The sequence below is a fragment of the Hemitrygon akajei genome, chromosome 6 (assembly GCF_048418815.1).
Source record: "Hemitrygon akajei chromosome 6, sHemAka1.3, whole genome shotgun sequence".
NCBI lineage: Eukaryota > Metazoa > Chordata > Chondrichthyes > Myliobatiformes > Dasyatidae > Hemitrygon > Hemitrygon akajei.
Window position 1 is genome coordinate 21,283,421 of NC_133129.1, and position 121,896 is coordinate 21,405,316.

Sequence of the window (121,896 nt, forward strand, 5' to 3'; positions counted from 1 at the left end):
GGGTGCGGACACTCCCAGCCCTGAGACAACACGCAAGGTCATTTGATTCCAAACAACTGGTTTATTGATCATTATGGAATGACTCTCTGATACTTCCCACTCCCTCCCCTCTCCCTTTCCCTTTTCTCAACCATGATTCCCATCTCCCTGCCCCCTTCCCACTCTGAGTCCACAATAGAGACCCCTATCAGAATCAGATTTATTGTCACTTACGTATGTCATGAAATCTGTTTTTTTTTGCAGCAGTACAGTCCAATACATAAAATTATTGCAGTTCTGTGTAATGTTTTCAGCAACCTGGTGATATATGTGTGCCTAAGACTTTAACCCAGTACTGTATAAAAATATAAATTACAGTAAGAGATGTATAACTAACAATAAATGTATTTCTTATTGTACAAACACGAGGAAATCTGCAGATGCTGGAAATTCAAACAACACACAAAATGCCGATGGAACACAGTAGGCCAGGCAGACTGACTTCGTCCTGACGAAGGGTCTCGGTCCGAAACATCGACAGTGCTTCTCCTTATAGATGCTGCCTGGCCTGCTGTGTTCCACCAGCATTTTGTGTGTGTTGTTATTTCTTATTGTATTTCATAGATTTTTATTGTCTTGTATTGCATTGTACAACATATTTCACAACATAGGCCAGTGATATTGAACCTGATTCTGATTCTGTCAGTAACTCTGAATCGGATACAGTTACGTTCAGTATCATTCTGTAAGGTGGCTAAGGGATCAAACGGGACTGGGTTGAGGAAGGTTCACTCCGTGGTGGGACATCAAAATGTTCACGAGAGTCCTCATTGAAAATCTTGCTCATTTGGAGACAGAGAGAGGGATTGAGGGACATTTAAGGGTGGTGGGTAAAATAAAACAGGAAAGGGAAGGAGACAGAAGAGATGACAGACTGTGGAATCTGGAGCAACGGTCTGCAGGAGGAACTCCGCTGAAGAACTGAAACAGAAAGCACTGAATTCAGTAACACGGCTCACATCTGTCGGGAGAGAAGTAGTTAACGTTTCAGTCGATGAATTTTGCTTGCTTTAGGAAAGGATCAAAGTTCAAATTAAATTTATTATTAAAATACATATATGCCACCATATACAACCCCGAGGTTTATTTTCTTGCAGGCATTCACAGTAGGTACAAAGAAACACAACAGAATTAATGAAAAACTACACAGAAACAAAGGCAAAGGAGCGATGTGTGAAAGTGAATGTGAAGGAATGATACCAAAGTATTGGCCATTTTGTAATAGAAAGGAATATTATCAAGCCAGGTGACAAGTAAGATTTAGAGTGAGAGAGAGAAAGAAAGAGAGAGAGATAGAGATAGAGAGAGAGAGAGGGGAAATTGAGAAAGAAGAGGAGAAAGGGAGAAATAAAGAGAGAGAGAGTATAGAAAAGTCTGGCAGATAGAGAAGATAAGTGTTGGAAAATGTAGGTTACCTGTAGATCTGGCACTAGGACATTAGGGGCATGAAGTTCCGGACACTGGGGCGGAATTCTCCATTTCCCCCTGTAAAAACCCTTGGGGCACGAGAAGGGTTAATGAATTGCTGTGTGGACTCAATTGGGAATTAATTCTTTTGCTATTAGCCTGGATGCTTTGCGGTTGCCCGAGCAGAGTGCTGAGCTGCAGCAGGAGAACGCTGTGACTCGCCTGGACCGTGTGCTCCGACAAACCCACCTACAACAACACGGGCAAGGTGGCGAGACACTAAAATGGTCAGGAGGAGGTGCAGGGGCCGCAGGAGACAGAGCCTGGGCACGAACTGGAATCTTCTGAGGCCAGGGTGCACAAGGATTGACATCAGCTGAAGATCAGTGGGTGCATGAAAGGGGTGGTGGTAGAGGTAGATCCATCGGGGGCGTTTAAGAGACTCTGAGATTGGCACATGGGTGATAGAAACACGGAGGGTTATGTGGGAGGGAAGGATCAGATTGATCTTAGTGTGAATTAAAAAGTTGGCACAACGTTGTTCTATGTTCTATATACTGTGTAAGATTATGCTGTTGTTTCGCAAAAAACATTAACAGTAAACAACACATACACTCCCCAAACACACCGACTGGCTGTGATACAGAATCTGAATGCTCACAGATTTTGTTCCCAGCATTGGGAAACCTGGAACTAGATGCACAGGTTCAAGAAATTCAAAGTTAGTTTATTATCAAAGTAAATCGTGTAAATGTCACCAGATACACCGATCGTCATTTTCTTGTGGGCATCGACAGTGAGTACAACGAAACACAATGGAGTCAATGAAAAACTTCACCCAACAAGACAGACAAACAACCGGTGTGCAAAATACAACAAACTGTGCAAATACAAAAAAAAGAAAGAAAATAATAATAATAAATAAGCAATAAATATCGAGAACATGAGATGCAGAGTTCATGAAAATGAGTTTATATGGAACAGTTCAATGACAGGACAAGTGAAGTTGAGTGAAGTTCAAGAGACAGATGGGTGAGATGTAATACCTGTTTCTGAACCGGGTGGTGTGGGTCCTGAGGCTCCTGTACCTCTTTCCTGATGGAAGTAGTGAGAAGAGAGCATGACCTGGTTGATGGGGTCCTTGACGATGGAAACAACAGCTCTCATTGCAGAAATGAAATAGTTTTAATTGGGCTGGGTGGATGTGGTAAGAAAGTGGAATGTCAGTGGTAGGGTGGAGATCAAGAGACTGCATAATGCAAGTGATATCTGATAGAGAGTGGTGGAGGACTGTTAAAAAAATTCAAGTTTAATTATCATTCAACTATACATCAGAATGAAACAACGTTACTCTGGGACCAAGGTGCAAAACATACACAGCATCTTCAAAACAGCGGGAAAAAAAACATAGTCATGCAAAACAAAATATACATACGTAGCCCAAGCCCCGAGCACAGGTTCTGCAAATTGATAGTTCAGTTCTCGGCAGTGCACAGCCACTGGAATCCAGCCTGTCATTCCACCGATTGAACACTGGGGGCAGCACTGACAGGTGAGGCCAGCCCCCGACCGAGCTCGGACACCATGCTACACCACCTCCAGCGTCTCCTCTCCTGGACTGCAGCAGTCAGCAAACTTGTGGTTTGAGGCCTAGTCCTGACTATAACAAGGCCACACAGCTGCTTTGCCATCTGTTGTCCCACCAAACAAGGGAAATAGGCCTGAGGCATCTCAAATATCAATGTCCAAAAGGTTCCTGCGATCGCAAGAGAAATCCTAGACAAACACCCACAGATCTGCTGCATGCCACCGTTGTGCCGACCTGATGCCACCAATGACTTCCTGTTGCAGGCAGCAACACAATCTGTACCATATCCAGTTCCTCCGACACTGCTTCTAGCCGGAGGAGTTGGGTGTTTCAGTCAGAGGTGTTGGGGTGATTCAGTCAGAGGTTTTGGGGCATTTCAGTCAGAGATGTTGGGGTGTTTCAGTCGAGGTGTTGTGGTATTTCAGTCTGAGATGTGGGGGTGTTTCAGTCAGCGATGTTGGGGGTTTCAGGCTGAGGTGTTGGAGTGTTTCAGTCAAGGTGTTGGGATGTTTCAGTCAGATGTGTTGGGGTGTTTCAGTCAGAGATGTTGGGGTGTTTCAGTCGAGGTGTTGTGGTATTTCAGTCTGAGATGTGGGGGTGTTTCAGTCAGCGATGTTGGGGGTTTCAGGCTGAGGTGTTGGAGTGTTTCAGTCAAGGTGTTGGGATGTTTCAGTCAGATGTGTTGGGGTGTTTCAGTCAGAGATGTTGGGATGTTTCAGTCAGATGTGTTGGGGTGTTTCAGTCAGAGATGTTGGGGTGTTTCAGTCGAGGTGTTGGGGTGTTTCATTCAGAGGTTTTGGGGTGTTTCAATCAGAGATGTTGGGTGCTTCAGTCAGAGATGTTGGGGTGTTTCAGTCAGAGGTTTTGTGGTGTTTCAGTCAGAGGTTTTGGGGTGTTTCAGTCAGAGATGTTGGGGTGTTTCAGTCGAGGTGTTGGGGTGTTTCATTCAGAGGTTTTGGGGTGTTTCAATCAGAGATGTTGGGTGCTTCAGTCAGAGATGTTGGGGTGTTTCAGTCAGATAATTTGGGGTGTTTCACTCAGAGGTTTTGGGGGTTTTCAGTAGAGGTGTTGGGGTGTTTCAGTCAGATTATTTGGAGTGTTTCAGTCGAGGTGTTCATGGTTTTTCAGTCAGAGGATTTGGGGTGTTTCAGTCAGAAGATTTGGGGTGTTTCAGTCAGAGGATTTGGGGTGTTTCAGTCAGAGGTGTTGGGTTGTTTCAGTCAGAGGATTTGGGGTGTTTCAGTCAGAGATGTTGGGGTGTTTCAGTCAGAGATGTTGGGGTGTTTCAGTCAGATAATTTGGGGTGTTTCACTCAGAGGTTTTGGGGGTTTTCAGTAGAGGTGTTGGGGTGTTTCAGTCAGATGTGTTTGGTTGTTTCAGTCAGAGGATTTGGGGTGTTTCAGTCATGGTGTTTGGGGTGTTTCAGTCAGCTTATTTGGAGTGTTTCAGTCGAGGTGTTCATGGTTTTTCAGTCAGAGGATTTGGGGTGTTTCAGTCAGAGGATTTGGGGTGTTTCAGTCAGAGGTTTTGGGGTGTTTCAGTCAGAGGATTTGGGGTGTTTCAGTCAGAGGATTTGGGGTGTTTCAGTCAGAGGTGTTGGGTTGTTTCAGTCAGAGGATTTGGGGTGTTTCAGTCAGTGGTGTTGAGGTGTTTCAGTCAGAGGATTTGGGGTGTTTCAGTCAGAGGTGTTGGGGTGTTTCAGTCAGTGGTGTTGGGGTGTTTCAGTTGAGGTGTTGGGGTGTTTCAGTTAGTGGTGTTGAGGTGTTTCAGTCAGAGGATTTGGGGTGTTTCAGTCAGTGGTGTTGAGGTGTTTCAGTCAGAGGATTTGGGGTGTTTCAGTCAGTGGTGTTGAGGTGTTTCAGTCAGAGGATTTGGGGTGTTTCAGTCAGTGGTGTTGAGGTGTTTCAGTTGAGGTGTTGGGGTGTTTCAGTCAGTGGTGTTGAGGTGTTTCAGTTGAGGTGTTGGGGTGTTTCAGTCAGTGGTGTTGAGGTGTTTCAGTCAGAGGATTTGGGGTGTTTCAGTCAGTGGTGTTGGGGTGTTTCAGTCAGTGGTGTTGAGGTGTTTCAGTCAGAGGATTTGGGGTGTTTCAGTCAGTGGTGTTGAGGTGTTTCAGTCAGAGGATTTGGGGTGTTTCAGTCAGTGGTGTTGAGGTGTTTCAGTTGAGGTGTTGGGGTGTTTCAGTTGAGGTGTTGAGGTGTTTCAGTCAGAGGATTTGGGGTGTTTCAGTCAGTGGTGTTGAGGTGTTTCAGTTGAGGTGTTGGGGTGTTTCAGTTGAGGTGTTGAGGTGTTTCAGTCAGAGGATTTGGGGTGTTTCAGTCAGAGGATTTGGGGTGTTTCAGTCAGAGGTTTTGGGGTGTTTCAGTTAGAGGATTTGGGGTGTTTCAGTCAGAGGATTTGGGGTGTTTCAGTCAGTGGTGTTGAGGTGTTTCAGTCAGAGGATTTGGGGTGTTTCAGTCAGTGGTGTTAAGGTGTTTCAGTTGAGGTGTTGGGGTGTTTCAGTTGAGGATTTGGGGTGTTTCAGTCAGAGGATTTGGGGTGTTTCAGTCAGTGGTGTTGAGGTGTTTCAGTCAGAGGATTTGGGGTGTTTCAGTCAGAGGATTTGGGGTGTTTCAGTCAGTGGTGTTGAGGTGTTTCAGTTGAGGTGTTGGGGTGTTTCAGTCAGAGGATTTGGGGTGTTTCAGTCAGAGGTGTTGGGGTGTTTCAGTCAGAGGTGTTGGGGTGTTTCAGTCAGTGGTGTTGAGGTGTTTCAGTCAGAGGATTTGGGGTGTTTCAGTCAGTGGTGTTGAGGTGTTTCAGTCAGAGGATTTGGGGTGTTTCAGTCAGTGGTGTTGAGGTGTTTCAGTCAGAGGATTTGGGGTGTTTCAGTCAGTGGTGTTGAGGTGTTTCAGTCAGAGGATTTGGGGTGTTTCAGTCAGTGGTGTTGAGGTGTTTCAGTTGAGGTGTTGGGGTGTTTCAGTCAGAGGATTTGGGGTGTTTCAGTCAGAGGTGTTGGGGTGTTTCAGTCAGTGGTGTTGGGGTGTTTCAGTTGAGGTGTTGGGGTGTTTCAGTCAGTGGTGTTGAGGTGTTTCAGTCAGAGGATTTGGGGTGTTTCAGTCAGTGGTGTTGAGGTGTTTCAGTCAGAGGATTTGGGGTGTTTCAGTCAGTGGTGTTGAGGTGTTTCAGTCAGAGGATTTGGGGTGTTTCAGTCAGTGGTGTTGAGGTGTTTCAGTCAGAGGATTTGGGGTGTTTCAGTCAGTGGTGTTGAGGTGTTTCAGTCAGAGGATTTGGGGTGTTTCAGTCAGAGGATTTGGGGTGTTTCAGTCAGTGGTGTTGAGGTGTTTCAGTCAGAGGATTTGGGGTGTTTCAGTCAGTGGTGTTGAGGTGTTTCAGTCAGAGGATTTGGGGTGTTTCAGTCAGTGGTGTTGAGGTGTTTCAGTCAGAGGATTTGGGGTGTTTCAGTCAGAGGTGTTGGGGTGTTTCAGTCAGAGGATTTGGGGTGTTTCAGTCAGTGGTGTTGAGGTGTTTCAGTTGAGGTGTTGGGGTGTTTCAGTTGAGGTGTTGGGGTGTTTCAGTCAGTGGTGTTGAGGTGTTTCAGTTGAGGTGTTGAGGTGTTTCAGTTGAGGATTTGGGGTGTTTCAGTCAGAGGTGTTGGGGTGTTTCAGTCAGTGGTGTTGGGGTGTTTCAGTTGAGTTGTTGGGGTGTTTCAGTCAGTGGTGTTGGGGTGTTTCAGTTGAGGTGTTGGGGTGTTTCAGTCGAGGTGTTGAGGTGTTTCAATCAGAGGTGTTGGGGTGTTTCAGTCAGTGGTGTTGGGGTGTTTCAGTTGAGGTGTTGGGGTGTTTCAGTCAGTGGTGTTGAGGTGTTTCAGTCAGAGGATTTGGGGTGTTTCAGTCAGTGGTGTTCGGGGTGTTTCAGTCAGTGGTGTTGAGGTGTTTCAGTCAGAGGATTTGGGGTGTTTCAGTCAGTGGTGTTGAGGTGTTTCAGTCAGAGGATTTGGGGTGTTTCAGTCAGTGGTGTTGAGGTGTTTCAGTCAGAGGATTTGGGGTGTTTCAGTCAGTGGTGTTGAGGTGTTTCAGTCAGAGGATTTGGGGTGTTTCAGTCAGTGGTGTTGGGGTGTTTCAGTCAGAGGTGTTGGTCAGAGACTTTAGAATGTTATTTTTCTGGTTGTAGAAGGCAGCATTCTGACCAGCAGTGACAGAAGGACGGACAGGAGAGAATGCTGACTGTGTAAATAATGCTCTTTTCCTGAGGTTGAGCAGGAAGTCTGTGCCATGAGGGCATTGTGGAAGAAGTGGACAACAATGAAGTGGGAAGTGAAAGTTTATGGTTGTTGTTAAGCATTCTCTAAACTAAATGGCATCCAGATAACTCCCTGCTTTCAGCTGGTCCTGTCCACACCACTGACTGTAACTCACCCTGTCCACCCTAATGACTGTAATTCACTCTGTCCACCCTAATGACTGTAACTCACCCTGTCCACCCCACTGACTGTATCTCACGCTGTCCACCCTAATGACTGTAATTCACTCTGTCCACCCTAATGACTGTAACTCACACTGTCCACCCCACTGACTGTAACTCACCCTGTCCACCCTAAAGATAGTAACTCACCCTGTCCACCCCACTGACTGTAACTCCCCCTGTCCACCCTAAATATAGTAACTCACCCTGTCCACCCCACTGACTGTAACTCCCCCTGTCCGCCCTAATGACTGTAACTTACCCTGTCCACACCACTGACTGTAACGCACCCTGTCCACCCTAAAGATAGTAACTCACCCTGTCCACCCTAATGACTGTAACTTACCCTGTCCACACCACTGACTGTAACGCACCCTGTCCACCCTAAAGATAGTAACTCACCCTGTCCACCCTAATGACTGTAACTTACCCTGTCCACACCACTGACTGTAACTCCCCCTGTCCACCCTAATGACTGTAACCTACCCTGTCCACACCACTGACTGTAACTCCCCCTGTCCACCCTAATGACTGTAACTTACCCTGTCCACACCACTGACTGTAACTCCCCCTGTCAACCCTAAAGATAGTAACTCACCCTGTCCACCCTGAAGATAGTAACTCACCCTGTCCACCCCACTGACTGTAACTCCCCCTGTCCACCCTAAAGATAGTAACTCACCCTGTCCACCCCACTGACTGTAACTCCCCCTGTCCACCCTAAAGATAGTAACTCACCCTGTCCACCCCACTGACTGTAACTCCCCCGTCCGCCCTAATGACTGTAACTTACCCTGTCCACACCACTGACTGTAACGCACCCTGTCCACCCTAAAGATAGTAACTCACCCTGTCCACCCTAATGACTGTAACTTACCCTGTCCACACCACTGACTGTAACTCCCCCTGTCCACCCTAATGACTGTAACTTACCCTGTCCACACCACTGACTGTAACTCCCCCTGTCCACCCTAAAGATAGTAACTCACCCTGTCCACCCCACTGACTGTAACTTACCCTGTCCACCCCATTGACTGTAACTCCGCCTGTCCACCCTAAAGATAGTAACTCACCCTGTCCACCCCACTGACTGTAACTCCCCCTGTCCGCCCTAATGACTGTAACTTATCCTGTCCACACCACTGACTGTAACTCACCTTGTCCACTCCACTGACTGTAACTCACCTTGTCCACTCCACTGACTGTAACTCACCCTGTCCACCCTAATGACCATAATTCACCTTGTCCACCCTAATGACTGTAACTCACCCTGTCCACCCCACTGACTGTAACTCACCCTGTCTACCCTAATGACAGACCTAAACCTAATCCTAAACCTAAACCTAAGCCTAATCAGGTTTAGGAACAGTTATTACCCTACAACTATCAGGCTCTTGATCGATTGTGGCTAACCTCCCTCACCTCAACTCCGAAATGATTCCATGACGTACAGACTCACTTCACAGCTCGTGGTTTCAGTATTACTTTTTACTTGCACAATTTGTCGTCTTTCGCACATTGGTTGTTTGTCAGTCTTTATGTATCGTTTTTCATAAACACTATTGCATTTATTTCAAGAATCAGAATCTGGTTTATTATAACGCATGTATCGTGAAGTTTGCTAACTTAGCAGCTGCAGTTCAATGCAATACGTAATATAGAAGAGGAAAAAATAATAAATCAATTACAGTATAGGTATATTGAATAGATTAAAAATCAGACTCTTGATCATGCTCCATCATAAGTGACAGTTGTTAGAGTGGGGATGGGGAGCCTTGCAAGGCTCAATCTCCTCAAAGCGTAGCTGCTGATGTGTGTTGTGGGTCCAGGTTAGATCGACCATTATGTGCACACCAAGAAACTTTGTGCTCTTCACTCAGAGTCGTTGATGTGCAGTGGAGAGTGGTCGACCTACGCCTCCCTAAAGTCCACAGTCCTCTCTTTTGTAAATGTTGAGACTCTGCACACAAATTCTGATCAATTCTCCAAGTTCACTCTGGTCCAGTCTGTGGTTGGAGAAAGCCCCGTAGCATTCAACCGTTGCCAGCACCTTGTGCTACCAAACCCTGCCCAACAGAACAGGAATGAGGAGGAATTTCTTTAGCGAGTCTGAGGAATTCATTGCCACAGACAGCTGCTAAATACACGGGTTTCTGGCTAGTGTGGCTCACTGGGCCAGACGGGCTTGTTCTGCACTGTATCCCTGACTACATGAAAGTAAAAAGATGACCATGGGGGTGATCTGTAAATAGGTTTTACCCCATCAGGGAGGCCTGGTCTTTGCAGTTTGACCAGAACAGCCAAGGAGATGGGGGTGTGCAAACTGAAATGATGGTTTCTAGTATATTTCCACTACCTTTTTGATTTCTAACCGATGTGAAAAGATTGCCTCCCACTCTAGCAGCCAGTTACATGACTGAACTTGCTCCTGCCCATGACATGTTGATGACAGGAAAAAGCCTCTGACTATCCACACGATGAATGCCTCTCATCATCTTATACACCTCTATCAGGTCACCTCTCATCCTCCAGCGCTCCAAGGAGAAAAGGCCGAGTTCATTCAATCTATTCTCATAAGACATGCTCCCCAATCCAGGCAACATCCTTGTAAATCTCTGCACTCTGTCTATAGTACCCGTATCCTTCCTGTAGCAAGGTGACCAGAACTGACCACAGTACTCCAAGAGGGGTCTGACCAAGGTCTTGCTTGTAGAATACATAGAAATTTGCAGAAGCTTTTGGCATACAAAATCTCCGCAGATTCCTAATGAAGTAATGGACCCAAAAAGCAGCTGTTGTTACGGTAGTGGGCAGAGCTGACCAGAGTTAAAAGTTGAAGCAGAATTGGACAGCTGTCTCGAAATATCAAGGAAAGGATATGCTGGTGTCAGAGAGGGTCCTGAGGAGGTGTAAAAGAATGATCCTGGGAATGGAAGAGTTAATGTATGAGGATGGCTCTGGGCCTGCACCCTCGGGAGTGTAGAAGCATAAAGAGTATCTCTTCGAAACCTGTATATTGAGTGGCCTCGGTGGAGTGGATGTGGAGAGGCTGTTTCCAATAGTGGGAAAGTTCAGGACCAGGGGGTAGAGCCTCAGAGTATAAGGACATTCCTTTAGGACAGATAAGGTGAAATTCCTTTGGCCAAAAGGTGGTGAATCCGAGGCTGCAGGAGTTGGATAAGTGGGTGACGGCCAGGGAAATGAAGGGAACAGCTCAGATAGTAGAGGGCTCCACTGTGGTTAACTTGCTTTGGATGCGGTTGAGGGGGGTGACCCGACAGAGGACGACCACGGCAACCGGGTCTCTGGCACTGAGCCTGGTTCCGTGGTGCAGAAGGGAGAGAAGAAGATGAGGAATGCGGTAGTCATAGGGGACTCCATAGTGAGGGGAACAGACAGGAGGTTCTGTCAGCCTGATAGGGATACCCGCATGGTGTGTTGCCTCCCAGGTGCCAGGGTACAGGATGTCTCAGATCGGGTGCAGAGTATTCTGAAGGGAGAGGGTGAACAGCCAGAAGTCTTGGTACACGTTTGTACAAATGTCATAGATAGGAAAAGGGAGGAGGTCCTGAAGAGAGAATTCAGGGAGTTGGGTAGGAAGCTGAAAAGCAGAACCTCAGGATAGTAATCTCAGGATTGCTGCCTGTGCGATATGCTAACAAGTGCAAGAGTAGCATGATCAGGCATATTAATGTGTGGCTGAGAGACTGGTGTAGGGAGCAGGGATTCAGATTCCTGGATCATTGGGGCCTCTTCTGGGGGAGGTACGACCTGTACAAAAAGGACGGGTTACACCTGAACCCAAAGGGGGTCTGATATCCTAGCGGGCATGTTTAATTGAGCTGTTAGGGAGGGTTTAAACTAATTTGGCAGGGGGATGGGAACCAAAGTGAAAGGGTTGGGGAAGGGGAAAAGAAATAAATCAAAGATAGCGTGCAACAGAGATTATAGAAAGAACAGGCAGGAGATGAGGCTTAATCAAGGCCAGTGGCATGAGTTACAGGGTAATAGAGGCATGGTGCAGTTAAAACAGAAAGCACCAAATACTGGTCTGAGTGTTGTATTTGAATGCACGCAGCATAAGAAATAAAATGGACAATTTTGAAATTCAGCTGCAGATTGGCAAGTATGACATTGTGGCCATCTCTGAAACTTGGCTAAAGGATGGCTGCCATTGGGAGCTGAATGTTCCAGGATATACGGTGTATCGGAAAGATAGGTTAGTAGGCAGAGAGGGTGGTGTGGCCCTGTGTATAAGAAATAATACTAAATAATTAGAAAGAGATGACATAGGATCGTAAGGTGTAGAGTCTCTATCGGTTGAGTTAAGGGTAAAAGGACCCTAAATGGCAGTTGTATACAGGCCTCCAAACAGCAGCCAGGATTTGGATTACAAATTACTGATGCACCATCAATAACTCTCCGAGACGTGAGACGAGATATTGGCTTTTATTGACTGGAAGAAAGAACAAGCAGTGAGTGACCACCATACTACATCCTGGAGACTGAGGGCAGGGCTCAGGCCTCAATCGCCTTTATACCAGGGTCAGAGGGAGGAGCCACAGGAGCAGTCAGCAGAGGGGCGTGTCCAGACAGGTATATGTAGTTCACCACATTCACCCCCCCTTTGTTTTAAAAGAGAGTCTCCATGGGGCGAAGTTTCTTACAAGTATATTTACAGGTTAAGTCTATCAGGTGGTCGAATCTGTCGCTGCGATCTACGCAGCACCGGCTGTGATTGCACAGGTGCCGGTGGTGATTGCACCAGAGATGGTGGTTGTGCTGGTTCCGGCCTGACTGGAGGTGTCAGCCCACTAGGCGTCAGTGATCCCTCATGCGTGTGGAATGAGAATCCATTCCCAGAGCTGTAAGAGCTGAGGAGTAACAGTGTGGGTGATGGTTCCAATTTCATCCTAAGGGGAGACCTACGCCTCGCTATCCTGTGCAATTTCTAATCGGAGCCTTCAGTTCCCCCTCGTCTGATGGTATTCTTTTGCTCTCCAGGCCGAGCCTCTGGTGGTGGACCTGAAGGATCTCTTCCAACTGGTGTACAACCTGAAAAAGAAGGAGGAAGCTGAAAATCAGGCCAAGGTCAGGGAAATATTTTGGGCATGGTAACATGGTGTTGAGTGATGGGCAGGAAGCACTGGGAATGGAGTTGGTTGTCCACACCTACAAAGGTCCCAATTAAGCCAGTTCCATTTGCCCAGGTTTGGCCCATATCCCTCTAAACCAGGGGTTCCCAAACTGGGGTCCGTGGACCCCTTGCTTGATGGTGTTGGTCCGTGGCATAAAGGTTGGGAACCCCTGCTCTAGACCATCCACCAGCTGAAGTACCTTTTAAATGTCACGGTACCTGCTTCAGACATTTCCTGCCACAGCTTATTTCATATACTGACCACCCTCTGGGCACAAACGAGGCCCCTTAAGGTGCAAGGGCAGAGAGTTACTGTCCTCTTGATTTCTCCAAACCTGGGGAGAAACTGTACCTTCACTCATGTGGTTTTATGCAGCATGTTTTAGTGAATTTGAGCTCATTCCGCATGATCAATTAATTGGCCTGGTATGTCTTTGGACAGTTCAATTCCCTCCACAGACAGTGGTGGGATCTTAATGTACTTGGTCTCAGTACATGCTGTGCTAACTGATCTCTCTTTCCCCCCTAGGATGACAGCAAGCCCATTAAGGTAAGGTGTTTAATGTTTCTGCAGTAGAATTGGTTAGATTGTGGTTGGAGAGAGTTGGGAGCATTCCCTCCCAGTGCAGTGTCAGTGGGATTACAGCCCAGTCGATGGCCTGCTCCAACACCACACTCCATATGAATCCAGATCAGATCTATTATCATCGTAAATATTACAATGAAAATGAAGATTTGGAGGTTGCAGTCATTGAAAGCATTGTATGAAAGCAGTCCATTATCTACACCAGGTGTCGGCATTGATTTTGTTCATTTACAGTCAATTAAAAGAACACGGCAGAGTACACTGAATGAATTCCTCTGTCGATAACTATTAACAGCTAATACAGTTTTATTGTATCGTATTGGTAGAGTTCCAATTTGTTCTGGGCAACACGAGTGAATCTGCAGATGCTGGAAATAAATAAAAACACAAAATGCTGGCAGAACTCAGCAGGCCAGACAGCATCTATGGGAGGAGGTAGTGACAACGTTTCGGGCCGAAACCCTTCATCTGCCAGCATTTTGTGTTTTTATCCAATTTGTTCTGTATTTCTTTTAAATACATACCATTTTAACTGTGAAACTTCAGCTAATTAGGGCAACCACTCAGCTGGACTGAAGCGTACAGGTCCTGATGTGTTCTAATTCCTGGAATCTACTATTCAATTCCATGTGCTTTCCACCCTGATATGTTGTCACAAAGCATCATTAGAACATGGCAAAGATACTGCTGTGCCTCTGTCTCACACTGGTTTCTCCCCTCTCCCACAGAATGGAAGTCCACTATTGAACTTTGACGATGAGGTATCCTGTGTTAAGAATGTGAGTGAGTTTTTTGGATTGGGCTGAAATTTAAAGTTGATTGGGTGACAGTGTGGATCTTGTGCACTCTTGAATTCTCAATGGTCTTGCGGCGGTTCAGACCCTCTGGTACAACTCCTGTGTATTTGATGTCCGTTCTGACTCTGGTAGAGCAAGTGGGAAGTGAGTTGATATCAGATATGGGCGCTGAATATTCAGCGAGGACCAGGCTGTTCAGCCCATCGCTTCGAATCAAAACTAGCCCCATCTGCCTGCACTATATCCCTCCATTTCCTGTCGTTTGTGTCTAAATGCCTTTACAGACAGACAGACATACTTTATTGTTCCCGAGGGAAATTGGATTTCGTTACAGTCGCACCAGCCAAGAATAGTGTAGAAATATAGCAACATAAAACCATAAATAATTAAATAATAATAAGTAAATTATTCCAAGTGGAAATAAGTCCAGGACCAGCCTATTGGCTCAGGGTGTCTGACACTCTGAGGGAGGAGTTGTAAAGTTTGATGGCCACAGGCAGGAATGACTTCCTATGACGCTCAGTGTTACATCTCGGTGGAATGAGTCTCTGGCTGAATGTACTCCTGTGCCTAACCAGTACATTATGGAGTGGATGGGAAACATTGTCCAAGATGGCATGCAACTTGGACAGCATCCTCTTTTCAGACACCACCATCAGAGAGTCCAGTTCCACCCCCACAACATCACTGGCCTTATGAATGAGTTTGTTGATTCTGTTGGTGTCTGCTGCCCCAGCACACAACAGCAAACATAATAGCACTGTTTAAAGATAAACATTTTAAAAGATTAGCTTTCTGTCACAAGTACATCAAATCACACAGTGAAATGCATTATTTGCGTCAATGACCAAGACAGTCGGGATGTGCTGGGGGCAGTCTGCAAGTGTCCATGCTTCTAGTGCCAACATAGCATGCCCACAACTTACTAACCCTGACCCACACATCTCTGGAATGGCGGAGGAAACCGGAGTACTCCGAGGAAACTCGCATAGACGCAGGGAGAATGGACGTACTCCTTACAGACAGCAGCAGGAATTAACCTCGGTCTTCCAGTTGGCACTGTTAAGTGTTACCGAGTTATTTAGCTACACTGCCATGCCTTTGAAACAAATCTGCGTCCACCACTTCTCCTAGTAGCCTGTTCCAGCACCTCCCATAGTTTAACCCCCACCCCCACCGCCATAAACCTTAAAACTGCTCTGTACTATTTGCTATTTCCACCAGTGTAGGGAAAAGTGTCTACTTGATCTATGCCTCGATAATTTACTTGGGTTGTTCCTCACTGTCTGATGCTGAAGATCCCGGATTGTTGGGTAGTAATTTGTGAATTCTGCATGTAATGTCAGGGTTGCCTGTACAAGAGGATTGGGAGCATGGGGTCAGTGTGGGGCAGTAATGCAGAGACCTGCTATATCAAAAGATAAAGGGGACCAGGACAAAGGTCCTACCAGGACGTTGGCCACTAAGACCATCGATATAGAAGGAGAATTAGGCCATTGGGCCAACCGAGTCTGTTCTGCCATTCCATCATGGCTGATTTATTATCCCTCTCAACCCATTCACCTACCTTCTCTCCATAACCTTTGATACCCCGACTAATCAAGAACCTATCAACCTCCACTTTAAATGCACCCAATGACTTGGCCTCCATGGCTGTCTGTTGCAATGAATTCCACAGATTCACCACCCTCTGATTAAATAAATTCCTCCTCATCTCTGTTGTAAATGGATCCCTCTCGATTCTGAGGCTGTGCCCTCTGGTCCTAGACTCACGCACTAATAGAAAACATCCTCTCCACATCCACGCTGTTTAGGCCTTTCAACGTTCAATAGATTTTTGAGATTCCCCCTGCCCCCTCATTCTTCTAAAATCCTCAGTGGGTGATCTCTGCTACCTTGTGCTCTGTACCTTTCTGTAAACATAATGCCTTCAACATGAACCCATCTCCAGGATAAACTGATTTTTTTTGGGTGTTAATTCCACAAGAGTTGGGAAATGAGGTGATGGCCATAAACTCCTCGACCTTGTTTCATTCACAATTGAAGCTGAGACTAGTTCTGACCACCTTTTTGTTGCTTTAACAGGGCATCGATCAGCTGCAGCTATTTGGAGACATGTCGACTCCCCCTGATATCCACTCGCCCTCGGTAAGCAAAGCCTCAACGACCTTGGGTTGTGCTGAGACCAGCACTGAGAGTCTGGCACCTTCTGACCAGTTCAGGTGGAGCTGGGATCCCCAGGTCAGCCAGTTCTCTCTGACACAGAAGGTGTGGTATGAAACTCTGGCATTTCATTTTGGGGATTTGCTTTCAAGGACGCTACAGCTTGTATTCTCTATTATTATTATTTTCCTTTTAGTATTGGCACAGTCTGTCTCTGGCACGTACAAACAAGCTGGATCAACTCAGCAGGTCGGGCAGCATCCATTGAAACATTGACTGCTCCTTTCAGCGGATGCTGCCCGACCTGCTGAGTTCATCCAGCGTGTTTGTACATGTTGATTTGACCACAGCATCTGCAGTGTACTTTGTGTTTACTGTCTCTTGCACGTTGTTTGTTTGTCTGTCCTTGTCTTTGGTTATCTATTTATTTAGAGATACAATGTGGAACAGACCCTTCTGGCCCTTGGAAATTACCAAATTAACCCCGGACTAATCACAGGATAATTCTGCAATAACCATATAACAATTACACCACGGAAACAGGCCATCTCAGCCCTGCTAGTCCGTGTTGAACGCTTATTCTCACCTAGTCCCACTGACCTGCACTCAGCCCATAACCCTCCATTCCTTTCCTGTCCATATACCTATCCAATTTTTTTTAAATGACAGAATCAAACCTGCCTCTACCACTTCTACTGGAAGCTCGTTCCACACAGCTACCACTCTCTGAATAAAGAAGTTCCCCATCGTGTTACCCCTAAACTTTTGCCCCTTAACTCTCAACTCATGTCCTCTTGTTTGAATCTCCCCTACTCTCAATGGAAAAAGCCCATCCACATCAACTTTATCTATCCCCCTCATAATTTTAAATACCTCTATCAAGTCGCCCCTCAACGTTCTACGCTCCAAAGAATAAAGACCTAACTTGTTCAACCTTCCTCTGTAACTTAGGTGCTGAAACCCAGGTAACATTCTAGTAAATCTCCTCTGTACTCTCTCTAATTTGTTGACATCTTTCCTATAATTCGGTGACCAGAACTGTACACAATACTCCAAATTTGGCCTCACCAATGCCTTGTACAATTTTAACGTTACATTCCAACTCCTATACTTAATGCTCTGATTTATAAAGGCCAGCATTCCAAAAGCTTTCTTCACCACCCTATCCACATGAGATTCCACCTTCAGGGAACTATGCACCATTATTCCTAGATCACTCTGTTCTACTGCATTCCTCAATGCCCTACCATTTACCATGTATGTCCCATTTTGATTATTCCTACCAAAATGTAACACCTCATACTTATCAGCATTAAATTTCATCTGCCATCTTTCAGCCCACTCTTCTAACTGGCCTAAATCTCTCTGCAAGCTTTGAAAACCTACTTCATTATCCACAACACCACCTACCTTAGTATCATGTACATACTTACTAATCCAATTTACCACTCCATCATCCAGATCATTAATGTATATGACAAATAACATTGGACCCAGCACAGATCCCTGAGGCACACCACTAGTCACCGGCCTCCAACCAGATAAACAGTTATCCACCACTACTCTCTGGAATCTCCCATCCAGCCACTGTTGAATCCATTTTACTACTTCAATATTAATACCTAACGATTGAACCTTCCTAACTAACCTTCTGTGTGGAACCTTGTCAAAGGCCTTACTGAAGTCCATATAGACAACATCCACTGCTTTACCCTCGTCAACTTTCCTAGTAACCTCTTCAAAAAATTCAATAAGATTTGTCAAACATGACCTTCCACGCACAAATCCATGTTGACTGCTCCTAATCAGACCCTGTCTATCTAGATAATTATATATACCATCTCTAAAAATACTTTCATTTAATTTACCCACCTCTGACGTCAAACTTATAGGCTGATAATTGCTAGGTTTACTCTTAGAACCCTTTTTAAACAATGGAACCACATGAGAAATACGCTAATCCTCCGGCACCATCCCCGTTTCTAATGACATTTCAAAATATTTCTGTCAGAGACCCTGCTATTTCTACACTAACTTCCTTCAAGGTCCTACAGAATACCCTATCAGGACCAGGAGACTTATCCACTTTTATATTCTTTAAAAGCTCCAGTACTTCCTCTTCTTTAATCATCATAGTTTCCATAACTATCCTACTTGTTTCCTTTACCTTATACAATTTAATATCCTTCTCCTTCGTGAATACCGATGAAAATAAATTTTTGGCATGGACTAGGAGGGCCGGAATGGCCTGTTTCCATGCTGTGATTGTTATATATGGTTCAAAATCTCCCCCATCTCTTTTGGCTCCACACATAGCTGTCCACTCTGATTTTCTAAGGGACCAATTTTATCCCTCACTATCCTTTTGCTATTAATATAACTGTGGAAACTCTTTAGATTTATTTTCACCTTACTTGTCAAGGCAACCTCATATCTTCTTTTAGCTTTTCTAATTTCTTTCTTAAGATTCTTTTTACATTCTTTATATTCCTTGAGCACCTCATTTACTCCATGCTGCCTATATTTATTGTAGATCTCTCTCTTTTTCTGAACCATGTTTCCAATATCCCTTGAAAACCATGGCTCTCTCAAACTTTTAACCTTTCCTTTCAACCTAACAGGAACATAAAGATTCTGTACCCTCAAAATTTCACCTTTAAATGACCTCCATTTCTCTATTACATCCTTCCCGTAAAACAAATTGTCCCAATCCACTCCTTCTAAATCCTTTTGCATCTCCTCAAAGTTAGCCTTTCTCCAATAAAAAATCTCAACCCTGGGTTCAGTCCTATCCTTCTCCATAATTATATTGAAACTAATGGTATTGTGATCACTGGACCCAAAATGCTCCCCAACACATACCTCTGTCACCTGACCTACCTCATTCCCTAACAGGAGATCCAACACTGCCCCTTCTCTAGTTGGTACCTCTATGTATTGCTGCAAAAAACTATCCTGCACACATTTTACAAACTCCAAACCATCCAGCCCTTTTACAGAATGGGCTTCCTAGTCTATGTGTGGAAAATTAAAATCTCCCACAATCACAACCCTGTGCTTACTACAAATATCTGCTATCTCCTTACAAATTTGCTCCTCCAATTCTCGCTCCCCATTAGGTGGTCTATAATACACCCCTATGAGTGTTACTACACCTTTCCCATTCCTCAATTCCACCCAAATGGCCTCCATAGACAAATCCGCTAATCTATCCTGCCAAAGTGCCGCTGTAATATTTTCTCTGACAAGCAATGCAACACCTCCTCCTCTTGCCCCTCTGATTCTATCACACCTGAAGCAATGAAATCCAGGAATATTTAGTTGCCAATCACACCCCTCCTGCAACCATGTTTCACTAATAGCTACAACATCATATTTGCAGGTATCAATCCATGCTCTAAGCTCATCCACCTTTCTTACAATGCTCCTCGCATTAAAATAAATACATTTAAGAAACTCTCCACCTCTTCCTCTCTGTTTATCCCTAACAATGAGATCAACTTTATTATCTTTTTCTTCCCTCTTCCCTTCATCTTCGGTCTGAGCGCTCCCCTTCTCTATCACCTGCCTATCCTCCCTCACACACAGTCTACTAGCTTTCTCCATTTGTGAACTAAACTCCTCTCCCCTAGTCTCTTCAAATTGATTCCCACCCCCAACCATTCTAGTTTAAAGTCTCCCCTGTAGCCTTAGCAAATCTCCCCACCAGGATATTGGTCCCCCTAGGATTCAAGTGCAACCCATTCTTTTTGTACAGGTCACACCTGCCCCAAAAGAGGTCCCAATGATCCAGAAACTTGAATTCCTGCCCCCTGCTCCAATCCCTCAGCCACACATTTATCCTCCACCTCATTTCATTCCTACTCTCACTGTCGCGTGGCACAGGCAGTAATCCTGGGATTACTACCTTTGAGGTCCTTCTTCTCAACTGCCTTCCTAACTCCCTATATTCTCCTTTCAGGACCTCTTCCCTTTTCCTACCTATGACATTGGTACCTATATGTACCATGACCTCTGGCTCCTCACCCTCCCACTTCAGGATATCTTGGATGCGATCAGAAACATCCCGGACCCTGGCACCAGGGAGGCAAACTACCATCCGGGTCTCCTGATCGCGTCCACAGAATCGCCTATCTGACCCCCTAACTATCGAGTCCCCTATTACTACTGCCTTCCTCTTCCTTTCCCTACCCTTCTGAGCTACAGGGCCGGACTCTGTGCCAGAGGCACGGTCACTGTTGCTTCCCCCAGGTAAGCTGTTCCCCCCCCCCCCAACAGAACTCAAACAGGAGCACTTATTGTCAAGGGGTACAGCCACTGGGGTACTCTCTAGTACCTGACTCTTCCCCTTCCTCCTCATAACCGTGACCCACCTGTCTGCCTCCCGTGGCCCCGGTGTGACCACCTGCCTGTAACTCCTCTCTACCAACTCCTCACTCTCCCTGACCAGACAAAGGTCATCGAGCTGCAGCTCCAGTTTCCTAACACGGTCCCTTAGGAGCTGCAGCTCGGCGCACCTGGTGCAGATGTGGACGTCCGGGAGGCTAGGAGACTCCAGGACCTCCCATGTCCGACACCGAGAACAACAAGCTGCCCTCACACTCATACTTCCCCCTTTCTTCAAATAACAGGAAAACTGGAACCTAAACCTACCTTGCATCGCCCGTTTCCGTCTAAGCCCGTTGAGCCAAAGCCCTTAAGCCTTCACTCTGCTCCCGGTTCACTCCGCTGCCCGCTGTATAAGGCTGTGTCCTTTTTAAATCTTCCCCGTTTCACTGCCTGACGTCACACGCCTGCTCAGTCCCGCCTCTCTTAACCCCATTGAGAAGAAGAAAAATTCAAAATGGCTCCCGCCGCTCTCCCATTCTGATCCTCCGACTTCCTTCTCCAAATGAAACCTTTGGTGCCCTGACCAATCAGGAAATTGTCAATTAGGTATAAAGAGTCCTTGGAAGTGAATCTGTAGATTGTGGGAATCATTTCAGAGTTGTGGTGAGTGAAATTGTCCACGCTTGTTCAGGAGCCTGATGGTTGTAGGGTAATTACTGTTACTGATCTTAGTGGTGTTGGACCTCCTGCCCGATGGTAGTAACAAGAAGAGAGCACGTCCTGCAGGTGGGCATTGCAGACTCAACTGGCATTTAATTGCCCTTCCCTCGTTACCCTTGAGTAACAGTGAGCGGTCACCTTGAACTGCTGCCGTGTTTGACATGTGGGTACACAGACCTAATTTAAGGAGCTGATCCTCCCCTAAGACCATAGCACATGTTTAGGAGTGAAAATAGGCCATTTGGCCCATCTTCTCTGCCATTCCATCTTGGCTGATTTATTATCCCTCTCAGCCCATTCTCCTGCCTTCGCCCCATGACCTTTGACACCCTGACTAATCAAGAGCCTATCAAACACCGCTTTAAATATACCCAGTGACATGGCCTTCACAGCTGTCTATGGCAAAGAATTCCACAGATTCACTATCCTTTGGCTAACCTCATTTCAGTTCTAAAGGGACTTTAATATAGGTTGGTATCCCAGGAGACTGGAACCGGGCTTCCAATGCAGTCAGAATCTGCATCTAGGACACCGTTGTCTAAATCCTAGAACATTAGATGTTTCACAAAGAAGAGAAAGTCTGCAGATGCTGACAATCTAAGCAACACACAAACTGCTGGAGGAACTCAGCAGGCCAGGCAGCTTCTACGGAAAAGAGTATTGCTGATGTTTCGGGCTGAGACCCTTCATCAGGGTCAATAGATGTATTCAGCGGAGTGCACACAGAATATCCAGAGAATGTTGTTAGGCGTACGTTGGGTTACCTCAGTCCAGAATAGTGTTTTCAAATCCGTTACTTAGAAACATAGAAAACCTGCAGCACAGTACAGGCCCTTCGCCCCACAAAGCTGGGCTGAGCATGTCCTTACCTTGGAAATTATGTAGGGTTACCCATAGCCCTCTATTTTTCTAAGCTCCATGTACCTGTCCAGGAGTCTCTTAAAAGACCCTGTCGTATCCATCTCTACCACTGTCGCCGGCAGCCCGTTCTACGCACTCACCACTCTCTGAGTAAAAACAACTTAACCCGACATCTCCTCTGTACCTACTCCCAAGCACCTTAAACCTGTGCCCTCTCGTGTAAGCCATTTCAGCCCTGGGAAAAAGCCTCTGACTATCCACACGGTCAATGCCTGTTTTTCTTTTAGGGGAATGTCAGTTCATTCAGTCTGTCCAGGGAATGTCGCTGGGTCTGTGTGTATTTGGGTTATTTAAGTCCATAAAATAATCTGATTCTTGAGGGGGAGTGATTGGGATCATGTGTATTGGCCTATGGCCAGAAGTGTATTTTTACAGATCATTACAGTATGGAATTTATTGACCATGTGGTTGTTGGAAGCAATTTTCATTCCAAAGGAATTAGAGTGTTAGAATTCAACAACCTAATTCTGTTTTAGCCATGTCTTCCATTGAAATCTTTGTTAGATTAATAGCGGCTGGTTAAGTAACATTGTACACAGGAGATTTTGCAGATGCTGGAAATCCAGAACAACGCACACAAAATGCTTGCCTTGGTTACACACTCTCCTTTAACCACTCCAGACTGTAGATAACATTCACAGGAGGGTGGGGGGGGGGTGGGGGAGGACTGCACTGACTGTTGCTAACTTCAGAAGAAATCTTGCCCTTCGGATGCAACCTTTTTTTAGCTTTTGTTGATCCTGTGATTGAAATTTCCTTCTCTCTGTCAATGATCAGGAAAACAATGACAGCTCTTCGGGTTGCTTGTTGGACTTGTCCTCTCCTGAAATGGACCCCCTGAACACCTGTATGAAAGACAATCCCTTCCGAGATGAGACCACTGCTTCCTCGCTCAACTTCTTCCCCACGCCTGACCCCAACCCCTTTGGAAATGATCCTTTCTCTCAACATAACCAATCAGTACCTCAGGCTGTTGATTCTGCAAATTTCTCCAATCAGAAAGACGGAGCACTTGCTTTCCTAGATGCTGCCAGCAGTTTGAACTTTGACCACCTGTCTAGTCCAGCTGTCACTGGCTCTAAGGTTGACTCATCACCATGGCCACTGAATGGATTGCCAGGCCAAGAACCAAGTGATTCAGTTAGCAAGCCAGCACCCAATCCTTTTGCTAAAATCTCTGGCCCTGCACCAGCCACACACAATGGTTTAAAACCAGACACTCAAAGTGCTTCGACCAAGCAGATGGATTCCCTCCTGGGACAAGGTCTCAACTCCATCACCCTGTCCCCTCCACCGCAGAGCGCCAAAGGAGGACGAGGCAGGCGAGCTATCCAGGTGAAAAATCCTCTATCCACCTTTAATTAACTAACCACCTAGTAACTAACCAGTGGCCAATCCCAACATAACTCTGTGCATCTCCCAGTAACCTGGAGTTGCGTTAGTTTTCTTGAATGTGTGTTTTTTGCTTCCACTCGGTCACTTTCCGAACTAACACTGAGTCGACTAAACTTAGTAAGAGTGACATGCTGGAGATCGTGAATCTCAATTAACATTCTTGGGATGATTTGGTATCTTTCTTGCTAGTCCCACTAGATTGTGTGAGCACTTGGTCTAACCTTGTTGGCAAATGCATGCTCTCAGCCCCTCTAGCACTGTCTTCTCTCTTCAGCGAGTCCAGAGCCCGCGTCTTCCCTCTGTAGGAGGGGCTCGCAGTCCTTCATGCTAATTCCAGGCCAGTAATGTGTAAATTCAAGTTTAACCTGACAGGCCATAAAAGTCAGGAGCAGAATTATGAAACTCAGCCCATTGAGTCTGCTCCATCGTTCAATCATAGCTGATTTATTGTCCCTCTCAACCCCATTCTCCTGCCTTCTCCCTGTAATCGTTGGCACCCTTATTAATCAAGAACTTGTCAAACTCTGCTTTAAATATACCCAGTGACTTGGCCTCTACAGCAATTTATGGCAATAAATACCACAAATTCATCACCCCCTAGCTGAAGAAATTGCTCTTCATCTCTGTTCTAAAGGGATGTCCTTCTATTCTAAGGCTATTCCCTCTGACCCTAGACTCTCTGCACTCCCCCATTACTGGAACCATCCTCTCTACATCCATTCTATTTAGGCCTTTCACTATTCAATAGGTTTCAATGAGATCCCCCCTCATTCTTCTGAACTCCAGGGAGCCTAAAGCCATCAAATACTACAGACATTGACCCTTTTATTCCCAGGAATTTTCTCCTGAACCTCCAGACCCTCTCCAGAGGGATCTGGGTGGCTTTGTGCTGTGGCCAATTTCTACACTGGGTTGTGGAATAATTGAATTACAGGAGGCCATTTCTGACCCCACAGACCACTCCAGTTCCCAGTTCCTTCACTTTTCCTGTATCTCTGCTCAGGACGTTTCCTTCAGCCTCTGAAAGGCTTGCTTGCCATCTCTTGCAGACCACTAGTGACAGCGTTGTGTCCAGTACCACTGCAGTTCAGCCCCCAGCACCATCCGGTCTTGGTGCTTTGGACCTGTTCAGCATCACGGCCTCGACATCTTCTCTGGCCGGTCCAGGTAAGACCTTGAGCAACACATACATGCACAAAGTGCTGGAGAAACTCCGTAAGTCAGACAGCATCTTGTCAATTGAGTTTTATTGAGCCAAGTCTTTATAAGACATGGGTCAGACCACATGGAGCTGTGTAACCAGGGATGACTTGTGCCTAACAGCAAGACTTTCGTGTTTTGCTTCCGCTGCCCCTGCTCCCAAGAGCCCCTGTTAGAGATCTGTATGACCCTTGACCTTGAGAACTTGCATAGGCTGAGCCAGTGAGCTGGGAGCTTTTGTATGGCAGAATGTTTCAACCAGGCTGTGCATGGTGACAGGAGAGACTACAGGTGTATATTAACTACGGGAGAATGAGGGGAGATTTGATAGAGGTGAAAAGTTCTGAGGCACATCCATATCACTAGGGTGCCTAAGACTTTTGCACAGTACTGTATCTACTAAATGTTTTCCAATATTAACAAATAGCGCCCTCCCTTTTGATGATGCAAGCTCCAGCAATGGTCTCGGGGCTTCCGCCTACCCCACCTCCACAGCCCATTCCTCAGGCCGGACCGCAGGACTCGACCAAGCAGCCCACCAGTGCCTTCACTGCCTTGGACCCCCTGGGAGACAAGGAGAAGAAGAACATCAAGGAGATGTTCAAGGACTTCCAGATCGCCAAGCCGCCCACCATCCCGGCGCGGAGAGGGGAGCAGCCGGCCGTTACCGGGGCCTCCGGGGCCTTCGGTCAATATTTCGGCACCAAAGTGGGTGTGGCGCAGGAAATAGCCGATCACGATGACTTTGACATCAGTCAGATCTCTCCAGCTGAACCCAATGGTAATGGGCTTTGTCACCTGAGGCAGCATTTGTGTAGGTTGTACAGATAGCTGAGAGTTGGTGGGGTCTAGGAAGGGCTGGCATCAGTGCTGAATTATGGGTGAAGGTGGCAAGGCTGGGGCGCCAGCAGGGGGGCAAGAAATGGGTCATCCTTCCTGATGGGTATGCAATAGAGATTCGATTGTTTAATGTCATTTCCAGTACACAGCTGTAAAGGAGAGCCATATAACTGGTCCTTGGGATCTGATGCAGCACAAAAAATCTATGCTAAAGAACACAATAGTTAAAACAAACACAACAAATATAAATACTTAAGATAGCTTATATCTATAGATCGAATGTATGTCCATAAAGTGATGCTGGGTACAGGAGTGTCTGTACATAAGGGGACTGACTGGAAGTGATAGAGTAGTGGTGGTTGGGGGTGTGGGGGTGGAGGTGTTGATCAGACTTACTACTTGGGAAAATGAGAGTTTGAGTCTGGAGGTCCTGGTGTGGATGCAACATGGGCTCCTCCCTGATGGGAGTGGGACAGACTGTCCATGAGCAGGATGGAACATAAGGGACTGCAGATCCTAGCGTCCAGAGCAACAATCTGCTGGAGGAGCTCAGCGGGTCAAGTAGATTCTGTGGAGGGAAATGGATGGATGATTGATGTTTTGGGTCAACCCTTCAAGTAGACTGCAGGAGGGAAGATCCCCAGAGTAAAAGGTGAAGGGGCAGTGTAGTGCAAGAGCTGGTCAGGAAAGGGTGGATCCAGTCAGCAGATGTAGAGGGAGTATGGAGACTTGTACTGGCATTGGAGAGGGTCCAGAAGGTGTTCACAAGAATGATCCTGTGGATGAAATGGTTAATGAGGAGTGTTTGACTTTGGGCCTGTAGTCGCTGGAGTTTAGAAGAATGAGGGGGATCTCATTGAAACCTATTGAATATTGAGAGGAGTGGATTAAGAGATAAGCTTTCCAATCATGGGTAATCTAGGACCAGATGGCATAGCCTCGGAAGAGAGAGACATCCATTAAGGAGAGATTTCTTTAGCCAGAGGGTGGTAAATCTGCGGAATTCATTGCCAAAGACGGTTGGGGAGGGCAAGTCATTGGGTATATTTAAAGTGGAGGTTGATAAAGTTCTCGATTAGACAGGGTGTCAAAGGTTACAGAGAGCAGGCAGGAGAAAGGCGTTGAGAGGGAAAAATAAATCCACCATGATGAAATGGAGGAGCAGACTCGATGGGCCAAATGGCCTCATTCTGCTGCGATATCTTATGGACCTGGTGCTGAGGGTGGGACAGTTTGCTGGGAGTAGAGGGTCTGGTGTAAGAAAGAACAAGTATGACCTGTAGTTCACTTTACCAATGTCTGTGCTTGCTGTCTCGTTTTCTTGTAGAATTACCAGAAGCCACTGTGAGACTGAGTGCTCTGGCGCCAAATCCCTTTGATTCAATGGGAGATCCATTTGCTGCCCCTCCCACAGTGAGTACAAGCTATTAACTGATTCTGCCTTCTCCCTCCTTCCAGTTCTGATGATGGGTCTCAGCCCAAACCACCCTCTCCATTGATGCTGCCCGACCTGCCAAGTTCCTCCAGCATTTAGTGTGTTGCCCTGTGCAAGTGCTGTGTGCACAATTTGGTGGTTCGATAGGTTTAACGGTGGTGTAGGCCACTCAAACACCAGGAGAGGTGCTTCTTCATCCTGCGAGATCTTTACCTGAGGTGAATGTTAGCATTAATCTGGAGCCTCAGGTCTAGTCAGCAGAGACCCCTCCCTTCCCTGGACACCAAATACGAGCCTGGTGCCCAGAAGTCCGAGACTGTTGGTCACTTGTTGATAAATACTGACCCCAGCAACCCAATCTTGCTGGTGTCCAGCTGCCACCTACCAAACCTTGGATCTGACACTTGCAACTGACCAGTCTCCTTCCACAGACCTGGTATTAACTGCTCTTGAACTCTTTGACCAGCCCTGGACCACAGATTATAATTGCTTGAAGACCTTTTTATTTCAACGGGCGGTGTTTCTCTTCCATCACTGTTGATGGTGTCCTCACCCGCATCTCCATTTCCCATGTATCTGCCCTCATTCCATCCTCCCATCATAACAGAGTTCTGCTTGTTCTGAGCTACCACCCCCATGAGTCTCTGTAGCCAGCATGTCATCCTCTGTAACTTTTGACATCTCCACTGGGATCTTAACCACTAAACAACTTTTTCCCTTCCCAACCCCCCGTCCACTTTCTGTAGAAATGACTCTACAACCTGATTCTCTAGTCCATTCATCCCTCCTCACTGATCTCCCTCCTGGCACTTACCCCTGCAAGTGGCCAAAGTACTACTCCTGCCCATTCAGCTCCTCCCTCACCTCCATTCAGGACCCCAAACAGACCTTGAAAGTGAGTTGAGTAAGCACTTCACCTGACATCTATTGTATCTACCACTCCCAGTGCAGCCTCCTCCACATCAATGACTGGCCTTGGCCTTGTGCTTGTGTGAGGGTTCTGAAAGCTAGATCTTCCTACTACCATCAGCCAGAAGGTACAGAAGGTCAGGTTCAGGAACAGGTATACCCCTACAACCATCAGGCTCCTGAACCACCATGGATAATTTCACTCACCTCAACACTGAACTGATTGCATAACCTACAGACTCACTTCCAACTCTTCATAATTCCTCCTGTTCTCAGCATCTTTTGTATTTGCACAGTTTGTCTTTTGCATGGTGGTTGTCAGTCAGTCTGTCTCTGTAGATTCTATCACATGTGTTTTTCCTGTGAGTGCACAAAAATGAATCTCAAGGTAGTATATGGTACCATGTATCTACTTTGGTAATAAATTTGACGATATACGAGGGGTGATTGTTAAGTTCGTGGCCTAAGATAGAAGGAGTCAATTTTAGAAAACCTAGCACATTTATTTTTCAGCATAGTTCCCTCCTACATTTCCACACTTAGTCCAGCGGTCATGGAGCATACAGATCTTGGACCTCCAGAAAGTAGGGGGTGATTGATAAGTTTGTGGCCTAAGGTAGAAGGAGATGAGTTATACAGCTCTTGTTACATGCACATTCAGTTCATCAGTGATTATGCAGAAAGTTTGAAGTTAATAACTCATCAGGGGTGATTGATAAGTTCGTGGCTTAAGGTAGCAGTAGATGAATTAAAATGTAGGAGGGAACTATGTTGAAAAATAAATGTGCTTGGTTTTCTAAAATTGATTCCTTCTAGCTTAGGCCACGAATTTATCAATCGTGCCTTGTACATGAGTACATGGAGGCATAGGTGCAATGGAAAAACTGACAACAACTTCAAGAAAAATAAACTAATTGTCAGTTTTGAATAAGGAAACCAGACCACTTTGATAATAACTTTTCATTTGTACTTTAACCCAGGTGTAAAAGTGTCTTTGCTTTCTAGTCTGATTCTGCACCTGCTACCACTCCACAGTCATCCTCTGACCCATTTGGAGATCACTTCAGAAACCCATTTCTTTAACACCCGGTAAGTATGTAACTGTGCCTGTGCATCTATGAGCAGGGACCTCCTGCATGTCCTGTATTTGAGCAGGGTGACCAAGCTCTCCAGTTATTACTAAGTCCAGTGCCAACTTCAGACTCCATCTCGGGTCAGAGTCATTTCTGTACGGTGAAATGTTATTTGCATTAACCAACACAGTGGCAAAATGCTATTGCAGCATTTAATTCCAACCACTGTCTGGAAGGAGTTTGTATGTTCTCCCTGTGACCATGTGGGTTTCCTCCCACAGTCCAAAGACCTACAGGTTGGTCACATGGGTGTAAATGAGTGGGGTAGTCTCGTTGGGCCAGAAGGGCCTGTTATTGTGCTGTATCTCTACATAAAAATAAAAACAACCGAAGTGGCCCACAAGTGTCACCACACGTCCCAGCACCAGCAAAGCTCAGCAGAACAACAGCAAAAGAAGCCCCTTTCCTCTCTCCCTCCCAGCCAATGGACCTTCTCCCTCATGTGCACATGCACACACGAACCCCGGGATAGGCTGTCTCCAGATCTCCAACCTTCAGTGGAGTCTTAGACTTTGGGCCTCTGACTCCCGGATATGCCAACCCAAGGACTTCAGACGTCAGACACCGAACTAACATCAACACTAACTTGTCTGTCCTGTGTCCACGAGCTGCTTTGAATTCCCATCAAAACCTAATGTGTTAATTTGTATAAGCAGATTCCTAAAAGATGCCACTTTATGAAGCTCTGGTCTATTTTCTGAAGATCTTGTCAGAACATAGTCAGGGGTGACGGCAGAGCAGCAATGGCTGGAATTTCTCAAAGCAATTCAGAAGGCTCAGGATGTATACAACCCAAAGACGAAGTATTCTAAAGGAAAGGTGACACAACCGGGGCTAACGAGAAGTCAAAGCCAACATAAAAGCAAAGATTAGTGGGAAGTTAGAGTACTGGGAAGCTTTTAAAAACCAACAGAAGGCAACTTAAAAAAAAAGTCTTAGAGATGGTTAAGATAGATAGATAGATAGATACTTTATTCATCCCCATGGGGAAATTCAACTTTTTTTCCAATGTCCCATACACTTGTTGTAGCAAAACTAATTACATACAATACTTAACTCAGTAAAAAATATGATATGCATCTAAATCACTATCTCAAAAAGCATTAATAATAGCTTTTAAAATGTTCTTAAGTCCTGGCGGTTGAATTGTAAAGCCTAATGGCATTGGGGAGTATTGACCTCTTCATCCTGTCTGAGGAGCATTGCATCGATAGTAACCTGTCGCTGAAACTGCTTCTCTGTCTCTGGATGGTGCTATGTAGAGGATGTTCAGAGTTTTCCATAATTGACCGTAGCCTACTCAGCGCCCTTCGCTCAGCTACCGATGTTAAACTCTCCAGTACTTTGCCCACGACAGAGCCAATAAGACCATAAGACATAGGTGCAGAGTTAATCCATTCAGCCCATCGAGTCTGCTCTGCCATTCCATCATGTCTGATCCTGGATCCACTCAACCCCATACAACTGCCTTCTCGCCAAATTCTTTGATGCCCTGACCAATCAGGAGACAATCAATTTCCACCTTAAATATACCCACGGACTTGGCCTCCACCGCAGTCTGTGGCAGAGCATTCCACAGATTTACTACTCGCTGGATTAAAAAAAGTTCCTCCTTACCTCTGTTCTAAAGAGTTGCCCTTCAATTTTGAGGCTGGGCCCTTTAGTTCTGGACACACCCACTACAGGAAACATCCTCTCCACATCCACCCTATCTAGTCCTTTCAACATTCAGTAGGTTTCAATGAGATCTCCCAGCATTCTTCTAAATTCCAGTGAGTACAGGCCCAAAGCTGCCAAATGCTTCTCGTATGTTAACCTCTTCATTCCCAGAATCATCCTTGTGAACCTCCTCTGGACTCTCTCCAATGACAACACATCCTTTCTGAGATATGGGGCCCAGAACTGTTGACAATACTCCAAGCGCAGCCTGACTGGTGTCTTTATAAAGCCTCAGAATGATCTCCTTGTTTTATATATTCTATTCCCCTTGAAATAAATGGCAACATTGCATTTTCCTTCTTTACCGCAGACTCAATCTGTAAATTAACTTTCTGCGAGTCTTGCCAGAGGCTCCTAAGTCCCTCTGCACCTCTGATGTTTGAACCTTTTCCCCATTTAGATAATAGTCCCCACTATTGTTCCTTTTACCAAAATGCATTATCATACATTTCCCAACACTGTATTCCATCTACCACTTTTTTGCCCATTCTTGAAGAGATATAAAGACCTCTTAAAAGCCAACATGAAGAAATGTAACATTGACAGCAACAATTGGGAAACCAATGCCAGGGACAGGAAACTCTGGCAAACCATCATCCAAGAAGGAACAGCAACTTTCGAAGCCAACAGATGTGCAGAATTAGAAGAAAAGAGAAGAAAATGGAAAGAGAGGCAGCAACAGCCAAAGCCCAATCTGCCATCTGGAACTACCTGTCCTGAATGTGGAAGAACTTTCAAAGCCAAGATTGGACTCATAAGCCACTTGAGAGCCCATAAATAGATCAACAGAATGAAGACCGTCATCCTCGACCTCGAGGGATAGCCACGACGACGATCCATTAAGTTCATCTGCCATTTCTTTGTCCCCATTACAACCTCAACTGCATCATTTTCCAGTGTCCTATCAACTCACACCTCCCTTTCACTTTATATAACTGAAAAACAGTTTAGTATCCTGCTTTATATTATTGGCTAGTCTGTCCTCGTATTTAATCTTTTCCCTTCTTATAACTTTTTTAGTTGCCTTTTGTTGGATTTTAAAAGCTTACCAATCATCAAACTTTCCATGCATTTTTGCTACCTTATACACCCTTTCCTTGGCTTTTAGTCAGTTCTTAACTTCCCTTGTCAGCTATGGCTACCTACCCCTGCCATTTGAGAACTTCTTCAGCAGGTCATATCTATCCTGCATCTTGTGAACTATTCCCAGAAACTTCAGCCATCTCTGCTCTACCGTCATCCCCACCAGAATCCTCCTCCAATCCACCTGGGCAAGCTCCTCTCTCATGCCTCTGTAATTCCCTTTAATCTATTGCAATACTGATACAAGTGACTTATGCTTCTTCCTCTCAAATTGCAATCATTTTAAAGAGGATACCAAAAGTTTCTTCAGGTACATAAAGTGTAAAAGAGGCCAGGGTGGACATCGGACTGCTGGAAAATGATGCTGGAGGGGTAGTAATGGTGAACAATGAAATGGCAGATGAACTGAATAAGTATTTTGTGTCAGTCTTCCCTGTGGAAGACACTAGCAGTATGATGTAAGTTCCAGGTGTCAGGGGTATGAATTGTGTGAAGTTACCATAACTGGAGAGAAGATTCTTGGGAAACTGAAAGGTCTGAAGGTAGATAAGTCACCTGGACCAGATGGTGTACACCCCAGTGTTCTGAAAGAGGTGGCTGAAGAGATTGTGGAGGCATTAGCAATTATCACTAGATTCTGGAATGGTCCAGAAGACTGGAAAATTGCAAATATAACTCCACTTTTCAAGAAAGGAGAGAGGCAGAAGGAAGGAAACTATAGGCCAGTTAGCCTGACCTCAGTGGTTGGGAAGATGTTGGAGTCAATTATTAAGGATGAGGTCTCAGGGTGTTTGGAGGCACATGATGAAATAGGCCATAGTCAACATGGTTTCCTTAAGAGAAAATCTTGCCTGACAAATCATTTGGAATTCTTTGAAGAAATAACAATCAGGATGGACAAGGGAGTCAGTTGATATTCTGTAATTGGATTTTCAGAAGGCCTTTAAGGTACCACATGAGTCTGCTTAACAAGCTATGAGCCCTTGGGATTACAAGAAAGATTCTAGCATGGATAAAGCAGTGGCTGGTTTGCAGGAGGCAAAGAGTGGGAATGAAGGGAGGCTGCTGGTGACTAGTGGTCTTTCACATACAGTAAGTCTGTGTTGGGACAAATTCTGTTTACACTATATGTCCATGATCTGGATGATAGAATTGATAGCTGTGTTGCAAAGTTTGCAGGTGATATGAAGACAGGATGAGGGACAGGTACTTTTGAGGAAGTAGAGAGGCTGCAGAAGGACTTGAACAGATTGGGAGAACGGTCAGAGAAATGGCAGATGGAATACAGTGACAGGAAGTGTACGGTCATACTCTTTGGTAGAAGAAATGAAAGGGTTGATTATTTTCTAAATGGAGTGAAAATACAAATAAACTGAGATGCAAAGGGACTTGGGAGTCCTTGTGCAGGATTCCCTAAAGGTTGACGTGCAGGTTGAGTCTGTGGTGAGGAAGGTGAATTATATGTTGGCATTTATTTCCAGAGGACTGGAATTTAGAAGCAAGGATGTAACGTTGAGACTTAATAAAGCACTGGTGAGACCTCACTCTGAGAGCTGTGAGCAGGTTTGGGTTCCTTACCTTAGAAAGGATGTGCTGAAACTGGAGGGCATTCACAGGAGGTTCAAGAAAATGATTCCAGGATTGAATAGCTTGTCATACGAAGAGTGGTTGATGACCCTGGGCTGGTATTCACTGGAATTTAGAAGAATGAGGGGTGACCTCATTGAAACCGATTAAATGGTGAAAGGCTTTGATGGAGTGGATGTGGAGAGGATGTTGCCTGTGGTGGGAGAGTCTAAGACCAGAGGACACAGCCTCAGAATAGAGGGGTGTCCTTGTAGGATGGAGATGAAGAACCATTTCTTTTGTCAGAGAGTGGTGAATCTGCGGAATTCTTTGCCAGAACTGCGTAGAGGCCAAGTCTTTACATATGTTTGAGGCAGAGGTTGATAGATTGCTGGTTACAGGGCAAAGGCAGGAGATTGGGGCTGACAGGAAAATTGGATCAGCCATGATGAAAATGTGGAGCAGACTTGATGGCCAATATCTGCTCCGATATTTTATGGTCTTATTTAATCACGTTGCTCTGAGTCCAACAGTCGGATAGAGTTGTACTGGGGTATTTAATCACGTTGCTCTGAGTCCAACAGTCGGATAGAGTTGTACTGGGGTATTTAATCACGTTGCTCTGAGTCCAACAGTCGGATAGAGTTGTACTGGGGTATTTAATCACGTTGCTCTGAGTCCAACAGTCGGATAGAGTTGTACTGGGGTATTTAATCACGTTGCTCTGAGTCCAACAGTCGGATAGAGTTGTACTGGGGTATTTAATCACGTTGCTCTGAGTCCAACAGTCGGATAGAGTTGTACTGGGGTATTTAATCACGTTGCTCTGAGTCCAACAGTCGGATAGAGTTGTACTGGGGTATTTAATCACGTTGCTCTGAGTCCAACAGTCGGATAGAGTTGTACTGGGGTATTTAATCACGTTGCTCTGAGTCCAACAGTCGGATAGAGTTGTACTGGGGTATTTAATCACGTTGCTCTGAGTCCAACAGTCGGATAGAGTTGTACTGGGGTATTTAATCACGTTGCTCTGAGTCCAACAGTCGGATAGAGTTGTACTGGGGTATTTAATCACGTTGCTCTGAGTCCAACAGTCGGATAGAGTTGTACTGGGGTATTTAATCACGTTGCTCTGAGTCCAACAGTCGGATAGAGTTGTACTGGGGTATTTAATCACGTTGCTCTGAGTCCAACAGTCGGATAGAGTTGTACTGGGGTATTTAATCACGTTGCTCTGAGTCCAACAGTTGGATAGAGTTGTACTGGGGTATTTAATCACGTTGCTCTGAGTCCAACAGTCGGATAGAGTTGTACTGGGGTATTTAATCACGTTGCTCTGAGTCCAACAGTCGGATAGAGTTGTACTGGGGTATTTAATCACGTTGCTCTGAGTCCAACAGTCGGATAGAGTTGTACTGGGGTGACCATTCCCATTAATCAGCTAGGGACATTTTGTGATATCTACATTTTTAACAAGCTCTCTTTTTCTTCTCAGCCTCCCCATATTTGACCTGGACTCTCAACTGGTTTTTGCACACAATGGAAGGGTTGACGAATGGAACTGGTTTCTTGTGGCATACACACCTGTGGACTTCAAGCCTTGTAGACCATCGGTTGGCCAAAACTGGTTTGCAACAGCTGGACAGATCTACAGTCAAATTAACTCCAATTGATGGAGCCGATTTTCAAACCAGAATGTTTTGTCTCTGGGTAATGGAAGCCAGCCCAAGCTGCCTCCGGGTTTTGGTCTGCTGGAGAGTTTAAGCTCCTGTTTTCCACTTGGTCCATCAGTGGTCCTGTTGTACTGAGCACCTTTGACTTGTCTGTGGAGCTGCCTGGTTTGTTTCATGTGCCTTGCATTGATCTCGATCTCCTGCGCTTTTTTGTGGTGTTTGCTGTCCCTGCAATGGAGGATGTGTAGGTCCATTGTAAAGTGGGAGGAGAGAACCCAGTATGGGAAGTGCATCTCCATGGTAACCCCTCTGGAGGTTGATCTCCACACTACGTGCCTAGCCCTTGTCCCTTTCTTTATGTCATGTGTCTGGCCTGGATTATAGATGTGGTGAGGTATTTAGAAATGCAACAGGCAAAGAGTTGGGAATCGGGGAGCCTAGCCCAAAATGAGGGAATGCTAATTTTGCACATTTTTAATGTATTTTAAATTTCCTCTTCAATTTGTAGCTTTAGCACTAAGGTTAACAAAAGCCTGATTTCAACCAAATGAAACTCCCCTTGGACCTCCTAGGTCCAACTGTTAGCATTCCCACTGGAATAACCCTATAGCCCTTACATGACATGAATGCTATTTGAGTGAGACCAATATTGCTGCTGCTACACCATCTCTACATCCTCACAAGTGGTTCACATGCATACACCATACTAACAGATCAGTGGACACTGCTCCTGAATCAGTATGACACTCTTAAACCTTCCCAAACAACGCCAGGATCAACCCAGTGCAAGGCTTTGGATCCTGTCATGGTGAGTCTTGGACATTTAAAGCCAGTGTACGTGTCACTGCAATTTATCTGCTCACCTGATTGTAAGGTAACATAACTAGAAGTTCCACTGTAAGGGTAGCCTCTGAACAGTGTAAAGGTGTAGATTTGATGCCAAGCCCAGGGTAATCTTTGTTTGTATGAGCACCTGCCAGCACTCCACCTGCCAGTTCCTCGACAGCCCTAGTCCGTGTCCTTCCAACATCTTAAATTCTTCAATAAACTGGATCTATCAGTAGTTAGTTTAAGCTTTAACTATTACAGCTGTAACCAATCTAATGTGATCTTTTATTAAATGTATTAATGCAGCATTTAAGCTATGTGTTTGTCTTATTCAGTCACCGCTCACTGACACCCTGGAAACGCGTCAGAAGAGCGAAGCCTAGACTCCGCACACAAAATGCTGGAAGAACTGCTGTGCTGGCTGGGCTGTATTCACTAGGCTTTTCCGTTTAAGGGCTTTTAGGACATTAAACTCAAAGCCAGACATAATGAATGGCAGGACAAAATGCTGGTGGAATTTAGCCGCTCAGGCCATATCAAAGGAGAGGAATAAGCATCGACGTTTTGAGCCGAGACCTACATCAGGACTATAGGAAGCACGTGATTCGGGCAATGTTTCCGGGTAGTGACCAACCATAACCACTGTAGTTCTCATGTGGGGTACTCACCTGAAACCATGACTGTGCATTCAAATTCAAAGTACATTTATTATCAAAGAATTCATCTCCATGGATACCGCCTGACTGGAGTTGCTCCAGCATTTAGTGTGTGTTCCTCTGGTTTGGTGGGTTATGGGCTAGCAGGACTAGGTTTGAAGAGACATTTAGGTCAGCATAGACTGGATGGGCCAAAGGGCCTGTTTCAATGCTGTTTATCTTTTAATTTGAGTTGGTCTGTTTTCTATCTAGTCCTGGGGGGTCACTAACCTAGAGTACTTCCCTCTTTTCCCTACCCCCCCACTGAGTCATCACTTAAGCTTCACAGGACACAGTGTGGGGTGGAGGGTCTGCAGATAACTCGAGTGAATGTTACACAGTGTACTGTAGTTGAAACATCAGTAAATGTCAGTCCAGGAATGAGTTGGTATGTCATGAGTTATGAAGGTCCTGGACAGTGAAGTCCCAATTGGCAAACTGTCCTTTACTTAACATTTATCCTTCACCAAATCAATCTAACCCTTCCCTCTCCTACAAAGCCCTCCATGTTTCTATCATCCACGTGCCTGTGTGCTTCTTAAATGTGTCTATCTGTACTCCAGCAGGGACTCCATGTCCTTGCTTCTGGCATTCTCCCCCCCCCCCACCCCCACCCTCCATACTTTCCTCCAATCACCTTAAAAAATGATATCCCATTGTATTAGCCATTCCCATCCTGTGGAAAAAGTCTCTGGCTATCTACCCAATCCAAGCCTCTTATCTTGAGTTACTCCTTATCCTCCTTCATTCCAAAGAGAAAACCCCAATTCGCTCAACCAATCCTCATAAGACATGCTCTCTAATCCAGGCAGCATCCTCGCCAATCTGTGCACCCTCTCTAAAGTTTCCACATCCTTTCTATAATGAGGTGATCAGAACTGAACATGATACTCCAAGTGTGCTTAGTGGATAAACACAAGAGATCCTGCAAGTGCTGGAAATCCGGAGCAACACACACTATACAGAATACCGGAGGAGCTCGGCAGGTCAGGCAGCACTTACGGAAAGGAATAAACAGTCAACGTTTCAAACTGACGCCTTTCAGGGGTGCAAGGAATGCTGGGTTCAGACAATATTCCCAAGTAATGGCCAAACATTGAGCTTTGAGTAACAGGATTTCTGAAATGGGCTCCTGATGGGTTCAGCCACCACCCGGGACATGCCCTCTTCTCATTGCTACCATCGGGATGCCATGTGCTGCTGTCATGTGACAACAAATTTTACAACGTCTGCCAGTGGTATTAAACCTGATTGTGGTGCTGATTCTGTTCCCGGATGTGGTGACAGGTCGATGACTGGACCTAAACGTTAATGGTGCTTTCCCTCTCCAGGTTGCCTAACTTGCCGACTCATTGAGTAACAGAGCACAGAAACATGCCCTTCAGCCATCTAGTCCATGCTGAACCATTATTCTGTCTAGTTTCCCCAGACTGTAGCCCTCCATATCCCTTCCATCTGCTCCAAACGTCTCTTAAATGTTGAAAATGAACCCTCAGCCATCACTTCTGGTGGCAGCTTGTCCCACCCTCGCACCACCCTCTGAGTGAAGAAATTTCCCCCTCATGTTCCCCGTAAACTTTTCAAACTTCACCCTGAACCCATGACCTCTAGTTCTAGTCTCACCCTCATAATTTTGTATCCCTTTATTAAATCTTGCCTCAATCTCCTATGCTCCAGGGAATTTTTCTTTTTAGTGATACAGAAAGGAACCGATCCTTCCAGCCCAACGAACGGTACCGCCCAGCAACCTGCTTATTTAACTCTCGCCTAATCACAGGACAAGGTACAATGGCTAATTAACCTACTAGCCAGAATGCGGGAGCAAACCGGAGCACCTGGAGGAAATTCACACACTTCCCGGGATGGACATATAAAGCTTTCTTCTAGATGTTGTCGGAATTGAATTCCCAATGCCCTGAGCTGTAATAAAGTTGCACTAACCACCTCCTACCATTGGCACCCTCAATATCTTTCTAAAGAACCTTTAGAATTCAGATTTCATTTCAGATTTCTAAATCTACGACTTTTGTACGAGCATGACAAGTAGCAGGAGTGAGAGTTGGGGTTATGGAGAGGTCATGTTGGTGACTCTGACTAACAAGATACTGGTTCCCAACTGCTCTCATTTTGAAATGTCTCGATGGGCAGTCACCAAACTGAGCAAATGTCAGAAACCGTGCAGATACTAACATCTCATTGATTTCATCACATTGATCACTTTGTTTGATCAATTACGGTCATCCAAAACATCACCAGGGCTTGTTTTCCCTGCAGGAGGGGAGGCTGAGGAGAAACTGTGTCGAGCTCTACAGAGTTAGGAAGGGTGTTGATAGTAGTAAATGTTTCCCCATGGTGAAAATGGAGGCAGAGGCTTGAGGAAGGAGTAAGAGGGCATTGGAGAAGGAACTAGGAGCCCACTACCTGGGATAGAAGAAAGGCTGATTGTCAGGAGGCTAGAATGGCAGCCTTTTCTAGTTGGCTGCTGGTGACTAGTGGTGTTCTGCAGGCGTCAGAGCTGGGACCACTTCTTCTTACATTATACGTCAATGATTTGGATGATGGAATTGATGGTTTTGTGGCCAGGTTTGCTGATGATTCAATGATAGGTGGAGGGGCAGGTAGTGTTAAGGAAGCAGGGAATCTGCAGAAGGACTTGGACAGATTGGGAGAATGGGGAAAGTGGCAGATGGGATACAGCATTGGGAAGTGAATGGTCATGCACTTTAGTAGAATGAATTAAGGCATGGACTTCAAAGGTTCATTTATTATCATAGCATGTATCCATACACAACTCTGAAATTTGTCTTCTCCAGATAGCCATGAAACAAGGAAAGAACATGAAAGTTATTCAGAGAGAAACATCAAACTCACCCCCCCTGCACAAAGAACAGCATCCCAATCATCAATCACCAAGACTCCTCCCCCTGCAAAACAGCTAGAACATCAACCCCCAAATATAACAGCTCCCCTGCCCAAATAACGAACAGAACATCAACCCCCAAACACCCTCCTCTTGAACAACAACATAGAAAAATGCACAGAATGTATGTCTGAAAAAGTTCACAGTCCATAAACGCAGAACCACACACCCCTACACTCAACCAAAGAGAGGCCTTCCCGCCTGTCACAGCGAGCCACACAGCGATAGGCCGCTCACAGACTCCTTCTCAGCAGTGATCAAAAGGAAGACAGTCTCTTGCTAGCCTTCCACATTCACCTCAATGTCTCAGTCTTCCTCAGCGGTTTAACTGGTGAAATGGAGTCAAACATCAGCTCACGCCCCATCTAGAAGTTTCTTCACATTGAAACCATCAGAACACACACTTGCTTCCCAGAATCTTCTCAGAGACAGCAAAGTACTGGTTCACTCAAACCTGGGAGTCCTCGAGCAGGATTCCCTCAGGGTTAACCTGCAGGTTGAGTCTGTGATGAGGATGGCAAATTCAATGTGGAAAGCGGCCAGTGTGTGAGTGGGCCAGTGAAGGAGTGGAGCTTTGAGGCTTTGACTTGAGAGATTCTGGCAGTTTTGGCAGTTGGACTGTGCAATCAAGTCAATCAAGGTTTGAATAGCTCAGACTCAGCAGAAAGCAGCTGATTGGGCAATTGAGGTCAGGTGACCAAGCAGTTTGAAAAGCTCAAACAAATAAATAGAGGGGTAGCTCAAGTAGAGTGGCCTGTGGAAAGCAGCCAGTGAGTGAGTGGGCCAGTGAAGGTGTGGAGCGTTAAGGCTTTGACTCGAGAGGCTTCGACGAGAAGAGGCGGAGGACGAGTTTGTTCCCAGTTAAGTCTTTACAATGCCTCCTGAGACGGTGATGTGCCTCTCCTGTGAGATGTGGCAGTCTTGGGGGAGCTCCCCTCTCCTGCAGAGTCACATCTGCCAGAAGTGCATGCGGCTGGGCGATCTGGAAGACCGTGTGAGGAATCTGGAGCAACAGCTGGATGACCTTCGACATAAGGGAAATTGAGGCAGTCATAGATGAGAGCTACAGGGAGGTAGTCACACCTAGGCTGCCGGAAGCAGGTCGTTGGGTGACAGTCTGAGGGGGGAAAGTGAAGGAGAGTAGGCAGGTAGTGCAGAGCACCCCTGTAGCCATTCCCCTGAATAATAAGTTTACCGTCCTGGATACTGTTGGCAAGGATGACCGTGGTGGCAGGGCCTCTGGCACTGAGTCTGACCCTGTGGTGCAGAAGGTTGGGACGGAGAAGAGGAGAACTGTCGTCATTGGAGACTCTATAGTCAGGGAGCAGACAGGAGATTTTGTGAATGTGAGAAGGACACTCGCATGGTTTGTTGCCTCCCGGGTGCCAGGGTCTGGGATGTCTCTGACCGGGTGCATGACATCCTGATACAAGAGGGTCTATTGAGGAATATAGGGTAGCAAGAAAGGAGCTAAAGAAGGGGCTGAGAAGAGCAAGAAGGGGGCATGAGAAGGCCTTGGTGAGTAGGGTAAAGGAAAACCCCAAGGCATTCTTCAATTATGTGAAGAACAGAAGGATGACAGGAGTAAAGGTAGGACCAATTAGAGATAAAAGTGGGAAGATGTGCCTGGAGGCTGTGGAAGTGAGCGAGGTCCTCAATGAATACTTCTCTTCGGTATTCACCAATGAGAGGGAACTTGATGATGGTGAGGACAATATGAGTGAGGTCGATGTTCTGGAGCATGTTGATATTAAGGGAGAGGAGGTGTTGGAGTTGTTAAAATACATTAGGACGGGTAAGTCCCGGGGGCCTGACGGAATATTCCCCAGGCTGCTCCACGAGGCGAGGGAAGAGGTTGCTGAGCCTTTGGCTAGGATCTTTATGTCCTCGTTGTCCACGGGAATGGTACCAGAGGATTGGAGGGAGGCAAATGTTGTCCCCTTGTTCAAAAAAGGTAGTAGGGATAGTCCGAGTAATTATAGACATAGAAACATAGAAAATAAGTGCAGGAGTAGGCCATTCAGCCCTTCGAGCCTGCACTGCCATTCAGTATGATCATGGCTGATCATCCAACTCAGAACCCTGTACCTGCCTTCTCTCCATACCCCCGATCCCTTTAGCCACAAGGGCCATATCTAACTTCCTCTTAAATATAACCAATGAACCGGCCTCAACTGTTTCCTGTGGCAGAGAATTCCACAGATTCACCACTCTCTGTGTGAAGAAGTTTTTCCTCATCTCGGTCCTAAAAGGCTTCCCCTTTATCCTTAAACTGTGACCCCTCGTTCTGGACTTCCCCAACATCGGGAACAATCTTCCTGCATCTAGCCTGTCCAATCCCTTTAGAATTTTATACGTTTCAATAAGATCCCCCCTCAATCTTCTAAATTCCAGTGAGTATAAGCCTAGTCGATCCAGTCTTTCTTCATATGAAAGTCTTGCCATCCCAGGAATCAATCTGGTGAACCTTCTTTGTATTCCCTCTATGGCAAGAATGTCTTTCCTCAGATTAGGGGACCACAACTGCACACAATACTCCAGGTGTGGTCTCACCAAGGCCTTGTACAACTGCAATAGAACCTCCCTGCTCCTGTACGAAAATCCTCTTGCTATGAATGCCAACATACCATTTGCCTTTTTCACCGCCTGCTGTACCTGCATGCCCACTTTCAATGACTGGTGTACAATGACACCCAGGTCTCGTTGCATCTCCCCTTTTCCTAATTGGCCACCATTCAGATAATAATCTGTCTTCCTGTTCTTGCCACCAAAGTGGATAACCTCACATTTATCCACATTAAATTGCATCTGCCATGAATTTGCCCACTCACCTAACCTATCCAAGTCACCCTGCATCCTCTTCGCATCCTCCTCACAGCTAACACCGCCGCCCAGCTTCGTGTCATCCGCAGACTTGGAGATGCTGTATTTAATTCCCTCGTCTAAATCATTAATATATATTGTAAACAACTGGGGTCCCAGCACTGAGCCTTGCAGTACCCCACTAGTCACTGCCTGCCGATCTGAAAAGGTCCCGTTTATTCCCACTCTTTGCTTCCTGTCTGCCAACCAATTCTCTATCCACATCAATACCATACCCCCAATACCGTGTGCTTTAAGTTTGCACACTAATCTCCTGTGTGGGACCTTGTCAAAAGCCTTTTGAAAATCTAAATATACCACATCCACTGGCTCTCCCCTATCCACTCTACTAGTTACATCTTCAAAAAATTCTATAAGATTCGTCAGACATGATTTTCTTTTCACAAATCCATGCTGACTTTCTCTGATGATTTCACTGCTTTCTAAATGTGCTGTTATCACATCTTTGATAACCGACTCTAGCATTTTCCCCACCACCGATGTCAGACTAACCGGTCTATAATTCCCCGGTTTTTCTCTCCCTCCTTTTTTAAAAAGTGGGGTTACATTAGCCACCCTCCAATCCTCAGGAACTAATCCAGAATCTAAGGAGTTTTGAAAAATTATCACTAATGCATCCACTATTTCTTGGGCTACTTCCTTAAGCACTCTGGGATGCAGACCATCTGGCCCTGGGGATTTATCTGCCTTTAAACCCTTCAATTTACCTAACACCACTTCCCTACTAACATGTATTTCACTCAGTTCCTCCATCTCACTAGACCTCGGTCCCCTACTATTTCCGGAAGATTATTTATGACCAGTGAGCCTTATCTCTGTGGTGGGAAAGCTGTTGGAAAAGATTCTTAGAGATAGGATCTATGGGCATTTAGAGAATCATGGTCTGATCAGGTACAGTCAGCATGGCTTTGTGAAGGGCAGATCGTGTCTAACAAGCCTGATAGAGTTCTTTGAGGAGGTGACCAGGCATATAGATGAGGGTAGTGCAGTGGATGTGATCTACATGGATTTTAGTAAGGCATTTGACAAGGTTCCACACTGTAGGCTTATTCAGAAAGTCAGAAGGCATGGGATCCAGGGATGTTTGGCCAGGTGGATTCAGAATCGGCTTGCCTGCAGAAGGCAGAGGGTCGTGGTGGAGGGAGTACATTCAGATTGGAGGGTTGTGACTAGTGGTGTCCCACAAGGATCTGTTCTGAGACCTCTACTTTTTGTGATTTTTATTAATGACTTGGATGTGGGGGTAGAAGGGTGGGTTGGCAAGTTTGCAGACGACACAAAGGTTGGTGGTGTTGTAGATAGTGTAGAGGATTGTCGAAGATTGCAGAGAGACATCGATAGGATGCAGAAGTGGGCTGAGAAGTGGCAGATGGAGTTCAACCCGGATAAGTGTGAGGCGGTATACTTTGGAAGGACAAACTCTAAGGCAGAGTACAAAGTAAATGGCAGGATACTTGGTAGTGTGGAGGAGCAGAGGGATCTGGGGTTACATGTCCACAGATCTCTGAAAGTTGCCTCACAGGTAGATAGGGTAGTTAAGAAAGCTTATGGGGTGTTAGCTTTCATAAGTCGAGGGATAGAGTTTAAGAGACGCAATGTAATGATGCAGCTCTTTAAAACTCTGGTTAAGCCACACTTGGAGTACTGTGTCCAGTTCTGGTTGCCTCACTATAGGAAGGATGTGGAAGCATTGGAAAGGGTACAGAGGAGATTTACCAGGATGCTGCCTGGTTTAGAGAGTATGCATTATGATCAGAGATTAAGGGAGCTAGGACTTTACTCTTTGGAGAGAAGGAGGATGAGAGGAGACATGATAGAGGTGTACAAGATATTAAGAGGAATAGACAGAGTGGACAGCCAGCGCCTCTTGCCCAGGGCACCACTGCTCAGTACAAGAGGACATGGCTTTAAGGTAAGGGGAGGGAGTTCAAGGGGGATACTAGAGGAAGGTTTTTCACTCAGAGAGTGGTTGGTGTGTGGAATGCACTGCCTGAGTCAGTGGTGGAGGCAGATACACTAGTGAAGTTTAAGAGATGACTAGACAGGTATATGGAGGAATTTAAGGTGGGGGGTTTATATGGTAGGCAGGGTTTGAGGGTTGGCACAAGATTGTGGGCTGAAGGGCCTGTAACGTGCTGTTCTATGTTCAATGTTAGCATTCATTTCAGGAGGACTGGAATATAAGAGCAAAGGTGTAATGCTGAGGTTTTATAAGGCACTGGGCACACTGCACTCAGAGTATTGTGAGCGGTTTTGGGTCCCTTATCTCAGACAAGATGCGCTGGCATTGGAGAGGCTCCAGAGGAGATTCAGAAGCATGATTCTGGAAATTAAAGGCCTGACGTATGAGGAGCATTTCATGGCTCTGGGCCCATACTCACTGGAATTCAGAAGAATGAGGGACGTTCTCGTAGAAACCTTTGGAACATTATAAGGCCGAGATTGAGTTGCTGTGAAGAGGATGTTTCCTATAGTGGGGGAGTTTAGTACTGGAGGGCTCAGCCTCAGAATGGAGGTTCCATTTAGAAGGTTCAAAGCTTCATTTTATTATCAAAGTATGTGCAAGAAATACTTCTGCCATGTGCAGAAGTTTGCTGATGACACGGCCATAGTGGGGTGTGTCAGGAATGGACAGGAGGAGGAGTATAGGAAACTGATACAGGACTTTGTGATATGGTGCAACTCAAACTACCTGCGTCTCAATATCACCAAGACCAAGGAGATGGTGGTGGACTTTAGGAGATCTAGGCCTCATATGGAGCCAGTGATCATTAATGGAGAATGTGTGGAGCAGGTTAAGACCTACAAGTATCTGGGAGTACAGTTAGACGAGAAGCTAGACTGGACTGCCAACACAGATGCCTTGTGCAGGAAGGCACAGAGTCGACTGTACTTCCTAAGAAGGTTGGCGTCATTCAATGTCTGTAGTGAGATGCTGAAGATGTTCTATAGGTCAGTTGTGGAGAGCGCCCTCTTCTTTGTGGTGGCGTGTTGGGGAGGAAGCATTAAGAAGAGGGACGCCTCACGTCTTAATAAGCTGGTAAGGAAGGCGGGCTCTGTCGTGGGCAAAGTACTGGAGAGTTTAACATCGGTAGCTGAGCGAAGGGTGCTGAGTAGGCTACGGTCAATTATGGATAACTCTGAACATCCTCTACATAGCACCATCCAGAGACAGAGAAGCAGTTTCAGCGACAGGTTACTATCGATGCAATGCTCCTCAGACAGGATGAAGAGGTCAATACTCCCCAATGCCATTAGGCTTTACAATTCTACCGCCAGGACTTAAGAACTTTTTAAAAGCTATTATTAATGCTTTTTGAGATAGTGATTTAGATGCATATCATATTTTTTACTGAGTTAAGTATTGTATGTAATTAGTTTTGCTACAACAAGTGTATGGGACATTGGAAAAAAGTTGAATTTCCCCATGGGGATGAATAAAGTATCTATCTATCTATCTAACTCTGAGATTTGTCTTGTCCGGAAAGCCATGGAATACAGAAAAACCACAGAAGCTGTTGAAAGAAAAGATATCAAACCCTCCCCCCCACAAACAAGAAAAAGAAACAGGCATCTCACACCCCAAATCCCACAACCCCTCCCTCAAACAAAAACTAACTAATCGCCCACCCAGATGCAGCGGCTAAAGCATCAGACCCCTCCCACGCTATGAGAACAGTGACAGTAACGTTGAACCCCCATCCTCTCTTGCACACAAATATCTAACAGGTCGCTCAGACTGAAACATCGGACCCCACATTTCCACCCACATCGCCCACCCGCCGATCGGCAACAAGCCAGAGAACTGAAGGAGACTGATGTAAACTCCAGCCACACTGACACGTCTCGGAATTTCTCTGTCTGCATCGAGGAGAGCGACAGCTCGAACTCAGTCCTTCTGTGCGGAGCGACACCAACTGTGTTCTTCGTTCGCCAACCCGTGTCCTACTCATGGAGAGCAACTGCTGACCCAACACTGTCTCCTGACCTCTGGCCAGAGACGAGGAGGAATTTCCTTAACTCCAGGGTGGTGGATCGGTGGAATTCATTGCCACAGACGGCTGTGGATGGCAGGTCATTGGGTGTATTTAAAATGGAGTTTGATAGATTCTTGATTAGTCAGGGTGTCAAAAGTTACAGGAAAAGTCAGGACAATGGGGTTGAGAGGGATAGTAAATCAGCCATGATGGAATGGCAGAGAAGACTTGATAGGCAGAATGGCCTACATCTGCTCCTGTGTCTAATGGGCTGAGGGTTGGAGTCAGTGGCTTGGGAAATTGGGTGAGAGGTTTCTAGCCGATTGGAGAAGGAATCAGGAGTCCAGTGCCCAGAGATTCTCACAACATCCAGACCCGTAAACAAGACAGAGACTCACAGACCAATTATCATCACACAGTAGTAAAACAGACCCTTCAGCCCAACTTTTCAATTCTGTCCAAGATTTCCATTCATGTTAGTCCCATTGCCTCTGTGTCCCACTCCCATCAGGGAGGAGGCTATGTAGCATCCACACCAGGACCACCAGACTCAAACAGTTACCTACTTTCCCCAAGCAGTGAGGCTGATCAACACCTCCACCCACTAACCCGCCCCTCCACACCCCCAACCACCATCATTTCCTGTCAGAGTCACCTTATGTACAGACACTCCTGTGCCTAGTGTCACTTTATGGACATACAGTCACTCTATGGATATAAGCAATCTTGTGTATTCATATTTATTGTGTTTTTTTATTATTGTGTTCTTTATCTTAGTGTGTTTGTTTGTGTTGCATTGAACCTGGAGTAACAACTATTTCATTTTCCTTTACATTTGTGTACCGGAAATGATATTCAACGATCTTGAATCTTCAAACTTGCTCTAAACCTTTGTCTTTCTCTTCGTTTTGTTTTATTGATTCTATCTTCCTGTAAATGCCTGCAAGAAAATGACTCTCATGGTGATATTAGGCAGACGTCAAAATGGTGGCGTGTGTGTACATACTTTGGTGATGAATTTATTTTGAAGTGAAACCTTTCCGAGAGGCAGCAGTCTGGAGAAGTGGATAGCGCGTTCACTTCACAGCGGCAACAATCTCCGATTCCGATTCAATTCCCACCACTGTCTGCAAGGAGTTTGTACATTTTCCCTGTGATCCGGTCTCCACACACATTCCACAGCCGTGTAGACCGGTGTTTGATTGGCCATTGTTGTGTGTTGATGATTGATTGGATCAGAGAGAACGAAGTGGGTGCTTGATGGTTGGCACAGATTGGATGGGCTGAATGGTCTGTTTCTGGCTGCTCCTTTCCACACCTCTCTAATGGCAAGTAATGTTTCTCCCTTGTAACGCCAGCCTCCTACACGTCGAACCACCGCTGTGCCGGAGGCTCCACCCCGCACTAACCGCTGGTATTGGAAGGCCAGCCAGGCTCAGTGTCCTGGGAAAATCCTACATCACAACAGGTCCTTCGGACAACACGTCCGTGCCAGGCGGCAAGTAGGTTTGAGGTTGAAGAGGAAAGGATTTAAAAGGGACCTGAGGGGCACCTGTTTTATCCAGAGGTTCTGCCTGCTCAGTGTCTCTCCGTCAATCCCCGGAGTCCTGACATTCTTGTAAACCTTTTCTGCACTCTTCACAACTTAAAGATTTGGAAAGGCATCTTTCCTACAGCAGGGTGACCAGAACTGGAGGCAGTGTTCCAAAAGATCTTGTACAATTGTAACATGATCTTCCAGCTTCCACTCGGCCCCTGACGGAAGGTCAGAATGCCAGAAGCCTCCTTCAGCACCCCGTCTACCTGTGGTGCCACTTTCAGGCAGCCATGTACTTGGATTCTGAGGCCCCTCGGTCCTACAACACACCCGGGCTCCGACCATTCACTGTGTAAGTCCTGCCCTGTTTTGACTAGACTAGATCGGCATAGGTTAATAAGGCCAAACGTGATCTGGGAGGCCTGTCAATGATTGATGGACAGCTTTTATTTGCCCAGTTCACAGTGCTGGGTCTCAGTGTCACGTAGGTTGCACTGGTTGTGGGAGATGGCGAGAAAGTGGAACTGGGCCACCCTGGTTGTCCACCTCCTGCTGTTGCTTTCAGTAGAGGGTCGGTCACACGTGCAGACTGAGACACGGTAAGCTGGTGGGTCTACTGCTCGCTCGGAGTACCATTGTCTCCAACAGTGTCTGTTTCTCCACTCCATAGAGTGGAGAGGGGTGAGATTACACTGGGGGGTGCAGGGGAGGGTATGATTACAGTAGGGAGGGGTGAGAATACACTGCGGGTGCAGGGGAGGGTATGATTACAGTGGGGAGGGGTGAGATTGGGTATGATTACAGTGGGGGGTGCAGGGGAGGGTATGATTACAGTGGGGAGGGGTGAGATTACACTGGGGGTGCAGGGGAGGGTATGATTACAGTGGGGAGGGGTGAGATTACACTGGGGGTGCAGGGGAGGGTATGATTACAGTGGGGAGGGGTGAGATTACACTGGGGGTGCAGGGGAGGGTATGATTACAGTGGGGAGGGGTGAGATTACACTGGGGGGTGCAGGGGAGGGTATGATTACAGTGGGGGGTGCAGGGGAGGGTATGATTACAGTGGGGGGGTGCAGGGGAGGGTATGATTACAGTGGGGAGCGGTGATATTACAGTGGGGGGTGCAGGGGAGGGTATGATTACAGTGGGGAGGGGTGCAGGGGAGGGTATGATTACAGTGGGAAGGGGTGAGATTACACTGGGGGTGCAGGGGAGGGTATGATTACAGTGGGAAGGGGTGAGATTACACTGGGGGTGCAGGGGAGGGTATGATTACAGTGGGAAGGGGTGAGATTACACTGGGGGTGCAGGGGAGGGTATGATTACAGTGGGGAGGGGTGAGATTACACTGGGGATGCAGGGGAGGGTATGATTACAGTGGGGGGTGCATGGGAGGGTATGATTACAGTGGGGAGGGGTGAGATTACACTGGGGATGCAGGGGAGGGTATGATTACAGTGGGGAGGGGTGAGATTACACTGGGGGTGCAGGGGAGGGTATGATTACAGTGGGGAGGGGTGAGATTACACTGGGGGTGCAGAGGAGGGTATGATTACAGTGGGGGGGGTGCAGGGGAGGGTATGATTACAGTGGGGGGGTGCAGGGGAGGGTATGATTACAGTGGGGAGGGGTGAGATTACACTGGGGGGTGCAGGGGAGGGTATGATTACAGTGGGGGGGTGCAGGGGAGGGTATGATTACAGTGGGGGTGCAGGGGAGGGTATGATTACAGTGGGGAGGGGTGAGATTACACTGGGGGGTGCAGGGGAGGGTATGATTACAGTGGGGGGGGGGTGCAGGGGAGGGTATGATTACAGTGGGGGTGCAGGGGAGGGTATGATTACAGTGGGGAGGGGTGAGATTACACTGGGGGGTGCAGGGGAGGGTATGATTACAGTGGGGAGGGGTGAGATTACACTGGGGGTGCAGGGGAGGGTGTGATTACTGTGGGGGGGTGAGATTACACTGGGGGTGCAGGGGAGGGTATGATTACAGTGGGGGGGGTGCAGGGGAGGGTATGATTACAGTGGGGAGGGGTGATATTACAGTGGGGGTGCAGGGGAGGGTATGATTACAGTGGGGAGGGGTGCAGGGGAGGGTATGATTACAGTGGAGAGGGGTGAGATTACACTGGGGGTGCAGGGGAGGGTATGATTACAGTGGGGAGGGGTGCAGGGGAGGGTATGATTACAGTGGGGGGGGTGCAGGGGAGGGTATGATTACAGTGGAGAGGGGTGAGATTACACTGGGGGTGCAGGGGAGGGTATGATTACAGTGGGGAGCGGTGAGATTACACTGGGGGTGCAGGGGAGGGTATGATTACAGTGGGGAGCGGTGAGATTACACTGGGGGTGCAGGGGAGGGTGTGATTACACTGGGAACATGAGGGTGAGTCTTGTAAAGAAGGTTCCGTTGCTCAGCATTCAATAGGAGGTAGTAAATCGGATTTGTGGGAGAAGCCAGAGAGTGGTAGAAGGTGGTTGCCTCTCTGACTGGTGGCCTGTGACTACTGGAGTGTCACAGGGATCGGTGTTGGGTCTGTTGTTGTTTGTCATCAATGATCTGGATGATAAAGTGATGACACCAAGACTGGGGGTGTAGTGAACAGTGAGAAGGACTATCAGAATTTGCAGTGGGATCTGGACCAGATGGAAAAACGGGCTGAAAACTGGCAGGTGGAACTTAATGCAGACACGGGTGAGGTATTGCACCTCGGTAGGACCAACTGGGGTAGGTGTTACACAGCGAACGGTACAGCACCGAGGAGTGTGGTGGAACAGAGGGATCTGGAGCCACAGGTACGTAGGTCATACAGAAAGCTTTTGGCACGTTGGACTTCACAGGTCAAAGTACTGAGTTCAGGAGCTGGGACTGCGTGAGGCCTAATTTGGAGTATTGTGCGCAGTTTCGGTCACCGCTGCATAGGAAAGATATCAATAAGGTTGAAAGAGTGCAGAGAAAATTTACAAGGATTTTCCGGGGTCTGGAGGACCGGAGTTATAAGGAAAGATTCAGACTTTCTTCTTGGAATGTAGATGATTGAGGGGAGACTTGATAGAGGTATAGAACATTATGAGGGGTAAGGGCTAGCAGGCTTTTCCCATTGAGATTGGTTGGGTTTACAACCAGAGGTCATGGGTTAAGGGTGAAAGGAGAAAGGTTTAAGGGGAACATGAGGGGAAACATCTTCACTCCGAGGGTGGCGAGAGTGAGGAACGAGCGGCCAGTGCAAGTGGTGGATGTGAGCTAGATTTCAATGGTTGGCGTGATGGTTAGCACAACGCTTTACAGCACTGGTGTCACTGCTGTCGGTAAGGAGTTTGTACGTTCTCCCCGTAATCATCTGGGTTCCCTCCTGGTGCTCTGGTTTCCTCCTACATTGCAAAGATGAGGTGAGTTGTGGGCAGGTGCTGCTGGCACTGGAAGCCTGGCGACCCCTGTGGGCTGCCCCCAGCTCTTCTTTGCCCCTGTGTTGGTCATTTTAATGCGACAAACGAAGCTAATCAGGGGTCAGCATGGACAAAGTGGACCGAAGGGCATCTTCCCGTGCAGCTTGACCATAGCATATCCATGCCTGACATTCAGGCATCTCTGCAAACAGATAACGAGGAGTGATTGAGGTGATGTGGGAACGAGCTTCCCTGGTGAATCCTGGATGTAGGATCCCTTGTGTCCAGCAGAGGGGGCAGTCGTATCACGTTCCACCCGAACTCTTCGCAGCTGATAATGCCACACCTCCCACTGTCACCCAACAACCTAACTGAACACCTCCCACTGTCACCCAACAACCCAACTGAACACCTCCCACTGTCACCCAACAACCTAACCGAACACCTCCCACTGTCACCCAACAACCCAACCGAACACCTCCCACTGTCACCCAACAACCCAACTGAACACCTCCCACTGTCACCCAACAACCCAACCGAACACCTCCCACTGTCACCCAACAACCCAACTGAACACCTCCCACTGTCACCCAACAACCTAACCGAACACCTCCCACTGTCACCCAACAACCCAACCGAACACCTCCCACTGTCACCCAACAACCTAACCGAACACCTCCCACTGTCACCCAACAACCCAACTGAACACCTCCCACTGTCACCCAACAACCCAACTGAACACCTCCCACTGCCACCCAACAACCTAATCAAACACCTCCCACTGTCACCCAACAACCGAAATGAACACCTCCCACTGTCACCCAACAACCTAACTGAACACCTCCCACTGTCACCCAACAACCTAACCGAACACCTCCCACTGTCACCCAACAACCCAACCGAACACCTCCCACTGTCACCCAACAACCTAACCGAACACCTCCCACTGTCACCCAACAACCCAACTGAACACCTCCCACTGTCACCCAACAACCTAACCGAACACCTCCCACTGTCACCCAACAACCCAACTGAACACCTCCCACTGTCACCCAACAACCTAACCGAACACCTCCCACTGTCACCCAACAACCCAACTGAACACCTCCCACTGTCACCCAACAACCTAACTGAACACCTCCCACTGTCACCCAACAACCTAATCGAACACCTCCCACTCACCCAACAACCCAACCGAACACCTCCCACTGTCACCCAACAACCTAACTGAACACCTCCCATTGTCACCCAATAACCTAACTGAACAGCTCCCACTGTCACCCAACAACCTAACTGAACACCTCCCACTGTCACCCAACAACCCAACTGAACACCTCCCACTGTCACCCAACAACCTAACTGAACACCTCCCACTGCCACCCAACAACCCAACTGAACACCTCCCACTGTCACCCAACAACCTAACCGAACACCGCCCACTGTCACCCAACAACCTAACCGAACACCTCCCACTGTCACCCAACAACCTAACCGAACATCTCCCACTGTCACCCAACAACCTAACCGAACACCTCCCACTGTCACCCAACAACCCAACCGAACACCTCCCACTGTCACCCAACAACCTAACCGAACACCTCCCACTGTCACCCAACAACCTAACCGAACACCTCCCACTGTCAGCCAACAACCGAACCGAACACCTCCCACTGTCACCCAACAACCCAACCGAACACCTCCCACTGTCACCCAACAACCCAACTGAACACCTCCCACTGTCACCCAACAACCTAACTGAACACCTCCTACTGTCACCCAACAACCCAACCGAACACCTCCCACTGTCACCCAACAACCCAACTGAACACCTCCCACTGTCACCCAACAACCTAACCGAACACCTCCCACTGTCACCCAACAACCTAACTGAACACCTCCTACTGTCACCCAACAACCCAACCGAACACCTCCCACTGTCACCCAACAACCCAACTGAACACCTCCCACTGTCACCCAACAACCTAACCGAACACCTCCCTCTGTCACCCAACAACCTAACTGAACACCTCCTACTGTCACCCAACAACCCAACCGAACACCTCCCACTGTCACCCAACAACCCAACTGAACACCTCCCACTGTCACCCAACAACCCAACCGAACACCTCCCACTGTCACCCAACAACCCAACTGAACACCTCCCACTGTCACCCAACAACCTAACCGAACACCTCCCACTGTCACCCAACAACCTAACCGAACACCTCCCACTGTCACCCAACAACCCAACCGACCACCTCCCACTGTCACCCATATACACAGAAAGGTGCCAATAAACAGCAGGTGACATCATGAATGATCTCACACCCACCCACCTCGTTCATGGACTGTTTGTCCCACTCCCATCAGCACCACACCAGGGCCACTACACTCAAAAACAGTTACTTTCCCCAAGCAGCAAGTCTGATCAACACCTCACCCACTAACCCACCCCTCCACACCCCCAACCACCACTACATTATCATTCCCAGTTCATCACCTTATGTACCCTCTCCCGTGCCTTGTGTCACTTTATGGACACACAATTAACCTACGTGTATAAGCTGTCAGATGTATTTATATTTATTGTGTTTTTTGTGCTCCACCAGATCCGGAGAAACAATTGTTTTGTTCCTCTTTACACAAGACATTAAACATTCTTCACCTCGAATCTTGTACACAGGAGACCCCCATGTTACAGTCATTCAGGTCATAGACATCCACCCTTCCATCATTCACAAATTACTCCCCCAGGATTTCAGATGTGGAATAAAATTAGCTTTGTGAAATGATCTGTCTGGATGGCATGCAAAGGTTTTTCGGTATCTGAGTATGTGCAGTAATAATAAACCGGTTATCAGTGCCAGGAGTGGCAGCTCTGACGAACCCACGCTTCATTTCTCTGTAACTCTAACACTATTCCGTGGGCCTGAAGAGCCCTGATGAAGGATGCCAGCCCGCTATGTCAGCTGTTTACTTCTCTCCTTAGATGCTACCCGACTTGCTGAGTTTCTCCAGCATTTTGTGTGCGTTGCTCGGGATTTCCAGCATCTCTTGTGCTTACAGTACTGTGCAAAAGTCTTAGGCACATATATATATATAGCTAGGGAGCCTAAGACGTTTGCACAGTACTGTGGTGATTTTATCTACTGCACTGTACTGCTACGTGAAAAAAAAACAAATTTCACAATGCGTGAGTGATGATAAGACTGATTCTGATATGGGTCTCTGTTGTGGACTGAAACAGGAAGGGGGCAGGGAGAGGGGAGTCAGGCTGGTAAAGGGGATGGGAGCGGGAAGCATCAGACAGACATTCTGTAATGAGCAATAAACCAATTGTTTGGAAGGAAATGACCATGCCTAGTCTGTTAGGGCTGAGGGTGTCTGCACCCACAGCATTCCCCCACCCCTGGCATTCCTACTCTACCAACCCTCCCACACCCCTCCCGTGCCACTCCACCTTCGCCATTCCCAACGTCCTTTGCTCCCGCTAGATTTCCAAGCTCACTCTCTGCTCCACTTTGACAAAAACAGTACTGTGCTGGCGGTTTAGTCAGCCCAGCAGTGTCCATTCCAGGCATATGGACTAGTTCACATTGGGCTCCTTCAGTTCTGTGTTTTCGTTCTTGATGCCGATTGGTGGGTGGGCGATGAGGGAGGGGTTGGGGATTTGGGGTCTGATGTTTCTCCGTGTGAGTGACCTGGTAGAGAGGGGTTGGGGTTTGCTGTTTCTTTGCATGGGAGGAGCTCGGACGTTAGGGCTGTGATGTTTAGCTGCCGTGTACGGCTGGGCAATCTGGTAGCTTTTTCTGTGAGGGAGGGTTTGTGGAATTTTGGGATTGTGAGTTTTGTTTCTTTTCCCTGTTCATGCAGGTGGGGGGGGGGTGGAGGGTGCATGGTTTGATGTCTTCCCTTTCAACAACTTCCGTGGTTTTTCTGTAGTTTCTGGCTATCTGGAGAAGACAAATCTCAGAGCTGTATCCTGCATGCACTTTGATAATAAAATGAACCTTCGATGTATATGTGCTTAATACTTTGCACAGTACTGTACGTTTTATTCTGCAAAGTGTTTTCCTTTCCACAGCCTTGATGTACTTCTGTGTGCAATGATCTTTCTGGGAGGTACGATAAGATAAAGCTTTTCGCTGTATTGAGGTACACGTGGACACAGCTCAGCACATCAGAGAAACCAGCCTCCCCCCACGGGCTCCATCTACACTTCCCGCTGATCGGTAAAGCAGCCAACATACCCACCCCAGACATTGTCTCTCACCCCCACCTCAGACATTGTCTCTCGCCCCCACCTTAGACATTGTCTCTCACCCCTACCCCAGACATTGTCTCTCACCCCCACCTCAGACATCGTCTCTCGCCCCCACCCCTCACTGGGTAGAGGCTACAAAGCCCTGATGAAGGGTTTCAGCTTGAAACGTTGACTGTTTATTCCTCTCTTTGAATACGATAGGGTCTTTTAAGAGACCCCTGGAGAGGTACACGGAGCTGAGTAAAATAGACGGTTATGCGTAACTCGAGGTAATTTCTAAGGCAAGGACGTGTTTGGCACAGCTTTGTGGGCCGAAGGGCCTGTATTGTGCTGTAGGTTTTCTATGTTTTCGCTCCATAGATGCTGCCTGACCTGCTGAGTTCCTCCAGTGTTGCTCTGAATTTCCAGCATCTGCAGAATCTCTTGCGTATAAAATATAAATGTCTGAAATTACACACCACCAGGTTCAAGGACAGCTTCTACCCTGCTGTTACCAGACGATTGAATGGGCCACTCATACCTCTCAAAATGAACACTTCACCTCACAATCTAGCCCGCTGTGCCTCTCACACGTTACTGTCATCCTGCACTGCACTCTCCCTGTCACACTTTATTGGTTTCCTTTTGTATGATCTCAATGTACTGATGTCATTGTCATAGAGAAGTACAGCACAGAAACAGGCCCTTTGGCCCATCTAATGCACGCTGAGCCGTTTAAACTGCCTACTCCCATTGACCTGCACTGGATCCATAGCCCTCCGTGTACCTACAATACATGCATTCAGCCAGACTTCTGTTATATGTCGAAATAAAGCTCGCATTCACCACATGTGCTGGCAGCTCGTTCCACATTCTCACAACCCTCTGAGTGAAGAAGTTTCCTCTCATGTTCCCCTTAAACTTTTCACCCTTAACCTATGACCTCTAGTTTTAGTCCCAGGCAACCTCAGTGGAAAAAGCCTGCTTGCATTTACCCTATCTATATCCCTCACAATTTTGCATACTCTATCAAATCTCCTCTCAAGCTTCCACATTCTGATTACAGTCCGAAACGATTCAATCTTTCCTTAATTCAATGTGCCTGGAAGTGGAGGAGGTTGGGGAGGTCCTAAATGAATTCTTTGCTTCAGTATTCACAAGTGAAAAGGATCTTGATCAGGATGAGGTCGAAGTAGAGCGGGCCTGTGTGCTGGACAATGAGGAGATTAGGGAAGAAGAAGTGCTGGATCTTCTTAAAAACATTAAGATTGATAAATCCCCAGGGCCGGATATGATACACCCCAGGTTGTTGTGGGAATTGAGAGAAGAGATCGCAGGAGCATTAGCTATGATCTTTGAATCCTCCTTAGTTGCAGGGGAAGTGCTGGAGGACTGGAGAATGGCAAATGTAAGTTCCCTTGTTTAAAAAAGGTAATAGGGAGAAACCTGGGAACTATAGACTGGTGAGTCTTATGTCGGTGGTATGCAAACTACTGGAAAGGATTCTTAAGGATAGGATCTATAAGCATTTGGAGAAGTACAATCTACTCATGGATAGTCAACATGGCTTTGTGAAGGAAAGATCATGCCTCACGAGCCTGATTAAGTTTTTTGAAGAGGTAACAAAAGAAATTGATGAGGGTAGGGCAGTGGATGTGGTCTACATGGACTTTAGCAAAGCATTTGACAAGGTACCTCATGAAAGACTCATCCAGAAAGTCATGAGGCATGGGATAAGTGGAACCTTGGCTATTTGGATAAAAAATTGGCTTAAAGGAAGAAAGCAGAGGGTAGTTGTGGAAGGAAAGTATTCTGCCTGGAGGTCGGTGACTAGTGGAGTGCCGCAGGGATCTGTCCTGGGACCCCTGCTATTTGTGATTTTTATAAATGACATGGATGTAGAGGTGCAAGGATGGGTGAGTAAGTTTGCAGATGACACGAAGATTGGAGGAGTTGTGGATGGAGCTGTAGGTGGTCGAAGGTTACAAGAAGATATAGACAGGCTGCAGAGTTGGACAGATGGAGTTCAATCCGGACAAGTGTGAGGTGATGCATTTTGGAAGGACAAACCAGAAGACTGAGTACAGGATTAATGGTTAGTTACTTAAGAGTGTGGATGAACAAAGGGACCTTGTGGTTCAAATCCATACATCCCTCAAGGTTGCTGCACAGGTTGATAGGGTAGTTAAGAAGGCCTATGGGATGCTAGGCTTCATGAACAGGGGGATTGAGTTCAAGAGTAGAGAGGTCATGTTGCAACTCTACAAATCTCTGGTGAGACCGCACTTAAGAGTATTGTGTTCAATTCTGGGCACCTCATTATAGGAAGGATGTGGAAGCTATGGAGAGGGTGCAGAGGAGATTTACCAGGATGTTGCCTGGATTGGAGAACAAGTCATATGAAGCAAGGTTAGCAGAGCAGGGACTTTTCTCTTTGGAGCATAGAAGAATGAGAGGGGACTTGATAGAGGTCTACAAGATTATGAGAGGCATAGATGGGGTGGATAGTCAGTACCTGTTTCCCAGGGCACTGATAGCAAACACCAGAGGGCATATGTACAAAATTAAGGGAGGGAAGTTTAGGGGAGACATCAGGGGTAAGTTTATTACACAGAGGGTTGTGAGTGCCTGGAATGACTTGCCAGGGATGGTGGTGGAGGCTAAAACATTAGGGGTATTTAAGAGCCTCTTGGATAGACACATGGATGAAAGAAAAATGGAGGGTTATGGGGTAGTGTGGGTTTAGTACTTTTTTTAAGGATTATATGGGTCGGCACAACATGGAGGGCTGAAGGGCCTGTACTGTGCTGTAGTGTTCTATGGTTATATGGTTCTACATCCCAATTCCTGTCTTGTCCTAAGAGATACAGATCCATAATTCCCTGAAAGTGGTGTCATAGGCAGACAGGGTCATAATGAGAACTTCTGGCACATTGCCCTTCATGAGTCCAGGTATTGATTACAGGAGAAGGGATGTTACGTTGAAGTTGTACAAGATGTTTGTGAGGCCTAATTGGACAATCGTGTGCAGTTCTGGTCACATAACTATCAGTAAGATTGCAAGATTTGCTGAGAAAGTTTACAAGGATGTTAACAGGAATTGAGGACCTGAGTTACAGGGAAAGGTTGAATAGGTTAGGATTTTATTCCCTGGAGCGTAGGAGAATGAGCAGAGTTTTGGTAGAGGTATACAAAATGATGAGGGGTATAAAGAGGACTTGCTCTGTGTGGGTCGATGGTTCGAGGCAGAGTTTGGGCTGAAGAGCTGTGATGCTCTAGGACTCTACTTCAGGCAGGTAGGGTCAGCTTAATGCCATTGTTTTTTACACAGACTAGCTGGGCCGAAGAGCCTACTCCTGTGCTGCAGTATTCTGGGCAATGGAGAAGATGAAGAATTCAGCTCATCCCCTCTGTCTCTGTTTACAGAAATCACAACAGAGACATTGAAGTCGTGCCTGGGATACAGTGCCAATCTCAACCTCCAACAGGCCATATTCAAAAATGGAAACAATGAACATTATGAAATCTCAGGAAATGTCAATGCTGAGAAATGTGCAGCTGTCAAGAAAGAAAGATCAAGTATGAATTTAAGTAGTTTATTTTGAGATGAGGCACTGGGACATGAGAGGTGACAGAAAACCCGAGTCCTGTCTATTCCACCGTTCAATAAGTTCCCAGCCGACCTCCGACCCTCAGGCACAGGAGCGGAACGAGGCCATTCACCCTTCAACACACTTCACCAGTCAATCATGGCTGACTTATTTCCCCTCTCAACCCTTTGCTCCTGCCTTTTCTCTCTGCAATCTTTGACTTTCTGACCAATCAAGAATCTATCAAACTCTGCTTTAAGTATATCCAGTGACTTGGCCTCCACAGCCATTTGTGGCAATGAATTCCTTATGTTCACCACCCTCTTGCTAAAGAAATTCTTCCTCATCTCAGTTCCAAAAGGATTCTGAAACTGTGCCCTCTAGTCCCACCATTAGAAAAATTCTCTCCATGTCCACTCCATCGCAGCCTTTCAATGTTCACATGCACACCTCTGCAGCCCCCGTGCAGATGACATTTACGAAGGCAGGTGTGTAAAAACGGCCCAAAGGAACAATAGGGACCCGAGTCACCACAACCACAATCCATTCCAGCTGCTGCCATGCGGGAAACGGTACCACAGCATAAAAGCCAGGACCATCAGGCTCCGGACAGCTTCTTCCAACAGGCCATCAGACTGATGAACTCACACTGTATTTCTTTTTATATTGACTATCCTATGGCTTCCACATCCTTCCTGTAGTGAGGTGACCAGAACCGAGCACAGTACTCAAAGTGGGATCTGACCAGGGTCCTATATAGCTGCAATATATATACAGAAAGGAGCTGAAAAAGGGCTAGTAACTACCCACCCTGGACCCCCTTTACACTGTGTACTGGAAATGACATTAAACAATCGCAAATCTGCCACTGTAAATTGTCTCCAGTGCATACGTGACTAGTAGAAGTTGACAGAATTATAGGAGAGCAAAAATCTTTACAACTCATGTTCTCAAAATTATTTGTTTATTTTCACAGTTCATCTTCTTTTGCATATTGTTGTATATGTATTTTTGTAAATTCCATCATCTTCCTACTTGTCCTGTAAATGCCTGCAAGAAAATGAATCTCAAGATAGTATATGATAACACATGAAATTTAAGTTCAGGTATTCAACCATATCTGAACATAGCCGAACGAAACAGCGTTCCTCCAGTGCCAAGTTGCAAAACACATCACCAACGGCACACAGCAGAAATAGCACTTATGGTAACAATTTCAGACGAGCATACAGTCACAAAGAAAAAAAATATTGCACAAGAACCTGCATGGCATAATTAGATTAACGATAAGTTGTCCTTGTCTTCCATCTTCTTCCACAGAGCAAACACTGGAGGCAACACACACTTTGATAATAGATTTATTTTGAAATGGGATTCGTTTAGAATTGGTGTTATGGGTGCTCGAGTGCCAGCACACGCTCAATGGACTGAATGGACTGCCTTTCTCTATGAGTACTCGTTTTTAAGGTGAGAGAATGAAAATTTGAAAGGGACCTGAGGGGCATCTTCTTCACTCAGAGGATAGCGAGTATATGGGACAAACTACCATGGGACACAAGACTATAAGGTACAAGAGCTGACTGACCCATCGAGTCTGCTCCCCCATGCAAAGCTCATTGGTTTTCTCAACCCCATTCTCCTGGTGTCTCCCCGTAACCCTTTACACAATTACCAATCCAGAACCAATCAGTCTTAACTATCCCCAGTGATCCATCATGGGTATGATGTAAGACATGGTTAAGAAGTGATGCTTCAAAAAGCCAGCAGCCATCGTTAAGGATCCCCTCCACCCAGGAGCTGCCCTTTTCTCACTGTTAGCATCAGGAAGAGGTACGGAAGCCCAAAGGTGCACGCTCTGTGATTCAGGAACAGCTTCTTGCCCTCTGTCATCCAATTCCTAAATGGACATTGAATCCAAACTGGCTACTTTTTTAAAATTTCTGCTTTTTTTGCACTACTTATTTTTATTTAACTACTTAATAGAGATATTTATACTTACTGTAATTCATTATTTTCTATATTGTATTGCATTGTATTGTTGCCACAACGTTAACAACTTTCACAACTTATAAGCAACACGCACAAAACGCTCCACCAGCATTTTGTGTGTGTTGCTTGAATTTCCAGCATCTGCAGATTTCCTCATGTTTGCTTCACAACATATAAACCTGATTTTGATTTTGCCTCCACAGCTGTCTGTGGCAATGAATTACACAGCATTCTACCCCTTGGCTAAAGAAATTCCTCTTCGTCTGTTCTAAATGGACATCCCTCTATTCTGAGGTCTTAGAGCCTCCCACTATAGGAGACATCCTCTCCATGTCTACTCTGTTCAGTGAGATCACCATCATTCCTCTAAACCCCTCCAATCTAAATACCTGTTCATGTCTTTGAATGTTATTATAATACCTGCTTCAAAGCACATCCCTTGGCAGCTGGACTACACCCCAAATGACAAAGTTGCCCCTCAGGTTTATTTCAAACCTTTCCCATTCACCTCACACCCATGCTGCACCCTGGGAAACAGACTGTTGGGGAGATTTGGGCTCAGTGTACACCACGCTACACTGATGTTTACAGCAGACAGAGGACAGAGGACGTTTAGCAGGACATCTCTGACAACAAAGGGTCATCACAAAATGGAGAGGGTGGGAGAAGCTGGGGTCATTGAAACCTACCCAGTACTGAAGGTCTAGACAGAGTGGATGTGGAGGGGATGTTTCCAATAGTGGGAGAGACTAGGATCAGAGGGCACATCTCAGAATAGAGGAATGTCTCATTAGAACAGAGATGAGGAGGAATTCCTTTAGCCAGACGGTGGTGAATCTCTGGAATTCATTGCCACAGACGGCCGAGTCATTGGGTATATTTAAAGTGGAGGTTGATGGGTTTCTGATTAGTCGGGGTGTCAAAGATTACAGGGAGAAGGCAGGAGAACGGGGTTGAGAGGGACAATAAATCAGCCATGATGGAATGGCGGAGCAGACTCGATGGGTCAAATGGCCTAATTCTGCTCCTATATCTTATGGTCTTATAGAGTATGGACCAAATGGGACCAGCTTAGGTGGGACATGCTGGGATGAAGGGGTTCATTTCCATTCTGTGCGAGTCTGTGACTCATTGAGTCTAGGGAGGGGACAAATTTCTTCTCTTTGAGGGTGGTGTACTCGAGGACTCTCCGCTCTGGATGGTGGTGAAGGCCACCTGTCTTCTCGTAAGTCCACACCCAGGTTTAAAGAGCCTCCCGACCCTTTCAGTATGCGGGTTCCTGATCAGCTCCCCCCCACATTCTTTTGTGTGTGGGGGCACAGAGAGAGGGAGATATCCTCACCTCCTCTCCCACTGGTTACATTACATCTGACTCGTGTTTTGCCACCCCTTGCTGGGGTAAACAGCTCCTTCGTTTAACATGGGCACAGCCAGATCCCATTGACCCTCACAGGGGGAGGGGTGTATGTGGAAGGTGGGGGGGGGGGGGGAGAGTAGGATGGTAGTGTTTAGCGAGGGGTTGGTAAGGGAGTAGGAGAGGACAGAGTGTTGGAGAGGGGAGAGGAAGTAGTGAGTTGAGAGAGGGTGCAGAGGAGTTGGGCGGGAAGGGGAGGGGAAAGGAGAGATGCGTGGGGAGGGGGATGTGGAGGAGGGTAAGGAATGGTTGAGGAGGGTAGTGAGTATGGATGGGGAGGGAAAGGATTCTGGAGGGGAGGGGAAGGGTTGTGGAGAGGGGAGGGGAAGGGAGTGTTGTGTAGGGAAGAGGAGGAGAGGGTAATCAAGGGAGAGGGAGCATTTTGGAGGGAGTGGAGAGAGTTGTGGAGGGAGGGGAGGATTGTGAAGGGAGAGTGAAGGTTAAGGAAGGAGGGGAGGGAAGGTTGTAGAGGGAGAGGAGAGGGTTGTGTATGGAGGGGAGAAGAGGGTTGTGGAGGGAGGAGAGGAATGGAGTGTTGTGTAGGGAGGAGAGAAAGGTAGGGTTGTGGAGGGAGGGGGAGAGTTTTGGACAGAAGGGGGGAGTGTTGTGTAAGGAGGAGAGGACGGAGGTGGGTTGTAGAGGGTGGAGGGAGAGTTACCTCAGCAGTAGGTCTGGCTGCTACTCTCGCCCTGACACACGGCTCCCGCTCCCTGGCGGCCCAGACATTGCCGCGTCCGTGTCTGGTGCCCATCAGCGCAGCCTGACCACGAAGTCCAGCAGCTCCACACACCATCCGTGTACTCGGCTGCCGCAAACCGAGGCAAAGTTACTCTGTGCTCCTCACACCCCCTCACTCTCCTCACACTCCACACCCGCCTCACACTCTTCACAACCCTTCACACTCCACACCCACCTCACACCCCCTCACACTCCACACCCTCCTCACACCCCTCACACTCCACACCCTCCTCACACCCCTCACAACCCCTCACACTCCACACCCTCCTCACACCCCTCACACTCCACACCCTCCTCACACCCCTCACAACCCCTCACACTCCACACCCTCCTCACACCCCTCACACTCCACACCCTCCTCACACCCCTCACAATCCTTCACACTCCACACCCTCCTCACAATCCTTCACAATCCCTCACACTCCACACCCTCCTCACAATCCCTCACACTCCACACCCTCCTCACAACCCCTCACACTCTACACCTGCCTCACCCTCCTCACACCCCTCACACCCCTCACACTCCACACCCTCCTCAGTCCCTCACACCACCTCACCTCACACTCCACACCCTCCTCACACCCCCTCACACTCCACACCCTCCTCACACCCCTCACAGTCTCTCACACCCCTCAGTCTCTCACACTCCACACACCTCTCATACCCCCTCACATGCCTCACACTCCTCAACCTCCTCATATTCCCTTACCCTTCTCACACCCACCTCAAACCCACTCACACGCCTTACCCTCCTTATTCTCCTCACAGCTCCCCCACCCTACTCACACCCTCACCATAAACCCATCTTCCTCACCCTGCTCAAACCTCACACCGCTCATCCTCCTCTCATCCTCACCTCAAACTCCTCACACCCCACACCCTCCTCACATCTCACACATCTTTACATTCTCACACTCCTCACCCTTCACAACTTCTCAGACCCTATCACCCTCCTCACACCTCCTTAAACTCCTCACAACCCTCACCCCCTCTCACTGCTAAAACACCTTCACCCTCCTCATACCCTTCCTCCATCTCACACCCCTCACCCTTCTCATACTGCCCCAGCCTCACACCCCTCATCTGCATCAATTTCCTACACCCCACCCTCCCCACATCCCCTCACATCCCCTCACCCTCCTCACAGCCCTTACCCCCTGAACCTCACTCAGTCTTACCCTACTCACCCTCCTTACCTCCTCACAGCTCCCCGTCCTACTCACACTTCCTCACACATCCTCACGTCAAACTTCTCACACCCCTCACCCTGCTCACATCTCACACCTCTTTACACCCCCTCATAACCCCTTCCCACCTCACCCCCCCACCCTCCCCAACCTCCTCACACACTCTTACTCTACTCACTCTCCTCACACCCCTTCACCCTCCTCAAACCTCTCCTTCCCTCCTTCTCTTCAACCCTCCTTCTCTACTTATCCAACTCTCCCTCTCCCTCCATCCTCACTCCACCCACCCTCCATCCCTCCCCTCTCTCCAATCCTCCCCCTCCCTCCGTACATCTCTTTAACCACCCGGCCCACTTCCTCTCCAACCCTTCCTCCACTCTCTCCAGCTGAACCCCTCTCCTCCCCCCTCACCAGTACACCTCGCTCCCTGCCCTCTCTCCATCCCTCCCCTCCTTCCCTCCTCTCTATTTCCACCTCTCCCCCTCCACTCCTCCCTCTCACTCTCCAACCATCCCCCTCCGCTCTCTACAACCCCCTTCTATCCTTCCCCTCCCTCTAACCCTCACACTCCCTCCCCTCCCTCCCTCACCATCCATCCTCTCTCACTCTCCCCTCCTTCCCTCCCTCTACACCTCCTAAACCCTCCCTCTGTTCTCTCCATCCCTCCCCCCAACTGCTCCCCCCTCCCTCACTCCGCCTTTCTTCCTCCCTCCCTCTACCCCTCAACCTCCCTCCCATCTTTCCACCTCTTCCATTCCCTCTTGTCCCCTCTCTCCAACCTTCTCCCTCCTCTCCTCTCCACCCTTTCCTCTCCCCCCTCCCTCCTGCTCTCTCCCGCCCCTCTCTCCAACGCTCCTCACCCCTCCCTCCCTCTCCAACTCCCCCTTCGACCCACTCGCCCTTTCCCCCGTCCCTCGCGGGCCTCACCGGTCGGTATGTGTTGTCCCCTGGGGATGTGGCAGGCGTCCCCCTTGTGGGTGTGAGGGCACAGGCAGAGGCACTGCCCGTTGAGGAGAGACACGGTGCCTCCGTTGCGGCAGGGCTGGCACTTGCAGGCGTTGAACTCGGCCTCGTAGTCGTTGATGGCTCGCTCCAGGTTGTGGCGGATGGCCACTGCGCCCCTCAGTGACAGCGGCACCAGGTTGTAGATGGGCAGCAGCTGGGGCCGGGGGTGGAGAGGTGAGAACTCATAGAACACTACAACACAGTAGCAGGCCCTTCAGCTGTCCAGACCAGTCCAAACCATCGATGTCTTGTCCCCCTGACCTGCATCGGGACCATAACCCTCCCAGCCGTGTATCTGTCCAAGTGGGAAGAAGATCCTTGTTCACCCATGGCCTCTAGTTCTAATCTCACTCAACTTCAGTGCTTGCAGTTATCCAATCAATACTCATTTGTACACCTCGATCAATTCTCCCCTCGTTCTCCTATGCTCTAGGGAATGAAATCCTAACCTATTCAACCTTTCCCCAAACTCAAGACCTCAAGTGCTGGCAACATCCTTGTAAGTTTTCCCTGCATGCTTTCAATCTTATTGGCTTCTTTCCTCTAGGTCGGTGACCAAAACTGCACACAGTACACCAAATTAGGCCTCACCAATGTCTTGTATAACTTCAACATAACATCCCATCTCCTGTACTCGATGCATTGATTTATGAAGGCCAATGTGCCAAAAGCTTTCTGCACGACCCGATCTACCCGTGCATCGCATTCGCGAAATTACGCATCAGCTCTCTTACCTTCTGTTTCACGAGTACAGGTGCGTTCCTGAGTGAACTGGCCCAGTCAACGAAGAGAGAGGCATCAATCGACTTCCTTCCCTCAGAGAGCATAGCATTCAACTTCGTCAGAAATAAAACATCCCCCCCAGATACAAAGGACACCACATCTTTGATGAGGGAAAGTTCCTGACCCATAGCTGTAAGTAAGGGATCCAGAGTCAGTCTGAGGCACAGCAGTAGATGGTGTGGGAACTCACCCCCCATGTTACTGTGTGAGAACTTTTAGCGCAACGACAACGGTTCAAGTGGGCAGCTCACCCCAACAAGAGAGCATTGCTTTGTACCGAACCCATCTGTCCCTACTCTGGGAGTGTGTGATGGGACACTGTAGAGGGAGCTTCACTCTGTGTCTGACCCTGGGAGTGTGTGATGGGACAGTGTAGAGGAAGTTTCACTCTGTGTCTGACCCTGGGAGTGTGTGATGGGACAGTGTAGAGGGAGTTTCACTCTGTGTCTGACCCTGGGAATGTGTGATGGGACAGTGTAGAGGGAGCTTCACTCTGTGTCTGACCCTGGGAGTGTGTGATGGACAATGTAGAGGGAGTTTCACTCTGTGTCTGACCCTGGGAGTGTGTGATGGACAGTGTAGAGGGAGTTTCACTCTGTGTCTGACCCTGGGAATGTGTGATGGGACAGTGTGGAGGGAGCTTCACTCTGTGTCTGACCCTGGGAGTATGTGATGGGACAGTGTAGAGGGAGCTTCACTCTGTGTCTGACCCCGGGAGTGTGTGATGGGACAGTGTAGAGGGAGTTTCACTCTGTGTCTGACCCCGGGAGTGTGTGATGGGACAGTGTAGAGGGAGTTTCACTCTGTGTCTGACCCCGGGCGTGTGTGATGGGACAGTGTAGAGGGAGCTTCACTCTGTGTCTGACCCCGGGAGTGTGTGATGGGACAGTGTAGAGGGAGCTTCACTCTGTGTCTGACCCCGGGAGTGTGTGATGGGACAGTGTAGAGGGAGCTTCACTCTGTGTCTGACCCCGGGAGTGTGTGATGGGACAGTGTAGAGGGAGCTTCACTCTGTGTCTGACTCCGGGAGTGTGTGATGGGACAGTGTAGAGGGAGCTTCACACTGTGTCTGACCCTGGGAGTGTGTGATGGGACAGTGTAGAGCAGGGGTGTCAAACTCATTTTGGGTCACGGGCCGGATTGAGCAAAATGCAGCTTCATGCGGGCCGGATCAGTCGGACGCGTGCGAACGCAGCTTTCGTTGCCTCCGTTTTTTCAGCCTGCTCTCATGTGTCTCAGTCTCTGCTAAACTACAAAGTGTTTCACTTTACAAATTCTGTTTCTTATGAAGAAGACTGCCGAGCAAGACTGCCGAATAAACACTAAAAACCCTGAAAACCTGGTACCTGAATAAACTCAGCATTAGCCATATCATACGCCATAGGCGCTTCGATTACTGGGGCCAGCTTTAATAGTAATTAGATATTATCTCGCGGGCCAAAGATAATTCCACCGCGGGCAGGATTTGGCCCGCGGGCCTTGAGTTTGACATATATGGTGTAGAGGGAGCTTCACTCTGTGTCTGACCCCGGGAGTGTGTGATGGGACAGTGTAGAGGGAGCTTCACTCTGTGTCTGATCCCGGGAGTGTGTGATGGGACAGTGTAGAGGGAGCTTCACTCTGTGTCTGACCCCAGGAGTGTGTGATGGGACAGTGTGGAGGGAGCTTCACTCTGTGTCTGATCCCGGGAGTGTGTGATGGGACAGTGTAGAGGGAGCTTCACTCTGTGTCTGACCCCGGGAGTGTGTGATGGGACAGTGTAGAGGGAGCTTCACTCTGTGTCTGACCCCGGGAGTGTGTGATGGGACAGTGTGGAGGGAGCTTCACTCTGTGTCTGACCCCGGGAGTGTGTGATGGGACAGTGTGGAGGGAGTTTCACTCTGTGTCTGACCCCGGGAGTGTGTGATGGGACAGTGTGGAGGGAGCTTCACTCTGTGTCTGACCCCGGGAGTGTGTGATGGGACAGTGTGGAGGGAGCTTCACTCTGTGTCTGACCCCGGGAGTGTGTGATGGGACAGTGTAGAGGGAGCTTCACTCTGTGTCTGACCCCGGGAGTGTGTGATGGGACAGTGTGGAGGGAGCTTCACTCTGTGTCTGACCCCGGGAGTGTGTGATGGACAGTGTAGAGGGAGTTTCACTCTGTGTCTGACCCCGGGAGTGTGTGATGGGACAGTGTGGAGGTAGCTTCACTCTGTGTCTGACCCTGGGGTTGTGTGATGGACAGTGTAGAGGGAGTTTCACTCTGTGTCTGACCCCGGGAGTGTGTGATGGGACAGTGTGGAGGGAGCTTCACTCTGTGTCTGACCCCGGGAGTGTGTGATGGACAGTGTAGAGGGAGTTTCACTCTGTGTCTGACCCCGGGAGTGTGTGATGGGACAGTGTGGAGGTAGCTTCACTCTGTGTCTGACCCCGGGAGAGTGTGATGGGACAGTGTAGAGGGAACTTCACTCTGTGTCTGACCCTGGGAGTGTGTGATGGGACGGTGTAGAGGGAGCGACACCTAGTGTCTGACCCCGGGAGTGTGTGATGGGACAGTGTAGAGGGAGTTTCACTCTGTGTCTGACCCCGGGAGTGTGTGATGGACAGTGTAGAGGGAGTTTCACTCTGTGTCTGACCCCGGGAGTGTGTGATGGGACAGTGTGGAGGTAGCTTCACTCTGTGTCTGACCCCGGGAGAGTGTGATGGGACAGTGTAGAGGGAACTTCACTCTGTGTCTGACCCTGGGAGTGTGTGATGGGACGGTGTAGAGGGAGCGACACTTAGTGTCTGACCCCGGGAGTGTGTGATGGGACAGTGTAGAGGGAGTTTCACTCTGTGTCTGACCCCGGGAGTGTGTGATGGGACAGTGTAGAGGGAGCTTCACTCTGTGTCTGACCCCGGGAGTGTGTGATGGGACAGTGTAGAGGGAGCTTCACTCTGTGTCTGACCCCGGGAGTGTGTGATGGGACAGTGTAGAGGGAGCTTCACTCTGTGTCTGACCCCGGGAGTGTGTGATGGGACAGTGTAGAGGGAGCTTCACTCTGTGTCTGACCCCGGGAGTGTGTGATGGGACAGTGTAGAGGGAGTTTCACTCTGTGTCTGACCCCGGGAGTGTGTGATGGGACAGTGTAGAGGGAGCTTCACTCTGTGTCTGACCCCGGGAGTGTGTGATGGGACAGTGTAGAGGGAGCTTCACTCTGTGTCTGACCCCGGGAGTGTGTGATGGGACAGTGTAGAGGGAGTTTCACTCTGTGTCTGACCCCGGGAGTGTGTGATGGGACAGTGTAGAGGGAGCTTCACTCTGTGTCTGACCCCGGGAGTGTGTGATGGGACAGTGTAGAGGGAGCTTCACTCTGTGTCTGACCCTGGGAGTGTGTGATTGGACAGTGTGGAGGGAGCTTCACTCTGTGTCTGACCCCGGGAGTGTGTGATGGGACAGTGTAGAGGGAGCTTCACTCTGTGTCTGACCCTGGGAGTGTGTGATGGGACAGTGTGGAGGGAGCTTCACTCTGTGTCTGACCCTGGGAGTGTGTGATTGGACAGTGTGGAGGGAGCTTCACTCTGTGTCTGACCCCGGGAGTGTGTGATGGGACAGTGTAGAGGGAGTTTCACTCTGTGTCTGACCCCGGGAGTGTGTGATGGGACAGTGTAGAGGGAGCTTCACTCTGTGTCTGACCCTGGGAGTGTGTGATGGGACAGTGTAGAGGGAGATTCACTCTGTGTCTGACCCTGGGAGTGTGTGATGGGACAGTGTAGAGGGAGATTCACTCTGTGTCTGACCCCGGGAGTGTGTGATGGGACAGTGTAGAGGGAGTTTCACTCTGTGTCTGATCCCGGGAGTGTGTGATGGGACAGTGTGGAGGGAGCTTCACTCTGTGTCTGATGCTGGAAGTGTGGGAGGTATGGAATTATTTCTGACATCCTGCACTTCCATGAGGAGAAAATTCTTTGCCTTACATCTCTGTCCTAATGTGCAGTTTATAGTAAACTTTAATAAATATTATGTACAACAGGATAGTCAATGTAAAAAGAAATACAGTTGTATCAGTGTGAGTTCATCAGTCTGATGGCCTGTTGGAAGAAGCTGTCCGGAGCCTGTTGGTCCTGGCTTTTATGCTGTGGTACCGTTTCCCGCATGGCAGCAGCTGGAATGGATTGTGGTTGTGGTGACTCGGGTCCCTATTGTTCCTTTGGGCCGTTTTTACACACCTGCCTTCGTAAATGTCATCTGCACGGGGGCTGCAGAGGTGTGCATGTGAACATTGAAAGGCTGCGATGGAGTGGACATGGAGAGAATTTTTCTAATGGTGGGACTAGAGGGCACAGTTTCAGAATCCTTTTGGAACTGAGATGAGGAAGAATTTCTTTAGCAAGAGGGTGGTGAACATGAGGAATTCATTGCCACAAATGGCTGTGGAGGCCAAGTCACTGGATATACTTAAAGCAGAGTTTGATAGATTCTTGATTGGTCAGAAAGTCAAAGATTGCAGAGAGAAAAGGCAGGAGCAAAGGGTTGAGAGGGGAAATAAGTCAGCCATGATTGACTGGTGAAGTGTGTTGAAGGGTGAATGGCCTCGTTCCGCTCCTGTGCCTGAGGGTCGGAGGTCGGCTGGGAACTTATTGAACGGTGGAATAGACAGGACTCGGGTTTTCTGTCACCTCTCATGTCCCAGTGCCTCATCTCAAAATAAACTACTTAAATTCATACTTGATCTTTCTTTCTTGACAGCTTCACATTTCTCAGCATTGACATTTCCTGAGATTTCATAATGTTCATTGTTTCCATTTTTGGATATGGCCTGTTGGAGGTTGAGATTGGCACCGTATCCCAGGCACGACTTCAATGTCTCTGTTGTGATTTCTGTAAACAGAGACAGAGGGGATGAGCTGAATTCTTCATCTTCTCCATTGCCCAGAATACTGCAGCACAGGAGTAGGCTCTTCGGCCCAGCTAGTCTGTGTAAAAAACAATGGCATTAAGCTGACCCTACCTGCCTGAAGTAGAGTCCTAGAGCATCACAGCTCTTCAGCCCAAATTCTGCCTCGAACCATCGACCCACACGGAGCAAGTCCTCTTTATACCCCTCATCATTTTGTATACCTCTACCAAAACTCTGCTCATTCTCCTACGCTCCAGGGAATAAAATCCTAACCTATTCAACCTTTCCCTGTAACTCAGGTCCTCAATTCCTGTTAACATCCTTGTAAACTTTCTCAGCAAATCTTGCAATCTTACTGATAGTTATGTGACCAGAACTGCACACGATTGTCCAATTAGGCCTCACAAACATCTTGTACAACTTCAACGTAACATCCCTTCTCCTGTAATCAATACCTGGACTCACGAAGGGCAATGTGCCAGAAGTTCTCGTTATGACCCTGTCTGCCTATGACACCACTTTCAGGGAATTATGGATCTGTATCTCTTAGGACAAGACAGGAATTGGGATGTTATATTGAAGATGCATGAAACGTTGGTGGAGCCTAACTTGGAGAATTCTGTGCAGTTCTGTAAGGATATTAATAAGATTGAAGGAGTACAGAGAAAGAATACATTGCTAGACTGGGCTGCTTTTCTGTTCCTCAGCTTTGGTGCTTCCATACGAGGCTGAGATACACCCAGTCAGGACACTCTCCGCTGTGTGTCTAGAGAAGATTGTCAAAGTGTTTGGTGACATGCCAAATCTACACAAACTTCTGACAAAGTACAGGCACTTTATGACGGCACCTACGTGCTGTTCCCAGGACAGGTACGGGCAGAAGATACAAACACACATACTGTACCACCAGGTTCAAGGATTACTTCTGCACTGCGCTGGTATCAGACCCTTGAATGCCAATATACTCTTATCTCCCAGTAGATCTCCTTGAACCTTACTGGCTGCCTGCACCAGACTTGCTCTGTAACTGTAACACTTCACTCTGCCTTCTGTTTCTTTTGTGTGACCTCTCTGTACTTATGTACAGAACGATCTCTCCGGCTGGCGCGCAAACAAAGTTTTTCACTGTACATGTGAGAATAATAAACCAATTACCAACACAACGTGTGGGTCTGGCAAATGCCTCTCACAGATCTGTGACTGATTAGTGCTTTTGAGGATTCAGGTTTAGGTCTCAAGTGACCGCGGATCGAAGAATGCACAGTTTGGTGGACAATGAATGCTGACTTACCCTCTTTGGCCATTTGGGACTTATCCAACACGTAGACCAGTTGATATTGTCCGCCGAGGGTTCCCGATGAGGTGTAGTGTGTGCCGTAGTCTTCCAGAATTTTAAAATATGCACCCTTGTCATATTCCGTCGGGAGTCCCTTCAGTTCGAGTATAAAGTCTGGATCAAGCTCGTAGCGTTGATTGCGCACGTTGAAATGTGCCAACTCCACTTGGCCTTTGACCAGGAAATAATCATTATTCTAGATTTGAAGAGACGTTTGAAATACCGGGATTATGTTCAACAAATCGAGGAACTATGGCTGGCCCCACACCCCTCTGTGCTTCATCGGTCCATGCCCTCCCCTCCTCTCTCACCGTGTTTCTCCCCTACTTTAACATTTGCTGTGCTCAACCTGTTTCATTCTAACTACTCCAACAGAGGGCTAGGATGTAAAATCTAGGATGTGATGCTGAGACTTTACAAGGCACTGGTCAGACCTTGCCTGCAGTATTGTGAACATTTATAGGCCCCATATCTAAAGAAGGATGTGCTGATATTGTAGAGGATCCAGAGCAGGTTCACAAGAATGGTTCCAGGGATGAAAGGGTTAGCAATATGAGGAGTTCTTGATGGCTCTAGGCCTGTAGTTGCTGGAGTTTTGGAGAATGCGTGGGACCTTATTGAACCCATCGAAGAGTGAAAAGCCTAGATAAAGTGGGTGTGGAGAAGGTATTTTCTCTACTAGGGGTGTCTAAGACGAGAGAACACAGCATCAGAATAGAGGGACGTCCATTTAGAAATGAGATGAGGAGGAATTTCTTTTACCAGAGGGTGGTGAATCTGTGGAATTCATTGCCACAGGCAGCTGTGGAGGTCAAATCATTGAGTATATTTAAAGTGGAGATTAATAGGTTCTTTAATTCTGGTCGTCTGGTAAGGTGGTGGTGTATGTACACATAGCAGCCTCTCGGGGACCAACCAAAGGTGCACTTTTCTTTGTTACATTGCAAGATTATTCTTGACTCCAATAACTATGCGTTCAGCAGGTCCACTGCATCAGCGAGCTTCTCATTGTCTGGAGTAACCGGTCGGCCGTTCAAAGACAGCCATTCGGACAGTCAGGCTGACAGAGTCGGGTGGGGACATCGAGCTGAGGGAGTCAGGTGGGGACATCGAGCTGAGGGAGTTGAGTTAGGCCCTCAGGCTGAGGGAGTAGGGTGGGGACATCGAGCTGAGGGAAATGAGTTAGGCCCTCAGGCTGAGAGAGTAGGGTCGGGACATCGAGCCGAGGGAGATGAGTTAGGCCCTCGGGCAGAGAGTAGGATCGGGACATCGAGCTGAGGGAGATGAGTTAGGCCCTCAGGCTGAGAGAGTAGGGTCGGGACATCGAGCTGAGGGAGACGAGTTGGGCCCTCAGGCAGAGAGTAGGGTCGGGACATTGAGCCGAGGGAGATGAGTTAGGCCCTCGGGCTGAGAGAGTCGGGTGGGTACATCGAGCCGAGGGAGATGAGTTAGGCCCTCGGGCTGACAGAGTCGGGTGGGGACATCGAGCCGAGGGAGATGAGTTAGGCCCTCAGGCTGAGAGAATAGGGTCGGGACATCGAGCAGAGGGAGATGAGTTAGGCCCTCGGGCTGAGGGAGTTGGGTGGGGACATCGAGCCCAGGGAGATGAGTTAGGCCCTCAGGCTGAGAGAATAGGGTCGGGACATCAAGCCGAGGGAGATGAGTTAGGCCCTCGGGCTGAGGGAGTCGGGTCGGGACATCGAGCCCAGGGAGATGAGTTAGGCCCTCGGGCTAAGAGAGTAGGGTCGGGACATCAATCTGAGGGAGATGAGTTGGGCCCTCAGGCTGAGGGAGTCGGGTTGGGACATCAATCTGAGGGAGATGAGTTAGGCTGTTAGGCTGAGGGAGTCGGGTTGGGACATAGATCTGAGGGAGATGAGTTAGGCCCTCGGGCTGAGAGAGTAGGGTGGGGACATCGAGCTGAGGGAAATGAGTTAGGCCCTCGGGCTGAGAGTAGGGTCGGGACATCGAGCTGAGGGAGATGAGTTAGGCCCACGGGCTGAGGGAGTTGGGTGGGGACATCGAGCTGAGGGAGATGAGTTAGGCTGTCAGGCTGAGAGTAAGGTCGGGACATCGAGCTGAGGGAGATGAGTTAGGCCCTCAGGCTGAGAGAGTAGGGTTGGGACATCGAGCTGACGGAGATGAGTTAGGCCCTCGGGCTGAGGGAGTCGGGTGGCGACATCGAGCTGAGGGAGATGAGTTAGGCCCTCAGGCTGAGAGAGTAGGGTCGGGACATCGAGCTGAGGGAGATGAGTTAGGCCCTCGGGCTGAGATTGTCGGGTGGGGACATCGAGCTGAGGGAGACGAGTTGGGCCCTCGGGCTGAGGGAGTCGGGTGGGGACATTGAGCTGAGGGAGATGAGAGGCCCTCGGGCTGAGGGAGTCGGGTGGGGACATCGAGCTGAGGGAAATGAGTTAGGCCCTCGGGCAGAGAGTAGGGTCGGGACATCGAGCTGAGGGAGACGTGTTAGGCCCTTGGGCTGAGAGTAGGGTCGGGACATCGTGCTGAGGGAGATGAGTTAGGCCCTCGGGCTGAGGGAGTTGGGTGGGGACATCGAGCTGAGGGAGATGAGTTGGGCCCTCGGACTGAGAGAGTAGGGTTGGGACATCGAGCTGAGGGAGATGAGTTAGGCCCTCGGGCTGAGAGTGTTGGGTGGGGACATCGAGCTGAGGGAGACGAGTTGGGCCCTCGGGCTGAGAATAGGGTCGGGACGTCGAGCTGAGGGAGATGAGTTAGGCCCTCGGGCTGAGGGAGTCGGGTGGGAACATCAATCTGAGGGAAATGAGTTAGGCCCTCGGGCTGAGAGAGTAGGGTCGGGACATTGAGCTGAGGGAAATGAGTTAGGCCCTCGGGCTGAGAGCAGGGTCGGGACATCGAGCTGAGGGAGATGGGTTAGGCCCTCGGCCTGAGAGTTGGGTGGGGACATCGATCTGTGGGAGATGAGTTAGGCCCTCAGGCTGAGAGAGTAGGGTGGGGACATCGAGCTGAGGGAGATGAGTTAGGCCCTCGGGCTGAGATTGTCGGGTGGGGACATCGAGCTGAGGGAGACGAGTTGGGCCCTCGGGCTGAGGGAGTCGGGTGGGGACATTGAGCTGAGGGAGATGAGTTAGGCCCTCGGGCTGAGGGAGTCGGGTGGGGACATCGAGCTGAGGGAAATGAGTTAGGCCCTCGGGCAGAGAGTAGGGTCGGGACATCGAGCTGAGGGAGACGAGTTAGGCCCTTGGGCTGAGAGTAGGGTCGGGACATCGTGCTGAGGGAGATGAGTTAGGCCCTCGGGCAGAGAGTAGGGTCGGGACATCGAGCTGAGGGAGATGAGTTAGGCCCTCGGGCTGATAGAGTAGGGTCGGGACATCGAGCTGAGGGAGATGAGTTAGGCCCTCGGGCTGAGAGTGTTGGGTGGGGACATCGAGCTGAGGGAGACGAGTTGGGCCCTCGGGCTGAGAGTAGGGTCGGGACATCGAGCTGAGGGAGATGAGTTAGGCCCTCGGGCTGAGGGAGTCGGGTGGGGACATCAATCTGAGGGAAATGAGTTAGGCCCTCGGGCTGAGAGAGTAGGGTCGGGACATTGAGCTGAGGGAAATGAGTTAGGCCCTCGGGTTGAGAGTAGGGTCGGGACATCGAGCTGAGGGAGACGAGTTGGGCTGTCGGGCTGAGGGAGTCGGGTTGGGACATCGAGCTGAGGGAGACGAGTTAGGCCCTCGGGCTGAGGGTGTCGGGCGGGGACATAGAGCTGAGGGAGATGAGTTAGGCCCTCGGGCTGAGGGAGTCGGGTGGGGACATTGAGCTGAGAGAGATGAGTTAGGCCCTCCGGCTGAGGAAGTCGGATGGGGACATCGAGCTGAGGGAGATGAGTTGGGCCCTCGGGCTGAGGGAGTCGGGTTGGGACATCGAGCTGAGGGAGACGAGTTAGGCCCTCAGGCTGAGGGAGTCGGGTCGGGACTTCGAGCTGAGGGAGATGAGTTGGGCCCTCGGGCTGAGAAAGTTGGCTGGGGACATCGAGCCGAGGGAGACGAGTTGGGCTGTTGGGCTGAGAGAGTAGGTTGGGGACATCGAGCCGAGGAAAATGAGTTAGGCCCTCGGGCTGAGAGAGTAGGGTCGGGACATCGAGCTAAGGGAAACGAGTTAGGCCCTCGGGCAGAGAGAGTTGGATGGGGCCATTGGTCTGAGAGAGTCGGGTGTCTATGTTCTTTTCCTCTCTATCTCGTTATTTAGAATGCACATGTATGTTTTAGTACTTTGGCTCAGAGCAACGCTGTCATGTTCATTTGGAGCTATGTATTGAACGACAATTAAACTTGATTTGATTTGACATCAAAGGTTACAAGTAGAATGGAGTTGAGAGGGAAAAAAATCAGCCATGATAGAATGGCAGAGCAGACTCGATGGGCCGAATGGTCTAATTCCGCTTGAATGTCTTGTGGTCTTATCAATATCAATGTGAACACAGTGAGAGGAGGCAACTTGGCAGACAGTGGTGATAGGAATTACAGATGGAGTGTCACTCTATATCTGAGCCTGGGAGTGTATGATGGGGCATCCACCCACCCTCTCCCTCCCCTCCCCTACAGCTCTTCCTCTCTTTTCTTTCCCACAATCTCTCTCTCCTCCTCACTCTTTTACCTCCACCCTGTCACCACCTACCCCTCCTTCCCCACTACGCCCTTCACTCTATGCCCTCCCTCCCTACTCCTGTAACCCCTCCTTCACCCACTATACCCTCCTCATTAAACTCTCCTTTCCCCACTCCTGTCCCATCTCTATTCCCTCCCTCCTCTCTGACCCCTCCCTCAGTTGCAGCCTCCCCCCATGGTGCCGGTCCGCTACCTGGGACTTATTGTCAGACAGCAGTGTGTAGAGGCTTTTGCTGAAGTTGGTGCTGAAATGGGCCCCAGCCGAGAGGTTCACCTTCTTGTTCAGTTTCAGTGAGAACCCTGCGTTGAATTTGCTGCTGATCTCCTTGAAGACCTTCTTGACAACTTCGGTGGAACTCTCATACATATCGGTGGTGAATTGCTGCCGGGCGTATGTCTGGGTTATGTGGGAAGGGAGCATAGGGTTCATTTGGGGAAAGGTCATAACTACAACCCTTATGCCCCCTCTACCCCTACTGTATCATCCCAACAACTCCCTACCTTCCCTTCAGTCTTCCCTTCAACTCCATTCCCTTCCCCTCCCAACAACTCCCTACCTTCTCTCTCCTCCCTCCCACCAACTCCATTCCTCCCCCTCCCAACTCCCTACCCTCCCTTCTGTCCTCCCTCCAACTCCATTCCCTCCTACTCCCAACAACTCCCTACCCTCCCTTCTGTCCTCCCTCCAACTCCATTCCCTGCTACTCCCAACAACTCCCTACCCTCCCTCCTGTCCTCCCACCAACTCCATTCCCTCCCTCCTCCCCTTTCCCTCATTCCCTCTCTTCCTCACTTCCCTTCCCCATGTGTCCTCTCTCTCTCTCCTCCCTCCTCCTCCGGGGCTGTGCGTTGTGACCTGATACTGGAACGTGTTGATGTTCCAGGGAACACGGATGTGGGCCCTCTGGATGCCGTTGTAAACCGTTTTACACATCCCGTTGTAGAAGTCGTTGTTGAAAGGGTTTCTCCAAGGCTCCATCCCCAGGATATTCGCCCTGTGGACCCAGGGCAGCAGGTGTGAGATGGTGGCCCACTCCCCTACCGAACCAGACTCGTAGAGCAGGAGAACACAGAACCAGGCCTTCCACACATCTACTCTGTGCCAAACTGATAGTCCCATCAACCTGCACCTGGACCAAAGCCCTCCATCCCATATACCTATCATAATTTGTCTTAAACGTTGAACATCCACCACTTGTTCTGGCAGCTTGTTCCGTACTCTCACCAGAGTGAAGAAGTTTCCACTCATGATCCCCTTAAACATTTCACCTTTCACCCTTAACCTCTAGCTTTAGTCTCACCCAACCTCAGTGGAAAAAGCCTGCTTGCATTTACCCTCTCTACACCCCTCATAATGTTGCATACCTCTATCAAATCTCCTCTCAATCTTCTATCTCCAGGAAATAAAGCCCTAATCCATTAACTAAGGTCCTCAATTCCCAACAACATTATTGAAAATTTTCTCTGTGCCCTTTCAATATTATTGATGCCTCTCCAGAACAGCACGCAGTACTGCAAATTTGGCCTCACCAAAAATACAATATTCCATCTCCTGGTCTAATCAATGAAAGCCAATGCACCAAAAGCTCTCTTTACAATCCTATCTACCTGTGATGCCACTTACAAGGAATTATGAACATTTTTTTCCCAAATTCTTGTGTTCCACCACAAGGAGATCCTCCAGTCCACACGATTGTGTGCTCAGCCCCCTACTCGACTCCCTGCACCAGCCTTTGTGCCCAGATTCCTCTTTAACTACAATACTAGTTGACTGCTGATGGCTCTGCAGTGGGCCAAGACGCGAATAACAAGGACTCAGGGTACAAGGCGACAGAGAGCTCAACTAAACTGAAGAGCAGGCCCTTGGCGTAAACATCACCACTAGCCTGTCCTGGTCCAACAACACAGTCAAAAGAGCTCACCAACAACTTCAATTGTTCACTGAATTTTGTCCTTTAATGGCAGCTTATGGCAAAACAATGAAAACTCTTTGGAGGACAAACAAATTCACCTTGTAGATGCATCACAGAAACCATCCTATCCAGATACATCACAGTGAACGTCCTCTCCCGATACACCACAGTGAACGTCCTATCCAGATACACCACAGTGAACATCCTATCCCGATACATCACAGTGAACATCCTATCCCGATACACCACAGTGAACGTCCTATCCCGATACGTCACAGTGAACGTCCTATCCCGATACATCACAGTGAACATCCTCTCCCGATACACCACAGTGAACGTCCTATCCAGATACACCACAGTGAACATCCTATCCCGATACATCACAGTGAACATCCTATCCCGATAGACCACAGTGAACATCCTATCCCGATACATCACAGTGAACATCCTATCCCGATACATCACAGTGAACATCCTATCCCATAGACCACAGTGAACATCCTATCCCGATACATCACAGAGAACGTCCTATCCCGATACATCCAGTGAACATCCTATCCCATAGACCACAGTGAACATCCTATCCTGATACACCACAGTGAACATCCTATCCCGATACATCACAGAGAACGTCCTATCCCGATACATCACAGTGAACATCCTATCCCATAGACCACAGTGAACATCCTATCCCGATACATCACAGAGAACGTCCTATCCCGATACGTCACAGTGAACATCCTATCCCGATACATCACAGAGAACGTCCTATCCCGATACACCACAGTGAACATCCTATCCCGATAGACCACAGTGAACATCCTATCCCGATACACCACAGTGAACATCCTATCCCGATACATCACAGAGAACGTCCTATCCCGATACATCACAGTGAATATCCTATCCCGATAGACCACCGTGAACATCCTATCCCGATACATCACAGTGAACGTCCTATCCCGATACACCACAGTGAACGTCCTATCCCGATACATCACAGTGAACGTCCTATCCCAATAGACCACAGTGAACATCCTATCCCGATACATCACAGTGAACGTCCTATCCCGATACACCATAGTGAACATCCTATCCTGATACATCACAGTGAACGTCCTATCCCGATACACCACAGTGAACGTCCTATCCCGATACATCACAGTGAACGTCCTATCCCGATACATCACAGTGAACGTCCTATCCCGATACGTCACAGTGAACATCCTATCCCGATACATCACAGAGAACGTCCTATCCCGATACACCACAGTGAACATCCTATCCCGATACATCACAGTGAACATCCTATCCCGATAGACCACAGTGAACGTCCTATCCAGAATCATCACAGTGAACATCCTATCCCGATACACCACAGTGAACATCCTATCCCGATACATCACAGAGAACGTCCTATCCCGATACCCCACAGTGAACATCCTATCCCGATACGTCACAGTGAACATCCTATCCCAATGCACTACGGCTCGGTAAGGCACCACCACAAGAAACAACAGAGAGTTGTGGCACAGTTCAGAACTTCACAGAAACCAGCCTCCCCTCCATCGACTCTGCCTACACTTGTTGATGCCTCAGTATAGCAGCCAGCATAATTAAAAACCCCACCAACTCTGGACATTCTTTCTACTCCCCCCTGCCATTGGGCGGAAGATACCAAAGCTCGTTGACATGTACTACCTGGCTCAAGGACAGCTTCAGCCTCACTGTTGTAAAGCTGTTGACTGTTAAGGTGATTAGTAAGGGAATCAGAGATTATGGAGAGAAGGCAGGAGAATGGGGTTGACAAGAATGTTAAATCAGCCATATTTGATTGGTGGGAAATACTTGATAGGCTGAATGGCCTAATTTTGTTCCTATGTCTTATGATCTTACAAAATGTGTTGGAACTTACCCAGTACCAGCAATGTGTGCTATTTCCAAGGGTTCCACCTGCCTCCTACAAGGTGAGCGGACTTCCTCGCACTCATCCTCGTCACTGAAGTCACCGCAGTCATTGTCTTCGTTACACGTCAGCCTTCTGCTGATACAGTGTCCTGTGAGGAGACAGGAGGGGAAGCTCTTTAGCTCTAAACAGTTCCAGTGAGGTGCGAGCCTCCCCAGCATTGAGGGTGTTTTCAAAAGTCGAGGCCTCAGGAAAATTGCGTCCATCATTAAGAACCCACACCACCCAGGACATGCCCTCTTTGCATTGCCACCATCAGGGAGGAGGAACAGGAGCCTGAAGACACACACTCACCGATTCAGCAACAGCTTCTTCCCCTCCGCCATCAGATTTCTGAATGGACAGTGAACCCACAAACACTAACTCACAATTAATGCTCTATTTTGCACTACTTAATTTTCTTTTTGTAATTTAGAGTTTTTATGCATTGTAACGTACAGCTACTGCAAAACAACAAATTTGATGACATTATGTCAGTGATAATAATCCTGATTCTGATTCTGATCTTGTGTGTGGAACTAGTGCACGAGACAACCCAACAGTCACCTCCCAAGTTTGAGCCCGTGTTGTGGCTTTACCTGCAGGGTGCTCTGTCACAACCTCAGCCACACCTAGACAGGGTCACGTGGTACTGATGCGAAGTGGAGGGGTGGGTTAGTAAACTTACTGATGATACAAAAGTTGGAGGTGTTGTGGATAGTGCGGAGGGCTGTCAGAGGTTACAGCAAGACATTGATAGGATGCAAAACTGGGCTGAGAAGTGGCAGATGGAGTTCAGCCCAGATAAGTGTGAAGTGGTTCATTTTGGTAGGTCAAATATGATGACAGAATATAGTATTAATGGTAAGACTGTTGGCAGTGTGGAGGATCAGAAGGATCTTGGAGTCCGAGTCCATAGGACACTCAAAGCAGCTGCGCAGGTTGACTCTGTGGTTAAGAAAGCATACGATGCATTGGCTTTCATCAATCGTGGGATTCAGTTTTAGAGCCGAGAGGTAATGTTGCAGCTATATAGGACCCTGGTCGGACCCCACTTGGAGTACTGTGCTCAGTTCTGGTCGCCTCACTACAAGAAGGATGTGGAAGCCATAGAAAGGGTGCAGAGGAGACTTACAAGGATGTTTCCTGGATTGGGGAGCATGCCTTATGAGAATAGGTTCAGTGAATTCGGCCTTTTCTCCTTGGAGCGACGGAGGATGAGAGGCGACCAGATAGAGGTGTATGAGATGATGAGAGGCATTCATCGTGTGGATAGTCAGAGGCTTTTTCCCAGGGCTGAAATGGCTAGCATGAGAGGACACAGTTTTAAGGTGCTTGGAAGTAGGTACAGAGGAGATGTCAGGGGTAAGTTTTTTTACGCAGAGAGTGGTGAGTGCTTGGAATGGGCTGCTGGCAACAGTGGTGGAGGTGGATACGATAGGGTCTTCTAAGAGACTACTAGATAGGTACATGGAGCTTAGAAAAATAGAGGGCTATGGGTGAGCCTATGTAATTTCTAAGGTAAGGACATGTTCGACACAGATTTGTGGGCTGAAGAGTCTGTAATGTGCTGTAGGTTTATTATGTTTCCATGTTTCACAGTAAAATTGGTAATTGGTTAGAAAGACTGACTAAATAGGTGTGGTCTTGCATTGATTCCATTACGACTATAATTCTACCAGACATTTATTGAGTATGCCCACAAGGAAATGAATCACAGGGTTTTATGTGGTGACTTGAAAATAAACTTACTTTGAACTGCTGTTCATTGTTGTCACGTGCACCGTAATACAGTGGTTCGCCTGCCACCCAGACAGATCATTGTGCACATCACGGCTTGCAGAGGGATCTGCATCAGCTGGAAAACTGGCAAAGGGAATTCAACGTAGGCAAGTGCAAGATTGTTGCACTTCGATTGGACCAGCCAGAGTTGGTCTTACACAGTGAATGGGAGGGTGCTAGGGACTATGGTAGAACAAAGGGATTTAGGAATACAAGTCCATAATTTGTTGATAGTGGTGTCACAGGTTGATAGGGTTGTAAAGAAAGCTTTTGTCACAGGGCCTTCATAAATCAATGTATTGAGTACAGGAGATGGGGTGTTATATTGAAATTATGTAAGACATTGGCCTAATTTGGAGTATTGTGTGCAGTTTTGGTCACCTACCTACACAAGAGATGTAAATAAGGTTAAAAGCGCACAGAAAAATTTACCAGGATGTTGTTGGGTCTGGAGGACCTGAATTAAGGAAAGATTGAATCGCTTTGGACTGTAATCCTTAGAACGTAGAAGCTTGAGAGGAGATTTGATAGAGTATGCAAAATTATGAGGGGTATAGATGGGGTAAATGCAAGCAGGCTTTTTCCACTGAGGTTGCCTGGGACTAAAACTAGAGGTCATAGGTTAAGGGTGAAAAGTTTAAGGGGAACATGAGAGGAAACTTCTTCACTCAGAGGGTTGTGAGACTGTGGAACGAGCTGCCAGCACAAGTGGTGAATGTGAGCTTTATTTCAACATATAAGAGAAGTTTGGTGGAGTGCATGTATTGTAGGTACACGGAGGGCTATGGATCCAGTGCAGGTCAATGGGAGTAGGCAGTTTAAACGGCTCAGCATGCATTAGATGGGCCAAAGGGCCTGTTTCTGTGCTGTACTTCTCTATGACAATGACATCAGTACATTGAGATCATACAAAAGGAAACCAATAAAGTGTGACAGGGAGAGTGCAGTGCAGGATGACAGTAACGTGTGAGAGGCACAGCGGGCTAGATTGTGAGGTGAAGTGTTCATTTTGAGAGGTATGAGTGGCCCATTCAATTGTCTGGTAACAGCAGGGTAGAAGCTGTCCTTGAACCTGGTGGTGTGTAATTTCAGACATTTATATCTTATACGCAAGAGATTCTGCAGATGCTGGAAATTCAGAGCAACACTGGAGGAACTCAGCAGGTCAGGCAGCATCTATGGAGCGAAAACATAGAAAACCTACAGCACAATACAGGCCCTTCGGCCCACAAAGCTGTGCCAAACATGTCCTTGACTTAGAAATTACCTCGAGTTACGCATAACCGTCTATTTTACTCAGCTCCATGTACCTCTCCAGGAGACTCTTAAAAGACCCTATCGTATTCAAAGAGAGGAATAAACAGTCAATGTTTCAAGCTGAAATCCTTCATCAGGGCTTTGTAGCCTCTACCCAGTGAGGGATGGGGGCGAGAGAGAATGTCTGGGGTGGGGGTGAGAGACAATGTCTGGGGTGGGGGTGAGAGACAATGTCTGGGGTAGGGGCGAGAGACAATGTCTGGAGTAGGGGTGAGAGACAATGTCTGAGGTGGGGGCGAGAGACAATGTCTGAGGTGGGGGCGAGAGACAATGTCTGGGGTGGGGGTGAGAGACAATGTCTGGGGTAGGAGTGAGAGACAATGTCTGAGGTGGGGGCGAGAGACAATGTCTGGGGTAGGAGTGAGAGACAATGTCTGGGGTGGGGGTGAGAGACAATGTCTGGGGTAGGAGTGAGAGACAATGTCTGAGGTGGGGGTGAGAGACAATGTCTGGGGTGGGTATTTTGGCTGCTTTACCGATCAGCAGGAAGTGTAGATGGAGCCCGTGGGGGGAGGCTGGTTTCTCTGATGTGCTGAGCTGTGTCCACGTGTACCTCAATACAGCGAAAAGCTTTATTTTATCGTACCTCCCAGAAAGATCATTGCACACAGAAGTACAGCAAGGCTGTGGAAAGGAAAACACTTTGCAGAATAAAACGTACAGTACTGTGCAAAGTATTAAGCACATATACATCGAAGGTTCATTTTATTATCAAAGTGCATGCAGGATACAGCTCTGAGATTTGTCTTCTCCAGATAGCCAGAAACTACAGAAAAACCACGGAAGTTGTTGAAAGGGAAGACATCAAACCATGCACCCCCCCACCCCCCCCCCCCCCACCCGCATGAACAGGGAAAAGAAACAAAACTCACAATCCCAAAATTCCACAAACCCTCCCTCACAGAAAAAGCTACCAGATTGCCCAGCCGTACACGGCAGCTAAACATCACAGCCCTAACGTCCGAGCTCCTCCCATGCAAAGAAACAGCAAACCCCAACCCCTCTCTACCAGGTCACTCACACGGAGAAACATCAGACCCCAAATCCCCAACCCCTCCCTCATCGCCCACCCACCAATCGGCACCAAGAACGAAAACACAGAACTGAAGGAGCCCAATGTGAACTAGTCCATATGCCTGGAATGGACACTGCTGGGCTGACTAAACCGCCAGCACAGTACTGTTTTTGTCAAAGTGGAGCAGAGAGTGAGTTTGGAAATCTAGCGGGAGCAAAGGACGTTGGGAATGGCGAAGGTGGAGTGGCACGGGAGGGGTGTGGGAGGGTTGGTAGAGTAGGAATGCCAGGGGTGGGGGAATGCTGTGGGTGCAGACACGCTCAGCCCTAACACACTAGGCATGGTCATCTCCTTCCAAACAATTGGTTTATTGCTCATTACAGAATGTCTGTCTGATGCTTCCCGCTCCCATCCCCTTTACCAGCCTGACTCCCCTCTCCCTGCCCCCTTCCTGTTTCAGTCCACAACAGAGACCCATATCAGAATCAGTCTTATCATCACTCACGCATTGTGAAATTTGTTTTTTTTTCACGTAGCAGTACAGTGCAGTAGATAAAATCACCACAGTACTGTGCAAACGTCTTAGGCTCCCTAGCTATATATATATATGTGCCTAAGACTTTTGCACAGTACTGTAAGCACAAGAGATGCTGGAAATCCCGAGCAACGCACACAAAATGCTGGAGAAACTCAGCAAGTCGGGCAGCATCTAAGGAGAGAAGTAAACAGCTGACATAGCGGGCTGGCATCCTTCATCAGGGCTCTTCAGGCCCACGGAATAGTGTTAGAGTTACAGAGAAATGAAGCGTGGGTTCGTCAGAGCTGCCACTCCTGGCACTGACAACCGGTTTATTATTTCTGCACGTACTCAGATACCGAAAAACCTTTGCATGCCATCCAGACAGATCATTTCACAAAGCTAATTTTATTCCACATCTGAAATCCTGGGGGAGTAATTTGTGAATGATGGAAGGGTGGATGTCTATGACCTGAATGACTGTAACATGGGGGTCTCCTGTGTACAAGATTCGAGGTGAAGAATGTTTAATGTCTTGTGTAAAGAGGAACAAAACAATTGTTTCTCCGGATCTGGTGGAGCACAAAAAACACAATAAATATAAATACATCTGACAGCTTATACACGTAGGTTAATTGTATGTCCATAAAGTGACACGAGGCACAGGAGTGTGTGTACATAAGGTGATGAACAGGAAATGATAATGTAGTGGTGGTTGGGGGTGTGGAGGTGGGTTAGTGGGTGAGGTGTTGATCAGACTTGCTGCTTGGGGAAAGTAGCTGTTTTTGAGTCTGGTGGTCCTGGTGTGGTGCTGATGGGAGTGGGACAAACAGTCCATGAGCGAGGGGGGAGTGGGTGTGAGATCATTCATGATGTTACCTGCCCTTTATTGGCACCTTTCTGTGTATATATGAGTTTGATGCTGGGTAGGCTGGTGCCAGCGATGCGTTGGGCAGTTTTGAGTACCCGTTGTAAAGGTTTAATGTTGTTATAGCTGAGGGTGGTAATACGGACAAGCTCCCACTACCTATTAAACGCTCCCAATGGCGTGTGCCTCAAATAGCCTCTGACAGCCAAGTCCAGCTCCTGGCCGTCACGTGTGGCTCAGCTACTAAACCCAGAGGACCCGTTTCTAATGACAGGAGAAGGGGCATATGTGGGTTACTGACACTTTAAAACCAGTCACTTAGGGCAGATGGGGCTCATCAGCCATTGTTGGCAGCTCATCTAGGAGAAGGAAAACTCTGATCTCAAATCTCCACCCCTTGTGGCTGTACTCACTCATGAGGAAGGCCTCGGGAGTAAACCCCAGGGGAAAAATCCAGAGTTAGTCCCTGGGGCAGTCCTATGTGAATTCAACCCTGACTGGCAACTCTTGCAATGTCACTGGTCCCAGACTGTATGGGTCTCTGCCGTTCCTTTGGGTTCATCAGATGCTTGGAGCGGAGAAGCTTGCTACATGGGCAACAGCGTGCTCTCCATGTAGAACTGCCCTGGCTTCTGTACCTAGGCAGCTAGGGCACAATATCCATGGTTTACCCTGACCGACGGAGGGCTCACTCATCACTCCTGCTGTAAAGTACTCCCAGAGCAGTTCTGTTGATAATCATATTGGCATACTCATAAAAATATACAACACGATTAAAAATCCCAAGTAAAGACAAACATTATATAAAATACCATGCGTCAGGCACGTAGGGTGTAGGGTGCTGAAGACTTTTGCACAGTACTGTAGTAATTTTATATATTGCACTGGACTGCTACCACAAAAAATACAGTCCTGAGCAAAAGTCTTTGGCACCCCAGCTACATATATAGGTCTAAGAGTTTTGCACGGCACAGTAGAATTTCCAGAGAATTCTGCAGGAGGCTGGATAGAAAGTCATAGAACAGTATAGCACAGGAAAAGACATTTCGGTCCACAAACTACTTAAACTCGTAATTAAATGTTTAACTAAACCAACTAACTGCTTCTGCTACACCAAGTCTATATCCCAAACCACAATTCATGCATCAGTCCAAGAGTCTCTTAAACGCCTCTACGGAATCTGTCTCCCCCTCATCACCCCGACAGTGCATTCTGCACACCCACCACTCTCTCTGTAAAGATAAATTTGTCCCCACACCCTCTTTGAACTTACCCCCTCCCAGCTGAATCACACACCCTCTGGTATCAGACATTCTTCAGCCAGACAGTCGTGATTCTGTGAAATTCATTGCCACAGACGACTGCAGGAAGCCAAGTCACTGCGTATATTTAAAACGGAGTCTGATAGTTTCTTGATTAGTAAGTGTATCAAAGGTCACAGAGAGAGGGCAGGAAAATGGGGTTGAGGGGGAAACTAAATCAGCCATAATGGAATGGGGGAACAGACTCGATGGACCGAATAGCCTATTTCTGCTCCTATATCTTGTGACCTTACGGTCCAATTCCTAGAGTGAACAGGGATAAGATACATGGATCTGGCAATTACAATTAGTGGGTGAGGTCAAAGGGAAAGAGACCATAAAGTAGGGGACTGGAGGGGGAGAACTGACCAGGAGGAAGAGGTCCTGCAGGTAACTGGACACAGGAGGAGTTAGTGTCCGGGGTTTCACTGACGGCAGTGTGACCATCATCACGGGGGCACAGGAGACTGCAGATGCTGGAAACAAAACACACTGCAGGAACCCCGGATTCAACATTCAACATTCAAATTGTTTCATATCATTTCCAGTAGACAAGTGTAAAGGAGAATGAAATAATTGTTAATCTGGGTTCGAAGCAACTCGAAAAAAAACTGTGATAAAGAACACAATAATACACAAAATACACCAAATAAGAATAAATGCACAAGATAGTTGATACACAGATACACGGATAGTTGACAATTGATACATGGATCAATTGTGTGTCCATAAAGTGACACTAGGCACGGGGGTGTGTGTACATAAGGTGACTGACAGGAAATGACAAGGTAGTGGTGGTTGAGGATGTGTCTGGGTGGGTTAGTGGGTGGAGGCGTTGATCAGCCTCACTGCTTGGGGAAAGTGACTGTCTTTGAGTCTGGTGGTCCTGGTGTGGATGCTACATAGCCTCCTCCCTGATGGGAGTGGGACACACAGAATCAGAATCAGATTTAATATCACCGGCATATGTCATGAAGTTTGTTAACTTTATGGCAGCAGTACAATGCAATACACGCTAAATAAATATAGAGAAAAAAACCTGTACTTTAACTATATATACTGCATGGCTACTTTGTGGGCTGAATGGCCTGTATTGTTCTGTAGGTTTTTCTACGTTTTAAATAGTTAAATTAAGTAGTACAAAATTACAAAAAATAAAAGAAGTAGTGAGATAGTGTTCATGGGCCATTCAGAAATCTGATGGCGGTCACTTCCGGTCAAGATGGACTAGTCGCTAAAAATTTTCGCTCTGCTCTGTTTCTTATCTCCCCATTCCTTTCCTCCCTTTTTTTCATCCAAACTGTTAAACTTTTTATTCTCCTTCCTGCCTGCGAATACGCCTGCTCTACAATAACCTCAACAAGTTCCAAACCCGGGAAAAAAAACGTTCCAGTGGCTGGCCCATTGGGCGAAGACATTATCTTGATACTGGATCAGCTCCCTCAGGGGATAATTGCTGAATTTAAGTCCTCTTTCAGTTCATTGGAATCAAAATTGGATCAAATCAATTCCAAAGTGGAGGATCATGCCCAACACTTATCAAGTCTCGAGCTTGTGACACAAGATTTGGAACAACGCTTTAATGAGCTGGAAAACATTTGTTCCAGCTTGCACAATAATAATAACAAGCTAACAGCAAAAGTTACCGACCTGGAAGGCCGAAGCAGACGTCAGAACCTACGTATCTTGGGCCTGCCGGATTCTATCGAACGTGGACGTCCCACTGAATTTTTCTCCACTCTGCTGTGTGAGATTTTCGGGAAGGATATACTTTCAACTCCACCCGAGATAGATAGAGCTCACCGTTCCTTAGCACCTAAACCAGCTTCGGGACACAGACCGCGCCCAATCATTTTATGATTTCATCGCTACCAGATGAAAGATCTCCTGGTCAGGAAGGCTCGGTGGAGAAACAATTCAGAGTACAAGGGTCAGTTGATTCGTGTTGTTGAGGATTATGCTCCTCAAGTTTTGACTCTACGAGCCAAGTATAGAGAAGTAAAGAAGGCGCAAGGTAATCATGGATTCAGGCCTTCTCTTCGGTTTCCGGCGTGACTTCGAATCACTCTTCCCAGTGGAGACAAGAAGTGGTTAAATTCGGTTGCAGAAGCTCAGAAATTTATTGATAGCTGCCCTATTACTTCGATTTCTTCGGATTCGGTCTGATTAGCTAGATTAGCGGAGGAGCATTAATTTTTTTCCTGTTTTTTTCTGTGATTTTTTTTTCAATTCAGTGAATTTTTTTTACAGTCTTTCGTGGGTGGTTCATTGGGTAAAGTCTGTTTACTTGTTTTTATCTTTCTTTTTCTAAATACTAGTTTATATTTTTTTGGATTACTACTTTGAGTCATGCTTAATAAATTTTGGAGGAATTGCTCTATTTTTCACAATGTATAATATTAGTCTGGAGTGCTAGAAGTTTTGTTTTTTTTAATTAATAAAAGGCGGAGCTGATGATGATGTCACGAGACATCTTTTTGAAGAGCTTGCTGCTGTTTTTCGGTAGCTGTCTTGCTGTGGGTTGGAAGGGAACTCTGTTGGCAATATCATTCATAGAATCTTTAGATATTTTTGTTATTCAGGACATATTTTTGTCCTGTTTTTCTTTGTTTTATACTTTTGTCCCAGAGCTGTTATTTGAATTTCTGACATTGCTTATGCCTATTATCTAGTATCTTTTTAAAGGACAATGGTTAGTCCGTTGAATTTGGTAAACTGGAATGTTAAGGGATTGAACCATCCTTTTAAAAGAAGGAAGGTGTTTTCACATCTTAATGCAGCAAATGCTTTTTTGCAAGTAACACACATTCATAGTTCAGATTACTCTCGTCTCATTCAAGATGGGCGGGGCAGCACTTCAATTCTATTTTTCAGGCTAAAGCGGGGGGGGGGGGGGGGGGTCTCAATTCTCATAAATCCAAATGTTCCCTTTGTGCTCCATAACAAAGTATCAGATACAAATGGTTGTTTCATCATTGTCTTGGGGAAATTATATAATACATTGGCAATGTTGGCTAACTTATATGCTCCCAATTCGGATGATGTGGAGTTTTTTGATCGTTTCTACTCTCTATTGCCTGAGTTGAGTTCATACTCTCTCATATTGGGTGGCGACTTTAACTGGTGGTTAAATCCAGTTTTGGATCAATTGTCTTCTATTCCCAGACTACCAAGCAAATCTGCTTTATTAATTCAGTCCTTCCTTTCCAATTATGGTATCTTCGATGTATGGCATTTTCTCCACCCAAATGAGAGAGATCATTCATTCTTTTCACATGTTCATCACACTTTTACTAGAATTGATTACTTTTTAATTGATAATAAGTTGATCCCATCTGTCCATTCTTGTGACTATCAGAGTATAATGATTTCAGATCATGCCCCAGTCAACCTGTCTCTAATTTTTCCTGGTTCCTCACAAATATATAAGCATTGGCGTTTTAATTCGACCTTACTGTCAGATAATGATTTTGTAAAATTTATGGAGGACCAGTTAATTTTTTTCCTAAGTACTAACATATCATTGGAAACTTCAAGTCTGGTTGTTTGGGATGCTATGAAAGCATACCTAAGGGGTCAAATAATTTCCTACTCTGCGAATTTGAAAAGAAGGACCTATAAAGAGCGATTAGATCTGGTCAATCAAATCAAAGAAACAAACCAACTATATGCTCAAACCAAAAATCCGTAGCTGTATTAAGAAACAAGAGGAACTTCAAACTAAGTTTGACCTTATTTCCACTCACCCAATTGAACGCCAACTTTTGGAAAGTAAGAGCTGATTTTATATCCATGGTGATAAATCCAGTAAATTGTTAGTCAACCAACTAAGACACTTTGAAGTTAAACAACACATTACAAGAATTCAAATGGGAAATAGGAATATTACCTAGAATCACTCTGAAATCAATGATACATTCAGGAATTTTTATTCCAGACTCTATACTTCTGAATCTTTAAATGATAACATTTCGGTGGAGAATTTCTTAAATAGTCTGAATACTCCTACGCTGTCTCCTGATCTCAAAACAAAGCTGAATGAGCCAATATCACTAGAGGAAATATCCTCAGCCATTTCTATACAGCAGACTGGTAAATCTCCTGGACCTGATGGGTTCTCTGTAGAATTCTATAAATCATTTTCCTCATTGCTTTCACCTCAACTAACCTCAGCCTTATCTGACTCGTTTAAACAAGGTAAGTTGTCAGCATCATTTAATGAGGCATGTATCATTCCTTTAGTGACAAAAGGCAAAGATCCAACAGAGTCTTCTTCATATAGCCCGATCTCTTTGTTAAATGTTCATGTTACAATTTTGGCTAGTTTTGTCCCATAGATTGGAGAACATTCTACCTTTAATTGTTTCTGAAGACCAAACTGGTTTGATTAAAAATTGTCTCCCTTTTATCAATATATGATGTCTATTTAATATCTTATACTCACCTTCAGCTGGGATTCCTGAATGTGTCATTTCTTTAGACGTGGAGAAAGCGTTTGATCATGTAGAGTGGAACTATCTCTTTGTGGATTTAGACAAATTTGATCTTGGACAAAGTTTTGTTACATGGATTAAATTGTTATACTCCCATCTCACTGCCTCTGTTTTGACTAACTCTCAGTAATCCCAACCTTTCAGCCTTAAACGTGGCACCCGGCAAGGGTACCCTTTAAGTCCCTTACTCTTTGATCTGGCCATAGAGTCATTGGCGATTGCGCTGATCTGATGGGGATTTGGAGGGGGGTGTTGAGTAGAAAGTCTCTCTTCATGCTGATGATCTTTTACTTTTTATATCAAATCCAACTACCTCCTTATCCCCAATGTTTTCTCTCCTTGACAAACTTAGCCAGTTTTCCAGATACAAACTTAATTTACATAAGAGTGAACTCTTTCCAATAAACAGAGAAGCACAAATGTTAGAGTTTTACAGCCTCCCTTTTAAAGTAGTGAATAATCAATCTACTTACTTTGGCATTACAGTACCAAGGAACTATAAACGTCCTTTTGGAGAAAATTTTACTAATCTCTTAAATCATATAAATAAGAGTCTAGTACAGTGGTCACCCCGTCTATATCCCTGATGGGTCGTATTAATGTCGCTAAAATGTATATCCTTCCTAAATTTTTATACTTATTTCAATCTTTACCAATTTTTATTTCTGAAGCTTTCTTCGACTCGTTAGACTCAATTATTTTGTCCTATATGTGGAAGGGCAAACGTCCCTGATTAAATAAAGTTGACCTTCAAAAACCTAAAAGTGTAGGGGGTATAGCCTTGCCCAATTTCCACTTATATTACTGGGCAACCAACATACGTTCTCTTATTTTTTGGTCTTATTTTCATAAGCAGTCTGACTGCCCAATATGAGTGGCAATGGAGTTGAATTGCAAGAAGAATTTCTCTTTCTCTGCACTTCCTTGCTATCTGCTCAAACCAATTGTTAATCCTGTTATCAGGCACACGTTGAGAATATGGGCTCAGTGTAGAAAGTGTAATGGTCTTCACGGTTTCTCTCTCTTTAGTCCTATCTTACATAATCACCTCTTTCAGCCTTCTGTGCGTGATTTAACATTTCAAGTCTGGCACAGAAAGGGCATTAGGTGCTTTGAAGATCTTTTTATAGACAACCGCTTTGCATCTTTTGAACAATTGTCTGCAAAGTTCAATCTACCCAACACTCATTTCTTTAAATATCTCCAAATTAGACATTTTATCAACACTTTAATATCAAACTTCCCTGAGATACCCGATAAAAATGTTGTTGACTTGTTTCTTCACATGAATCCATTGTGTAAATCCATTATCTACTATCTGAGATAAATTAGCGACTTTGTGGCGAGCCCACCCCTTGACAAAATTAAAACTGCCTAGGAGCAAGATTTAAATTTTCCTTTGTCCGATGGTGTATGGGATTCAATTCTCAAGTCAGTTAATTCAACTTCTTTATGTGCTCGCCATTGTCTGTTACAGTTTAGGTTGTACACAGGGCTCATACGTCTAAAACTAAAGTATCGCGTATCTATCCAGACATTAGTCTATGTTGCAACAAGTGTAACGGGGGCAAGGCTTCCCTTATTCATATATATTGGACTTGTCCTGGCTTGGAGAAATACTGGAGAAATGTCTTTCTAACTTTATCCCATATACTTAATTACTATTTGGAACCTAACCCTCTGATTGCTCTTTTTGGCACCTCAGGAGAGGTTGACACGCATCTGAGTCCGACTAAATGTCGTGCACTGTCTTTCACCTCTCTTTTAGCCAGATGCAGTCCTGCTTAGGTGGAGAGATGCTGCCCCACCCACTCATGCTCAATGGCTCAGAGACATTATGTCCTGCTTAGAGCTTGAAAAGATTCATTATTCACTCCTTAATTCGGACATAAAGTTCCAAAGGGTGTGGGGACCATCTCGTGAATATTTTCATAATTCTTGCTTAGATTAAAGGTCCATCCCTTTTTTCTCTTCTGCATTTAAATCCCTTACTTCCTGCTTCTTTCAGTTAAGATTTATGGTTTTTGATGTGTAAACATATTATAGATTAGGTAGTAGGCAATATACCTTCTTTTTATAAATACAGCTCTGTGGAGATAAAAGTTCTGTTTAACTTTTCTATATATTGTAAGGTTGGCATGGAGTCGGGCAATGGGTGGGTGGGGTGGTAACTAACTATATATGATTCTACCATGGGTGCTTTTTTGTTAACTGTTATGAACTGTACATTTGATACCTTTGTTTTGCATTGTGGGGTGTATGGGGTGTCAGGGAGGGGGTAGCACCTCTGGTGTGGGAACCTGTCGCGTCCTTTTCAGGTGGTTTGTCCACCTTTGGTCGGCACCCAGCACTCAGCTCTCACCTGTGGCTCCCCGTAGCTGTTTGCATGTGACGGCGGCCACACCCCGGGCATTGGCTTCGACAAGCCGGCTAAACCAGGTGAGGGTAACAGACGGGTCTCAGACCCTTGGTGAGATAGAGAGATGCCTATCCCAGCAGGTGAAGACAGACTCCGGCGGATTGAGCGGACGAGACCAATGGAAGGTCCAGCGGTCAAGAAGGCAGTCTCTGCAAGCGTCGTGGAACGTGTAGAGCACGACTAGACACAAAAGACATCCTAGTCATCGCGGGAGAGTGAGGTTGACACTGCACAACTCTCCCTCACTTAAACCCAAAAGCGCTAGTCTCAACACCATCATCAACCGGCTGGTGGCGCAGTGACATCAGTGCCGGACTCCGGAGCAAAGGTTCCTGAGTGCGAATCCAGTCGGGCCGCACCTGGGCATGCTTTCCATCCGTGCCTCATTGAGTGTCGAGCTCGCAACTCGACCTCGTAAAAAGTACTAATGGTGTTGAGGTCTTCATCGATGATGATGGATGAACCTTTGCACTGTACAAACTTCTTCTTTATTGTTTTTTTTCCCATTGTAAAAACTAATTTAAAAATTTTTTAAAAAAAGAAATCAGATGGCAGAGGGGAAGAAGTGTGTGCCTTCAGGCTTCTGTACCTCCTTCTTGACGGTAACCGTGTGAAGAGGGCAGGTCCTGGGTGGTGGGGATCCTTCCTAAGGCACCGCTCCCTGAAGATGTCCTGGATACTCCCGAGGCTGGTGCCCATTACAGAGATGACTAATTTTACAAGTTTCTGCAACTTATTTCGATCTTGTGAAGTAGTCCCCACCCCCACCACAATACATCCAGTCAGAATATGCTCTCCATGATGCATTTGTACAAGGTTTCGAGTGTTTTGTTGACAAACCAAATCTCCTCAAACTCCAAGTGAAATATAGCTTCTGTCTTGCCTTCTTCATAGCTGCATCAATATAAGACCATAAGACATAGAGGCAGAATTGGGCCATTTGGCTGATCCTTTTTTCCCCTCTTCAGCCCCACTCCCTGGCCTTCTCCCCGTTACCTTTGATGCCTGCTCCAATCAAGCTCCACCTTAAATACCCCTAATGACCTGGCCTCCACAGCTGCCTGTGGTAATAAATGCCACAAGTTCACCACCCTCTGACTGAAGAAATTTCTCCACATCTCTGTTTTAAATGGACACCCCTCTGTCCAGTGTCCCCTTGTCCTAGATTCCCCCACCATGGGAAACCACATCCTTCTGAATTCCAACGAGTACAGACCCAGCGCCAACAAACGCTCCTCATATGATAGACCTTTCATTCCTGGAGTCATCCTTGTGAACTTCCTCTGGACCCTCTTCAATGCCAGCACATCTTTTCTTAGATAAGGAGCCCAAAGCTGTTCACAATACTCATGGTGAGGCCTCACCAGTGCTTTATAAAGCCTCAGCATCACATCCCTGCTCTTGTATTCTAGACCTCTTGAAATGAATGCTAACATGGCATTTGCCTTCCTCACCACAGACTCAACCTGCAAGTTAACCTTTAGGGAGTTCTGCACAAGGATTCCCAAGTCCATCTGAATCTCAGGTTTTTGGATTTTCTCCCCATTTAGAAAATAGTGTACACATTTATTTCTTCTACTAAAGTGCATGACCATGCATTTTCCAACATTATATTTCATTTGCCACACTCTTTCCCATTCTCCTAATCTGTCTAAGCCCTTCTGCATCCTACCTGTTTCCTCAACACTACCTGCCCCTCCATCAATCTTTGTATCATCTACAAACTTGGCAACAAAACCATCTATTCCATCATCTAAATCATTGATAGAGCATAAAGACAAGTGGTCCCAACACAGACCCCTGTGGAACACCACTAGTCACTGGCAGCCAACCAGAAAAGGATCCTTTTATTCCCACTCGCTACCTCCTACGAATCAGCCAATGCTCTAACCATTCCAGTAACTTTCCTGTAATACCATAGGCTCTAAACTTGGTAAGCAGCCTCATATGTGACACCTTGTCAAAGGCCGTCTGAACATCCAAATATACAACATCCACCGCATCCCCTTTATCTATCCTATGTGTAATCTCCTCAAAGAATTCCAGCAGGTTTGTCAGGCAAGTTTTCCCCTTAAGGAAACCATGCTGACTGTGTACTATCTTGTCCTGTGTCACCAAGTACTCCATCACCTCATCCTTAACAATTGACTCCAACATTTTCTCAACCACCGAGGTCAGGCTAACTGGTCTATAATTTCCTTTCTGCTGCTTCCCTCCCTTCTTAGCGAGTGGAGTGACATTTGTAATTTTCCAGTCCTCTGGCACCATGCCAGAGTCCAATGATTTTTGAAAGATCATTACTAATGCCTCCACAATCTCTACCGCTAACTCTTTCAGAACCCAAGGGTGCAGTTCCTCTGGTCCAGGTGACTCATGTACCCTTTGGCCTTATAACTTTTTGAACATTTTTTTGCTTGTAACAGTAACTGCACTCACTTCTCTTCCCTCACACCCTTCAACATCAGGAATACTGTTAGTGTCTTCCACCGTGAAGATTGATGCAAAATACTCATTTAGTTCATCTGCCATCTCCTTGTATCCCATTATTATTTCTCCAGCCTCATTTTCTAGTGCTCCTATATCCACTCTCATCTCTCTTTTATTTTTTACATACTTGAGAAAGCTTTTACTATCCACTTTGATATTGTTTGCTGGCTTGACTTCATATTTCATCTTTTCACTCCCAATGGTTCTTTTAGTTCCTCTCCAGGTTTTTAAAAGCTTCCCAATCCTCTGTCTTCCTGCTGAGTTTTGCTTTGTTGTATGTCCTCTCTTTTGCTTTTACATTAGCTTTGACTTCTCTTGTCAGCCATGGTTGTACTATTTTGCCATTTGAGTATTTCTTCATTTTTGGAATACACATGTCCAGCATCTTCTTCATTTTTCACAGAAACTCACACCATCGCTGTTCTGCTGTCATCCCTGCCAGCAGCTCCTTCCAATTTACTTTGGCCAACTCCTCTCTCATACCACTGTAATTTCCCTTACTCCACTGAAATACTGCTACGTCAGACTTTACTTTCTCCCTATCAAATTTCAAGTTGAACTCAATCATACTGTGATCACTGGCTCTTAAGGGTTCTTTTATCTTGAGCTCCCTAATCTCCTCTGGTTCACTTACATAAAACCCAATCCAGTAGAGCTGATCCCCTAGTAGGCTCAATGACAAACTGCTCTAAAAAGCCACACTCACTCTCTTGGGCATTTACCACACTCATTCTCTTGAGTTTACCAACTTGGTTTTCCCAATCAACCTGCATGTTGAAATCCCCCATGACTATCACAACATTGCCCTTTTGACATGCCTCTTCTATTTCCCGTTGTAATCTGTGGTCCACACCCCTGCTACTGTTGGGAGATTTGTATATAACTGCCATCAAAGTCCTAATCGGTTAGTCCTGATGAAGGGTCTCGGCCCGAAACGTCGACAGCGCTTCTCCCTATAGATGCTGCCTGGCCTGCTGTGTTCCACCAGCATTTTGTGTGTGTTGTTGTTTGAAAATAAATCTGAAGGGTTTCTACAGTTATATTAATAGCAAAAGGATAGTGAGGGATAAAATTGGTCCCTTAGAGAATCAGAGTGGACAGCTATGTGTGGAGCTGAAAGAGATGGGGGAGATTTTGAACAATTCTTTTTCTTCGGTTTTCACTAAGGAGAAGGATATTGAATTGTGTAAGGTAAGGGAAACAAGTAGGGAAGTTATGGAAACTATGACAATTAAAGAGGAGGAAGTACTGGTACTTTTATGGAATATAAAAGTGGATAAATCTCCAGGTCCTGACAGGATATTCCCTAGCACCTTGAAGGAAGTTGGTGTAGAAATAGCAGGGGCTCTGACAGAAATATTTCAAATGTCATTAGAAACCAGGAGAATTGGCATATTGCTCATGTGGTTCCATTGTTTAAAAAGGGTTCTAAGAGTAAACCTAGAACTTATCGGCCTGTCAGTTTGACATCAGTGGTGGGTAAATTAATGGAAAGTATTCTTAGAGATGGTATATATAATTATCTAGATAGACAGGGTCTGATTAGGAATAGTCAGCATGGATTTGTGCATGGAAGGTCATGTTTGACAAATCTTATTGAATTTTTTGAAGAGGTTACAAGGAAAGTTGATGAGGGTAAAGCAGTGAATGTTGTCTATATGGACTTCAGTAAGGCCTTTGACAAGGTTCCGCATGGAAGGTTAGTTAGGAAGGTTCAATCGTTAGGTATTACCAGTGAAGTAGTAAAATGGATTCAACAGTGGCTGGATGGGAGATGCCAGAGAGTAGTGGTGGATAACTGTTTGTCAGGTTGGAAGCCGGTGACTAGTGGTGTGCCTCAGGGATCTGTATTGGGTCCAATGTTGTTTGTCATATACATTAATGATCTGGATGATGGGGTGGTAAATTGGATTAGTAAGTATGCAGATGATACTAAGGTAGGTGGTGTTGTTGATAATGAAGTAGGTTTTCAAAGCTTGCAGAGAGATTTAGGCCAGTTAGAAGAGTGGGCTGAGCTATGGCAGATGGAGTTTAATGCTGATAAGTGTGAGGTGCTACATTTTGGTAGGAATAATCCAAATAGGACAAACATGGTAAATGGTAGGGCATTGAAGAATGCAGTAGAACAGAGTGATCTAGGAATAATGGTGCATAGTTCCCTGAAGGTGGAATCTCATGTGGATAGGGTGATGAAGAAAGCTTTTGGTACACTGGCTTTTATAAATCAGAGCATTGAGCATAGGAGTTGGGATGTAATGCTAAAATTGTACAAGGCATTGGTGAGGCCAAATTTGGAGTATTGTGTACAGTTCTGGTCACCGAATTATAGGAAAGATATCAACAAAATAGAGAGAGTACAGAGAAGATTTACTAGAATGTTACCTGGGTTTCAGCACCTAAGTTACAGGGAAAGGCTGAACAAATTAGGTCTTTATTCTTTGGAGCATAGAAGGTTGAGGGGGGACTTGATAGAGGTATTTAAAATAATGAGGGGGATAGATCGAGTTGATGTGGATAAGCTTTTTCCATTGAGAGTAGGGAGATTCAAACAAGAGGGCATGATTTGAGAGTTGGGGGCAAAAGTTTAAGGGTAACATGAGGGGGAATTCCTTTACTCAGAGAGTGGTAGGTGTGTGGAACGAGCTTCCAGTAGAAATGGTAGAGGCAGGTTCAGTATTGTCATTTAAAGTAAAATTGGATAGGTATATGGACAGGAAAGGAATGGAGGGTTATGGGCTGAGTGCGGGCCAGTGGGACTAGGTGAGTGTAAGCGTCGGCACGGACTAGAAGGGCCGAGATGGCCTGTTTCCGTGCTGTAATTGTTATATGGTTATATAAAAGCCAGGACCAACAGGCTCTGGGACATCTTCTTCCACCAGGCCATCAGACTCATGCTGACACAACTGTATTTCTATGTTATAGTGACTGTCCTGTCGTACATACTATTTATTATAAATTACTATAAATTGCACATTGCACATTTAGACAGAGAGATAATATAAAGATTTTTACTCATGTTTATTAAGTAATCAAATCAATTCAACTCAACTCAACCCACAAGGATTCAACATCTTCCAATCGTATATCACATCTTTCTACTGATTTGATGCCATTCTTTACCAGCAGAGCCACGCCACCCTCTCTGCCTACCTTCCTATCCCTCCGATAGAGCATGTAACCTTGGTCATTCAGCTCCCAACTACAACCATCCTTCAGCCACGATTCAGTGATGGCCACAACATCATACCTGACAATCTGTAATAGTGCTACAAGATCATCCACCTTATTTCCTATACTCCACACATCGAGTACTGTATTTTCTCCCCTTTTTGATTCTGATCGCTCGATGAGGATCGGTTTGTTTTCCCTCGTTCTACCCTTTCTGAAGTCCACAATCAGCACTTTGGTCTTGTTGACATTGAGTGCCAGGTTGTTGCTGCGACACCACTCCACTAGCTGGAATACTTCGCTCCTGTACGCCCTCTCATCACCATCTGACATTCTGCCAACAATATCATCAGCAAATTTAAAGATTCTCTTTGAGCTGTGTCTAGCCACACAGTCATGGGTATAGGGAGCCAGTCACAAAAGAGAAAATCTGCAGATGCTGGAAATCTGAGCAACACACACAAAATGCTGGAGGAACTCAGCAGGCCAGGCAGCAACTATGGGAAAGAGTCCAGTTGACGTTTCAGGGTTCCTTCAGTATTTTATGTGTGTTGCATGGGTGTAGAGAGAGGGGGCTCAGCACACATCCCTGTGGAGTGCCAGTGAGGTGGTGAAACTGTCCTAGACCCTGGTGGGATGTGCTTTCAGGCTTTGTATCTTCTGCCCAATGGAAGAGAGAATGCCTGGGGTGGGTGAGGTCTTTGATTATGTTGCTTGCTTTACTCAAGCAGGAAGAAGTGTAGACGGAGTTTTTGGAGGGGAGGCTGGTTTCTGTGGTGTCTGAGCCGTGTTCACAGCTCCCCGCAGTCTCTTGCAGACATGTGCAGAGCTTTCACCAGACCAAGCTGTGAACCCTGGGCACTTTCTGGGGTGCATCTGTAAAGAATGGTGATGGTTGATGGAGACACATTGAATTTCCTCGGTTTTCTGAGCAACTACGGTAAGATGGACTCTTGACATCACAATCTACTTGTCGATATAGACAACAGTCCATATCATGATTTCCAGAATGGGGTTACATCATCTGTGCAAATCTGTGAGTTGATAAAATTCTATTTTGTATATCGGTTTATTCCCATTCCATGTAAATTCCACAGGAACAAATTTATTCCATTTCTCAGGTTTTCAGATCATGATTCAGGAAATCTGTAAGAGTGTATTTTTATACCCAACTCAGCCACAACTCAGAGTTCGCCTGTAGTGTCACACTGTAGGAATATGCCCAGCCATAACTCAGGGTTCGCCTGTACTGTCACACTGTAGGATATGCCCAGCCGTAACTCAGGGTTCACCTGTACTGTCAGACTGTAGGATATGCCCATAACTCAGGGTTCGCCTGTACTGTCAGACTGTAGGATATGCCCAGCCGTAACCCAGGGTTCACCTGTACTGTCAGACTGTAGGATATGCCCATAACTCAGGGTTCGCCTGTACTGTCAGACTGTAGGATATGCCCAGCCGTAACAGGGTTCACCTGTACTGTCAGACTGTAGGATATGCCCAACCATAACTCAGGGTTCGCCTGTACTGTAGGATATGCCCAGCCATAACTCAGGGTTCACCTGTACTGTCAGACTGTAGGATATACCCAGCCATAACCCAGGGTTCACCTGTACTGTCAGACTGTAGGATATGCCCAGCCATAACCCAGGGTTCACCTGTACTGTCAGACTGTAGGATATGCCCATAACTCAGGGTTCGCCTGTACTGTCAGACTGTAGGATATGCCCAGCCGTAACAGGGTTCACCTGTACTGTCAGACTGTAGGATATGCCCAGCCATAACTCAGGGTTCACCTGTACTGTCAGTGTAGGATATGCCCATAACTCAGGGTTCGCCTGTACTGTCAGACTGTAGGATATGGCCAGCCGTAACAGGGTTCACCTGTACTGTCAGACTGTAGGATATACCCAGCCATAACCCAGGGTTCACCTGTACTGTCAGACTGTAGGATATGCCCAACCATAACTCAGGGTTCGCCTGTACTGTATGATATGCCCAGCCATAACTCAGGGTTCACCTGTACTGTCAGACTGTAGGATATACCCAGCCATAACCCAGGGTTCACCTGTACTGTCAGACTGTAGGATATGCCCAACCATAACTCAGGGTTCGCCTGTACTGTCACACTGTAGGATATGCCCAGCCATAACTCAGGGTTCACCTGTACTCAGACTGTAGGATATGCCCATAACTCAGGGTTCGCCTGTACTGTCAGACTGTAGGATATGCCCAGCCATAACAGGGTTCACCTGTACTGTCAGACTGTAGGATATGCCCAACCATAACTCAGGGTTCACCTGTACTGTCAGACTATAGGATATGCCCAACCATAACTCAGGGTTCGCCTGTACTGTCACACTGTAGGATATGCCCAGCCATAACTCAGGGTTCACCTGTACTGTCAGACTGTAGGATATGCCCATAACTCAGGGTTCGCCTGTACTGTCAGACTGTAGGATATGCCCAGCCGTAACAGGGTTCACCTGTACTGTCAGACTGTAGGATATGCCCAACCATAACTCAGGGTTCGCCTGTACTGTAGGATATGCCCAGCCATAACTCAGGGTTCACCTGTACTGTCAGACTGTAGGATATACCCAGCCATAACCCAGGGTTCACCTGTACTGTCAGACTGTAGGATATGCCCAACCATAACTCAGGGTTCGCCTGTACTGTCACACTGTAGGATATGCCCAGCCATAACTCAGGGTTCACCTGTACTGTCAGACTGTAGGATATGCCCATAACTCAGGGTTCGCCTGTACTGTCAGACTGTAGGATATGCCCAGCCATAACAGGGTTCACCTGTACTGTCAGACTGTAGGATATGCCCAACCATAACTCAGGGTTCACCTGTACTGTCACTGTAGGATATGCCCAGCCATAACTCAGGGTTCACCTGTAGCATCAGTGTAGGAATATGCCCAGCCATCTCAGGGTTCACCTGTACTGTCAGACTGTAGGGTATACAATAAGTATGACTGAATTGCAATACAGGCAATGTGCAGTACAGCAGTATAACATAATCACACTGCTACAGTTGTTCATACAGAACTTTCTGTACAACCATAAACAGGCACTGTAGACTTACTGCACACAGACCCCCCCCCCCCATATACACCTTCCAATACACATATACTGCTATAAAAAGTGTTCCCCCCTCCCTGGAAGTTTTCATGTTTTATTGCCTTACCATATCGAATCACCGTGCATTTAATTTGGCTTTTTTGACACTGATCAACAGGAAAAGACTCTCTTGTGTCAAAATGAAAACAGATCTCCACAAAGTGATCTAAATTATTTACAAATATAAAGCACAAAATAATTGATTGCATAAGTATTCACCCCCTTCAAGTCAGCATTTATTAGATGTATTTAGTAGATTCAAGACAGTATTTCGTAAATTCAGTGTAAAAAAAAGCCAAACTAAATCCACTGTGATTTACTGTTGTAAAACAATAAAACATGAAAACTTCCAAGGGGGTGGAAAACGTTTTAAAGGCACTGTACACGCCTCTGACACACATACCTCTCTCTCTCACACACACACTCATGCATCATACCAACACTCAACAACACCCACACATCTCTCACACACGCGCACACACACACTCACTCACACACACACACAGAGAATTCTCACCTCTCACTCAAACACACAAGAACACCATTCTCACACACACAGACAGACCGTTCTATCTCTCACACAGACAGACCGTTCTTTCTCACAAAGACAGACCATTCTTTCTCTCACAGACAGACCGTTCTCTCTCACACAGACAGACCGTTCTATCTCTCACACAGACAGACCGTTCTCTCTCTCACAGACAGACCGTTCTCTCTCACACAGACAGACCGTTCTCTCACAGACAGACAGATCGTTCTTTCTCTCACAGACAGACAGACCGTTCTTCCTCTCACAGACAGACCGTTCTTTCTCTCACACAGACAGACCATTCTTTCTCTCACAGACAGACCGTTCTCTCTCTCACACAAACAGACCGTTCTCTCTCTCACAGACAGACAGACCTTTCTGTCTCTCACACAGACAGACCGTTCTTTCTCTCACAGACAGACCGTTCTTTCTCACAAAGACAGACTGTTCTTTCTCTCACACAGACAGACCGTTCTTTCTCTCACAGACAGACAGACCGTTCTTTCTCACAAAGACAGACAGACCGTTCTTCCTCTCACACAGACAGACCGTCTTCTCTCTCACACAGACAGACCGTTCTTTCTCTCACAGACAGACAGACCGTTCTTTCTCTCACACAGACAGACCGTTCTTCCTCTCACACAGACAGACCGTTTTCTCTCTCACACAGACAGACCGTTCTTTCTCTCACAGACAGACAGACCGTTCTTTCTCTCACACAGACAGACCGTTCTTTCTCTCACAGACAGACAGACCGTTCTCTCTCTCACACAGACAAACCGTTCTTTCTCTCACAGACAGACCGTTCTCTCTCACACAGACAGACCGTTCTTTCTCTCACACAGACAGACCGTTCTTTCTCACAGACAGACAGACCGTTTTCTCTCTCACACAGACAGACCGTTCTTTCTCTCACAGACAGACAGACCGTTCTTTCTCTCACACAGACAGACCGTTCTTTCTCTCACAGACAGACAGACCGTTCTCTCTCTCACACAGACAAACCGTTCTTTCTCTCACAGACAGACAGACCGTTCTTTCTCTCACAGACAGACAGACCGTTCTCTCTCTCACACAGACAAACCGTTCTTTCTCTCACAGACAGACAGACCGTTCTTTCTCTCACAGACAGACAGACCGTTCTCTCTCACACAGACAGACCGTTCTTTCTCTCACACAGACAGACCGTTCTTTCTCTCACACAGACAGACCGTTCTTTCTCTCACACAGACAGACCGTTCTTTCTCTCACACAGACAAACCGTTCTCTCTCACACAGCCAGACCGTTCTTTCTCTCACAGACAGACAGACCGTTCTCTCTCACACAGACAGACCGTTCTTTCTCTCACAGACAGACAGACCGTTCTTTCTCTCACAGACAGACAGACCATTCTCCCTCTCACACAGACAGACCGTTCTTTCTCTCACAGACAGACAGACCGTTCTTTCTCTCACAGACAGACAGACCGTTCTTTCTCTCACACAGACAGACCGTTCTTTCTCTCAGACAGACAGACCATTCTTTCTCTTACAGACAGACAGACCGTTCTTTTTCTCACAGACAGACAGACCGTTCTTTCTCACAAAGACAGACCGTTCTCTCTCTCACACAGACAGACCGTTCTTTCTCACACAGACAGACCGTTCTCTCTCTCACACAGACAGACCATTCTTTCTCTCACAGACAGACAGACCGTTCTTTCTCTCACACAGACAGACCGTTCTTTCTCTCACAGACAGACAGACCGTTCTTTCTCACACAGACAGACAGACCGTTCTTTCTCTCACAGACAGACAGACCGTTCTTTCTCTCACACAGACAGACCGTTCTTTCTCTCAGACAGACAGACCATTCTTTCTCTCACACAGACAGACCGTTCTTTCTCTCAGACAGACCGTTCTTTCTCTCACACAGACAGACCGTTCTTTCTCTCACAGACAGACAGACCGTTCTTTCTCTCACAGACAGACAGACCGTTCTTTCTCTCACACAGACAGACCGTTCTTTCTCTCAGACAGACAGACCGTTCTTTCTCTCACAGACAGACAGACCGTTCTTTCTCTCACACAGACAGACCGTTCTTTCTCTCACAGACAGACAGACCGTTCTTTCTCTCACACAGACTGACCGTTCTTTCTCTCACAGACAGACAGACCGTTCTTTCTCTCACACAGACAGACCGTTCTCTCTCTCACAGACAGACAGACCATTCTCCCTCTCACACAGACAGACCATTCTTTCTCTCACAGACAGACAGACCGTTCTTTCTCTCACAGACAGACAGACCGTTCTTCCTCTCACACAGACAGACTGTTCTTTCTCTCACAGACAGACCGTTCTTTCTCACACAGACAGACCGTTCTTTCTCTCACAGACAGACAGACCGTTCTTTCTCTCACACAGACAGACTGTTCTTTCTCTCAGACAGACAGACCGTTCTTTCTCTCACAGACAGACAGACCGTTCTTTCTCTCACACAGACAGACCGTTCTTTCTCTCACAGACAGACCGTTCTTTCTCTCACAGACAGACAGACCGTTCTTTCTCTCACAGACAGACAGACCATTCTTTCTCTCACACAGACAGACAGACCGTTCTTTCTCTCACAGACAGACAGACCGTTCTTTCTCTCACAGACAGACAGACCGTTCTTTCTCTCACAGACAGACAGACCGTTCTTTCTCTCACAGACAGACAGACCATTCTTTCTCTCACACAGACAGACCGTTCTTCCTCTCGCACAGACAGACCGTTCTTTCTCACACACTCATCACAAACTCACGGAGCTGCATTACCGTCTTGGCACTGGAAATTGGTTCCACAGTTGACGGGCTCCTCCTCACAGTTGCCCGTGACAGGACATGGCTGCTCCTCGGATAGGACATCGGTGCACGTCCTGCCGCCGAACTGCCCAAACTGGATTATGCTCCTTGACCGGTACTGTTCAGAAAGTAGACGTCAGTCAAACCATCTCAAAGCATATTGGTGGGGACTTTACCTCAATGATCATGTTTGGTCCCTACGGCTACTCACTACCACGTCCGTACCTGGAAGGTCAGGGGCAGAGAGTGACAGGATCCCCTCCAGGTCACACACCATCCTGATCTGGAAATCCTCGCTGGGTCTGAACTTCGAACTCCCTTCCCCCCCCCCCCCCCCCCCACAAAACACGGTGTGACGACCTTCACCAGGGGATACACTGAATGCCAGTAACACCCCCCAACCCACATTACCTCAGTGCATGTGCCAGATTATCACTGACATGTGTTGTGAAAATTGTTTTTCAGCAGAAATATTGTGCAATACATAAAAAAATTAACATAAGTTGCAAACATTAATAAGCAAAATAAATTAGGGATATTGAGTTACTGAGGATGGGTTCTTGGACAGTTCAGAAATCTGATGGTGCAGGGAGAAGAAGCCGTTCCTAAAAACTCGAGAGAATGAGGCTCCTGTGATGCAGCACCAGTGGTAGGAATGGGGAGAGGTCATGTCTGGTCAGTTGAGGGCCCTTTCTGATGAACGTTGCCTTCCTGGAGAACTGCAATTTGTTTGTAGGGAAGATTGTACCCATGAACAAGCTGGCTGATTCTACAAACCCCACTCCCAACTGCAGCTGCTTACAATCCAGGGCATTAGATACACCGCACCATACTGTCCACCATACATACATCTGCAAAACACAGACTCTATATCACTCTCCATCATCATACATCTGCAAATCACAGCCTCTATACCAGACTCTCCACCATACATACATCTGCAAAACGCAGCCTCCATACCAAACTTTCCACCATACATACATCTGCAAAACACAGTCTCCATACCAAACTCTCCACCATACATACATCTGCAAAACACAGCCTCTATACCAGACTCTCCACCATACATACATCTGCAAAACGCAGCCTCCATACCAAACTCTCCACCATACATACATCTGCAAAACGCAGCCTCCATACCAGACTCTCCACCATACATACATCTGCAAAACGCAGCCTCCATACCAAACTCTCCACCATACATACATCTGCAAAACGCAGCCTCCATACCAGACTCTCCACCATACATACATCTGCAAAACGCAGCCTCCATACCAAACTTTCCACCATACATACATCTGCAAAACACAGTCTCCATACCAAACTCTCCACCATACATACATCTGCAAAACACAGCCTCTATACCAAACTCTCCACCATACATACATCTGCAAAACACAGCCTCTATACCAGACTCTCCACCATACATACATCTGCAAAACGCAGCCTCCATACCAAACTCTCCACCATACATACATCTGCAAAACACAGCCTCTATACCAAACTCTCCACCATACATACATCTGCAAAACGCAGCCTCCATACCGAACTCTCCACCATACATACATCTGCAAAACGCAGCCTCCATACCGAACTCTCCACCATACATACATCTGCAAAACGCAGCCTCCATACCGAACTCTCCACCATACATACATCTGCAAAACGCAGCCTCCATACCAAACTCTCCACCATACATACATCTGCAAAACGCAGCCTCCATACCGAACTCTCCACCATACATACATCTGCAAAACACAGCCTCTATACCAAACTCTCCACCATACATACATCTGCAAAACGCAGCCTCTATACCAGACTCTCCACCATACATACATCTGCAAAACGCAGCCTCCATACCAAACTCTCCACCATACATACATCTGCAAAACGCAGCCTCTATACCAGACTCTCCATCATACATACATCTGCAAAACACAGCCTCTATACCAGACTCTCCACCATACATACATCTGCAAAACGCAGTCTCCATACCAGACTCTCCACCATACATACATCTGCAAAACACAGCCTCTATACCAAACTCTCCACCATACATACATCTGCAAAACACAGCCTCTATACCAGACTCTCCACCATACATACATCTGCAAAACGCAGCCTCTATACCAGACTCTCCACCATACATACATCTGCAAAACGCAGCCTCCATACCAAACTCTCCACCATACATACATCTGCAAAACGCAGCCTCTATACCAGACTCTCCATCATACATACATCTGCAAAACACAGCCTCTATACCAGACTCTCCATCATACATACATCTGCAAAACGCAGCCTCCATACCAAACTCTCCACCATACATACATCTGCAAAACGCAGCCTCCATACCAGACTCTCCACCATACATACATCTGCAAAACGCAGCCTCCATACCAAACTCTCCACCATACATACATCTGCAAAACGCAGCCTCCATACCAAACTCTCCATCATACATACATCTGCAAAACAGTCTCCATACCAAACTCTCCACCATACATACATCTGCAAACGCAGCCTCCATACCAAACTCTCCACCATACATACATCTGCAAAACACAGCCTCTATACCAGACTCTCCATCATACATACATCTGCAAAACGCAGCCTCCATACCAAACTCTCCACCATACATACATCTGCAAAACACAGCCTCTATACCAAACTCTCCACCATACATACATCTGCAAAACACAGTCTCCATACCAAACTCTCCACCATACATACATCTGCAAAACACAGCCTCTATACCAGACTCTCCACCATACATACATCTGCAAAACGCAGCCTCCATACCAAACTCTCCATCATACATACATCTGCAAAACACAGCCTCTATACCAAACTCTCCATCATACATACATCTGCAAAACACAGCCTCTATACCAGACTCTCCACCATACATACATCTGCAAAACACAGTCTCCATACCAAACTCTCCACCATACATACATCTGCAAAACACAGCCTCTATACCAAACTCTCCACCATACATACATCTGCAAACGCAGCCTCCATACCAAACTCTCCACCATACATACATCTGCAAAACACAGCCTCTATACCAGACTCTCCACCATACATACATCTGCAAAACGCAGCCTCCATACCAAACTCTCCATCATACATACATCTGCAAAACGCAGCCTCCATACCAAACTCTCCACCATACATACATCTGCAAAACACAGTCTCCATACCAAACTCTCCACCATACATACATCTGCAAAACACAGCCTCTATACCAGACTCTCCACCATACATACATCTGCAAAACACAGCCTCCATACCAAACTTTCCACCATACATACATCTGCAAAACACAGTCTCCATACCGAACTCTCCACCATACATACATCTGCAAAACGCAGCCTCCATACCAGACTCTCCACCATACATACATCTGCAAAACACAGCCTCTATACCAGACTCTCCATCATACATACATCTGCAAAACGCAGCCTCCATACCAAACTCTCCACCATACATACATCTGCAAAACACAGTCTCCATACCAAACTCTCCACCATACATACATCTGCAAAACGCAGCCTCCATACCAAACTCTCCACCATACATACATCTGCAAAACACAGCCTCCATACCAAACTCTCCACCATACATACATCTGCAAAACGCAGCCTCCATACCAAACTTTCCACCATACATACATCTGCAAAACACAGCCTCTATACCAGACTCTCCACCATACATACATCTGCAAAACGCAGCCTCTATACCAAACTCTCCACCATACATACATCTGCAAAACGCAGCCTCCATACCGAACTCTCCACCATACATACATCTGCAAAACACAGTCTCCATACCGAACTCTCCACCATACATACATCTGCAAAACACAGTCTCTATACCAAACTCTCCACCATACATACATCTGCAAAACACAGACTCTATATCACTCTCCATCATCATACATCTGCAAAACACAGTCTCCATACCAAACTCTCCACCATACATACATCTGCAAAACACAGCCTCCATACCAAACTTTCCACCATACATACATCTGCAAAACACAGCCTCTATACCAGACTCTCCATCATACATACATCTGCAAAACGCAGCCTCCATACCGAACTCTCCACCATACATACATCTGCAAAACACAGTCTCCATACCGAACTCTCCACCATACATACATCTGCAAAACACAGTCTCTATACCAAACTCTCCACCATACATACATCTGCAAAACACAGACTCTATATCACTCTCCATCATCATACATCTGCAAAACACAGTCTCCATACCAAACTCTCCACCATACATACATCTGCAAAACACAGCCTCCATACCAAACTTTCCACCATACATACATCTGCAAAACACAGCCTCTATACCAGACTCTCCACCATACATACATCTGCAAAACACAGACTCTATATCACTCTCCATCATCATACATCTGCAAAACAGTCTCCATACCAAACTCTCCACCATACATACATCTGCAAAACGCAGCCTCTATACCAGACTCTCCACCATACATACATCTGCAAAACACAGCCTCTATACCAGACTCTCCATCATACATACATCTGCAAAACACAGTCTCCATACCAAACTCTCCACCATACATACATCTGCAAAACGCAGCCTCCATACCAGACTCTCCACCATACATACATCTGCAAACGCAGCCTCTATACCAAACTCTCCACCATACATACATCTGCAAAACGCAGCCTCTATACCAAACTCTCCACCATACATACATCTGCAAAACGCAGCCTCTATACCAAACTCTCCACCATACATACATCTGCAAAACACAGTCTCCATACCGAACTCTCCACCATACATACATCTGCAAAACACAGTCTCCATACCGAACTCTCCACCATACATACATCTGCAAAACACAGTCTCTATACCAGACTCTCCACCATACATACATCTGCAAAACACAGACTCTATACCAAACTCTCCACCATACATACATCTGCAAAACACAGTCTCCATACCGAACTCTCCACCATACATACATCTGTAAAACACAGTCTCCATACCGAACTCTCCACCATACATACATCTGCAAAACACAGTCTCTATACCAAACTCTCCACCATACATACATCTGCAAAACACAGACTCTATATCACTCTCCATCATCATACATCTGCAAAACACAGTCTCCATACCAAACTCTCCACCATACATACATCTGCAAAACACAGTCTCCATACCAAACTCTCCACCATACATACATCTGCAAAACACAGCCTCCATACCAAACTTTCCACCATACATACATCTGCAAAACACAGACTCTATATCACTCTCCATCATCATACATCTGCAAAACACAGCCTCTATACCAGACTCTCCACCATACATACATCTGCAAAACACAGACTCTATATCACTCTCCATCATCATACATCTGCAAAACACAGCCTCTATACCAGACTCTCCACCATACATACATCTGCAAAACACAGACTCTATATCACTCTCCATCATCATACATCTGCAAAACACAGCCTCTATACCAGACTCTCCACCATACATACATCTGCAAAACACAGACTCTATATCACTCTCCATCATCATACATCTGCAAAACACAGCCTCTATACCAGACTCTCCATCATACATACATCTGCAAAACACAGCCTCCATACCAGACTCTCCATCATACATACATCTGCAAACGCAGTCTCCACACCAAACTCTCCCCCATCGGCCAATGAGATGACAATGACATGTTTTAGGAATCTGCTGTGGTGTGTTGGTCTGGGCACACCATGCAACAAAAAATAACATTCAACAATTATATTAAAATATACTTTGAAGCACAGACATGGAATAAAACGTACACAAACGTGAGTATCAGCAGGTAATTACAATGTAAACACCATTATAAATAGTGGTTGGAAGTATTTACTGTGCAGTGTCTGAGCTAATATGAGGGGACATCATCTTAAGGTGATTGGGGGAAAGTTTAGGGGGATGTCAGAATTATGTTCATTACACAGAGAGTAATGAACTGAAGATCGATCGGAGGTCAGATCAAAGACCAAAGCCTTATCTGAAGTGCAAAGTTGAGACTTAGTGCCCGGTGTATGGTTCTGCGAATCTGTGCAAACTGGGCCAAGTGTCTGTGAATGCAGGAGCGCACTGGAGTCCGAAGGTAGTCAGGTCTGGGGCTACTGGAGTGTGAGTGTGAAGTGAGTGAGTGAGTGAGTGTGATCGTGTGTGTGGAGTGAGTGAGTGTGTGTGTGAGTGTGAGTGAGTGTGGAGTGAACGTGTGCATGAGTGTGAGTGAGTGTGGAGTGAGCGTGTGCATGAGTGTGATCGTGTGTGAGCGTGACTATGAGTGTGAATGATGTGTGTGAAGAACGGGTTTGTTTTCCTGTTGTTGATGTTGTTTGTGTCATTCTGCTGGACATTGTGGACGTGCTATGTCAGCACTGGAACGTGTGGCTACCCCCGGCACATCCTTGTGACGTGTTAGTTGTTAACACATCGATGTACACGTGAGAAATAAACCTGGATCTGAGTCTGCTGTTCTATAACCAGAAAATGTCCAGGGGCACCCCTCTCTCTTACCTTGATACCTCTGCAGGGCTGACAGGACGTCCACGGACCCCAGGCTGAGAGTTCACAGGAGATCTTGCCCGGGGCAGTGACAGCTCGCCGTTCCCTCAGATGAGCTGCTTCCTGGCCTGGCTCAAACCTGCCCAATGAACACAATCCATCACCGGCAAGGTCTCTCCAGCAGCCGAGGAGAGACCGAGCGCACTACAGAGAATCCTGGGAGTACGGGGCAGAGGAGCCACCGTCAGAGGGAGAGACGGGGCAGAGGGAGACATGGGGCAGATGAGGGATGGTCAGAGGGAGATAGAGGGCAGGAGAGGGATGGTTTGAGGGAGATAGAAGGCAGGTGAGGGACGATCAGAGAGAGATATGGGGCAGAAGAGATGCCACAATAAAAAGGTGTGGGGACGGGTAGGAGGATAGCTAGGTGAAGCTGGATGGATAAGAAAGGGAAAGGGCTGGAGAGGAAGGAATCTGATAGGAGAGGAGAGTGGACCTTAGGAGAAAGGGAAGGAGGAGGGGACCCAGGGGGATTTGATAGGCAGGTGAGAAGAGGTTAAAGTCAGAGTGAGGAATAAAAGAAGAGGGGAGGGAGAGGGAGAAATCGATGTTTATGCCACCAGGCTCGGAGGCTACCCAGACGGAATTGAAGGCCTCAGACAGTTCTGAAGAAGGGTCTCGGCCAGAAATGTCGACTATCTATTCACTTACATGGAAGCTGCCTGACCTGCTGAGTTCCTCCAACAGTTTGTGTGTGTTGTTTCGGAAATATGAGGTGTTGCTCCTCCGCCCTGTCCCAGTCGGAAAACTCTCTAGTTGTTGGGTGACCGTGGGAGGTGTTCAGTTAGGTTGTTGGGTGACAGTGGGAGGTGTTCAGTTAGGTTGTTGGGTGACAGTGGGAAGTGTTCGGTTAGGTTGTTGGGTGACAGTGGGAGGTGTTCAGTTAGGTTGTTACGTGACAGTGGGAGGTGTTCAATTAGGTTGTTGGGTGACAGTGGGAGGTGTTCATTTAAGTTGTTGGGTGACAGTGGGAGGTGTTCAATTAGGTTGTTGGGTGACAGTGGGAGGTGTTCAGTTAGGTTGTTGGGTAACAGTGGGAGGTGTTCAATTAGGTTGTTCGGTGACAGTGGGAGGTGTTCGGTTAGGTTGTTGGGTGACAGTGGGAGGTGTTCGGTTAGGTTGTTGGGTGACAGTGGGAGGTGTTCAGTTAGGTTGTTGGGTGACAGTGGGAGGTGTTCATTTAGGTTGTTGGGTGACAGTGGGAGGTGTTCAGTTAGGTTGTTGGGTGACAGTGGGAGGTGTTCAATTAGGTTGTTGGGTGACAGTGGGAGGAGTTCGGTTAGGTTGTTGGGTGACAGTGGGAGGTGTTCAGTTAGGTAGTTGGGTGACAGTGGGAGGTGTTCAGTTGGGTTGTTGGGTGACAGTGGGAGGTGTTCAGTTAGGTTGTTGGGTGACAGTGGGAGGTGTTCGGTTGGGTTGTTGAGTGACAGTGGGAGGTGTTCGGTTAGGTTGTTGGGTGACAGTGGGAGGTGTTCGGTTGGGTTGTTGGGTGACAGTGGGAGGTGTTCGGTTAGGTTGTTGGGTGACAGTGGGAGGTGTTCGGTTAGGTTGTTGGGTGACAGTGGGAGGTGTTCGGTTAGGTTATTGGGTGACAGTGGGAGGTGTTCAGTTAGGTTGTTGGGTGACAGTGGGAGGTGTTCGGTTAGGTTGTTGGGTGACAGTGGGAGGTGTTCGGTTGGGTTGTTGGGTGACAGTGGAAGGTGTTCGGTTAGGTTGTTGGGTGACAGTGGGAGGTGTTCAGTTTGGTTGTTGGTTGACAGTGGGAGGTATACAGTTGGGTTGTTGGGTGACAGTGGGAGGTGTTCAGTTAGGTTGTTGGGTGACAATGGGAGGTGTTCGGTTAGGTTGTTGGGTGACAGTGGGAGGTGTTCAGTTGGGTTGTTGGCTTGACAGTGGGAGGTGTTCATTTAGGTTGTTGGGTGACAGTGGGAGGTGTTCGGTTAGGTTGTTGGGTGACAGTGGGAGGTGTTCGGTTAGGTTGTTGGGTGACAGTGGGAGGTGTTCGGTTGGGTTGTTGGGTGACAGTGGGAGGTGTTCGGTTAGGTTGTTGGGTGACAGTGGGAGGTGTTCAGTTAGGTTGTTGGGTGACCGTGAGAGGTGTTCAGTTAGGTTGTTGGGTGACAGTGGGAGGTGTTCAGTTGGGTTGTTGGCTTGACAGTGGGAGGTGTTCATTTAGGTTGTTGGGTGACAGTGGGAGGTGTTCAGTTAGGTTGTTGGGTGACAGTGGGAGGTGTTCAGTTAGGTTGTTGGGTGACAGTGGAGATGTTCGGTTATGTTATTGGGTGACAGTGGGAGGTGCTCAGTTAGGTTGTTGGGTGACAGTGGGAGGTGTTCAGTTAGGTTGTTGGGTGACAGTGGGAGGTGTTCATTTAGGTTGTTGGGTGACAGTGGGAGGTGTTCAGTTAGGTAGTTGGGTGACAGTGGGAGGTGTTCAGTTGGGTTGTTGGGTGACAGTGGGAGGTGTTCAGTTAGGTTGTTGGGTGACAGTGGGAGGTGTTCAGTTAGGTTGTTGGGTGACAGTGGGAGGTGTTCAGTTGGGTTGTTGGGTGACAGTGGACGGTGTTCAGTTAGGTTATTGGGTGACAGAGGGAGGTGTTCGGTTAGGTTGTTGGGTGACAGTGGGAGGTGTTCAGTTAGGTTATTGGGTGACAGTGGGAGGTGTTCATTTAGGTTGTTGGGTGACAGTGGGAGGTGTTCAATTAGGTTGTTGGGTGACAGTGGGAGGTGTTCGGTTAGGTTGTTGGGTGACAGTGGGAGGTGTTCAGTTGGGTTGTTGGGTGACAGTGGGAGGAGTTCGGTTAGGTTGTTGGGTGACAGTGGGAGGTGTTCAGTTAGGTAGTTGGGTGACAGTGGGAGGTGTTCAGTTGGGTTGTTGGGTGACAGTGGGAGGTGTACAGTTAGGTTGTTGGGTGACAGTGGGAGGTATACAGTTGGGTTGTTGGTTGATAGTGGGAGGTGTACAGTTTGGTTGTTGGTTGACAGTGGGAGGTATACAGTTGGGTTGTTGGGTGACAGTGGGAGGTGTTCAGTTAGGTTGTTGGGTGATAGTGGGAGGTGTTCGGTTAGGTTGTTGGGTGACAGTGGGAGGTGTTCGATTGGGTTGTTGGCTTGACAGTGGGAGGTGTTCATTTAGGTTGTTGGGTGACAGTGGGAGGTGTTCGGTTAGGTTGTTGGGTGACAGTGGGAGGTGTTCGGTTAGGTTGTTGGGTGACAGTGGGAGGTGTTCGGTTGGGTTGTTGGGTGACAGTGGGAGGTGTTCGGTTAGGTTGTTGGGTGACAGTGGGAGGTGTTCAGTTGGGTTGTTGGGTGACAGTGGGAGGTGTTCAGTTGGGTTGTTGGGTGACAGTGGGAGGTGTTCAGTTAGGTTGTTGGGTGACCGTGAGAGGTGTTCAGTTAGGTTGTTGGGTGACAGTGGGAGGTGTTCAGTTGGGTTGTTGGCTTGACAGTGGGAGGTGTTCATTTAGGTTGTTGGGTGACAGTGGGAGGTGTTCGGTTAGGTTGTTGGGTGACAGTGGGAGGTGTTCGGTTAGGTTGTTGGGTGACAGTGGGAGGTGTTCGGTTGGGTTGTTGGGTGACAGTGGGAGGTGTTCAGTTAGGTTGTTGGGTGACAGTGGGAGGTGTTCAGTTAGGTTGTTGGGTGACAGTGGGAGGTGTTCGGTTGGGTTGTTGGGTGACAGTGGGAGGTGTTCGGTTAGGTTGTTGGGTGACAGTGGGAGGTGTTCAGTTTGGTTGTTGGTTGACAGTGGGAGGTATACAGTTGGGTTGTTGGGTGACAGTGGGAGGTGTTCAGTTAGGTTGTTGGGTGACAATGGGAGGTGTTCGGTTAGGTTGTTGGGTGACAGTGGGAGGTGTTCAGTTGGGTTGTTGGCTTGACAGTGGGAGGTGTTCATTTAGGTTGTTGGGTGACAGTGGGAGGTGTTCGGTTAGGTTGTTGGGTGACAGTGGGAGGTGTTCGGTTAGGTTGTTGGGTGACAGTGGGAGGTGTTCGGTTGGGTTGTTGGGTGACAGTGGGAGGTGTTCGGTTAGGTTGTTGGGTGACAGTGGGAGGTGTTCAGTTAGGTTGTTGGGTGACCGTGAGAGGTGTTCAGTTAGGTTGTTGGGTGACAGTGGGAGGTGTTCAGTTGGGTTGTTGGCTTGACAGTGGGAGGTGTTCATTTAGGTTGTTGGGTGACAGTGGGAGGTGTTCAGTTAGGTTGTTGGGTGACAGTGGGAGGTGTTCAGTTAGGTTGTTGGGTGACAGTGGGAGATGTTCGGTTATGTTATTGGGTGACAGTGGGAGGTGCTCAGTTAGGTTGTTGGGTGACAGTGGGAGGTGTTCATTTAGGTTGTTGGGTGACAGTGGGAGGTGTTCATTTAGGTTGTTGGGTGACAGTGGGAGGTGTTCAGTTAGGTAGTTGGGTGACAGTGGGAGGTGTTCAGTTGGGTTGTTGGGTGAGAGTGGGAGGTGTTCAGTTAGGTTGTTGGGTGACAGTGGGAGGTGTTCAGTTAGGTTGTTGGGTGACAGTGGGAGGTGTTCAGTTGGGTTGTTGGGTGACAGTGGACGGTGTTCAGTTAGGTTATTGGGTGACAGAGGGAGGTGTTCGGTTAGGTTGTTGGGTGACAGTGGGAGGTGTTCAGTTAGGTTATTGGGTGACAGTGGGAGGTGTTCATTTAGGTTGTTGGGTGACAGTGGGAGGTGTTCAATTAGGTTGTTGGGTGACAGTGGGAGGTGTTCGGTTAGGTTGTTGGGTGACAGTGGGAGGTGTTCAATTAGGTTGTTGGGTGACAGTGGGAGGAGTTCGGTTAGGTTGTTGGGTGACAGTGGGAGGTGTTCAGTTAGGTAGTTGGGTGACAGTGGGAGGTGTTCAGTTGGGTTGTTGGTTGATAGTGGGAGGTGTACAGTTTGGTTGTTGGTTGACAGTGGGAGGTATACAGTTGGGTTGTTGGGTGACAGTGGGAGGTGTTCAGTTAGGTTGTTGGGTGATAGTGGGAGGTGTTCGGTTAGGTTGTTGGGTGACAGTGGGAGGTGTTCGATTGGGTTGTTGGCTTGACAGTGGGAGGTGTTCATTTAGGTTGTTGGGTGACAGTGGGAGGTGTTCGGTTAGGTTGTTGGGTGACAGTGGGAGGTGTTCGGTTAGGTTGTTGGGTGACAGTGGGAGGTGTTCGGTTGGGTTGTTGGGTGACAGTGGGAGGTGTTCGGTTAGGTTGTTGGGTGACAGTGGGAGGTGTTCAGTTGGGTTGTTGGGTGACAGTGGGAGGTGTTCAGTTGGGTTGTTGGGTGACAGTGGGAGGTGTTCAGTTAGGTTGTTGGGTGACCGTGAGAGGTGTTCAGTTAGGTTGTTGGGTGACAGTGGGAGGTGTTCAGTTGGGTTGTTGGCTTGACAGTGGGAGGTGTTCATTTAGGTTGTTGGGTGACAGTGGGAGGTGTTCGGTTAGGTTGTTGGGTGACAGTGGGAGGTGTTCGGTTAGGTTGTTGGGTGACAGTGGGAGGTGTTCGGTTGGGTTGTTGGGTGACAGTGGGAGGTGTTCAGTTAGGTTGTTGGGTGACAGTGGGAGGTGTTCAGTTAGGTTGTTGGGTGACAGTGGGAGGTGTGGCATTATCAGCTGCGAAGAGTTCGGGTGGAACGTGATACGACTGCCCCCTCTGCTGGACGCAAGGGATCCTACATCCAGGATTCACCAGGGAAGCTCGTTCCCACATCACCTCAATCACTCCTCGTTATCTGTTTGTAGAGATGCCTGAATGTCAGGCATGGATATGCTATGGTCAAGCTGCACAGGAAGATGCCCTTCGGTCCACTTTGTCCATGCTGACCCCTGATTAGCTTCGTTTGTCGCATTAAAACGACCAACACAGTGGCAAAGAAGAGCTGGGGGCAGCCCACAGGGGTCGCCAGGCTTCCAGTGCCAGCAGCACCTGCCCACAACTCACCTCATCTTTGCAATGTAGGAGGAAACCAGAGCACCCGGAGGGAACCCAGATGATTACGGGGAGAACGTACAAACTCCTTACCGACAGCGGTGACACCAGTGCTGTAAAGCGTTGTGCTAACTATCACGCCAACCATTGAAATCCAGCTCACATCCACCACTTGCGCTGGCCGCTCGTTCCTCACTCTCACCACCCTCGGAGTGAAGATGTTTCCTCTCATGCTCCCCTTAAACCTTTCTCCTTTCACCCTTAACCCATGACCTCTGGTTGTAAACCCAACCAATCCCAATGGGAAAATCCTGCTAGTACTTACCCCTCATAATGTTCTATACCTCTATCAAGTCTCCCCTCAATCATCTACATTCCAAGAAGAAAGTCTGAATCTATTCAATCTTTCCTTATAACTCCGGTCCTCCAGACCCCGGGACATCCTTGTAAATTTTCTCTGCACTCTTTCAACCTTATTGATATCTTTCCTATGCAGCGGTGACCGAAACTGCGCACAATACTCCAAATTAGGCCTCACGCAGTCCCAGCTCCTGAACTCAGTACTTTGACCTGTGAAGTCCAACGTGCCAAAAGCTTCCTGTATGACCTACGTACCTGTGGCTCCAGATCCCTCTGTTCCACCACACTCCTCGGTGCTGTACCGTTCGCTGTGTAACACCTACCCCAGTTGGTCCTACCGAGGTGCAATACCTCACCCGTGTCTGCATTAAGTTCCACCTGCCAGTTTTCAGCCCGTTTTTCCATCTGGTCCAGATCCCACTGCAAATTCTGATAGTCTTTCTCACTGTTCACTACACCCCCAGTCTTGGTGTCATCACTTTATCATCCAGATCATTGATGACAAACAACAACAGACCCAACACCGATCCCTGTGACACTCCAGTAGTCACAGGCCACCAGTCAGAGAGGCAACCACCTTCTACCACTCTCTGGCTTCTCCCACAAATCCGATTTACTACCTCCTATTGAATGCTGAGCAACGGAACCTTCTTTACAAGACTCACCCTCATGTTCCCAGTGTAATCATACCCTCCCCTGCACCCCCAGTGTAATCTCACCCCTCCCCACTGTAATCATACCCTCCCCTGCACCCCCAGTGTAATCTCACCCCTCCCCACTGTAATCATACTCTCCCCTGCACCCCCACTGTAATATCACCGCTCCCCACTGTAATCATACCCTCCCCTGCACCCCCCAGTGTAATCTCACCCCTCTCCACTCTATGGAGTGGAGAAACAGACACTGTTGGAGACAATGGTACTCCGAGCGAGCAGTAGACCCACCAGCTTACCGTGTCTCAGTCTGCACGTGTGACCGACCCTCTACTGAAAGCAACAGCAGGAGGTGGACAACCAGAGTGGCCCAGTTCCACTTTCTCGCCATCTCCCACAACCAGTGCAACCTACGTGACACTGAGACCCAGCACTGTGAACTGGGCAAATAAAAGCTGTCCATCAATCATTGACAGGCCTCCCAGATCACGTTTGGCCTTATTAACCTATGCCGATCTAGTCTAGTCAAAACAGGGCAGGACTTACACAGTGAATGGTCGGAGCCCGGGTGTGTTGTAGGACCGAGGGGCCTCAGAATCCAAGTACATGGCTGCCTGAAAGTGGCACTACAGGTAGACGGGGTGCTGAAGGAGGCTTCTGGCATTCTGACCTTCCGTCAGGGACCGAGTGGAAGCTGGAAGATCATGTTACAATTGTACAAGATCTTTTGGAACACTGCCTCCAGTTCTGGTCACCCTGCTGTAGGAAAGATGCCTTTCCAAATCTTTAAGTTGTGAAGAGTGCAGAAAAGGTTTACAAGAATGTCAGGACTCCGGGGATTGACGGAGAGACAGTGAGCAGGCAGAACCTCTGGATAAAACAGGTGCCCCTCAGGTCCCTTTTAAATCCTTTCCTCTTCAACCTCAAACCTACTTGCCGCCTGGCACGGACGTGTTGTCCGAAGGACCTGTTGTGATGTAGGATTTTCCCAGGACACTGAGCCTGGCTGGCCTTCCAATACCAGCGGTTAGTGCGGGGTGGAGCCTCCGGCACAGTGTTGGTTCGACGTGTAGGAGGCTGGCGTTACAAGGGAGAAACATTACTTGCCGTTAGAGAGGTGTGGAAAGGAGCAGCCAGAAACAGACCATTCAGCCCATCCAATCTGTGCCAACCATCAAGCACCCACTTCGTTCTCTCTGATCCAATCAATCATCAACACACAACAATGGCCAATCAAACACCGGTCTACACGGCTGTGGAATGTGTGTGGAGACCGGATCACAGGGAGAATGTACAAACTCCTTGCAGACAGTGGTGGGAATTGAATCGGAATCGGAGATTGTTGCCGCTGTGAAGTGAATGCGCTATCCACTTCTCCAGACTGCTGCCTCTCGGAAAGGTTTCACTTCAAAATAAATTCATCACCAAAGTATGTACACACACGCCACCATTTTGACGTCTGCCTAATGTCACCATGAGAGTCATTTTCTTGCAGGCATTTACAGGAAGATAGAATCAATAAAACAAAATGAAGAGAAAGACAAAGGTTTAGAGCAAGTTTGAAG

The 121,896-nt window shown here is 47.3% G+C and overlaps 3 protein-coding genes across 3 annotated transcripts; 2 read left to right on the forward strand and 1 right to left on the reverse strand.

Moving 5' to 3' along the window:
- Positions 1-12,466: 12,466 nt before the first annotated feature.
- LOC140728894 (disabled homolog 2-like) lies at positions 12,467-24,826 on the forward strand. The gene is made up of 6 exons (XM_073047973.1): positions 12,467-12,562; positions 13,138-13,158; positions 13,923-13,973; positions 16,077-16,139; positions 22,902-23,459; positions 24,569-24,826. The coding sequence occupies exons 4-6, from the start codon at positions 16,107-16,109 to the stop codon at positions 24,770-24,772; spliced, it is 795 nt and encodes a 264-aa protein (XP_072904074.1). The 5' UTR covers positions 12,467-12,562; positions 13,138-13,158; positions 13,923-13,973; positions 16,077-16,106; the 3' UTR covers positions 24,773-24,826.
- A 337-nt stretch (positions 24,827-25,163) lies between these two features.
- LOC140728788 (disabled homolog 2-like) lies at positions 25,164-36,213 on the forward strand. Its single transcript, XM_073047745.1, has 4 exons — positions 25,164-25,500; positions 26,887-26,972; positions 28,909-28,992; positions 34,900-36,213. The coding sequence occupies exons 1-3, from the start codon at positions 25,164-25,166 to the stop codon at positions 28,984-28,986; spliced, it is 501 nt and encodes a 166-aa protein (XP_072903846.1). The 3' UTR covers positions 28,987-28,992; positions 34,900-36,213.
- A 23,875-nt stretch (positions 36,214-60,088) lies between these two features.
- LOC140728895 (complement component C9-like) lies at positions 60,089-120,767 on the reverse strand. The gene is made up of 12 exons (XM_073047974.1): positions 120,631-120,767; positions 113,372-113,498; positions 106,763-106,907; positions 80,912-81,053; positions 77,940-78,078; positions 77,277-77,480; positions 72,408-72,648; positions 70,945-71,097; positions 66,209-66,387; positions 65,397-65,628; positions 63,203-63,349; positions 60,089-60,191 (listed from the first exon to the last, which is right to left on the reverse strand). The coding sequence occupies exons 1-11, from the start codon at positions 120,720-120,722 to the stop codon at positions 63,204-63,206; spliced, it is 1,800 nt and encodes a 599-aa protein (XP_072904075.1). The 5' UTR covers positions 120,723-120,767; the 3' UTR covers positions 60,089-60,191; position 63,203.
- Between the last annotated feature and the right edge of the window lie 1,129 nt (positions 120,768-121,896).

Bases quoted from the DNA above. Each gene is read 5' to 3' on its own strand.
- LOC140728894 (XM_073047973.1), top strand. From the start codon at position 16,107: ATGTCGACTCCCCCTGATATCCACTCGCCCTCG. The intron at 16,140-22,901 runs GTAAGCAAAGCC...GTCAATGATCAG, and splicing joins CTGATATCCACTCGCCCTCG to GAAAACAATGACAGCTCTTC. The intron at 23,460-24,568 runs GTGAAAAATCCT...CATCTCTTGCAG, and splicing joins GAGGCAGGCGAGCTATCCAG to ACCACTAGTGACAGCGTTGT.
- LOC140728788 (XM_073047745.1), top strand. From the start codon at position 25,164: ATGCAAGCTCCAGCAATGGTCTCGGGGCTTCCGCCTACCCCACCTCCA. The intron at 25,501-26,886 runs GTAATGGGCTTT...GTTTTCTTGTAG, and splicing joins CTCTCCAGCTGAACCCAATG to AATTACCAGAAGCCACTGTG. The intron at 26,973-28,908 runs GTGAGTACAAGC...TTTGCTTTCTAG, and splicing joins CATTTGCTGCCCCTCCCACA to TCTGATTCTGCACCTGCTAC.
- LOC140728895 (XM_073047974.1), bottom strand. From the start codon at position 120,722: ATGGCGAGAAAGTGGAACTGGGCCACTCTGGTTGTCCACCTCCTGCTG. The intron at 72,649-77,276 runs GTAGCGGACCGG...CTTCAAATCTAG, and splicing joins TGTCTGACAATAAGTCCCAG to AATAATGATTATTTCCTGGT. The intron at 65,629-66,208 runs GTAAGAGAGCTG...CCCCGGCCCCAG, and splicing joins CTGTACTCGTGAAACAGAAG to CTGCTGCCCATCTACAACCT.